At 39.7% G+C, this 139,467-nt stretch overlaps 3 protein-coding genes across 3 annotated transcripts; all 3 read left to right on the top strand.

The window, feature by feature from the left end:
- Window positions 1-71,538: 71,538 nt before the first annotated feature.
- Window positions 71,539-72,997, top strand: rgs5b (regulator of G protein signaling 5b). The gene is made up of 5 exons (XM_034138013.1): window positions 71,539-71,665; window positions 71,788-71,871; window positions 71,976-72,037; window positions 72,143-72,306; window positions 72,399-72,997. Exons 1-5 carry the CDS (start codon window positions 71,622-71,624, stop codon window positions 72,573-72,575), a joined length of 531 nt encoding a protein of 176 aa, XP_033993904.1. The 5' UTR covers window positions 71,539-71,621; the 3' UTR covers window positions 72,576-72,997.
- Window positions 72,998-88,792: 15,795 nt separating this feature from the next.
- LOC117488843 (carboxyl-terminal PDZ ligand of neuronal nitric oxide synthase protein-like) lies at window positions 88,793-111,537 on the top strand. The gene is made up of 10 exons (XM_034137983.1): window positions 88,793-89,160; window positions 90,365-90,436; window positions 94,144-94,236; window positions 94,325-94,383; window positions 94,467-94,575; window positions 101,256-101,385; window positions 101,771-101,898; window positions 106,756-106,917; window positions 109,070-109,238; window positions 109,848-111,537. Exons 1-10 carry the CDS (start codon window positions 89,056-89,058, stop codon window positions 110,360-110,362), a joined length of 1,542 nt encoding a protein of 513 aa, XP_033993874.1. The 5' UTR covers window positions 88,793-89,055; the 3' UTR covers window positions 110,363-111,537.
- A 5,696-nt stretch (window positions 111,538-117,233) lies between these two features.
- Window positions 117,234-137,920, top strand: LOC117488801 (discoidin domain-containing receptor 2-like). The gene is made up of 17 exons (XM_034137912.1): window positions 117,234-117,315; window positions 119,906-120,011; window positions 121,183-121,285; window positions 122,163-122,400; window positions 124,739-124,886; window positions 126,157-126,259; window positions 126,911-127,094; window positions 128,723-128,963; window positions 129,740-129,805; window positions 130,667-130,803; window positions 131,683-131,893; window positions 132,798-133,015; window positions 133,258-133,385; window positions 134,010-134,228; window positions 135,118-135,352; window positions 136,425-136,574; window positions 137,247-137,920. Exons 2-17 carry the CDS (start codon window positions 119,927-119,929, stop codon window positions 137,379-137,381), a joined length of 2,601 nt encoding a protein of 866 aa, XP_033993803.1. The 5' UTR covers window positions 117,234-117,315; window positions 119,906-119,926; the 3' UTR covers window positions 137,382-137,920.
- The last annotated feature ends 1,547 nt before the right edge of the window (window positions 137,921-139,467 follow it).

Here is a 139,467-nt window from a genome sequence, read left to right as displayed (position 1 = left end):
GGGGTTGGGCCACGGCCGGCCATTGCGGCTCGAAAGCGCTGGAGACGCTGTAATACATATGCCAGGCCTGTAAGTGGCGCTGTAGTCTGCCACAAAAGCAGCGAAGAAGACTTCCCGCGCATGGTTACCATGGTTACCCTTCTGTTTATTCTCCGCTGTGGCTTTTTTTCTCCCTCACAGCAAGCGTTTGCTCCTCCTGCTGCTTTAATTCAATGCAATCCCTCCCCGTCGAGGCAAGCACTGTAATTCTCTCCGGTTAGTCCACCAGCAGATGACAAACACCCACCTCTCCGCCTCTTCCAAGGAACGAGGGGACCGTGCGGCGAGTTTCAGTTTCAGTTTTTTTCGCCGGTCAAGATGTCCGTTAAAGTTTAAATCTTCCGGACAAAATTAGAACAGTGCCGGTCAAAGGTCTTCTTTGTTATTTATTGAGCTTTAAAACAAATTAATAACGACTCTATATAATAATAGGCTATAATAAAACACGGAAGACGGAGATCTATTTTTCTCCCCCTCTTCTGACAGCCCAGCAGCTGTTCAGAGCGCGCTCCCCTCTCCTGCAGGGGGGCGTGGTCAGCTGCAGCTCACAGAATCAGCCCCCTGCAAAAACAGTGCTGGAGAACAGCAAATAGAGCGAAATGAGGCATGGCTTAAAATCATGATCTGTTTGGTATTTTGAAAACAGAAACGTATAAATATACCTTATATAGGTATGGCCCTACAATATATCATTTAAATATAGCATGATAGGTCCACTTTAAAGTAACTTTTTGTTCTTCTCTCCGGTGGTGACAATTCTTTTTATTAATCTATATTTGATATTTTACTTTAATTTCTCATGTTATTGCTCTTTATTGCACATTCTTACTTATTATCTTAATATATTCTAGCTGTCAAAAAAAACTATTTTTTTCCTGGGATTATTTAAGTTTTTCTGATTCAAATTCTGATACTGAAATCACTTCTTTTGGCTTTTCATCTGCAAGTATTCCGACTTCTCAGGTCTGTTTGCTTTTTTTCCTTAATGGATTTCCACGGGTGCCATCAGTCCCAACCCAGTCTCACATCTAAACGTGTAATAACTACGTTGGTTCACAACTTGGGACGTAGTATTTCTACAAAAACGCCTCTGAAATTGTAGGATCCCTACGTTTTTTTTCACCATTCATTTCTAATGGCTGGCGTCCATGTCACGTGATCTTCAACTTTCTCTCCAACTTTCTTTCGCTGCATTCCTTGATCTCCAGTTATAACGCCGGACTCCACCGCCCGGAGCTAACGGAGCCGCAGGGGGCTAGCTCCGGGACGCCGGCTGGAGCTAGCCCCCTGCAGCTCCGTTAGCTCTGGCGGCCACCACTGGGATAATTGGGTCCCCTTTTAACATTTGCTCCCGTTTAGCATTATGGGCATCATAGCCATATACTATAAAAGTCTTACCCAAGGCTGAATCATAAACTAAACTGTATATATGTATAAAGGGTTACGTCCTTAGCTGGCTACTAAGCTATATAACAAGCTAAGCTAACAAGCACACAAACACCTGCTAACGGGGTTAACATGTATAATATTATCATTTTAGACTTCTTGGAAGTTCTGTTAGTACATTCAACCGCACAGCACGACATTTTAATTGTCTGGTATTTGTAAGAACATTCCCTAAAAGGCACAATCACCACGAACACGGCTAAAGGGTCAAGTACAGTAACTACAACTAGCTAACGTTGTAGCCTAGCAGAGTGGACAAGTTGTTGTTAGCTGACAGTGAGGCACGTACCTGTCCATCAAAGTGACCACCCCCTAATTTATGCAAAGACTTTAACCTGTTAAGCCCTGAGCCTGTTTTTCAGGTCTCAGGCTCGAAAATGACATTCCCAGAACAAATGACCATATCTTCCCTTCTAAAAGGGTTAAATTAATAATCTTTTTTCTCAAAGTAATGATAAACCTGTGAGTTGGATGTAGAAAAGTCAGAATCAATATAGATGTTTTTTATTTTAAAGAAAATTCAGATTTTACATAGTAAAAAACTTTAAATGATAGTGTCCGTCCAAACATTCATAATACTTATAGTGAAAACCACGCTTGGATGATGGTAAGGTAGACTAAAAGCTTTAGGAATCCAAAGTACAACATATAATAAGTACCCTGTATCAAGATTGATGCAAATCAAGTGACATTTGACCTTTTTAGAGAGATTTAGCAAAAAGAAACCACTTCTGGGGTCATTTGGGTAGATTTTCCATATCTCTGGCTTCCCTTGCTCGATGTTGATGGTTGACACCTCTTTCTGACCGTTAGAGCCAATATAATCGAAGGGGGAGTCCCCCACACACACACGTTGTGAAGAGAAAAAGTGGGGGCTTCGCGCATGTAATTTTCCATCAGAGTGAACCTATCTCTAGCTTTGACATCTGGAAACGGAAAAGCAGTTTTAATTCTTATGGATTATCAGAAATCATTTCAAAGGGACACAGACACATTAGATTAACCTATGGATTAACTTCAGCAGCGTTTTTATTGTTTTAATGCCATTGAAGACCACTTTGGAGAGACTACAGAACCAAGGTAAAAATGTTAGCATTTTTAGCTACCTAGCTTCACCTGTTTTGATGTCCGTTTTTGGTTATAACGTCGCAAATACGTATAATTCAGTGGTAATGTCGGTGTCAATCGATTCTGTGTCACCTCACGATGTGAAACGATGTGTTGGATGTGGTGAAAAGATAAATAATAATGTTTTGTGAGTGATTTTCGGTGCAGTAAGGTGTTAGCATTTTTCGCTCGTTGCTAATTCAGAGGCTCAGTGTTAGCATTGTGGATTTTCTTTTGAAAAATAAATAAAAATGATCAGTTAGATGAGTTTCTTCCGTTACATGGATATAAAACATTCATAGTTTTATTAAATGAACATGCCCTCAGACACTGTTTCCTGCAAGATGTTGCGGCAGTGCCCCGGTACCGGGGTCTCTCGGGCTTAACAGGTTAAGACCTAATATAAATAAAAGGGTTGCGTTATAAAACAATTCACTCAACAATTAATAATCATTAAGATGGAATCTAACTGTATCCCGAATAATTTTTATTGCATCCAGGGGTAGAAACATGTTCATTTCTGCTGTAAAGTTGGGCATTTTAAGGCCAATAGATGAACTGCAGTTTGTGGCACTTACTTATTGGCGTCCCGGCTCTGCCCCAGAGTTTGCACCCCCTTCCCCGTCAATATTGTGTTGGTCCACAGCACAAACGTATTAGTTTAACAAAATCCACATCTAAAATTGTGGCATAGATAGGCCTACGTTATTTTCCCCTCTGCGATTCCCAGTCTCATGGCATTTCGTGTTATAGTCACGAAATGTAATCTATTGATTCGTGTTCACCAACACAATTTTCCCCTTTTTTTCGTGTCACACAGAACGATATTTGTGCCCAGTGGCGACCGGTCATTAGGGGCAGGGCACAGGGCACAGCCCCACCTAGTGTCAGCAGAAAGTAATTTAAATAATAATTTAAAAAAAATGCAAATAAATGCAAAAATAATACATCTTAAAATATATTTTAAGATCATGTTTAATCATCTGATTTGTCTGTACATTGCTGTTTTAGTCTGTGTTCTTCTAATTAGTGTCTACAGTGTGCCTATTGAGCCGTTTTGAGCGATGTGGGTCAAGCCCCGATCTAGCCCCTCTCTCTCACTGTCTAAGTCAGGGGTGCCCAACCAGTCGATCGCGATCGACCGGGGAGATTCCCAGTCGATCGCGAGATGTGTCTAAAAATAGAACAACAATATTCTGTTTTATCGTTAATGTAACATTTTATATATAAAGAATAAATGAAAAATCTCTACAAAAGACAAATACACTACAAAAACAGAAACTTATCGACATAGGTAATATACGTCAAAATGGCTTAAAATGTATTCGGTATTGTATGAACATGTTTGAAAGGTGGACGTCACATCCTCTAGGGGGGTCCGGGGGTATACCCCCCCGGGAAGATTTTTTTGAACATTTTAAAGTAAAATGCTTCAATGTGGTGCACTTTGAGCACACAATTACTAGAGACCTGATCTAGGGGGTACAACTCTAAAACACCCATATGAAAAAGATCGGTTTACATTTTAATAATCAAATAAGTATATGAACATAACCAATAACCTACCATAGCCAATAACAAATAAATGTAACTAATTTTATTTTTGTTGTTCATTCATATCTTATTTTACCAGTTAACATTTATTTATTCATGCATATTTTTGTATCTCTCCAACTTTAAACGATATTTTTGGTTTACTGTCCATATAGTATACATTGGAATGATTTCAAACCTGTTTTTATTTATCCTAATAATTATAAAGGAGTGCCTTGGAAATATGTGTTTACATAATTTGTGGTCAAAACGTTTGAGACCCACTGAGATGACTTAGACTAAAATTAACTATCTAAACACTCAGAGAGTCCTTTACCTCACTGAGCCTCTCAGTCTGACAGGAGAGCTCTCCTCCACCCTGGTTGTAGAAACATCTACTTTATATATCTGTTAGCGCAGCTAACACCAGATTCTAATAACAACAGCGCCGGTACCGGTGCGCCCTCTCTCTCTCTCTCTCTCCCTCGTTCGCTCTCTCGCTCCCACGCTCGCACTTTGGCTGTGAGCTGCCGGCGCCTGAAAAGCCAACATCCCCCACTTTAATCAGTTACAGCGCCCATCGTACAGGGCAAAGGAAAAGTGTAACCGGGGTGAAAAGGGTGTTACATTTACTTAATTATGAATGTTGTTACATCAAGGCCAAAAATTAGGATGAGCGCCAACGGTCAAAAATGTTTTTTTCCCCTCCCAGAGCTACCAGCGCAGCGCCCCCCAGATCTGGCGCCCTAGGCGACCGCCTATGCCAAAAATCGGGTCGCCACTTATTATTAGTTTAGTAAAAAATAAAGAAATAGGGGAAACACTGGAATTATTCCCTGACACTCAACACTTCATAAGGAATTTGACCATGATTTTCCTTCTGGCAGAATCTACACAACACATCAGCCCCATTGAACACAGCCTATTCATGCCAGCCTATACAGCACATGAGGGGCTTTACTGTGTGTGTTGCAACTTGCATATATATTTATTGCACTTGACGCACACATACGCATGGCGTAATTTCCACTGGGGACAGGGGGGACAGGGGGGACATGTCCCCCCACTTTACAAATATGTATATGTAATATGTATGTGCGTAGCAATATCACAATATCAGAGGCGTTATTGCGCCGTGCACTAACAATAAAGATAACACCATTAAACAGTTACACAACATAACAGAAATAATATAACATCAGAGAGAATGTTTAAACAACATGCTTGTTAGCAAACACTTAAAAGACGTTGCATGCACACAATTTCCTGAGGCATTTTTGTGAAACTGCTACGTTCGAGTTGTGCGCTAACAGCAATAGAAATAAATGAGGGCAAAGACGTTTTAATATTACAATTTGAGAGCATACACAATGTTTAACCGATAGCAGCGTCCCTAGCAACCACCTTGGCAACAATGAAAACGTTCAATCTACACCATTTCCTGAAGTAATCTTTATAATAACTAGCTCACTAGCTAAAGATCATGCACATCCACTGCACAAATAATCTGAAATAACAACTCATATTTCTCGTTTAAAATGACATCAAAACGCATTTTAATGGCCAAACTAACCTTAAAATAGTCATTTTCCACCGAGAATAAAACGAATGTCGGCCATGTTTTTTTTTTCAGCGGAGAGAAAGTTGAAGATCACATGACATGGACGCCAGCCATTGGAAATGAATGGTGATAAAAAAAAACGTAGGGATCCTACCATTTCAGAGGCGTTTTTGTAGAAATACTACGTCCCAAGTTGTGGACCAACGTAGTTATTACACTTTTAGATGTGAGACTGGGTTGTCAGTCCTTAATAAGAACATTTTTTGTCTACAGGATGTGGGTGGGCACATTAGGGGGCATTGGGGGCATTCATTTAGCTATACTCTTTTTCATTCTAAAAGCTGTCTACTGAGAGCTATTAAAACCCCATTCAATTAGCATAAGGACATGTTAATTTAGAAAATTAAGAATGGGGCTATGTTCTGCCAGCAGTAATAGGGGGTCTAATGTAGATTGGAATAATGAAAAGACATCAAATAACTTGAAGCTAATTTAGGAGAGTATAATACGACACTTGCAAACCAAATGAGATCTGACCGTGCTTGAATATGGTGTCACGGCTCGGGAAGATACCCAAACTGAACCTTTTGATCGCCCAAGATCTGCTTTGTTGGAGAGTTTGACTGATGGCTTTTCAATGCAATACTGACATTTAAACACTTGAGTCCCATTGTCAGTAATGCATCTTTAAAATGTTAATGTCAAAAGTAGAACTAATCATTCTCCAAGGATTTTACTTCAGACAGGGTGTAAAATCCTCTCAATCAGCTTGAATTGTAGAATATATTTTGACACAAAAAAAAACCTAAAAGTTGATCAAATCAGTCAGCAAGACATTTCATATCTGGGGAAACTGATAAACATTAAGTACTTAAATAAGAAAAAAATGACAGTAGTAGCACAATTGAATACATTTCAGGTTTTAGAGAATTTCGAATGTGTCCAGAGAGGAAACTTACGTTTTGAAAAAAGACGAGAATAATTGAAAATGGGAAGTATTCCCCCCCATACATCTGCAAACCTATATATCGGTTTGTTTTGCTACTCCAGAGGATTGTCCATTCTGCAGTATACAATAATAAAGCTACTGGTTAGATGCTTGAGAATAATTCAGACCTGGCTATTTGCTCCCCACTATCAGCCATAATCAACATCATCATCTTATTTCATTTTGAGGGCTGTGTGCTGCACAATAAAATGGTGGGTATCGCTTCCTCACCAAGATTAACAACAACAGAGGCTTTTGGATTTACATAAAGTCTTCCTATAATGAGTAGTGCCTGTACACCCCCATCCACACACAAACACGCGCACACACCGTACAAAAGCAATCCCACCAGAAGGTTGCAATTCTTCACCCCGCTCTCTCATTATTGCCGCAGCGCTAATGACGCAGAGAGGATCAAGGTGCTGTACGGAGATGAAAGAGGAGATGCAAAGGATTTACAATGCTTTCCAGATCACTGATAAAGCACGGCGTAAACAAAACTTTGCCTGGGGTTTGCACCACGAGGGAGAGGGGATTTAGGCTCCAGATTCAGCGTCATCCTCTTTAAACTCGCAGCTTTAGGGAGGCAGAGAGCAGGGAATCCTGACGAGGCTCCAAACTGCAACATTTGAACAAAACCACTTGCTTTGGATTTCCGGGGCTCGTACACAAGCACTGTACGGTGTCTGCACTCATTATCCCAATGCCTGGAAACCCTGAGGTGTCCTCTAAGTGGCTCTCGAGCAGAACATACTGTATAATAGTCCATTAATCAGTGAGTCGGGAATACTTGTCCGCTTGAAACTTGAGGATACTTCAAGTGCAATCATACTTAATGGCAATCGCCAAGGCCACTTTCTCTATTATTCAAGGTCCCTATGGCAATGTAAGTCTGGTAGCATATCTTTTTGTTTTTCTATGACATACATATGATAAAGGGAACATGTGCAATGTGAAGCAAGCTGTTGTTGAATATTTCATCATCTCATTAACAGAAGCCCCTATCTTCGTTGCCATCTCCAGCAGCTTCCTCCTTCATGTGTTTACCCCTCACAACTTCCCAGAAAACACAATGCATGCTTCTTTAATTATAAATGGACACAGTTTTCTTTCTTAAGGGAGTAATATAATTGCATCAAAGTCCGACTAATGTAGCCTCATTTATTAAACGTCCCAATGCCGGAGCAGCCGAGGCTGTTCCTGTTAATGGCGATACGAAGCTACACCAACCACAGCGCATATTTGTCCCAAATGGTGATTTCAACTGACGGCCTCATTTATTCAATGTTATTAATATTTCAAATCATAAACAAACAATTAGCTGTGTTCATTAATTCAGCAGTGTTGGGTGACACCTCTGAGCCTGCCAGCAAATTCAGCGCTCCCCGATCACATTAATCAAAATGGGGCTGACTCGCGCAAAAAAAAAAAGGCATCTTGAGACCATTTTGCGATTAAGAGAGAATAAGTTCTCCTGTAAAAGCACTCAGAATCAGCACTTTCGGCCTGTGGGGATAGTTGGAAAGCAGAAGCTGCCATAACTGGACCAACAGCAATCTCACAGCCGGGATTCCTGCGTCCAATTATTGAGGGGGAACTGGCATATCCAAGGACAGCGTGGAAAACCTCAGCTGGATGTCGTAATTATGTCTGAAAATCACAGGCCATTCATCTCTCCAAATGCCATTCACTAGCAGAATAAATAAGCATCGGAAGACAAACTGTCGATCGCTTAGATAAGATGTATAAGTCTGCCATTGACTGTTAGAGTGATTCCAGTCCGGTGCTCAGGGTGCTCTGGGCAGAAGTCATTGGGGTGAAGTCATGTGTATGATGACTAAGCCAGTGACTAAGCATACCTCTAGTGTAAATAAACTACCTGCCTAAATGCCTTTTGAAAGTTGTTGTTTCTTCTCTTGCTGAGCTGTCTGTTCAATTAAGAAGGAATTTAGTAAAGTGAAGTTAGGACGCAGCAGCTGAGGGTTCGGTTTAAGTGGGTCACAGTAAATCAGATGGTCACATCACGTCTCCTGCGTGTGGTCAGAGGAAGGCCACTGAGCTTTAGTTTAGCGGCTCACACACATGCCCACACACACGCACACACAGTGACAAAACAGGTTGAATTCACCTTAATAAATCCAAACAGGATCACAGAAAGGACAAAGGATGGAAGAAAAAGCTTGAATAACTGTAGTATCTGGTCAGGATAAGTTGAACACAAATGCACACAGGCACACAAGGCCAGTGCATATATGCTCGCTAGCATAAATATAGCAACTGTACATTCATACACATTCATTTGGCTTTATTAGGCAAATTTGACCTTTTGATGGTTGTAGATGAAAAATCATGTAGCACTCTCGTTACAACAGGGACATTCTGACATTTTAAAATGGGCGCCTATAGGGATTGACACATTTTTTAATTCAAAGAACAGTTTTTGTCACTTCTGCATTGGTTAAATATTTGGAACCAGATATTGCCAAATGGATAATACCAATAAGAGATGAAATGTCTGTAGAACATTTTGTACCAATTCATATGAGGAATTGATGATGTTTCATGTAATAAGTGGACATTTTTTGGTGGAACCAGATGAAGAACCAGGGATAACCAAAGTCAGTAGGAATCGTCCTCTGGAGAACAGGAATGGATGTACAATTAATATGTCAATGACATACGGTAAAAGGAACATGTGCAATGTGAAGCAAGCTGAGCTTTAGTTTAGCGGCTCACACACACACCCACCCACACACACACACACACACACACACACACACACACACACACACACACACACACACACACACACACACACACACACACACACACACACACGCACACACAGTGACAAAACAAGTTGAATTCACCTTGATAGATCCAAACAGGATCACAGAAAGAACAAGGGATGGAAGAGTAAAGCTTGAATAACTGTAGTACCTGGTCAGGATAAGTCGCACACAAATGCAGACAGGCTCAGTACCAGGCACACAAGGCCAGTGCATACGTTGCTAGGATAAAAAAATGCAACTGTACATTCATACAAATTCATTTTGTTGGGCTATATCTACAGTATTAGGCACATTTGACCTTTTGATGGTGGTACATAAAACATCAGTAGAACAACACACTCGTTACAACTCGGAAATTATGACATTTTAACATGCGTTTAGGGATTGACTACATTTTTAGGCATTTTGTACCAATTGGTATGGAAGAATTTATGATATTTCATGTAATAAGTGGACATTTTGCAGTGGAACCAGATGAAGAACCAGGGATAACCAAAGTCAGTAGGAATCATCCTCTGGGGAAGGAAGAGGAACGGATGTACAATTTCATGTTAAACCATCAAAATAGTTGTATTTCAGTCTGAATCACAGAGCTATGTTTCAATCCCTAGAACTATGGCACTATCGTGATTAATAAAAACATGTACAACTGACTTGTTGTGCCTTGCTTTGAACCGTAACAACTGACAGACATCACAGGAGTGAAACTTATTTGCCCTCAAAGTATTTCAGCTTTCCAAACGTACAAGAAGCTGCAGCGTTGCTTTCTGTCACCCTTAAGAGCGACACTTCAAACACCCCCTGCTCTTGTTGTTCTGCATTGTGAGCCTGCCATTCCAAGCCTTCACTCGTAATGTCCTCGCACATTCATCAGGCGCAGTAACAAGGCTAATTCCAGGGTAAATAATTGTCACCTGCCCATGTCCCTCGCAGTGGGTGTGTGTGGTGTGTTTAATTAATGACACCTCGCTCTGCTTCCAAACACTGCAGACAAGAGTGAAAGTGGGGGAGTATATTCTTTGAAAGTGAAATCTGTCTTTCCCCCCCGCAGGTAAATGTGTCTGTGCTATGAGCATGCACATTTTTTCAGATGATGGTGATGAAAGGGCGCTTCAAGTCTGCTTGAAGATGAAAGAGATGTCTGTGCTCCTCTCTGGATTCATCACTCTCTATTCAGGTTTCCTTTTACACACTCCTCTACCATATATACCTTCCTTACACCTATACGTCGTTACTCTTCCCCCCACGGCCCAATGAAGTCATCTTCCTCCAGAGACGTCCACTAATAGGATCACAATGATGCTCAAAGGACTCTGATGGGGAAATTGAGACAAATCGCTTGAATTTCACAGAGGTTACCGCTTTGAGCCGCCTCGAACTAACCGCTATCCTCGTAGCGAATCTCATTGTCAACATTCAGGGATTCAACAGACAAATTAGTTCTCTGAGAAATGCGTTTTCACACCAACAAACCCAAGGTCACATCTTGGTTGGAATGCTTACTTTTTTGGTTTATTTCCCACCTGCAAGAAAAATAATATGTAACAAAAATTGGGCAAGGTCAGATGGGTCAGGCATGGAGTACTATTTTACTCTGTGATTTGTTTTTAGTTTTATCTCGAGATTCCATCATTATATTTTCTGACTGACTGTTTATCAGATCTAGGTTGGCTTGTCTCTGTAGATTCCCTTCAGACAGGCTTCTGTGATGAAGGGCTACACTGTATAAATAAATCTGACTTCCAACAAACCTCTAAATTAGATTAGTAGATTGCAGCTCATATACTCTGTGTTGAATGTACAATATTTAACCTGGCACATCACGGTTGTCTATACAACGACGTACGTTTGCACCATGGAGGTTTTGAAGGATGATGAAGAAAGGGATTGAGGGTGAAAATAATAAAGTGTTTACTTCGTTCTCCGTGTGTAGCGCATGTTTCGATATGACAGATAGCGAAAACAAATTACAAGGAACAATGCGGGGGAATGAGTGTAACATAGCGTTGTTGCACCGTTAGTCATCCTGATTGACTGTGACAGGGATTGTAACCTCGTCTCTTCTCTATCTGTCATTGGCCATTCTCCTCATGTGGCCCCCTCGTCTCCTGGCAGGGAAGGAGAGGAGAAAAGAGAAGAGAAAAAACGAAAGAATGAAGGCAGTGCCAGCTCTCAAAATACCAACATCTGCAGCTTCTATTTCACGGATCGTAAAGCATCAAAGGCAGGGTGGTCACGACGGGTCTGACCAGAGAGAGTGTCCTCATAAATTCTCCAGAAGATGATGGAGTGATTTAGGAGTAATATCCTAAACTCTGTGGGAGTGCTATGTGAAGTTTTGAAAAAGACAAATTAAAGTCAATATATAATGAGTGATGTGCCTTAGCAACAACCTACAGGTCTGAAAAGTAATGTGCAAGTGCCTCACATCTATTCTTTGTAAAGACCATCATGTTTAGAAGTCTATGAGAAAATTACCCTACCTCTCACTTGATTTATTGACTCAGTTAATGTTTTCCTTTTGAGTTTATGTTCTTATTCAATAAAGCTTTATGTGGTTTTTGGTTAATAATGGTCTCATTCAGAGTTAAATAGATGATAAAGCAGGATAATCTTAAAATTGTGGCTCGACAAGTCAATGTTGTTGGGAAATAATTTGCCCTGCATGTCCTCCTTCGCCCTCTGACGCAGCATATAACAATTACGTAGCATATTTGATCCTCAAATTAGAGAAGTATAATTTAAAGAAATTGATATTCTATATTCAACATTAGATAACATAAGTAGATGTTCAGGTAAGTATGGCTAATAAGAATCATTGATAGACTTAATTTGGTACAGATCAGTATAGCATTTACAAATGTATTAATTCAAGTTTTAAGAATGTTTAATCCTTCCTTTCCAGGTTTTTACAAAAGTCTTTGAATATTTGCCTAACCTTTCCTTTTCAGATTGTTAAACATTTTGAGATGACATAAGGATTGATAGTTTAAGTAATATAATTATGTTATCATGCCATAGTCTTTTGATTTAATATGTAATGCTAACGTTAATATAATCCTAAATTGAAGACACTGCAATTTTGCAGATTACAGATGATCAAATCACCACTGTGAATGTTATACCTTAGCTGTGAATTGTATACCTTAACTGGATCTCTTATGATCCTGATTGTATACCTTAACTGGATCCCTTATGATCCTGATTTTATACCTTAGCTGGATCCCTTATGATCCTGATTTTATACCTTAGCTGGATCCCTTATGATCCTGATTTTATACCTTAGCTGGATCTCTTATGATCCTGATTTTATACCTTAGCTGGATCCCTTATGATCCTGATTTTATACCTTAGCTGGATCCCTTATGATCCTGATTTTAAATGCTTTTGACTAGTGATTGCCTTGAAGTAAATCTTTAAGCTGCAAGCTGGTTTTGATTTTATAGTTTGATAAAGGAGATTAACTAATGGTTAAATGTTCAAACATATTAGTTTAAAATAAATGTTTTTGCTATTATGTATCTGTGATTGTATGTGTGTTCATTATTATGCTTTTGACAAAACATGCTCCAAACACTGACGAGAAATGATTTTTCTATTATGATTGGCTGTCTCAATCATTGTGATTGAATGTTTCAATCTTATTATGTTGTTATTAATGTGATTGTTATTGATGTAATTGATGTTGTGTAAGTCCACACTCAATTCTGAAGATTCTCATTGATTTAAAGGGGACCTATCATGCAAAATGCACTTTTGTACGTCTTTTATACATGAATATGTGTCCCCGGTGTTCCAGGGAACTCACCAAGTGTCAGAAAACACAACCCTCTCTATTTTCCTCCATACCCAAATCTCTAAAAAAGGGGCTGCAACGGATCTGATAAAAACTGATCCAGATTTGAACACTGTCCTGACGTCAGGACAGTGGTGCTACGGCTATTGGGCCAACTCCACCAATCAGGAGGAGACAGCCACGGCCATTGCCGTTCGAAAGCGCTGGAGACGCTGTAGTACATATGCCAGGCCTGTAGGTGGTGCTGTTCTCACAGAATCAGCCCTTGCAAAAACAGGGGTTTAAAAGTGCAAATTGAGCAAAATGAAATGTTTGGTATTTTGAAAAAAAAAAAGTATAAATATGCCTTATATAGGTATGGTCCTACACTATATTATTATAATATAGCATGATAGGTCCACTTTAAGTATTGAACAAATTATTATTAAAATAGGGTTTTTTAGGTTATCAAAATTGATCAAAAGAGAGGAACTGTTGGGGAATAATTTGCCCTGCATGTCCTCCTTCGCCCTCTGACGCAGCTGACCAACCTTGAGCAGCCGTTATCTCCCATAAGGAGGGGCTGCCCTAGCATATTGTTGATGTTACCAGCTTATGACCGGGCAACTCTCTGTCAGATAGTTATTGTTGTGGGACACCTGGAACACATCCTTCTCTGGGTGTAGATGACCCATAAGCAACAACAACTGTGATTCAGTGTCCTCAGCTGTTTAGTCTTGAAGAATGTTGATTATTACACTCTGAACTAGTTAAAACCTCGAGCTACAGGAGGGTTCTTCACAATTGATTGTGGCATCTCAACCGCGTGGTCAACTCGTGGCCCGTGACGTGTCTTGTGAATTCTCCGGCCGAAGCTCCAAATAAACCGTCAGTGTTTGCCATCAAAGCTCCAGCTCTCCTCGTGTCTCTCTGAGTCCTGACTCCAATTTCTTCAGAAGTCTCCCCCACAAATGTCAAAGTGTTGTCCAATTGGGTTTCGTCCATTTTTTCTTTCTGTTCATAAAAATGTATTGTGACATTTAAATGTCTTGTCCAGCGTTCTGTTGTTCTAATCTCCACTCTCTCATGTTACTTCTGGTTCAGGTATACAGTCTATACACCAACTGTTTAAAAGTTGAGAATGAATCCCACCAAACTTACTGTAAAACACATCACACTTGCACTTTGTGTGGGAAGTTGTATTAAGTTTACTTTCAAATGTAACTACTCTAATTGGTCTAGCTTTTTTTGAGGTGTTTACTGCTCTTCCAAAACTCTCTAATTCACATTTGTACAGACTGAATTACCTTTTAATTCCACCCTGGAAATTAAAATGTGGCAGGGCAGGTTAAATGATTAATTATAATACACCCCTAAAGCCATAAACAAGAGAACAAACACATTTGGCAGTTGTAGTCTTACTGTGGCATACTTGTTAAATCACAAGCCTTCCATCACACAAGACCTCATGCTATCTTTAGACCTAAAGTCGAGCTGAGAAACTCTGAGGAAGCATTATATAAATTCATCCGTCAGTTATTTCTTCCAAACCCTAGCAGAGCTAAACAAACACATTTTTAATCCCTGTGTTTTGTTTTTAATCACACTAGAAATGTGGCCCCCTGGGATGGCAATGTCAATCTGTTGGTTAGTTAAGACTAAAAATAGACTTAACAACTATTGGATGGGTTGCCTTGACAATTTGTAATGACGTTTTTGGTCACCGGAGGATCAATCCTTTGGTATGTCCCCAGGAACAGCACTGAATGCACTCTTCATTTAATGTTTCAACATTACGATCAAAATGCAAACAAAATAACAACATCAATGTTGTCAAAAAAATCACATGGAGTCGCTAGTAGGGATGGGTATCGTCTGACATGTATCGATTCCGATTCCGATTCTGCTTATCGATTCCGGTTCTTATCGATACCCCGTTTCGATTCCAAAATTATAAAAGAAAGAGGTCAAACGTTTAGATAACAAAAATATCTTTATTCTTTTAAGCTTTATTAACAGAAATGTTTACAAATAAAAAAAATACATGCAATACAAATGTATTACACAATAGCTGTGCTTTATTTTAACTGAGCTATGCCTGTGGCAAGCTATTAACTTGCCACAGGCATTACACTGTGACTTGTCTTTTTCTTTTTTAGTGTAGTGGAGCCTCACTTTAGAGCGTTTACCACGATCCATCTTTGGTGTTATGAAGTGACTGAGCTCGTGAACTGTCTACGGGAGGGCGGGGGTAGCCTCGCCGCAGGCAAACTGTGGACCTCTGTCGCCTGTCAGCGCAACTTACATGATGCTGTTTTAAAACATTAAGGACGGTGCCGGCCGTCAGCTAACCGAGCCGGCTGTCAACGACCCGCTGACGACCGGCCGTTCTGTGATTATCCAGAACACACAGATGGCCAGTCCGCCCCTGTATTCCACCGGGTCGCCATGGCGCAGACGGACCCGGTGGAATACAGGGTCTACCGCGTTTAGGAACCGTTAAGCAGAACCGAAATTGTGTATTTTGTATGGGTACCCGGTACCCAGCATTTTCTTATCGGTTCTCATCTGGAACCGAGTTTCGGTTCCCAACCCTAGTCGCTAGCCTAGCTACATACTCTTGTTACTTAACTCAAATATGGTTGATCTCTGATAATAAAAGGGGCTTCATACGACATTAAGAGTGTAGGCTTAAATTGCCTGCAGACAGCTAACAACATGGCAACAGCTAATCTTGTTTAGTGGGTCCCAGCCATTTAGTGTATATAAGTTTTGACTGGGTCTGTCACCGTTAACGCGTTTATATTTGCTTTGAATCTGGAAACTTAAATGTATTGAAAAAGAAGACGCAAATTAATCACATAACCAAGTAAGACCCCAAGTTCCTCCTGTATTTACAACATACGTTTATCATAAATTGCCTGGCAGTGAAAAGGCAAAGAATATGGAGAAATTGGCACAAGCTACATGTATTACACTGACTGGAGACCAATGGACATCAGTAAGACATCGTTGGCAAATGGCAACTGCACTAGTTGGCTTAAGGTTTGATGAAAATGGAGGCCCATTTGCATGTTTCTTGAAGTGGGAGATAGTGGACAAGCTCACCACTGTAGGAACAGATAGTGCTCGCAGTGTGATAGAAGCAGCAAGATTCTTACCAGTTAGTCAAATTTACATGCAAGGCAAAATAAGTTGGGATAAGGTCACACAGTGTGTCATTCAGTATATTTACTAAATGTTACATTAACCAGGCATTGTGAAAGAGCTTGAGAAGACTGTAGCTGTAATAAAGAGACTAACATGCACTAACAAGCAGGCACAGCCGAACCCGGCTTCCAAATCAAAGTGCACTAAAGCTAGGATGACACACAAGTGACTTCATACTTTAATCTCGAGGAAATTGCTCTACTATTTTAAACTACATCCTCCCCCTGTGAACTTTACAATTTGTTCCAGGTAGAAGTGCACATCCTACACAAATACTACATGAAAATGATCACTTACAGTATGTGTACTATTTTAATTACACACAATGACTGACTGACTATCATGATTACCCTGCAAATTGTATGCAAAGCATGGTAAAACGAAACATCTCTTGTCCATTTATCACCTTCATAAAATGTGATTCCAAATTGACCCTTGTCTCTCTAACTGTGTTATCCTCCATTAGCTAGACGTTACACTCATAGCAGGCACTCGCTGGTGATTCTTAATTAAACATGATCGGCGCAGACTTAAGTCTTCATTTCTGTGTTGATAATCCGTGAGAGCTCTCCTGGGTAAAGTGTGAACTAACATGCAGTGTTGGGGGATTACGATTAGCTTTAAGCTCTGCTTCCTTTCTGCTGCCCTTGTACGTCCTCAGCAGTCTGAGACGCCCCAGTGAGTTGAAGGAACATGTATTTATATCACCGATGTGGCTGTAAAAGCTCTCGAGAGTTTTCATCTCACTCCAGCCTGGGAAACTGACATTTTAAGCCACGTCGCAATTAGCCGGCTCACACTCGGGCTGGGCCTCCAAGAGGACCGTTAGCATATGCCAATTTTGCTACAGAAGGCTCGGTGAATTACTTAAGGGGGTGAACTATATGTAGGTTTTATTACTGCTATGGCAGATGCTTAATGACCCTCAACAATGATAAAATATTTTATAATGACCAAACCCAGAAGAATCCAGGCAGGGGTTCTGCAAGATGGGTGAAATGAGACAAATAATTTAGCAGCCCTCTGTCTGTATAGATCTCAGAAACATTTTAATTACATAATGAAGACAAATTCACATAGTCCACAAGGGCCTTCATGTCACATGCGACCTAAAAGTCCTATAAGCGTCCTGGCTGACAGTTGGAATGGTTTAATATTAAAGGGCCCATGTCATGCTTTTCCGGTTATTACCCGTCCCCTTGTGTGTTATGAAGGTTTTTATGTATGTAAACGGTCTGCAGAGTCAAAAACCCTCAAAGTACACCCTGTAGCGAGTAAAACTCTAACACAGTCTATGCTGCCCCAAAACGCCTCGTTGGAGATTTCTCATTTTCCATTGTTTACTTCCTGGGTACTGTGACGTGTGAATACCCAGAGGCCACACCCTCTGCCAGCATTTCACGAAACAAAGCTTCACAAACCTTTCAGCGATTCATGCCGGATATGTACAGCGTAGGGCACTGAAGAACGATGCTGTTCCTACTTTGTTTGGACCAGCGGGAGATTCGGGTACACAACCTGTAAGTATTCATTGTTGTTTGTGTATTTATGATGTTTAAAACAAACAAGGTATCTACCACGACTGTTTAAATGGGTAAACGTTTTTCGGGCTGCTAAGCCATTGACACAGTGCTAACTGGGCTAACTAAGTTGCTAGCGTTTCCATATATCAACTCCAATGTTAGCAGATGGCCTTACATGTATCTCATAGCAGGAGAATGTCTGCATTCACACACGAAATACTCATAGACAGTATACTCCGGGTGATTTACCGTACGGTCAGTCGCAAAACTTAATTACATTATAGTTGGCATTCCTAGCGTGTATGCTACCGAGCTAAAAAAGAAGGCTACCAAGAGCTAGACATGAGTTTGCTAGGGAAAACATTGTTTTTATGCCAGCTACAATGAATGACCGAACGTAGCAGACTACCCGTATAAGATTGCAATTGTAAACATGTTCTTGCTAGCCTAATATGAACCACTAGCTGTTGTTCATAGTAGGTTGGCATATTACACTGAACAACTAGCAAACGTAGGTTAGCATATTAATCTAGCTGGCAAGCTAACGAACCTAAAACAACTAAGTTTCTCTAATATTTTGTGATTTGCATTTGATTTCGTCCAGCCAGATCAGGAAACTCCTGGCGTATCCGGCGGACAACACATGACGGGATGACCACTCTGATGCCTCGTCCTAAAAAGCACCAGCACCAGCTTACAAAGCTGCGATAGGCAAAATGCCGAAAACGCCTATAAGGGGAGGAATGAATGATATACAGTGTATATATGTATATTTACACATGTTCATTTTGTACATTTCTAAAAATAAAGTTGGATGGAAATACTTAGTAGCCTTTCTTCCCTGAATTATTTGCTCCTATAACATATCATTGTTGATGTTCCGCTCAGAGCCGAAAAAAGCACTGTGTTAGACACAACCCGGTATCACGGCAAGACGTGAACATGTGACGATTTACCATGCTGGGAGACGTGAAGATGTCACGATTTCGTCCCTTCAAGCGTGACAGTTACACGGTATTGTTAACATGGCCCAACCAGTGGAAAAATACCCGGAAATGCCAAGCAAATGCTACCCCGACGGTCGGTTGTTATTGTCAATATTAATATAATAATTCTTTATTTTTTAATAGTCACACTCGATTTTGCCGATTTTCTTGTTGCCCCAGCTGGTCGACACCTCTTTTAGCAGAAACAAAGGCTGCATTAATGTATTAAATCAATGTTAATCCATGTGTGGAATTAACGGACGTGACGTTGTGTGATTGCGTTGCCAGGCAACAGCTTGGGTTCATGTTAATTTACAAACTCTTCAACTACAACCCTAGTTATATTTAAAAACATTTTAGAAAGCCTCACAAAATACTTGAATGTAAATTTAAATTAAAATGTGAAGGAATGTGTGTATAACAAAATACATCCGTCATAAACAATACCAGAAACAGACGTAGGCAAGATCCTCAGCTCGGTGATTGGATGTTTTAGCCGCAATGCACGTTGGGATATGGTGTTTATGCAACACATTCTCACTCCCAACTCGGCCTATGTTGACGTTATGTCAGGGTCCCTGTCGTCACTTTCCAACGCAAGGGGGGGCCCTTTAGCGTCGAGTTTCAACTATCAGGGAGTCCCATTGACTTGCATAGAGCTCCCTGGACGTTGGTAATAGACGAGTTGGGATCGCGGCAAAATGCTCTCCGCAGATCCATTCTCACAGCATTTATCACATTTTTTTAACTCAATATCAAGCCACACTTATTGTTTTTACTTCTTTATTTTAATTGAATAATGTCGGACTTTTGTTGCCGTCAGTTAGGGGGAGAGTAGGGGCTCAGAAAACTGAAATCTGTATTGTTTCATCGTTTTTTCCTTCTAATTTTGTATTATTTTCTAAACCACACACTGTTATTTACTCAACAATAAGACACAATTATCCTTGTGTTTATTTATTTGTTTGATTGTATAATGTCGGACTTTTGGAGTCCGTCAGGACCGAGGGTCGGAGCAGCTCATAGTAGTTGCTTTAGAGAATTTTACACCCGGAAGTAAGTATTCTCTCCGCTTTGCTTGACAAACCCTGTGATTAGTCCTCAAGCTCTGTGATTGGATGTTTGAGTGGCAGTGCGCCGAGGGTTACGCCGAGCATCAAACAGCACTTTGAAATGGGATGGAACCACGGCAGACTATCCAAAACTGGATTCAAATGGGTCCACCACCCCCCTCCCCCACCCCGTCCCCAGAACTACACATGTTGGCTATTGTGTGTTTCGCAACATGTTCTATGGCACGTCTCTACTGGGAATTGTAGTTTTAAAAGACGTTTTCGTATTTCCCATAATAAGAAGTTGCCAGTATTAAACTGTGTACATCCCTGGAGGTTTAGGGGATAGGAAACACTCACATTTAAAACATATAATTAATAAATGGGTGAAAATTGCTTGTGTCCATAATGGGCAGCATTAACATATACCCACATGACAGCTAAGGTCAGAAGAGCTTTATTTAACAGCTGGTCTTATGTCTGTGACCCCTCCTGTTGTTAATTGATAAGCCTGAAACATGCACTTGTCAAGGTTCAGAGGCAAATGTTGCAAATATGGCAGTTGCCATCGATCATCTTAAGATAAGATATACTTTATTGATCCCAAGTTGGACATTTTTTTGTTACAGCAGCATGTGTAACAGTTGTAAATATGCAGTGGTGTTTATTTGTAAATCATTTAGTATAATCACACAAATTCTGTGTTTTATATTTAATAATTCTGTGTTATTTATTGAATGTTCAATACCGGACAAGGTCGGAGATGAAAAACTTGGGTCGCAGGTTCCACAACAGTGCATTACAAGACATCTATCAATATGTATATGTGTGTATACCTCCACCATTAAACGTATTCTGCACATTTCTTATACTATCTACATTAGGGATGTGCATCTCCATCACTGAGGCCGATACGATGCGCATCTCGATACGCTACCAACGATACGATACATTAACAATACCTTTGAAACACCAGGCGATGCGATACGATACGATTCACCCCTGTTGCGATACAGTTCGATACGATTTGATTCAACATTATGCGATACGGGGCGATACGATGCGATTCAACACGATGCAAAATAATGATACAATTCAATATGGTACGACAGAGGATTTTGTTTTATTCCTTATATGCAGCAAATCATACATTAACAAAAAAGTGCTTCACATATTTGCTTCTCTCTACTAGTACTGCACATCCCATCATGCTGTTTCTTTTTTACCTTAAAAAAAAAAAAACACTTGGACCTTTCACAAACTGGCCTTTTCACAAGTGTAGTAGTGTTCTCTGTCTCCAGAGTACAGTTCAATTTTATAACACCTCACAGTTAAACAATTTAAGGATGCCCAGGATTAACAATGTGCAAATAACAACTACCATAGTGCAATGCACATACAACTGCCAGCCTGATGTGCTTAACACTCATTCATAGGCTAACTCACCAGTGAGCAGAAAGCAGTGGTTTCTATAGGAACAATAAAAAAAATAACCTTTCACAAACAGGTATTTCATAACTGCTTACAATTGTAAGGAAGACATTTAAACTATTATTGGCAGTCACAGGCTGCTGTAAACTAAACACTACTCTCTCTGACATAACACCTCACTGAGTGATTTAACTCATGTCTAACTTTCAGGTTTCTCTTTTCAGCTGCAGACCCCATGTCGCCTCTTTATGTGCGTCGCTAAGTTCCTCGTACTACTTGTGTACTTTAAAGCCGCACGGCATCGTTTACAATTTGCGAGCGATTTTTCAAGTTGTCCGTCTTTCTTGAAAAATCCGAAGTGTTGCCAAACGTTTGATTTGTAGGTATTTTTCGGTGCGCTGTGTTTCTCTTTCTCCTCGACTTCCATGTGTGTTGATAACTGAGACTCTCGGCCTCCGTAGTGGCGAAGCAAAGATCAAAGATCGTCTCTGCTGAGTGCTGACAAGATGAGGGGATATTATGTGAATGAATCGTTTTTTTACCGATGCAAAGACGCTACAATCGATGTATCGCGAGTTCAACGAGTAGTATGAAGCTGCAGCCTCGGAGGCTGCACTCTCAGGACCGCACTCTCAGGACCGCACTCTCAGGACCCTAGTTGTTTTGCAACATCGCCACCTAGTGAGCAGGAGACATGAATATGAACGACAACGCAGAGAGTGTGAGTAGTGTGAAGTGCTTTTAAAGTTTTATTTGTTTAACATTAATAACAATTCCGGTGTCTTGAAATGAAGTGTGATTAGCTAACATTAACTATGATAGTCTTAAGGCAATACAAACAAACATCTGTTAGCTTATCATAGCTTCTAACAGTATTAAAGGCACTAAAAACAATTATTTGTTAGCTATAGCTTTCGGCATATTATCATTAGCATATTTGATTATTTGTTTAATGAAACTGTAGCGTGATTTTGGCAAGCCCAACTAGGTGTCCTACATTAATTGTTGATTTAATCACTAATTACAGTAAGAGTGTGAGTAATGTGAATCATGTTGTTTGTTTAAAGTTAACAACTATTCTGGTGTATTCAATTGGACAGCAATACAAGCAACACGTGCTAAATGTCATCTGTTAGCCTATGATGACTCGCTGCAAAACCAACTGTTAGCCTTTTTGTTTATTTGTTTAATGAAACCGTATGTTATGGTTATGTTATTTAGCAGAGGCTTTTATCCAAAGTGACTCACAAAAAACATAAAAGAACCATAATTAACATTAGATTATCAATACAAATAGTTACATAGTCAGTTACATTACGTATTACATTTTTAACAGGGTAAATAGTCATCTGTAACCTACATTTAAAAAAAGTAAACTTCCCAACCCTGATCATTAATTATAGTCAGCTAATTAATTAAACTTCAAAGGATGACAAAAGCATGTCAATATGATCTGTCTGTCCGCTACATTAAATCAGCAGTAGCCTAATATAAGTTCTGTCTTCAGTGTAAATGCTTCTTTAATAGTCATTGTATTACTATTTGAATTCATTGTAAATAATCTTAACTGTGCTGACTGCCTGTTTACTGTTTATCAGACAGTCTCATCATTTTGACATGTTTTGTAATATTGCATGAGGTGTTTTAGTCAGTTATTATGTCGGCCTATTCTGTAGGTTAGAATCTGTCGTGTCAGAATCTAACAATTAGGCCTAATTTATGTCTGTCTGTGAAAGTATTTCAAAATGTTCAGTTTGACCAATTAGGCTCTCTCTTTTTCAATATGCATATTTCAATCCAAGAGGGGAGATCCTTGCCCGATTTACAACGATGCACTACATGTTGCAAAGTCTTTCATTGCCCGAAGAGGGCTTCCCGGGGTACTGCAGCTGGAGCTGTTGTCTGGTGGTTGAGGGAACAGCAGACCCCGCCTCACCCCAGTGAAGAATCCACAGTGCCCAATAAATAAAAATGTATTCTGCACTGAAATTCCTCTCGTCAAATTGCATGTTTATCTTTTGCAGCCTGGTGCATAAACACACTAACAGTTGTTTTTGAGTAATCTAGCACCTCTTCAAAGACACATTTGATTTGATTTATTTCGAACGTGTAATACAATAAAAAAGATATATATAATAATGAAATGAAACAAGAGAATTATGATACTGTAGAAACATAAGCAGTATCAAATTGATTCAAAGGAGTTTACACTTATTTAACCCCACCCCTTCTCCCAAAAACTAAATTAACAGTTTTGTTTTCTTTTAACAAAATATACATCTAAATGTATGTCTACATACAATATACATTTACAATTATAAATAGATTATATCATTATTACTACAATATATATATATATATATATATATTTATGTTGTATGTCAAATTTGATAAGACAAATATAAAAGACTATCTTTTTACATCTGACATACAAAATACATTTGTTATTAAAAATCAAAAACATATTAACAACAACTTGTTGTTAATAATAATAATAATGTAATTTCAGTAAGAAAAACATATTTTCATGCATTTTTAGATAGTTAATAACAAGCATTACAATGTCTAAAAAGACTCGCAGTGTATGAGACTCAATACTCGCTGGTTGTACTTTTGCGGTCATCCAATCCGCTAGGTGGCGATGTTGCAAAACAACTAGGGTCCTGAGAGTGCGGTCCTGAGAATGCGGTCCTGGGAGTGCAGCCTCCGAGGCTGCAGCTTCATACTATTGAGTTCAACCCAAACTGTAGCCGATGTGCACTCTTTCAACCGGTGCACTCGCATCTTGAACGTTTATGCTGGTGCACCGATGCGAATCGGTGAATCTTAACATCCCTAATCTACATACATCTTATAAGAGTATAATACATATGTATCAGTATCAGCGACGTGCAGTCAGGGGAGGCAGAGCCTCACCTGTCATACTCCAATGTAACAGAAAAACAACTAAAGAAAAACTAAATCGTAATAATAATAAAATGTCTCCAATGATCTGTGTTGTAAGTGTGATTTCTGTATGATTCCAATCGCTTTTTATAGTCAAAATCAGCTAATTGGCCGAGCTCCGCTACAACTACATGGGAGCGATGAGGAGTGAGGCAGGGACGAGCTCTGCCTCTCGTAAGCCCACAGTAACTGGCTGGAGCGCGGGCACTAATATAGCGCGGGCACTTATTTTGTGAGCGCGCTCAAGCCAGGCTCATTTGCTTACTGTGGGGTGAGGTGAGGCACAGATGAGCTCTGCCTCACCTCAGAATGCGTCACCCCACAGAAACTGGCTGGAAAGCGGGCCCTAAGCGCATGCCTGTTACCATCTCACTGTATGTCACCAATGTAATGTTTGTAGATCCCTTTATTACATGTGTCCTCGCCATCCATAGTCTCCAAATAACTTATTTCACATATATATGATATTTAGGCCCGCTGGTCTCATCATACAACGGTAATGAAAAAAGCACCAGGACAGGCAGCCATAACCTCTGCCGCACTGAAGGGGGCGCACATGAGCCCACAGGTTCTTGTTGCTACTGTAATTCTACGCAGAGACGGTAGACGCAAACAACAAACTAGACTTTTGTTTTGAAACTAGAGGGAGATAAGGAGGACTTTAACAAAAAAGTAATGGAGATTGTTGTCCAGAAGGATAGCATGGACTTCATCTTCAAGTCAAGGTAAGACCACAATTGTAATGAACATGGGATCTTACTAAGAAAGAACAATCCAATATTTAGATTTTGGGTATCCTTTTGTTGAACGGTCTGTTTAAAATTAATCGAAGCATCAGACTAAAAAAGCTTTTGAAAATAACCGAATATTTCGATTAAGGTCAAAATATAATATTTGTAAATCTGACTCTGAAAGAGTCAGTGCCTCACCAGCCATGAACCTCACCGCACGTCACTGATATGTATAGTATCAGTTAAAATAAGTGCTTTAACATACAGTAGTTAACATTGCAGGAAAGCAATATATTAGTACTTTGTCAGGCTTAATATTTATCTGTAGATACCCCCAAATCTTTTTTCTTGTTCAAAAGAAGACCTTAACCTAAAGTATTCTTTAATGTTTAAATAAAGGCTTATTAGTTTGTCTGTCTGTGTCTCCTATTAATATCTAATAATAAAAATAATAAAATTCAATAACGTGCTTTAACCACTAGGTGTCCCTTTCTATCAGCTGTGCACCGTTATGGTGTAAATATAGCCTATCTACCAATTGGATCAAATATAAAAGTCAGCCGAATTAGTATTGATACTGCAAGGAGACGTATATTGTGAAGAGAAATTGAAGATGTTGTTTAATTGCTGATATATTTATGATCCACGTCACGTATTCAGTTTCGGCGGCAGTTCTTCCTGTTTGTCCAGAAGTCTTCTCATCAGGGCTCTATAAATAAAGAACTACGGCAGATGTGTAATATTTAATGCAGCCAAACCGTGTATTACAATGCCGTTATGTGATGACTTCCAACGAGAAAAGCAAGCACACTCGGAATAAAGTATTATTATTATTTTTTTAAATGTTTTCGGATTTCACATCGCATAAACACCATATCCCAACGTGCATTGCGGCTAAAACATCCAATCACCGAGCTGAGGATCTTGCCTACGTCTGTTTCCGGTATTGTTTATGACGGATGTATTTTGTTATACTAATAACAATAATAATTCCTTCACATTTTAATTTTAATTTACATTAAAGTATTTCGTGAGGCCTTCTAAAATGTTTTTAAATATAACTAGGGTTGTAGTTGAAGAGTTTGTAAATTAACATGAACCCAAGCTGTTGCCTGGCAACGCAATCGCACAACGTCACGTCCGTTAATTCCACAACCACACACATGGATTAACATTGATTTAATACATTAATGTAGCCTTTGTTTCTGCTAAAAGAGGTGTCAACCAGCTGGGGCAACAAGAAAATCGGCGAAATCGAGTGTGACTATTAAAAAATAAATAATTATTATATTAATATTGACAATAACAACCGACCGTCGTGGTAGAGCATTTGCTTGGCATTTCCGGGTATTTTCCCACTGGTTGGGCCATGTTAACAATACGGTGTAACTGTCACGTTTGAAGGGACGAAATCATGACATCTTCACGTCTCCCAGCATGGTAAATCGTCACATGTTCACGTCTTGCCGTGATACCGGGTTGGTTAGACATGGGCGGAGCCTCTCTGGTGGTTGACTAATCAGAACAGAGTTGCCGAGCTGACCAATCGGAGCACACTGGGCTCACAGGGAGGGGGGGGCAGGAGCTCCAACAAGCTGTTTAGGACAGAGAGTGAATACCGGTGAATACACATACTTTACAGAGATACTGTATGAGAAACCAATGTGAGTTTGGAAAATTGCACAGTATAAATCTATTTTAGTATACCTCAACAATGGAAATATGATCAGTAGAAATGGCCATGACATGGGCCCTTTAAGAGCTGTTCCCATGTTTCTTAAAATATTCAATGTTTCTAATTAAAATGGTCCATTACGTAGGCTGAAGACACAGAACAATATTAATGTAATATAACAAAGTATACATGCAAGCATTGCTGCTTATGGCTTGCATTATACAGTATGTGAGCGATGAGCAGACAAAGCCTTTTTGTGATGTTGTATTTCAGTATATATCAGTAGAGCTGCACTCAGGACTTGAATTCATTCATTATCGCAACGTAAATATGATAAGTTTAGTGATATTCTTGGTCTGGCCTGCTGAAAAATACTTATTTGTTCAAGCTAATGGCCCTGTAAGAGTACTTTGCTCCAAGTAGCTCCCTCTTACTGAAAAGACCATCAGAATCTCTTTGGAAGGTAGACAAATCACTTCAATGGTTTTCATCTCCATTTATGAAATTACCCTTTTAGTTTAAGTGCTCTGACGAATCTGCTCAAAACTGACGATGCTAAAGCTGTATTTTTCTTTTTCTTTTTTCCACTGTATAACTGTAATTATCTTATAATGTCCAGAATAGTACTTGTACTTGTGCTTTGAATAGTAGTTTAAAAGAGTTCATATACAGTTGATGGGAAGTACTTTTAGCATATTGTACATTTAAATGCCACACACTGCAGAGAAAATAATAACATGAAATGAATGTCATGTTCTTATAACAGCCTTGGTCTCCATCATTTTCCTTTTAAATTAAGTCTTTGAATATTTCAACCATTACTTGATAAATTGCCATGACATTTTGAACATACATTCATGGTCAAAACAATAAAGCCTGAGTGATTTTTCGCGCCCAAAGTTTTTTGTTATGATATTTTCTGCAGAAAACGTTGCACGCTAAAAATCACGGTTGAGGAGGTTGAATTGACCAGCAGTAATAGTAGTCTGCTACTTATTAATGATATTTTCTATATATCAACCATTTAAAAAACAACCATGTTTTATAGACTGCTTACACTAAAATGCTAACTCAAAATAAAACTTTTTTATTGATTTGTTTAGTGACCTTTTTGGCGTTGCATTTAACTCTCCGCCAACAGATTCTGCAGCCCCCTCAGCACCCCCCCCTTCCCGCGTCCCTGTGTATTATTAGTGTTTAATATTACTGCTATAACAATCACACATTGAGTTCATTGTTGTGCAATGTTAAAATCAGACCGTTGTTTTTTTAAATAGTCTGAGGTGCTGTTTACACGAGAACGCAAACGGTTGTATCTGCTACTTTTCTCTTTCGTATAGCCCCGGCCAGCGCCATATAGAGAGAGAGTTACGACAGCGGAAGTCCAAAATGCTTGATCGTCACGTGGTTCAGGGAGAGTCAATAGTTCCCCGGAAGTTCGTGGCGGGACATATGAATGCATGATTACCGGAGATAGAACTACGATTTTTGGTAATAAGCAGTGAATAAAGGTCTTGATTTGCAATATTTATACAACATACCGATATGTGTATGTATTTACATCAATATGTTTTAAAAATGAAATAGAATCTGCTAATATTTATGGATAATATTAGGAATAGTGTGAACAGCTAGTTTACTTGTTAACATATACATGTTAGGCTGTTGCCTTGGTTAAAGAGCCTGTTGCTGTTGTGTATTGCTTTGAATTATTTAAAACAAATATTATCTTCTTAAACAGGTATGGTAGTCAGGAGCATCACTTCCTAATGTTTATTGATATATTTAGAGGGAGGGGATGGCAAGGAATGCTTCAAAATTTAGATTAGATTAATTTCTACCATTTTTTTAATTCATGGTGGTTTCAGTAATCCCATGGTACTTGAGGACATAAGTAATCTAAATGACTAATGTACTCTTTATGACTTTCAGAAAGGACAGGAGACCAACAGGTGACTATCAATGGACTAGCAGCAACATGATTATGACGTTAAAAGTGTTGTTTTAGGAACATCCATTGTAAATACATGGAATTCAATAAACATTGAATAGCATGTCATGCCGTTTGTCTGTGCCTTTTCCTCCATGTTGTCCTGGCATATAGTCTCCACCATGGTTTGCTGTGCTGCCTGGGGATGCTCCAATCGCTCAGAGAAAGGAGTAAGAATCAGAATGTACGGCTTCCCCACTGACACAGAGAGGAGGAAAAAATGGCTAGCTCAAGTCAGCAGGAGAAATTTAACAATCAAAACAGACAGCCGCAACAAAATATGTGAGGTAATCATATTCAAACACTGCATTTGCACTTTTTCACAAAACGAAGACCACACCATTGGGAAGCTTAATGTTTGGTTTAATACAAATAACAGGGAAAGGCTTGAAAAACTCTTGAGAGTTGAGACTCAGGGTGCAGGGTGAGGGTCTCAATGCAGGTATTCAGGCTCTATTGAATCCCCCTCTGGTTCTTGTGCTGAAAGAGGGAGAAACAGACAGGAGAATGGGTTATACACACCTATATAGCACACCTATTGGATGAAAATTGCCTTGGGGAGATAAGGTGTGGTCTTTGTTTCCAACTGAAGTTATGGAACTTTATTATTTGTGAGTTTAACAAAGTATGACAAATGGCATCAGTAATGGATGTGATATGAATTTGTATAAAGTTGTCTCACATTCTTGGTCGTATTTTACGTACAGTATGTAATGAGTGTATACATGTCCAGTAAGTCCTCCACCTGTAACATCACTGCCCCTCCACCTGCCATACAGTAGGTTACTAATATACACTAACAAGATTACTTATATAATACAGTGATAGAATACATGTTTAGTATGCTTACTTATATACAACAGTAGTATTAAATGTACCTTGTGTTTTCACTCTCACTTTGCCATCATTTCAAAATCAACTGAGCTGCAACATAATACAGACAGGTAATAATCAACAGAATACACTAAAAACACTCACCCATAAATTACGTTTTTGTTTACTGTTTGGAAGTCTCAAATATGCACTCTAAATTAATATCAAATAGCTCTCTTCCTTATTATTGTGTAACGTTAACTTTATTATACTAGCTTGTAGGTCTACTCCAAAATGGAGATCGTAATTTCTCCACCTCCACTCATTACAATCACACGTGCCCCAATGTTATATTTAACTAATATTATATTCCTCCACCCCACAAAAAAATCACGTTCAGAAGCCCTTTTTCTCTAATTCCACAACGTTGGATGAAATAACATTAGGAGAACGGATTAATAGCTGTTCATGGCTAACGTGTGTTGCTAACTTTATCCGGTATCCTAGCCTAATCTGTTATCTGTAAACGTTCCCTAAATCTACTGATTTAGGGATAATCCACTAACATCCTTTAATACACATGTTCATTTGACTCAGATGTGCTGATAATATCCGCAATATAAATCTTTAAACGTCTTCTTACCTTTAAAAGTCCATCACGAACGGTCTATTATGCTGCAACTCTACTGTGTTGCTGGCGGCAAAAGTTCCCCGGAAGTCAGCGGCAAGCTAACTTCCGGGGAACTATTGACGGTTCCACGATCCGCCATTGCTGTAAAAAAACTGGTCCATTGGAGTGAACGGAGATGTCGTAACTCTTCTATTATACGGCTCTGGCCCCGGCATATGTACTACAGCGTCTCCAGCGCTTTCGAGCGGTCTCGTGCGGAAGTACAGCGCCACTTACAGGCCCGGCATATTTACTACAGCATCTCCAGCGCTTTCGAGCGGTCTCGTGCGGAAGTACAGCGCCACTTACAGGCCCGGCATATTTACTACAGCATCTCCAGCGCTTTCGAGCGGTCTCATGTGAACGGAAGACTTTTTTGATATCGTATTCGGTTCGTTTGCGTTTCGTATGCGTTTGCGTGTAAATGGGGTCTCAATGAAATGGCAGCTCTCAGGTGATCAGCTGTGTGTGTAACTCTCTTTTTTTACACACCTAATAGCCCATCAGCCACAGCTCTCCCCACCCCCCCCCTGATCTCTCTTCTCCAGCAGTAAAGTTTGACTGTAGGTTTGGGTTTGCATATTTATGCAGTGATCTGTCTCTAATAATAATAATAATAATAATACGTATTGGGATCATTTGTATTAATGTGGACCGGAGGGAGAGGGTGACGAGCATAAGTTTCACTTTCCTTTTTTATTTCAATTCCAACTTTGGTCATGAACAATATGTTTCTCTGTTGTCCACGTTCATAAAGCATAAAACAACAGCATCAGAGCACGGTGCAGAGTCTCTAGATGGGTTTACACAGCGCCGTTGTTCTTATAATAGCCTACATCAATGTAGTCCGCTGTATAGAAAACTGTAGTTTCCCCACAGCAGCAGACGCACATTCATGACGTCCGCTGGCGCATCATAAATACGTCGATAGTGTAAGTGCAGTCGGATTCTCAAATCACCGCAGTCTCTTCTCCTAAATCCTTTTGAATTCTCCTATCCACTATTCCTTAACCCTGAAAGGGTCTGTGGGCAATCGGTGTGACAAAGCTCTCCCATCCCCCCTCAGTTAACAAGAGGTAGTAAGACTCTTTGTTTCAAATAATGGGCGAGCGATCGGAATGTGACAACTCTCCCCCCCTCTTCTCCATTGCCGTGTGACGGGGTCCAAGTAAATGTCCTGCATTCAAAATTGTCAATTGCCCAAGTGAAAAGTATTATCATCTGAAAGTCAAATGAATCATTATGTTATTAGTATTAAATACATATAAGTATTTGAACAACTTATATTTAGAAATACTCCATTGTAATTATTGATGCATAAATGTGTTCATCCATTCAATGTGGCATCTGCTATAATGGGGTTAATGTATGATATTACTTAATAATACAGCACATTATAATATATGATATGATAATTTTATTTTATTAATTTCTTATTTCATAGTTTCTCATTATTATTATTTTTATTTTTATCGCTGATCTTATTTTTGATTTTATTAATCTGTGTGAATCTGTGCTGTCCTGTTTTTCACTCTCACCCTGTTGCTGTTTGAACTACTGAATTTCCCCACAGGGATTAATAAAGGTCCATCTTATCTTATCTTATCTTAATGTATAAGTGGATTTACTTCGATCTACTGTACTGTGTAAAAACACCACAACAATATTACACAAATATATTGCATATTAAAGCAAACTATTGTAAAGATAAAAGTATGAGCATAAAAAATAAAGAAGTGTAAACATTTACATTATTATTATGATTATTTAATATATAAAGACTATATATTATTGAATTACAATTAAGATAATAAGATTAGATGTGCTTTATTTGATCTAAAATATTGATGTTTTCTGAATCTGCCTTTAATGCCCTACCTCACAGTGACATGTGAGATTATTCTTCCACCTCACCCTACCGGCCAGCCACTGCCCCCTCATCAACTCACCTGGGTTCCCAGCTGCAACCAATCCCCAATCAAGCCAGAATATAAACCTGTCATGCCCAGTTAGTCATTGCCAAATTGTTCTTCGCCTCGAATGCAAGTCATTCCAGCACTTCGTTCCAGACTAATTTCCTGTTGTCGACCCTGCTTTCCTCTTCCAACTCCTGGCGAACCTGCCAGCATTCTGTCCCCTACCTTGAGAACTGCTTCCGCGTCCTTAGCTCCTGTCACATGGTTACTTTGTCTTTTCCATCAGGCGGAGTTGACCTACCTTCTGGCTTCCAGTCCTTCTGACTCATTTGCCTCAGTATTTACCTGCAGGGTGGTTGCCGGATATGCCTCTATTGGACTCCTTTGTTTTCTTTTGTAACATAATGACATCACTATATAACACTTACACTTCATAGGCTGAGAGGAGGGACATTTCCGACACATCTTTAAGCGGTTGACCAATCACAAGAGAGCCGGCCAGCTAACCAATCAGAGCAGACAGGGCGCTAGTTTCAGACAGAGGGTGAAAAGAGGTGCTGCAGCACAGGCAGTATGAGAAGAATAAAGAGCTTTTTGAACATTAAAGCATGTAAACATGTCCCAGTAGGCACAACATACTAATATGAACCTGAAATGACCATAATATGTCCTGTTTAATTAAATGTAAGCCAAGTTTAGTATGTATGCAACTTTCCGTGTGTACAACAGGTGCATCATTTCAAGAATAACCTTTACTACAGATTGAATGAATAAAACCGCAATATATAAAGGTTCACAAAGGACTAGCCAAAAGGCACATTTGAATTTCTTTTACAGTAGAAACCAAATATATGTACAGTCTATGGTGTTTTAATGCTGAAGCATTACGGTTGTTGTTGTTATTGTTAAGTATTGCTTTGTGATGGTGCCCTTTACTGCATGTATTATTACTACCGCAGAGGTTTTGAAGATATAGCCTACTCTGCTTTCCCTGCCTCAGATCGCCAGTCGTCAGTAATTGGTTTGCCAAGATAATGTGATTCCCAAAGATTTATAACAATCAAACAGTGGAGCAGCCCAGGAGATTGAGCCATTTCACAGACCAGGGGATAGACATCCCTATTGCCTTAACTGCAGCCCCTATTTCCACCTCTTATTGCAAGAGAGAATACTGATTTAAGCTATCATCTTCAGACAGGTGCTTTTATGGCCACCATCCATCCCCATTAGACTCCAATCACACCCACTGATCCCAGTAGACAAATAAGGGCTTGAAGAAGGCTACACTTATAGTAAAGCTACACTTATAGTGAAGATGCAGTTCAAATGCATTCATACAGGAACATTGCTCATGGTGGGGCACTGTACCATCCAATTGTCTTTTTTGTTCATCTGCAAGAAGAGAAACGCCTGCAAACACTGTTTGGCATACATGATACAAATATGCTTACCCATGCAAATCTGCACTCAGTGGATAACACATGAAACCATTCATAGCGTTTTTTTCCCTATTGTCTGCAATAACATGCAAGACAACGTGGCCCTTTGGGGGAGCTGCAAGGCAAACGCAATACAAAGTATCCGGGGCTTTCTGCACGGTGAGGAGTGTGATCAGGAAAACAAACGCTCCATTCTCCTTCCTGCTTCTATTCATCTCACATATCTAGCAGAAGATGCTATGTGTATAATAATAATGCACAACTTCCATTCACAGTGTTTAAGACATATTCAGTAGCTTGCAGGCATCTTACACACTCACACAATCGCATTATATATGACACAAAGCGTGCAAAGTGCGTCTGGAGACTCGATTTTAATGCTTCATTTGTGCCAACAGTCTTTTTATTACAGTATGTGTAGGTCAAAGGAACGACTTTTAAGTAAATGTTAAGCTCATCCAAAATATTTTAGCTTTGTTTTTCTTCTTCATGAGTCCATTTTTATTCTATTCTGAACTTTAAAAGGCTGAATGCAGCCTAATGAGAACTATGCAGGATTGTCAGATAGCTGACATGTGACTCTGCTGCCATCTGCTGTACGCATATTTATCAAACTGTTGAAAGTGACGTTTGGGACTTTTAATCCACCTTACAAACTCAATTCATCACATTTTACTCAAATTAAAAGTACTCTTATTTGCACAGATAAATTCCAAGAGCAGTATTTTTTTTATACTTTTTCAGAACAAATCCTGAATCAGGGTTTTCTAACATTTTGAGATACTGTCCCTTTAAATCCAATAACTGTTTACTTATGGCTTCTATCCTGGTTTAGTACTTTATTTTCAAAATCATTCAACTAAAGAGACTCATCAAATGTCCCTCTGTTAGCTGTGGTGGTATTTTTAAAGTGATGTAATTAGAATTTAGTTGATTTTGGTTATAATTCGAAGATAATTTGAATATTTGATACGATGTGACATTGCATAAAATCAGTGGTTCAAACCGCAAGTATACTAAACCAAAAATCTGTATCTGTTTTCCATTCCCATTGCCCACTAAATGATTTCTAATTTATATGTTAATTTTTGTATTAAAAAAGCAAATGAGCATTGTACATAGGGTAGTCCTTGGCTATGAAATGGTTCTGATGATGTTAGGATCAGTAGTTTGGGTTATCAAAATAATAAATAATTCACTTTATTTATTGAAACGAAGTTAGAAAATGCTTAACAGAACAAGATAAGATCACATACACTGTTAACATAGCATGCAAACAACCTAGATAAAAACATAGAACAGACCTCAGAAAAGAGGGGTTATGGTTTTATGTTCCCTATTCTTTGTATTTAGCTAATCACTGTGGAATTTTAGAGCATTCTACTATTTGACAATTGATAAATAAAGCCCCATTAGAGAATAGAACCTAGATAAAAAAATCTAATCTAAAAACAAAATTCCAACATGAAGCAATATGCTCTTGTGAAAGCTTTTTATGTGACATGTGGGCTTGTCAGCAGTCTCCAGGGTGAACACAAGAGCGAGCAGTGGGACCACAGACCCTTTGTCATCGCTGCTGTGAATATCTCTAACACACAGGGACCACTTCCTGTGTGAGAACTAAAAAGTCTGCATTAGATAAGTCCCTTAAAAGATACCCCATAGAAAGTGAGGTATAGGTCCCGGAGAGGCACGTGTGTGACTTTTACTCACCTCAAAACCTTGAAGATGTTTTTGAATTAAAAGATGGTCTTGTGTTTGGCAGCCCTTTGAGCAAAAGATAGCAAAAGGACAACCACTTTTTAGTTTTTTGATGTGTCAACTGCCAAAGACGGAGATGTGTTTGGACCTTGATGGCATTTGGGGAGATTAGGCAAACCTGCCTTATCTCCCTCAGTGGTGAAAGGACAGTCGTCTTTGTTGCATCTTCACGTTGTAATTAATGTTGATATGGCACGCGCATTTTAGATTTTCAGTTCACTGAGTGCTGCAGGGATAACGTATTTTTCTAGGTCAACCTGGAAGTTAGCATTGCATTGGTTTTCTCAAGGAAAAGCCAACAGTATTTTGGATTCGGACTTTTGCCAAAAATGTACTTTGTGGCTAACACACTTTTAGGGTAAGGGTTCAGTTAATGGTAAAATAAAAAAGTAAATAGCTGACTATAAACAAACTAGCACAAAGTTACATGACTTCACCTCAAAACCATAGGCTAAACAGGGACTATCTTTCAGAAACATCACGTTTCACAGTCTCATTTAGCCACTTGTTAGCAACCTTAATGATATTACATTTTTGACTTTTTAAAGACACTGAAGCATCAAGATTAACATGCGGGGTGTTACCTGGTATGTTTTATGTTGTAAAAAAAATGGTGCAAATCTCTTGTGTGACATCACTATGAAACACTCACACTTCTATTGGCTAGCGCTCCAACACATTGTATGTGATTTTCCAAGTGGTGGGACATTTCCGACACATCTCTAAGAGGTGAACCAAAACCAGAGCTGGCCAGCTAACCAATCAGAGCAGACTGGGCTCTGGTTTCAGACAGAGGGTGAAAAGAGGCAACACAGGCAGTATGAGAAAAATAAAGAGCTTTTTGAACATTAAAGCATGGAAACATGTTGTAAAGGCACAAAATACAAATATGAACCTGAGAATGAGCATACTGTATGGCCTCTTACATTTTTTGTTAACACAGACCTTATTTCAGGTATCTAACCCATTCAAAAAACTCATTTTTGAGGGGCAGTAGTGGCTCAGTCTGTAGGGAACTGGTGTTTGAGTGAAGGGTCGCAGGTTTAAGTCCTGATCGGACCAAATACGGACTGTGGACTGGTACCTGGAGAGTTGCCAGTTCACCTCCTGGGCCACTGCTGAAGAGCCCTTGAGCAAGCACTGAACCACCAACTGGCTGCCCTTCACTCTCCCTCTCCTATCCTGCATGTGGTTCTGTGTGCCTAAGTATATCAACCAATGTGTGTAATGTGGGGGATAAGGTAATTTCCCCATTGGTGATTAATAAAGTATATCTTTTTCTGAACCAGAAGGGCAAAAATGCAGACTCATTTCCGGGATAGGACTCCTGAATTTCCAGTATGTTATTTGCCCGCAGACCTCTTCATTAGAACATATGTTGGTGGATGAAAATAAACCAGTGGTTATAGCTGGCATGCAGCCAATTATGCTCTTTCCTCGTAGAGGAAACCAGAGTTTTGGGTTCACTGATGATAAAAGCCGGATGGCGATTTTCTCAACTCTTTATCTTAATCTTTTGGATAATAAATACTACCAATAATGTGACAAATGTGTTTCTACAAGTGATTAACGATATTTCTCCTTAAAGGGAGTGTGACATTCCCAGACATGACTCTGTGGCTTGTAGTCAGACGTCAGGGAATCCACCGAGCATGGAATGTTGCAACATGGGATTTTGTCGATCATCGCTGTCATTCACTCTCAGCTAAATGAGAAAAGAGCTTAAACACTGTCCCTTTTCAAAAACTCTCAAGACTAATAATATGACATTTATATCTACTAAAATCACCATGATGTGTGAAAAAATAGAATCTGTTTTTTGTTTTAACATATTGGAAGACAGAGATGTCCATTTACTGTATAACACAAGCGCACAATCACAATTACACTGAAATAATGAAATAATAATATTAAACTTACATTTGTGAGTTGCACTGCCTCTGGGAAAATAGCCACAACTAAAATGAGTATTAAATAATGCTGCTAATTGATTGTGATTTTATTGAAAGATCTAAAATGGTCAGAAAAAGCTATAAATAAAATGGAATTGCATACAAATATACTTACTTATTTATTTATTTATTTGTGTATCATTCTGGTTCTGTTTAAGCCTTATAACCTAAACTATATTAAATAATCAGATTATTTATTCAAACTCAACCATTAACAGGCCACATTTTAGAGATTTTCCGTAGTCAGGTTGAGTCTTAACGCCGGAAAATATAATACATTTTTTTTTTAAATGTCATACAATTATGCAATAACAGGTTAAATAGCTTAGTCAAAATGTTTACATCCTCAGTTATTTTTCTAAGGATGCCACTGAAAATGAATTAAATATTTGAGAAGATTTTGAACATAATATCTGACAGGATATTTTGTTATATTATTGTTCAAGTTCAACAAAATTGGGTATTGATTTTATGAAAATTATACCATTAGTTGTAGCTGCAACCTAAATTACTGGTTACACTACCAAATGTGTCACTATGTAACTTCATGAAATAGGTACATACATCATTCAAACAGAAACTTCTGAGCTTTATTAGTCATTGTATGTTATGCAAAGTAATTTCTTTCTGCATTATTGTAGTCAGTTTGATCCCCGATGATTGTTTTTATTACAAAACTGAAAGTTTTACCCGTGATTCAGTTCAGTTTTTAGGCAGCCGGCTGTGGTGAGTATTTTAAAGGTAACAGAGCAGCGGTTACTATGTGGGCGGACGCTTCGCGCTGGCATTCAACGGGCATTAACCACTTTAAACCATTTAAAGCAATTGTTCCCACACCTCGAATAGAAGATGGCATACTCTTAAGCTGTCATTATGCTCACTTAGTAAGCTACATTTTCCACCTCCACTCTTAATGTGACACACTTTGTCTTTGCTGGGCTTTTCTGTGAACACAGCCATGACAGGATTACATTACGTTAAATCTTCCAACACAAGTGGGAGGATGTCAGAGAATCATGTGCATTTAGCATTTCTTAATTACTCAAATAAGTCAATTCAGGTACAATGGAACACAAGCAATGCTTTTTCACTGCTTTAAGAGCTTCAGAAAAGCATGCAGGGCACCAGGAAGGTGAACATGTGTAGTTGTGCTCTATTTTGGTTGTAGAGCACTTACTGTCCCCAAAAGCACCTTCTGTTTGTACGAAACGAGGGGTTACGTATGGTAACCCTTGTTATATAAGCACAGGCGGAGCCCTCTACTGGACTCTATGGGTACTACCCCTTGATCATATCATGTAAGCATTCATCCACTGAGACTTCTATAAACGTAGCCGGCCCTGAGGCGGGCCTACCTGAATGCGTGCGCATCTCACCGTATAAAAGGAGGCCTCGCCTCCTGACTGTCATCCTACACCTCTCTTCAGCGAGCGGCATAGGACCGACAGGTGGGGGGAGCGGTAGGCCCACGCCGCCAGGGTCACCGCCGGGAAGTCCAGACGCGCAGACCTGTGTGCTGGACCCTCCTGAAGGTATCAGACAATGAGGCGTCCTCGTCATCCTCGTCGTCCTCGTCGTCCTCGTCGTCCTCATCGTCCTCGTCGTCTTCCTCCTCCATGAACGTGGCCACCCGGCCCCTCGGGATGGCGCACATGAATGGCACCTCGTCATCCTGTTCACCCATCTCCACCACCTCGAGGTCCTGATCCTCCGCCTCCTCCGGCGGGCCGAACTTCACCCGGAAATGATCCCCACGATGTCGGCGGCTTAGCCGAGGGATCATCCGGCAGGCGTTGCAGGCCGGCGACTGGCTTAGGCCGTCCTCTGCGTGGTCCGGCCCCAGGCACTGGAAGCACAGGCGGTGCGGATCAGCCCCCGCGATTAGGCCAGGGCATGTCGGACAGGTCTGGTGTTCGAGGAGTGGTGAGTCCATGCTTTTCTTCTTTCTTTTCTTGTCTTACTGCTCAGGTTGTTCAATCCTGCACGCTGAAGAGAAAAGGATGACAGTCAGGAGGCGAGGCCTCCTTTTATACGGTGAGATGCACGCGCATTCAGGTAGCCCCGCCCCGGGGCCGGCTACGTTTATAGAAGTCTCAGTGGATGAATGCTTGCAAGATATGATCAAGGGGTAGTACCCATAGAGTCCAGTAGAGAGATATAACAGTACGTTATTACATTACATGTTACTTGTTGTATGTAAGTCACTTTTATCCAAAGCGACTTACATACTCAATACTGTGGGCAATCCCCACAGGAGCAATTTGGGGTGAAGTGTCTTGCCCAGGGACACAACGATATGCTGACTGCAGTGGGGTTTGAACCTGTGCACCCCTGAACACCAACGCACTAATCCGCTACACCACACGCCTCCGTTATGACTTCATGAGCCTGGAATGTAACAGGTACAGTAAGTCATTGTTGGTATTGATTAGACATTTAAAAAAATTACAGATGTCCTCACTGTAGACTATTAAAAAAAAACTTGCAGTGGATTATTAATAAAAATAGTTGATGAAGCTGCATATTCTCTCTGTAATAAACCTTTAAAATACCTATTATTCATGGTAACATATTACTAATTAATCAGGATTAAGTAGTAATTCATAATGGCAGGATACAATTGGTAGCCAAAAGTATTAATAAATTGGCCAACGGAAGCACTTTTGCTATCATGTCAAAGAACACATATTATACTCTTTTTTAGGTTCTAGCCAATAGAAGCACAAGTGTTACATAGTGATGTCACTATGTAACACTTGCAGAAGGCAAAGGAGTCCAATGGAGGCATCAGGCAAAACAGTAACAAAGTCGTTGAAAATATGACTTAACGTTGATGCTTCAAAATGTAAAAAAACAAATAGACGTTATATACAGTATGTTGAGTTACTATACCAACTGTTTCCAATCATTTAAAAACATAGAGAAGTCTGTAATTTTAAGATATCAAGATAGGTGAGTTTCATTTGGTCGCCTAAATTAGCGAAGTATCCACTTTGAGTAGCATCAGAGTTCTAGTTGTCTGCCAAAAGCTGTAATAAATGGACTTTTTGTCAGCTTGGATTTTCTCTAACCAAACACTGATAAAATGCAATTGCATGTATCGAGAGATGTCGGGACCTTAATTTTATTTCATTTATTTATTTTCTCTATGTGTTTTGCAAAAAGCAACAATATATGGTTTGCAACTGAATGTCAAAAATAAAAGCAACATTTGAAATGCATGCTATCTGCAGTAGCCTAAGTTCAGTAGGCCTAACCTTCCCTGTTTTGAAATATTTGTCTTGTCCATTTTGAAATTCCAAAACATTTTAATCTCTTTTTGTTACTCCAGGTTAGCTGTGAGTCTTATAAAACTCCAGCTTGTTGTCCAACTCTGTGCTGCATGGCAATGAGAAGGATCGGACACTCCTTTGAGCTATTGTCTCTTCTACTAACAACGCTCACAGCTCAGCTTCGTGAAAGAAGAAGGAACAATCCTCGTGCACGTTCATTCTCTCTGAGTTTCTCCTGGACTCCCTGCAGGCCGGACCCAAGCTGTTGTAGATGCGGTCTCTCTACAATCTTTATCTGCCACACAGCCAACCCCTCTGCTATTCATTTTCCATGCAAAGTGAGCCATTGCCTGCTCAATGCCTGCAGGGCTCACTTGTGGAGCTAAGCTAGTGCGTCACACAGAGAGCAGCATGCAGCATTATGGATCCCATCAGGACTGTGTGATTACCCAGAATTACAAATCAGTGCAGACAAACACTAGACACGTGCAGTTTATTATTGAATGTTTCAATATAAGGACCATCATCTGTAATATACCCTAATGTTTAAATAAAGTACAGAAGGTATAAAGTGACAATTAATCCAGATTTACTACCAGCACAGGTTTTTTTTCCTGTGTTACTTATTTTACTACTAGATCAAATGCTTCTCAACAATAAATGAAGTTGAATAACCTTCAAATATCTCTATAGTATATACTAGATATTGTGGTAAAGAGTTGAACTGACTGTTATGTGCGGAAAAGAAAGACGGATGAAACCCACGTTTCTGGCACTGATTCCTCTACTTCTAACAACATGCTTTCATGTCATGACATTTTAGATGATTATGTTTCCCAGAAGATGAACCCGAATGAAAATGTTTGTCTTTTCTGCTAGCGCCAGCACAAGGTCCATGTTTGTGGAATTTAGTGAAATGTGTCAAAAAACGATTGGTTGTTCACATACTGTTACCTCTTAGTGGCTTTGGTTATCCATTAACTGTTTGACTAGCACCATCATCAGCTCATAACTGTGGTTTATAACTAACTAAAAGCAAAACAAACAAGAATCCCATCATCCTCCACTGTAGGCTACACCATTTCCAGTGGTAAATAGCTAATGTTAACATGCTTACACACTGAATTGAGTTGGTAAATGTTGTACATCTTCTACACATTATTATGTTAGCATTATCCTTGTTAACATGCTAATGTTAGCATTCAGCTCAAAGCACAAGTAGAGCCTGTCAAAGCTGCTAGCATGGCTGTAGACTTTAAGTTGTAATGGAGTCCTTCAACATTACAAACATAAAAATCAGTGGCGAGCCGTGAGCTTTATACCTAGGCCCTCTGACCCCCACCAATTCCCTTGAAAAAAAGAAAAAAAAATAGTTATTACGTCACAGCGTATACTTCAGCGGAATATCAAAACAACGGCCCAGGGTGCAAAACGCATCAATGACAGCGACCCTCTACCACACAAAACAACACCTGTAAACCCAATTTGTGTTCTTTGACATTGAAAATGATATTGCATTGTGTTTGTTACTTTCGTTGCAGTTGTATGTCTTAAGTGTCATTTGGCATGCTTTTATTTTGAAGGCGAGTTCACGCTGTTGATAGGAAGTTGTTGTTGCTATGGAAACAAAAGTTTCACAGCGGGCGGAACTTGTCATAAAGTCTGCGATAATAAAACCCACCCATTTAGAGGGAAGATATGATTGGTCAATTGTACTGTCATTTGACATTACTCTCTCGTTCAGTTACTATAGCGGGCCCTCTGTGAATCGCAGAGAGGGCCAGACGAGCTTCTTTCATGTAACCCTTCACATTCAACAGAGACTGAACAGGCAGATTCGAAGGATTTATTTCTTTGGAAATGTTATTTTAAATACAATTAAATCAAGTTTTTTTTCGGTAAAACTAATGAAAGATATAACAAAAATAATATTAAAAAAATATATATTTAAAAAAAATATATATTTTTTAAATGTTTTTAAATATTATTTTTTAGAATATCTTAGGCCCTCACAGAGGGCCTAGAGGGCCCTGACGGCTCGCCACTGATAAAAATGCATTTAACTTTTTTGAAGTTCTGACTGTCACTTTCTCTGTGACGCCCTGTTATTGTATGCAAGCTAGTGCAGCATGCCCCACAAAACATCTGTTAATGCAATGACGTTATTTTATTTGCATTAATAAAGATGAACAAAGATATTATTGATAAAGCATTCCATATCTATGCAAGTTGGGTATTTAAGCTTAATACAAGACCTAGTAGTAAAATATCTGTCTAATTAGTGATCAAATAATTTAAGAAATGTGTATTTCAAAGCTAACCAGATCCGTTTTATTTGCTCTTCTTTGTCGCGCAAATACTAGAAGCAGTTGTCAAAAGGTTTTTAAATCTGTGAAATAAAACGTTTTATAATCCATTTTGTTTGGATCATGGCCACGCAATAGTCATAAAAACCACATCCCAACTTGTAAATGAGACCATCCGTGGAGCACATGAATGCACCATTAACCTGCAATGCTGTCTCCCTCGACTGAAGCCTTTAACCGACATCCTTGTTCAGGACTACGATTTTCACTCATTCATTGATTGTCACAGGTCCTATGTTTTAACTGACTGTACCAACGTAGCATGCAGTGTTAGCATTATCCTACGATAACAGCTAGTTGGCAAGTGTGAAAAATTGGGGATTCATTAGCACTCGGTCTGTTCGACTGACACACCCGATACATAGTGGACACTAAAAATACTTGTTCTAAAAGGTTTGCTTGTTCATTTTCACCTTTCACTTGCTCTCGGTTCTGTTCTACTGATCCTCATTCACAGTTGTTTACTGAGAAAAGCTCAGCCAAGATTTCCACACTCGAGTGTTGCCAAGCACGCAACAGGTTGCCACGCTCTCAGCAGTTCTTGCCCAGATACTTTCAACAGACCGGCCCCAGAATACACCTCACCCGTCCTCCTAAAGACCCACTGTTTTAGAGCAGACAAACATTGACTTACGTCAATGTAATGGAAAGCTAAAACCCCTACATGCTGTTGGTTGACATGATTGATGTACGAAACTCTGTTTTATCCTTTCACGAAAAGCATTTCATTGCATTATTCGTTCTTGTCCTTTGTTGCTCGTGAAGAACATTGTGGACAGACCTGTTGGCTTGTATGACCTTAACTTAATAAATGATACAATAATAAATATGGGAAATACCAGTGCCCTCATCATACCAATATCTGTCTTGTTTACTGGCACCTTATTAACCTGCTGTTCCCACTCACCCCATTGTCTCACAAGGCGGCCATATTAGAGATTAAGGTAAGACACATGATTGGTGTATGGTCTCCCTCACAGGCGTCGCCACGTACTGCGTCATCGGGTTTAAATCCTGCCACAGAAACATATATTCAAGGTTCAAGTCTTTATCATCATGTGCTCAGCAGCTACAGTGTAGATATGTCAATGAAAATCTGAAGCCACAGGCTCCTCCAACAGTTTAGTCAGTACTTCTGTTTATCCTCAGGAGAGGTGAGTCGCATTTTTTACAGGCTCCCACTACCTGTTAGCATCTAGCTATCCTGCTTACAAACATTTAGCGACCCCTGCTTGTACAACATCTTGACGCATCCTTTCACACTCAAGAATGCCATCAAAACACCCTGAGGATTATGTGCTACTTCAAAGAGCTAATACACAGATAACAGACCTTAAGGAGGACATCCGACGGCTTTCTGACGAGCTGAAAGAAAAATACTCTCTCGTGTACGGTCTCATGGAGGTGGCATCGGTGCAGTCTAAACAGCTTGCCTCGTTCAGTGCAACTATCCATGACACAGTTCTGTGGGATCCTTCCACCTGTCCACGGCCTTCCGACTGCTCGACACCTGGCCATCAGCAGTCCTGGTCTGAGGTGGTGCGCAGGAGCTTATTGAATGGGGGGACTTCACCGCCTCGCCTAAGCCTTCAGAACCGCTTCACGACCCTGACTGATGATCCGGCCCATCCAACTAATGCTCCCGCAGCACTGACCCGTCCAGATCTGCACCCTGCCGACACTGCAACAACTTCTGCGCCGGTAGCCAACAGCGTTTGTGCTCTTTCCCAGGCCTCTGTGGAGTCAACTCGGCGTCCTTCATTCCGTCTGGCGACCTCCTCTTCACGTCGTGGACTCCTCAAAGAGGCCGTGCTGAGACACTCTGGAAGTTTTCCGGGCCCTGAGCCGGCAAGGAAATCCCCTCCCAGCCCAGCTGTTACTGTCTCACCACAACACTCTCCTGCTCCGTCACCACACCCTCAATCACCAGCACCTCCTCGTCCCCTTTTCGCCCCAACCACATTAATAATCGGGGATTCCATAACCAGAAACATCCGATTCTTCTTCAGCCACACGCTGCCTCCCTGGAGCCACAGTCCCTGTCATCCTGGATAAACTCCCGGGGCTGCTGCACTCACTCCCGTCCTCTGTCAATCGACTAATTGTCCACGTTGGGTCGAATGATACAGCTCGCCAGCAGTCGGAGCTGACAAAGAATGATTTTGAGAAACTTTTTAATCTTCTACGGAGCTGTGAAAAGTTGTTTTTTATCTCAGGTCCGATCCCAACGCTGGCCCGCGGAGCAGGGCGTTTCAGTAGGATCCTCAGCCTCCACACTTGGCTCCAATCCGCCTGCAGAGCTCACAATTTAGGTTTTATTGACAATTTGTATCTATTCTGGGACCAACCCGCCCTCTTCGGCACTGATGGAATCCACCCCAGCAGGTTGGGGAGCATGCTAGCGGCTAACATGCAGCACGCTGTTAAGACGTCTCCCTGACTATTTCCACTCCATTCCCACACACCCCCCTTTCCAGCAGTGTCATCTCAGGCCACCGTTTCCACTGCTAGAAACTTTTCTTCTTCGCTGATGCCGCTGACGCCTGCCATCTCGCTCTCTGGCGCCACCCAACGACCAGAGGCTTCTATGCCAGTGCAGCGACCCATTTCTGTCATAACCACAGAAGGTTGGTGACTCAGGTTGGAAACAGAAAGTTCAAAAGCATCTGTTTGAGTTTGTCGAATTTAACAGAAGTTCTGCGTGCTCCACGGTCTATCACGGGCGGTCAGAGTGATAGTATATCTAACACACTTAAACTGGCTCTATTAAATGTCAGGTCTTTAGCAGGTAAATCATTTTTAATCAATGATTTTATCACCAAGCACAATCTGGATTTTACGTTTTTAACTGAAACGTGGTTAGACCAAAACAACAGCACAACTGTTCTTATAGAATAAACCCCTCCCAACTTTAGTTTTATGAGTCAGGCAAGACTGCATAAGAAAGGGGGTGGAGTAGCTATTTTGTTTAATGATTTATTTCAATGCAAGCAGACTATGTTTGGAAACTTTGCTTCTTTTGAATATGTGGCCCTTCAGTTGAAATGCTCCTCTCGAGCTCTCTTCCTAAACATCTACAGACCACCCAAATACTGTGCAAGCTTTTTGATGATTTTACCGAGTTACTGTCTATAGTGTGTATTGACTTTGACCGTCTAGTCATTGTTGGCGATTTTAATATCCATGTTGACAACCCTCAGGACAGAGAGGCTAAAGAACTGTTTTGTGTTATCGATAATTATGAACTGACTCAGCATGTGACTGAGCCCACGCACAATAAGGGGCACACCCTGGACTTAATTGTATCAAAGGGTCTGAACATTTCTAAGCTTGTGGTGACTGATGTAGCGCTCTCCGATCATTCCTGTGTTTTCTTTGAGAGCTCTATTCCCGTCCATACAATTGCTAAGAAAGAGGTAACCACTAGACGTCACTTAACTGAAAATGCACAGGAAATGTTTGCTCAGATTTTTTCTCCCTCAATTGCCCATGCTAACTTCTCAGTAAATGAGCTAGTTGATCATTTTAATTCTAAAATAACAAATGTCATGGATACCATGGCTCCCATTAAAATAAAGGAAGTATCTGGCAAGAAAATATCTCCATGGAGAAAAGCCATGACCGTGAGAACAGCAAAAACTGAGTGCAGAAAAGCTGAACGTAGATGGAGAAAAACAAATCTCCAAGTTCACTTAGAAATATATAAAGAGAGACTCTGTGTCTATAATCAGGAAATAAAAAAGGCACAACAATCGTTCTTCTCTGACATCATTACCAAAAATAAAAACAACTCACGTGCCTTGTTTGCTACCGTCGACAGACTAACAAACCCCCAGTGTCAGTAGCTTCAGAATTTCTATCGACCAGAGCAGGGGTCGGCAACCCGCGGCTCTTGAGCCGCATGCGGCTCTTTAAGCCCTCTACTCTGGCTCCCTTGAGTTTAGACAAAAATAAAAAGGAAATCAAATACAAATATTTTTAGGACTATTTATATTTTGTTGCACGGTTGAAAATGTTTCGTATCTTGTATTTTGAGGTGATACTGTGACACATAATTTTTTTTTTTAAACGGTTTTAATTAGGTCAACTAAAATATGCGTCATATCCTGCGACGGTCACGCACCAGCGCCTTTTCTTGCAGGCGAATAACCTGACCCCCGGCTCGATGAGCGAACTATGGATAAATCAAAGAAAATAAAAGTATCGGAGGAACACAGAGGGTTTAATTCTGCGTGGTTAGAGTTATATGCTTTCACAGTAAACAATGCTGGCTTACCGGTATGTTTGATATGTGGAGGGGAGTGGTCAAAGGTGCTGCAGCCTTTACGTATTGGAGGAACAACACGGAAGAGGAAGACTGCTGACGATCTTCAGTCATAATTCAATCAGCTGACTCTTTTTAGGGTGCAGCTATATGTTTTATTTATTTCAAAGTGGGCCCATTTTAATTATATTCATTTTCTTCAAATGTGCAGAGGACTCCCCAAGTGCTGTGTTGATTTATTTTAAAGTAGGCCTGTGTATTTTTTTTAATTCTCCTTATAAGAGTTCTTTGTTTATTATTAGAGGTTAACAGTTTTCTATAATGTAATAAATAATAAATGCCAAAAAACTGTAGTTTTTGCCTATGATGTAACAATATTTATACAACTTTATAAGCTATCAAGCTATCAAATATGTTTTGCGGCTCCAGACAAAAACATTTTTTGGAAAATGGGGAAAAATGGCTCTTTTGGTCAAAAAGGTTGCAGACCCCTGCACCAGGGCCTGCAATGAATTTGCCTCCTTCTTCACTGACAAAATCATGAAAATTAGACAAGCAGTCAGTTCCTCGGTATCAGGTACAGCAAATGTGTTGTCCCTGTGTCCACCTAAAGTCAATTCAGACATCATGACACAATTCCATCGGATAAATGCTAATGACCTGGAAGACATTATTCAACATCTGAAATCCTCCTCCTGTAGCCTCGATATTATTCCGACAGGATTTTTCAAAACTGATTTTCTTTGCTTGGCCTGAGATATACTACACATAGTAAACAAGTCTCTTCACTCAGGTGTATTTCCACAGGCCCTGAAAACTGCAGTAATTAAACCGCTCCTAAAAAAGCATAACTTAAACACAACCGTAATGAATAACTACAGGCCAATATCAAACCTTCCTTTTTTAAGCAAATTGATTGAAAAATTTGTTTTTCAACAGTTGAGTCATTTCATGTTTTTAAATGACGGTTTTGATGTGTTTCAGTCGGGCTTTCGACCAAACCACAGCACTGAGACTTCACTTGTTAAGGTCTTAAATGACATCCATTTAAACACAGACAGTGGCAGAATATCAGTGTTAGTATTATTAGATCTCAGCGCTGCCTTTGATACTGTTGACCACAACATATTGCTAGACGTCTAGAAAACTGGGTGGGAGTTTCAGCAACAGCTCTAAATTGGTTTAGTACCTACTTAAAGGACAGAAAAAACGTTGTCTCAATAGGCAACTACACATCATCTTTGACAAATATGTCATGCGGGGTTCCTCAAGGCTCCATCTTAGGACCTTTGCTTTTTAATATCTATATGCTACCACTGGCTCAAATTATTAAAAAGAACGATCTAAGCTATCACATCTATGCAGACGACACCCAGATTTATTTTTAAATTACACCAGGAGACTATTCTCCGATTAGAACACTGAGCAAGTGCATTGAGCACATCACTGACTGGATGACTCAGAACTTTCTCCAACTGAACAAACAAAAAACTGAGATCATTGTTTTTGGAGCAAAGAAGGATCGATTAAAAGTAATCGCAGAGCTTCAGTCGGCAGACTACAAAACAACTAGTAAAGCTAGAAATCTAGGTGTAGCGATGGACTCAGACCTGAATTTGAACAGTCACATTGCAACAGTTATTAAGTCTGCATACTACCACCTGAAGAATATATCTAGGATTAAAAGACTAATGTCACAACAGGATTTAGAAAAGCTTGTCCATGCTTTTATCTTTAGTAGACTCGACTACTGCAATAGTGTATTCACAGGGCTCACTAAAAAATCCATCAGAAAGCTGCAGCTGATTCAGAACGCTGCTGCTCGAGTCCTCACTACATGTAACATTAAAAGAGTGGATCACATCAGTCCGGTTCTGAAATCTTTACACTGGCTTCCAGTCGGCCAAAGAATTGATTTTGAAGTACTATTGCTAGTTTTTTAATCATTACATGGTTTAGGACCAAAGTATATTGTTGATCTCCTACATAATTACGAACCATCAAGGTGCCTCAGGTCTTCTGGGACGGGTCTGCTATCAGTTCCGAGAGTAAAAACAAAACATGGAGAGGCAGCGTTTAGCTATTATGCCCCGACAATCTGGAACAAACTACCGAAATCATGCACATCTGCAGAAACTCTTACTATTTTTAAATCGAGACTGACAACATATCTCTTTGCCGCTGCTTTTAATTGAGCTGTGTTAGAAATTAAAATCAATGTTAATAGCATAATTAGTCTAAAATATATCGTCAGTTTTAAAAGCTGTTTTATTGTGAAAAAACCCGGAAGTTCTCAAAGTCTCAATGCCAAGCCTTTATTCTGAAAATCCTTCATATCCGGTCAGTACGTAGCATGTCGTAAAAGTGTTTCTAGGACTTCTAAACTAACGATTACAGCTGTTTATAAGGTATTAAATAGAAAGTCATGACAGAGATAATGAGGAGAAAATGCTTAAGGAAGTAGGCAGAGAATATCAATGTCGAAATCATCTGTGCTCTCGCGATATCGAACCGGCAAATGAGTAGGGAGGACCCACTATTTGCACAGCGGGAGACGACGAGACATGGATAAAAACAGCGGACAGAGGACCGCTCGCCCCTTTCCTTCGCTGCAGCCTCCCTGAAGACATCACCGGCTTTGTCTCTCCATTACCCATGCTTGTTCTTCAACCACGTTACTTAATTAAACTACCCATTTGAACCTTTTCAGAGACTCCATTAGTCTCGTTATTTTAAGTTTCTTTCCTGGGAGCGAGAAGATCACGATTTATCAACATTTGGTGACCCCAGACATGTGATCTCGACACTGGGAGAGGAAACGCTAGTTTCGACGGAGATTTCGCGAACCAAAAGACACACTAAGGGCCCATACACAAACGGTAAGAAGAAGCCAGTTATATCAAATTCTTCAATAGCTTATATAGAACCATTTAGATTTGTGTGTTTTGCGGCGAGCAGGACATCCTGAGAACAGCTGTTAATTTAATGTTAAATATATAAATTTAAACCAAACCACGTGGCGTTGTTTTAGAGCAAGCAGGGTGAGTCTATTTTCCTTTCTTTGATTCATTAACCAACTGCATGTTTTTTAAACCAACTGCATGATTATAATGTGTGTGTTTTCCAAGCCGGATATATTAATGTGCTTTTAAGCCGGTATTTATATAATCTTTTAAAAAATAAATAAAAATTAAAAATTAAAAATTAAATTAAATTTAAAAAAAAAAAAAAAAAAAAATCCCAGATATTGAAGTTAAGTTCGGATGACATAGGATATTTGTTATCAGGAGCAAAGGTACTATTCAGTAGATTAGTGATTCATCTTTGATACATTTAAGGACTATATCCAACTACTTTATTATATTGTGTTTGACGACTTATAGATGGACTCTTGTCGTTTTGTATATTCTCAAGACAGATGGTATCTTCTTGACAGAGAAATAGATGGTATCTTTTCTCGTTATTAGCAAGTTAAAGATGGAATCTTCTTGTTAAAGAGAGTTGATGGCATCGTCTCGTTTTTAGTCTCAAGATCAGATGGAATCGTCTTGTTTCATTGTCCCAAATAAGTGAGATGGTCTCTTGTTTAATTGGTGATAAGAGTCTGTGGAAGTCTGAAGTATACTCTTTAATCATTGCGTGTGCATTACGGAAAGAAATGCGGAATTCGTGCGTTAGATAGACGATATTCTTCTGATAGTGTTTGACTGGCTTCCCATTTGGTCGCACAATAGCGTGAGAGTTGCCCAGACGACCATAGGCTAAATAGTTTTGATGGTCTCTAACTATGTTGTATTAACTTGTTTAAATTGTATAGCATATTGAGAGTGTCGTGCTGTTATACTGCTCTGAAGTTTAGCCTGGAATGAGGTCTCCTTGTTGAGATCAACACCTCCAGGATTTCAACGCATCAGAGACAGCCATTCTTCTTGCAAAAAACTCTTTGTTCTGCAGGTCAGCATTTGAAATCAGTTGCCATCTTGTTTTGACCTCATGTTGACAAACAATGACATGGCAGTCGCCATTCTGTGAAATGCTAATTCAGAGGACCAGTTGTTGTCTTTTTGAAATCCATTCAGTTTCACTCACATGAGGCTAATTCAATATTCATGACCTCCATAGTGTGTAGAAAAAATCATTCTTCTTGAGTCAAAGTTGGAATTAGATATTCCATTTTGCTGAATCAGGTTATCTATACCGTTGGAGTTTGGTTTTTGAAGAAAAAGATTATTGTATTTTCTAAAAAGCTCAAATCTGATTTTTGAAATATTAGTCCTTGCAAAGGAGTTTTACCTGCTTATGCTTATACTGTGCAATGTGGTTTGGCTGTTTTATGCTTTGTCGATTAATCCTAAAAATTGTGTGTGCTGATGGCTGTTTTATGCTTTGTCCATTAATCCTAAAAATTGTGATTGCAAGTGTATTCGCTGGTTTAAGTTTGACTGTTTAATCATAAAGTGAATTTTCTTTCCCATATCAAAAGTAGTTTTTTAAGAAAATTAGCTTCTTGTTAAAAAGTCCGTTTTTAGAAAAATTTAAAAGGGTGGAAAAAAGCTGAAAAATTACAACAGCGCACTCTGCTGGTTGTACAGAATTGTTGCACAAGAAATAGGGGTAAAAGGACAAACGTATAAATACAACACCAATTGATTATAATTATGCTAAGGTTTACTTTCAAGTATTATAGATGAACACGTACTTCATCACACATAGATAGAATCACAGGTGGTTCCTGATATTAAGATAAGAAACCTTACATAAGTCTTTCAACCTAGACTGTAGAATACCTAAACACCACACAATTGAAGTAAAAACATAGTTTATGACATTAGCATAATTTCATGCACTTTGGAATACACTATACACAGTAAAGCTAGATTTTTACGGGATTTCTATTTGCATATTTCAAAGCCAAGCCACTGTACAAGGTTTAAAAAAAAAAAAAAAAATCCCAGTTATTGAAGTTAGGTTCGGATGACATAGGATATTTGTTATCAGGAGCGAAGGTACTATTCAGTAGATTAGTGATTCATCTTTGATACATTTAATAACTATATCCAACTACTTAAGAAATATGTCGCCAAAATACACTAAGTTAGGAGCACCCGCAGAGCCAGGGTCAACTGCAGACATCAAGGAAAAGGTACATGTCAGATCAGATGCCACAACACATGCATCAGACAGACAAAAGATCTGGAAACAGATACAGGAATTGTTTGATCAATGGCAGACGAGAGGATTGATTCCAGCAGATGACCAACCTGGCCCAACAAAAGCCCATAGAAAAGCTGTAGTTGACTATGAAAATGGAGAATACCTACTTCAGCATGAAAATTGGGAGAAAGCCGGACGAATTTCTTGGCATAAGCCTGGAAAAAGCGCTATTAAAAAAGCGGAAAACAGGAAAACAACCGTTACAATTCTGATACTCCATCTGAAATATGTCTGCCAAGAATCGACAAACAGCATGTATGTGATTCAAGAAGCAGGTCTGCCAGCAAAGGAAGACACAGCAGAAAAAACAGAAGATGTTCCAGTGATCCAAACTCCAAGGCTCTACCCAAGCCTGCCTGAGCCACCTCCTCCTTACATGACAGGAACAGATCTTTTCTCTCATACCTCAATACAAGCCCCAACGTTTAATGTCTCAGGAGGAATATTGAAGTTGGACGAGGTCCCTACGGAAAGAAGTGTTAAAGAGTTAGAGTATGAAGTAAGAATGCTAAACAGTAAGTCTGACCACCTCGAACAAAACATGCAAGAGATAAAGGACATGACTAGAGATAAAAGAGATCAGCAAAGCACATTGCGAACACCCATGTCATTCCAGCCCAGCAACCAACCTCTCAGTGCTGAGGCATTATCGCCGGCAGGTTTAGACATGCCGTCTTTCTCTCTACTACTACCAACAGCGGCAGGGAGAGACGCACAGGAAAAGTTCATAGATCAACAGGAACACAGACAAGCTGCAGAAGAAAGACGAAACCAAGAGGAGGCATATAATGACAGGAGGGCAGTAAGACAAAGAAAAGAAGAAGATTACAAAGAAAGTCAGGTGCGAAGACGTCGAGAGGATGAAAGATCCCAAGAAATGATGATGGAAGAAAGACAAAACAAACATGGGCAAGACAGAGAAAAGAAAGAAAGAAAACGAGTAACTAAAAAATGGGAAGAAGCTCAAACATCACGCCGAACAAACTACTCTCCTGACAACGATTATTCCAAAGGACAAGAACAAGAACAGGACGGCGGCAGGGCACAGTCTGTAACCAGTAGGCACTCCCCATACCAAGAACAGTTACACCAACGAAGCAGTATTGTATCTTCCCCAGAGAACAGTAGTAGTGACGAAATCGAGCAACAGCACCCTGACACATGCCCCAAACCTGTAAGAACCAAGACCCGTGTTCATACCTCCATGCCATTGATAGCGGCTGGAAGAGGAGGATTTCACTACCAACCATGGACACACAGGGACATGGAGTCGTTAGTGGCAAAGCTACCGCCACTCACCCAAGGAGGACAGAAGTGGGTGAATGATCTGGAGAAATATTCTGTCCAAGACCACCTGTGCCTGGGAGACATAAGGGCACTGCTTGGACGGATAGAAGGAAGACTAGAGGCAAGAACAGTAGATTCCAAGGCCAAATGCACCAACTCTCCAGATGACATTTCGTTCAACCAAATCAGGTCTAGCTATTGGGCGGCTATTCGTAACATCTACCCAACAACACGCAGTTTACACGGCCTCAACAGCCTGAGAAAAGAACCGGGAGAAGACATGCATGCTTTCCTGAAGAGATGTGAAGGAGTGTGGGAGGACTGCACTGGAGAACGACATGACGCTTCTCCGGCTGTCATAATGTTGTGGAAGAACGCTGTCATTAAAGCCCTTCCCCAATCAGTCCAGGAACGCCTGAGAGATGTGGTGGGACTAGAAGCGAAACTCCCAGAAGAATGGAGACTACATCTCATTCACCATGACACTAAACATCAGGAATTAAAGATGGAAGATGATGAAGACACAAGAAAACTAGCAAAAAGACTTTTGAAGATGCAAGTAGCTGAGAGAGATACCGAAGCTAATAAAAACAAGAAAGTGACAAGGCAGATGATAGCTATGACAGACATGGCCAAACCAACGGAGAATGCAGTGCAGGCACCTTTACCAGTTCAAATTCAAGTCCAAGAGAATTATCAGCAGAACCAACAAAGAGGAAGAGGAGGTTTCCGGGGAAAAGGCAGAGGAAGAGGAAGAGGTGTCCAGAATGGTGGTTGCTTCACATGTGGACAGATGTTACACTGGCACAATGAATGTCCGCAAAACCAATTCCAGCAACTGCAAACACCATATTACGTCCAGCCCCAGACAGAACAGTATTATCCCCAAGTACAGCAACAGCAAGCACCTGTGTATACTCCTGTCCAACTACAGCCGCAAGCACCCATGTATATGCCTATACAGTATCAGCGGAGGGGAGGTCCCAGTGGTGGCGGAGGATTTCAAGGACAACCAAGAGGAGGAGGGGTGCCAAACATGAACCAAATGCCTCTGACAGCTTGGAGTGGTCCATACCAATGAGGAGGCCCAGAGGATCCAATCACAGGTGACGTAATTCCAGCCCAAGATGAACCAATGGTCACCTGTGAGATTGAGGGAGAAAAGGTGGAAATGATGGTGGATACAGGAGCCACAGCTTCCTGCTTAACTAGTTTGAAAGGAAAACCACCTCCACTCTCAAAACACACCCTCAAAACAGTCGGATACTCGGGAAAAATTGATGTACAAACATATACATTACCATTGGTCACAAAAATTGGAAAACAACTTCTCCAACATCCATTCCTCTATGCACCAAATTGTCCCATAAATCTGATGGGAAGAGACCTCCTAGTAAAATCAGGAGCAAGAATTTTGTGCACCCCAGATGGACTCATAATCCAATTTCCTGGACAAATACCACTCTACCAAACGTATGCCGGCCAACAAAGAATCATGATGATGGCAGCAAATCCAGAGAATGATGAAGAAAATGACACAACTACAGTGTACTGGAGCCGCCTGATCACCACTGAAATCGATACTCCACATGTGCAAAGAACCTACATGGCCTGGAAGCCATGGATAAATACACTAGGACCCTATGGGCCCCCACAAGATCCCCTTCATTGTACGTACAATTATCTAAGAAGACCGGATGAAGAATATCAAGACGCTTGGTTGGAAGATAAAGAGGGAATGACGGAAGATTTGACAGTGGCGGACATCTATGTAGGACCGCAGGGTGTAGCAGCAGCTGTAAAACTCACATCAGAACAAAGACAATGGTACAATTTATCTGAAGAAGCTGTTCCTCATGTCACGCTTGCCATGACCATAGGAGCGGAATCTAGATCATTGGGTCCAATGATAAAGACTGCCTTGAACGCAGACTGGTTGCCAACAGAATCACCTTTCCTGTGGCGATCAACAGACCACACGATGTGGAGGATTGGAAACAATAGCAAGGAAAAAGGATTATTGGAAAAACAGGAATTGGACAGAGATCATGGAAGAGAACACACAAACCATCCAGACACAGAAGACATGCTGTCACAAGTGCCAACATATCTTTGGACTACTGGAGACTATGATGTTGGTTTAGTAAATCATGAAGTCTCAGTGGAGATGTTGGAAGATTACAGACCATGTTGGCGCCCTCAATACAAATTGAAACAAGAACAGATTGAGGGGATCGGAAATACCATCCAAGGATTGTTGCAAGCTGGAGTAATCAGACACACCTGCTCAGAATGGAATACCCCCATCTTGCCAGTACCAAAAGCTGGGAACAAGGGTTGGAGGATGGTCCATGATCTAAGACAGCGGTTTTCAAAGTGTGAGGCGCGCCTCCCCTGGGGGGCGCCAGAGAGCTTCAGGGGAGGCGCAGCGTGAGAAAAAAATAAAGAGAAACAATGAAATCTAGCTCGTTAACTTCAGCTAACTTTATGCGAGCGGCAACATGGATCGATTTTTAGTGAAGTTACCTAAAGTGAGAGAGGAGACAGCGTCTGGCCACCCCAGTTGGCAGCTTTGTTTTGAAATAAAAGTTGTGGCTCATCGGACATTTATCAGAGAAAATCCCTGATGTCCGAGTGCAAGTGAATGCAGCACAAGACGCGAGCCTTGTAACCCTGGCGCGAGCGAGGAAATGTGATTGGCGGCGATTTCATTTGAACGGGCGGCAGAAAACGAGAAGCATTCGGACCCAAGTACACGGAAGGAATAAGGTATTTGCGGTCTACAATGACAGAGAAGAGACTGTCAAGTTTGGCTGTGCTCAGCATTGAATCAAAACGCACTAAAGCTTTGGATGTTAATACGTTTGTGAGGCGTTTTGCTGAACAAGATGGTAATCGCCGCATTCAGCTGTAATAGGCATGCCAACTTGATGCTCTGCTCACGGATGACTCGAGCATTAAAAACTGTTAAGATGATGACCTTACGTGTGTACATATATTTTTTTCTTTGTGGGGCTCTGCCCTGAGAAAGTCAAATAAGATGGTGTGTAAAACTACACTGCCCAGACAAAAATAAGTAACCACTTTGATTTAACTAGGCCAGTAGGTAAGGGCATTCCACTGGATAATAATACCCCTGCATTATAGCAACAACAATAATAATAATAATAATAGCAATAATAATTGGGAGGGGGGGCGCGGCTGTTCTTATATTCTCTGAGGGGAGGCTCACCTTCCCACACTTTGAAAACCCCTGATCTAAGAGAAATCAATAAAGTCACTAAAACTGCAAATATCCCGGTCCCAGATCCACATGTGGCATTACAAAGTCTTAATCCAGGTCACAAATATTTCACAGTGATAGATCTAGCTAATGCATTCTTTTGCTTGCCATTGGATCCAAATGTCCAGGACATATTTGCTTTCACCTACCAGGGACAGAGATACACTTACAATAGGATGCCACAGGGGTACAAAGATAGTCCGGGATTATTTAATCGGGCGTTAAAACAAGATCTCAGTGCATTACAACTACCAGAAGGAGTGACTCTAATACAGTATGTCGATGATTTGCTCCTAGCCGGACCGGATGCAGCAACATGTCTCGCTGTGACACAGAAATTGCTAATCCTACTGGCCAATGTTGGATACAAGGTGAAGAGAGAGAAGACTCAAATCGCAAGGAGAACGGTTACATTCCTGGGAAGAATGATTTCCTCCAACAGCCTGACTCTGACACCAGCACAAAGATCTTCCATCCTCTCCCAACCGAAGCCTAAAACAGTGCAAGAGATGCTAGCATTTTTGGGCCTAACAGGATATAGCAGGACCTACATACCTGACTATGTGGATTTGACACAACCACTGAGACACATAATTGCAGAAGCAGGAAACAGAAATCTTAAAGCTACTCTCGAGTGGACAACGTTAGCCGAAGAAGCTTTCACGAAGACGAAGCAAGCCCTGAGTCAAGCGGCACACCTCTCCACTCCTGATTATGACAATGATTTTTTCCTTGATGTTTCTGAATCAGGTGGAATAGTCAATGGAGTCCTGTTTCAGAAAAAAGGGGGAGTGAGACAGGTACTGATGTACCATAGCTCAAAGTTGGACAATATAGAACTAGGCCAGACAGGATGTGCAAGACATCTAGCTGCACTAGCAAAAGTCATCGAGAAAACTGCACACGTGGTAATGTGCCACCCATTGAAAGTCAACACAGCACATGGAGTAGTAGCATTTATAAATTCACAGGCATTTACATTTTCTCCAATCAGGAAAATTAAGATTCAGAGCAGCCTGTTGAAACCACACATAACGTACCAAGCAGGGTTAACAAACATGTCTACAGGATTGAGTACAAATGAACACACACCCCATGACTGTGAATTTGTCTCCCAAAATGATCTCAAGATAAGAATTGATTTAGAGATAGACGCTTTGGACAAGCCAGATCTCACTTTATACAGTGATGGCTGTTGTTACAAGGGAGACGACGGAAATGTGGCCTCCTATGCAGTAGTCCAGCAGAAGGGAGACACGATACAGGTCATAAAAGCAGAAATCATCTCCCAGCCTGCTTCGGCCCAACTGGCAGAAGTTGTGGCACTCACCAAAGCTTTGGAGCATGCAGAGGGACAAAGAGTCAATATCTATACAGATTCAGCATATGCCTATGGAGCAGTGCATATAGACGGACCACAGTGGATCAGAAGAGGGTTTCTAACATCTGCTAAAACACCAGTAAAACATGCTGAAGCGCTAAAACTCCTGCTAACATCTGTACTGTTGCCATCACAAGTAGCAGTGATGAAATGCAAAGGACATCAAACATTGGACAATGCAATATCCAGAGGAAATGATGCAGCAGACAAAGCAGCAAAGCAGGCAGGAGGGTACAGCAAGCAAATGATATGTACGAAGGCCAATACTCAAGAAGAGTTAACCACCGAACACATCATAGACATGCAGAAATATGCTGGAGTGTATGAACAGAATCAATGGAGTCAGAAAGGAGCAAAAGAAGTAGATTGTCTATGGAGAGCCCACGATGGCCGTTTAGTCGCACCTGCAAAGTTATGCCACCTGCTAATAGAACAATCACATGGTCCCACTCATGTAGGCAAAGCAAGAACAACAAAAGACATTGAACAACAGTGGTGGCATCCTTACATGAAAGACATGGTTGAAAACTTTGTAAATGACTGTGACACATGCAATGCATTTAATGTAAGAAAGCCATACAAATGCCCAATGGGAAGATATCCAGTCCCAGAAGCCCCGTTCAAAGACATTTGTATTGATTACACAGACATGGGAGCAGAGAATGTAGTTAGAGGGTTTAGGTATATGTTGGTAATGATTGATCGTTATACCAGATGGATTGAAGCCATTCCCTGTAAGAAAGAAGATGCAAAGACAGTCATTAAGTGGCTTAAAACAGAACTTATACCCCGCTATGGAGTGCCAAAGATAATAAGGTCAGACAATGGCACACATTTCACAAGCAAACATATCATTGTTAGTTTTATTCATTACCATTGGCATCTTTCTGATTGGGTGGGGAGTACAACATCGTGAAAAACCCGAATCCATTTGTGAACTCATAGAAAGTGCCAATAACACTAACAAAACTCAAGCTGTGATCCAGAAACTTCCATTTACCCCCAGAGCCAAAAGATCCGCTAAGCCGCAAAAGGAGATGTTAGAAATACTCATTCCAAGAGGTAAAGCAGTTACGGTCAGTCTTGATGTCTGTGATGTGGTTGTTTGTGGAGATTTGCATGACAAAACAGGCCATGACGTTTATGGGTGCATCCATGCTTGGGGACGGCCAGATGATAATTCATGGTGTCCCAATTCAGAGAAGGTATATTGGAGTGCTAGGGCTCAAGGAAATAACAATCCCCCTGGTTTGGCGTTTAGGTCTCAGCTATCTTTTTCCAAAGGTCGCCATAGTGGAGATATGAGCAAACATAATCCAATAATAATTGCTTTTAAAAGTGAACTCACTCCCGTCTTTAAGAAAAAGGGAGATGTCACTGCATTTCATTTACTGATAGGGATAGAAGTTCCTGGAAAAGACCCAATGGGATCAATTTTAGTGAAAATAATTGAACCCCAAGCTGATGTAATCCCTGATCTCGCCCCACACACTGAATCCTTTCTCCAGCCAAAACCAGAAGTACCCCCTGCGAAATCCGAGAACAATCCACTGGTCACCTATCTGAGTACGACTTCTATACAGAAAGCCATGTCAGTGGAAACGGGATACGAGGACAAATATTCCTGGTTAGACTGGGTTGTGTATTCTGTTAAGCAGAGCAATATGGCGGACTGTCTGGCCTGTGCGGCTGCTCGACCAAGTTTGGGAACAGTACCATTTCCATTTAACGCCCACAATAACCCACGAGGACAGATCTGTATGTACAAACTCTATGGGCAAAAATCCCCAGCAGATTGTGTTGACATTTCTCAAAAGTATCCAGTGGTAAACAATAATGACATTCCACCTGCCTTCACGTCTTACGAGGGACTTTATGACTGCATCACAAGGAACTACCTAAAAGGTACTGAAGTAGGAACTCTTAAGTGGTGCAATTCTACAAAGGTTGTAATGAACCAGGAGTTTCTCCCAGGCATAGCTATGCCCATTACCCAGTTTCCCAGAGCAGATGTGTGGTGGTATTGCGGCACTAAAACCTTGTACCCAGTTTTACCACGGGATTGGACGGGGACCTGTGCTATGGTACAGCTAGTGATGCCTTTTTATGCAGTACCAATGACGGCCGAGCAACTGATAAGAATGGCACTCCAACCCAAAGCAACCAGGGCCAAAAGGTCAGCCCCTAGAGGGAGTTTTGATTCCACTGTGTACATGGACAGCATAGGGGTGCCTAGGGGAGTACCAGACGAGTTTAAAGCTAGAAACCAGATCTTCGCAGGATTGGAATCCATTTTCCTTTGGCCCACAGTAAATAAGAATGTTGACTGGATTAACTATATCTACTACAATCAGCAGAGGTTCATAAATCACTCCTTAGATGCGTTTAGGGGACTACATGAACAACTGGACAAGACCAGCATCATGTCTTTACAGAACAGAATGGCTCTAGACATGCTTCTGGCAGAAAAAGGGGGTGTGTGCGAAATTTTCGGAACATTATGTTGTACCTTCATCCCAAATAATACAGCACCTGACGGATCAGTAACAAAGGCACTAAAGGGACTCGCTGTTTTGAGTAGGGAGATGGCAGACAATAGTGGGATAGGACAAAACCCCTTAGGAGATTTCTTTGATGGTCTGCTGGGAAAATACAAGAATCTAGTACTGAGTGGACTGATGTCTATCTCAGGTGTGGTCGTGATATTGGTACTGTGTTGTTGTTGTTGCTCAACATGCATCCGCACTTTTGCAAACCGACTGGTTAATGGGGCCCTCAACCAGGAATACACTAGGGGTCAATATCTCATGAGGGGACCGTTTCAAATACTAGCAGAACAAGACAACCCACCCCCGTACACAGATATAGATGAAAATGATGAGTTTGTTTGAATGATGTTAAATGATAGGGATGTTCAGAGATGAGATTGTTCAATGAATGTCCAGCGAATGTCCAGCTAAGCTGATCCTTTAAATGATGAAATCTTGTAAAAAAGTGAACCAGTTGCAATACTAAAATGGAGTGAATCCATTTCAATTTACTGTACACTATTCCAAGAATAGTTTATTTTTTATTTACTTTATACCATTCCTACACCAAGTTTTGTGTTTTTTCTTTTTCTTACCACACTATTCTAAAATAGTTTCTCTTTTTATGTTTTATACTGTTATTAGTGATGCGATTTTTAAATTGTATGTTTTTTATGCTTTGTATAACAAGTGCCTTAACAACTGAATGTGGTATGGGAACGGTTTCTGTGAAAGGAGGGAGTAAGAAATGTTCCAATACCACAAGTTGCTGCTATATTGAATGATTAAAACTAGAAGTTATGCACAAGGGAAAACTTTTATGTTTGAAGACCAGCCAAAGTATTTTTTGTATTTGTTGTATTTTTGATGATGGTTATTTAAACCATTACATTTATGATTGTATGTTTTTTGATATGAGATATGTACTATGCACAGTTCAGATGAAGAACTCATTACTTTTAGTATTATGTTCACACCTTAAAAGGTGTGAAAGGAGGGATTGTTAGAAATTTAAAATCAATGTTTACAGATGAAGAACTCATTAATTTCAGTATTGTGTTCACACCTTAAAAGGTGTGAAAGGAGGGATTGTTAGAAATTAAAATCAATGTTAATAGCATAATTAGTCTAAAATATATCGTCAGTTTTAAAAGCTGTTTTATTGTGAAAAAACCCGGAAGTTCTCAAAGTCTCAATGCCAAGCTTTTATTCTGAAAATCCTTCATATCCGGTCAGTACGTAGCATGTCGTAAAAGTGTTTCTAGGACTTCTAAACTAACGATTACAGCTGTTTATAAGGTATTAAATAGAAAGTCATGACAGAGATAATGAGGAGAAAATGCTTAAGGAAGTAGGCAGAGAATATCAATGTCGAAATCATCTGTGCTCTCGCGATATCGAACCGGCAAATGAGTAGGGAGGACCCACTATTTGCACAGCGGGAGACGACGAGACATGGATAAAAACAGCGGACAGAGGACCGCTCGCCCCTTTCCTTCGCTGCAGCCTCCCTGAAGACATCACCGGCTTTGTCTCTCCATTACCCATGCTTGTTCTTCAACCACGTTACTTAATTAAACTACCCATTTGAACCTTTTCAGAGACTCCATTAGTCTCGTTATTTTAAGTTTCTTTCCTGGGAGCGAGAAGATCACGATTTATCAACAGCTGCTCATATTCGTACTACAGTATGCCATTTAAACATGTATTGTATACCTGTTGTGTTTATTTTATTATCTTTGCTTTTTAATGCCTGTTGTAAAATGCCATTATATAATGTGTTTTTACTGTATTTATTCCTAAAAAGTATTTTAATTTGTTTTGTAAAGCACTTTGAATTGTCGCGTGCTGAAAAGTGCTATATAAATAAACTTGCCTTGCCTATGGTGTCCCTGATTATTTCCCATAAAAAGGATATTGTTCTTGTCTGCTGCTGGATTTCTGGCAATGCACCCAATTAGCCATGTGTCTACCAACGTCCTGCTGGTGCGTCGCTGACCTTGCTGCGGGCATATTTGTTTTGGTGCTAGCGAGTGCAAAGACATTAACCTCCTGCAGAGGTTTCTTAGGAAATATTAAAACCCTGGTTTTTCCTAGCTGCTTGTAATCATTCTAAGAAGAAAGAGGAGCTGTGAATGTATTACCACATGGTCACAGTGTGACAGAAGATGCCCTCAGTAATTCTGAAAGAGGATGCAGGCAGAATTGAAAAAGTTCCAGATTTCAGTATGTCAAAATGACTTTCTTTCTCTTACATGAGCATAGCCTGATAGCAGATGGGTGAAAAACAAATCATGCATGTATTTATAAAAGCCAGTGTGTCAGAAATTAAAGATACATTCAGCTTTTGTAGCTGGCAGGTACAGGAAGCTTCTGAGAGACAGATGGGTGTTTACAAAAGTCCTGGGTTTCGTTCTTTTTTTTTTTTAAATGTGCAGTCATTGATATTCCACTGAAGCCGAGACTACTTAACATTGATTTATCTTCCTTGCTGCTGCATTCACAGATGGTCGATGGCCAGTTGGCATTTGATAATACATAGATAGGATCATGTGCGCTGCTGGGGGCCACTGGCAGGGCTTCTTAGTTGGGATGCATTAGGTAAGCCTCCACCTGCTCTGTCAGATAGGTAGCCCAGTGAATATGGAGATCATGGCTTCTTGGTCCACTGGCAGATGGTGCCACTCGAACTGTATCTGTAGCCTGATACTGCACAATGCAACAAAACAATGTCCAAAACTACATAATCCAATGTGTATGGCTGCCAATAAATTAAATCAAAACATGCTTCAGTAGAGGAAAGGGGAAAAGTGGTGGAAAAGGAGGAAACAGTATTGTGTTTGGAAGTCTTCCAAGATAGAGGCTCTGGGTCAAGTCAGCTGGGAAATGGACAGACTATCTGGGAATTCCATGCGGTTGTGTACTTCCCGCTTTCGTCATACTCTTCCAGAGAGCAAGCTAAAAAAAAAAACTCAGTCAGAGCGAGGGGCAGGAAGCTGTGTCAGTCCCCACTGCGTCGACATAACGAATATTACAACAGAGTTTTAATTCTCGGAAGAATCATTAGCAATAAACAACAAACATTTAGCTTTTCCTTCAGCGTTTATCCCCTGGACAAATTACTCTGCAGTAGTCATAGGTTTTTTAAGTCAAGACGCACTACATTTCCAGAGCAATGTTATCATACGAGTTGAAATCAGTATATAATACACATTTTTAAAAAGGAATTTGGACTATTGATTCGTTTACATATACTGTAAAACAGGCCATTAGGATGCTCTCTTAATAACCACCAGACTCCATGTTTTTCTAGCTGAAAAAACATTTAAAACATACATTTAAACCCAACACAAAAAAACTGTGTCTAAGCCGTCTTTGTCTTGACAGTTGAAAGAGATACTGAAAAAGTTACATCTTTCTAACCCTCCTCCGTAGCAAAGAGCATGACACACGAGCAAAAATAAAGGAAGGCAAACTGAGTCGATCAGCTATTTTTAGAGGGGAAAAGATGAGTATGAGACATTACCTACTGTAATGATGGAGTCAGATCTGTCCCCTGAAAGCTCTCAGCTAATGTTTTCCTGTCATCCAGTCATGTTTCTGTTTATGTAAGAATATCCTAACCAGCTTAAAATGTAAAGCTTTTGTTGTTATTGTTCAACTAAAATGACATTATTTGTGCCAGCCATATATGGAGCTATGATACATTTTGTCTATTTAAATGTTTTGAGCTGAGAATAAAATAGAAAATAATGTTAGAATACAATTTGAAAACATAAAAAAACTGTCCCAGCCTGTTTTTATAGTCTGCCTACACTACAGAATTTGATCTCGCCTTGACAAAAATATTCTGCAATATGTTCCTCAGAGACAGAAAAGCCTTGAAAAGGTTACCAAAATAGGTTTTTATTAAACAGACGTATTTAGAGGTTGCAACCTAAACGTAATAATTATATCAGGCTGTTTTATGTAAAATTATCCATAATTATAAGACTATTTTGAGTGTGCAGTAGCCTTGTATCTTTCTCACTCAAGCCTTTGTTGAGTAACCATAGTTTCAAATGGAGTAATAATGACAACACAGTATGAAGTTGTTGACCTGGCAGTCAGTGTGTCTTTGCCTAGAGCAGGGGTCGGCAACCCGCGGCTCTCGAGCCGCATGCGGCTCTTTAAGCCCTCTGCTCTGGCTCCCTTGAGCTTAGACAAAAATAAGAAGGAAATTAAAGAAAAGTATTTGTAGGACTATTTACATTTTGTTGCATGGTTGAAAATGTTTCGTATCTTGTATTTTGAGGTGATACTGTGACACATAAATAAAAAACAAAACGGTTTTTATTAGGTCAACTAAAATATGCGTCATATCCTGCTGCGGTCCCGCACCAGCGCCTTTTCTTACAGGTGAATAACCTGACCCCCGGCTCGATGAGCGAACTATGGATAAATCAAAGAAAATAAAAGTATCGGAGGAACACAGGATTTAATTCTGCGAGGACAGAGTTATATGCTTTCAAGCAAACGATGCTGGTTTACCAGTATGTTTGATATGTAGAGAGAAGTTGTTAAAGGTGCTGCAGCCTTTACGTATCGAGGAAAAAAACGGAAGAGAAAGACAGCTGACGATCTTCAGTCATAATTCAATCAGTTAACTCTTTTTAGGGTGCAGCTATATGTTTTATTTATTTTAAAGTGGGCCCATTTTAATTGTATTTTTTTTCCTTCAAATGTGCAGAGGACTCCCCAAGTGCTGTGTTAGTACCTGTGTATTTTTTTTATTCTCCTTATAAGAGTTCTTCGTTCTTATTAGAGGTTAACAGTTTTATATAATGTAATAAATAATAAATGCAAAAAAAATGTAGTTTTTGTCTATGATATAACAATAAATACAACTTTATAAGCTATCAAGCTATCAAATATGTTTTGTGGCTCCAGACAAAAAATATTGTTGGAAAAGGGGGCAAAATGGCTCTTTTGGTCAAAAAGGTTGCAGACCCCTGGCCTAGAGCATAATGAAGTGGCATTACTTTTCAGGAACCTATTCTGCGTTGAATACACTGAATTTCTGGTGATGTAACACCGATTATAACATTATCTGTGTCATTGAAGGTTACAATAACTGTACACAGGCAGGAGATGTATCACCCAAAGCTAATACAGTCCGCAATGAATGTAGGTTTTAAATAGAAATTGTGTCAACAAAAAACATTAGCATTTGAATGACACGTATTCAGCAGTATTGAGAATAACAGGCAAATGTCCTCAAATTGCATTGTGAAAATGCATGTATATTAAAAAGGAGCTGGGTGTTAAACCTTAAAATAGTTATCCAATGTTCCCAAAGACAAAACACTGTGTTTGTAAAAGGGAACGAGCATGACTGATGTGATGTGGACCAGAATAACATGTTTTGTTGCAAGAAACACGTCGGGATCATGTTTTGTCCTGCAATGACACTCGTGATGGACAACATCCAATGAGAACATGTTTACAGTCAAGGGTCCTGAACAACGAAGGCTCCACAGGCCGAGGAGTGGAACATGTTCCAGCCACGAAGTCCACAAAAACACTGACCCATAAGAGAAAAAGACTGTCCGTTCTTTAACTCTGAACCCACCCTACAGACACTGCTGATATTGTGCTCACAGTGGTTGTCCCTCCTCCATTCAGGGCTGTAAGAGAGGCAAATCTATCATCCCAGGAGGAGATAGGTTTCCTTTCAACAGAAATTCTGGCCCTGTTGCAAAAACGGTGGGTTACGTATTGTAACCCTAGTTCTATAGGCACAGGCGGAGCCCTCTATTGGACTCTATGCTCTCAGAAAGAGAGAAAGAGAAAATAGAGGGCCACCAGAGAGTACCACAGCTTCTTAGCTGCGGCTCCACAGCTGCTTGCATGTCCCCTAACACAGTTTTATGGGGAATGGAAGCTCAGCTGTGTACTGACAGAATGGGTGGACAGGAGACTGGGACTGGGTTACTCACTCCAGTTCTGCAGCGTCCCTCCTCCATTCAGGGCTGCAAAAAGTTCCACATGTTAAACAGTTACTGGAACTGGTGCAGCCGGGCGATTGGTTCACAACCATCGACCTGAAGGACGCTTACTTTCATGTCGAAATTGCTCCAAAACACAGGAAGCATTTGCGTGGTGCCTTCCAGGGGATAGCCTCCGAGTACAACAGACTACCGTTTGGCTACTCCCTGTCCCCACGCACTTCTTTTAAAAAAAAAAAAAATTACAAAAAACTTAACCTATCATCTATCCTTACTATGGCATTTGACACTTGATTGACGTACAGGTAAGCCAGTCTAAGATCTCATCTTTTCTAACACGCAGCTCACAACAACAACGGGCCGGGGACTGCGTCGGGTCGATGATCGTGTTGCTTTTAATCATACGAAGCCAGATTAAATTAAATAACGACTTCTCCAACCTTATACTTTTCTCCAGAGTGCCGTGGTTCATTGTTTATTAATGTGTTTCAGCGGCATTTACCGACCGCTGCAGTGCTGGCTGCTCTTCCACGGGAGTGTATTCTCCCGTTAGCTCCGGGTTAGCTCACACGGCTCTAAAGTATTCACTGTCTGACTGTCACACAAGCAGCTGATACATATCCCCAGTTCCCCTTAAGTGAATGTGTGTCAGTCTGAATTGATGCTGTTTGGCATCACAACGCTGTTATGAAAGTTTCTCTGGTATAACATGGGTGATGTTAGCATAGCAACCGAAGCTAAACTGACTACTTGCTAAGCTGTTTTCTACAGGCACTTTTTACCGGCGTATTTTTCATTATGATTCTACTTGTGATAGTCGGACATGACAACCTGTGCAGCCCATGTATTGATTCCATCCGATAGCTGCTATAATAACAAACAAAACGTCTGCCTGCTCTCCACAATGATCAATAACAGCGAACGGATGGTCAAAGTAAGGTACAAATAAACAGAATCACACGAAGCCTGGTTAGTGTTGCCTGACTTTATAAAGCGTGTTTTTGTTTTTACAAGTGTGTGGTTGCGTTCTAGTCACTTTGCTCAGCACCACTGCTTGTTACAACTTTTATTTGCCGTACTCGCCTTAACTGTTAGCTCACGTTAATCTCGGCCCCCTCCGACGTAAGCGTGACGTATGCGGTTCTTGCTTCTAGACGGACAACTTTTTGGTGCTCGAAACAAACCGGATTCCGGAGCTTAGAGGCTGCTCCGCTGCGGTGTGAACAGGAAAACCTGGTGCTTTTCAAGCTCCAGCTCCGAACCGGCCCTGAAACACCGTTGGTGTGAATGGGGTAAAAGTGCACCAGATTGATGCTTTTAACTTCAATATTTAAAAAAAATCTTCCCGGGGGAGCATGCCCCCGGACCCCCCTAGAGGAGGTGAGGACCCCCCCTAGAGGAGGTGAGGACCCCCTAGACAGAGGGTGTTAGGTCCACTCCCCACTTCTCTCATCTCTAATCTCAGATGCACCGTGAGTCATTTTGTTCTGGAACCGGGCCTGAGTTATAGTCATTTGTTCTGGGAATGTCATTTTCGAGCCTGAGACCTGAAAAACAGGCTCAGGGCTTAACAGGTTCCACCCACTGTACCCATAGAGTCCAGTAGAGGGCGGAGCCTGTGTGAGATAGAAAGGGGGGTTATGTACTGTAACCGTAGTTCTATAAGCACAGGCGGAGCTCTCTACCTAGGGGCCCTGTTTTCCCTATGCCGCTCGCTGAAGAGGGTGTAGGATGACAGTCAGGAGGTGTAGCTGCCTTATATACTGTGAGCCTGCGCGCGCATTCAGGTAGGCTCGCCCTGATTGGCCGGCTACGTTTATACAACTTCAGTGTGTGAACGCTCGCGTATCATTGATGAGAGTAGTACCATAGAGTTCAGTAGAGGGCGGAGCCTGTGCTTATAGAACTAGTGTTACAATACGTAACCCCCCGTTTCTACAATGCTGTCCAGTTTAGTTGTTGTTTGTGTTTTATTTTGTTGTCCATATTTGCTTTTTGTAAGTTATTGGAACCTATTCACAGTGTGTTTTCAGTTCATTAAAGTTTATTGTTATGTTAAGTTTTAACCAAGATGGGAATGGACAAAAAACAAGATGGCAAAAATGGCAAAATGCCACGGTGACTTCACTGTGACTATGTACACTTGTTATATTCAGTGTATACTCATAACCCAGACTGCTGGACTTCCCATTTTGGAGCGTCTGACACTAAGGAATCTCTTTTTGGCTGTTATTACAATTATTTGAGGATAAAGCGACCTGACAGACAAAGCAGCCAGTTAGACAGGAAGTATTGTTGGGGGCAGCCGCTAAAGGAAGCTGGATCAGACACTTTCAATGAGCTCTCAACATTTCCATCTGGCCTACTGATTTTCCTTTCCTGAGCATTTCCCTGTGAAGTCTCTAAGAAAAAGCCCGTCAGCAGGAATTACTGTTAGCTGGCTCTGTGTCTAGTCTAAATATAGTTTATTTTAATCAATACACAATGGTTTTCTCGAACCCTGGCTATATTAAGGCACAAATGCCTTTGCGTGGTCGCGCCTTGGAATAATAAGACAGGCAAGAATACAAGCTCTCCCTTATGACATATATTATAAAGAACCCACTTTTTTGTTACTGTACCTATGAGGACATCCATTTGCTATTCTCTCCACTGACACAAATATTGAAGCTGATAAAGTACATACATTAGCAAATATGGACGCTTTGGGTACACATAATGATTGTTGATGATATAAGTTAGTTATTATATGGATAAAGCTGTTTGGGGAAATAGCTTTTGTATTCATTTTATGGCATTGTAATCATTTCCTAGTGTCTTCATTTATTTTACTTTTTCTATTGTTTGTATACTCAAGTAAAGACGCTTTTAAAAGATTAAACTGTACAGTCAATTTTTTGATTACATTTAGATATTAAGATGTCTAAAATCAGCCAATTTAGACATATTTGGTTCCTTGACTTTTGCGTTAACTGTTTTCATACTTTGCATATTTTAACGGTACCACCACAACTTCAGGGCAAATTGCTTTACATAGGTTAAATTATATTCAGCTTTATTGTCATTGCACAGAGTACAAGTATTACAACAATGAGGTATTTAAGTATAATAAATATATATATATATATATATATATATATATATATATATACTGTACATGTGACGGATATAAACAAACTGAATGAACACAATAAGGATGTATAAACATTATTAACAGCAGTATAGAAATTGAATACACTATAAATCAGATATAAAGATATACAGTATATTACAGACACTATGGACAGAATAAATATGAATAAACAACTGTTATTGACATTTTTAATAATATTACTCTGTCTTTCAACGTGAACACAATATTTCCCAAACTTTAATAAGTAAATAACTTTTTTAGTTGTCAAAAGTTTTACAATGTTGCTAATGTTCAGTGCTGGGAGGTAATATTTACTTTAGTGTATTCCGACGAGACGCTATGAGCAAATACATTGGTTTTCATACACAGGTCAATTTTGAGACTTTGGGATATTTTGCTTCCTCACAGTCTAGTGAAAAGAAACCAACCAAAACACACACAAGGTCATTTTTTTTAATGAACTTTTGCACTCTATATTTCTCAGGAATTCCACATAAGTTGTCATTAAATAATGCCTCATCTGTACATTTAAACATATCATTTTAGAAAATGTGTAAAACAGAAAAAAGATTTGATGAATGTAGGGGGCTCTCTGGGGGCTTACAGTTTGTACAGCATCATAACATCATTATCCAATAAAAAAAAATAGAAATACCTAAAAAGTATAGGTTGACAAAATGTCTTATTAAGCGTGATAAAATATTCAAAAATCAATAGGAAATGTCCTGCTCTAAGACAAAATAAATACAAAAGACAAAGTTTATGAAGTAGAAGTTGCATGGGATCATGGGAGTTGGGCATTGCAGTCAGCTTCTTCCTGTCAAGATTTCTTCATACATTTTTTATTCAGAAGATGTTTACCGGAGGCCAAATTATCCAAAGCGGTCTCCTCCTCTTCAGAACTAACAGAGTGATGACCATGAAAAAATGATTAGAAACATTTTGTGTAATGCAAAGGTTAACACAGGTTAGCAAAGGCTTCATTGTTGCAGTATTTCTTTATCATTGTTACTGTTACCTAAGTCAAAGACCTTGATATGTCAAAATCTGCCAAACCCCTCATTTTTGTAATGTTGTAATTCACCGACAATCAATCTGTGCAGTCATTTGGATAAGAGGGCTTTTTGACCCGAGTAGGGTGACTGAACTTATTTTCTATTAACCGTCAAAAACGTCCTCATCGTGGGACATTTTTCAGTTCTTGTGAGAACGTCTGGTTCTCTTCACAACTAATGGTACAAAGTACAAGAACACACACACCTTCTCACTCCCTGACTGAGCACAACGACATTGAAGAGCTGTGAAGTGATTCAGTCGCTATTACTCTTACACACATGCTTCAGTTAGAGAGGAAGTAGTCTGGAGGAAAACCAGTCTCCTTTTCCTCCCACACGTCTCCTCATTGGTTGAGAGGCGTGACATCACAGAGTGGACTACTCTATAAAAAGCCCTCTCCCACACAGAGAGGCAGACTAGCTGAGAGCTCCCTCGTGTACAGCAGCTCTTACAGCTCTGAACTTTACAAATAAAACCAAACATTTTTGGGGAAATATCCAGGAAACATCTCATCATGTGCAGAGGACTGGAATCACTGCCTACCACCTGCCTGGAAAGGTGAGATCCTTAAGTGTTTTAATGGAATAACTTAAACTATTCCTGTTCTTATAGGATATATGACAAGTGGATTTAAATACTAGTTTTTTGTTGTAACATTTTCTCTTTCTTTATCTTTGCAGGGCAAAGGAGTTAAAAGCTTTGTTTGGAAGTTTACTGCAAAAGTCAGATCACAGCATCCTGTCCAAGAAATATGACAAACTGAGGTAAGACACAGATTGAAATCGTCTCTATGAGCATGTCAGTGAAATCAAAGGGGACATCTGTGGATTTTAAAACTTTTCCTAACAATATTCTTCTGTTGCTGCAGGTTCAATCTCGACGAGCCTTTGAAATGGAAGGAGTCGTTCGAGAAACTGTTGTCCAGTCAAAGTAAGTACGCACACTTCTTCACATCACACTTAATAAGAATGTATCAGTCATTCCAGATGTTTTAGATATACCAGATGTTAACCTGCTTTTCTCTTCTGTTTCCAGATGGACTGTGCCTGTTCAGAGCGTTCCTGGTCTCAGAGTTCAGTGAGGAAAACATCGCCTTCTACTTGGCTTGCGAGGACTACCGGGTGACGAAACCATCGAAACTGGCCGCCAAAGCCAAGCATATTTACGACCAGTTCATCGTCTGTGACGCACCACGAGAGGTAAATATAATAATATCCAAATACACTACTCATGCTGTGTCTGTTATCTTGCTGCAAAGTGCTGATCATCTACCTCTTCTGCCTCCCTATAGGTAAATCTTGACCATGTGACCAAAGCCATCACGAAGGAGAACCTTGAGAATGCCAGCCAGTCATCCTTCAGCCTGGCCCAAGCTAAAATCTACACCCTGATGGAGAAGGACTGCTACCCTCGCTTCCTCAAGTCCTCCACGTACCTGGAGCTCAGCAGAAAGGCCAAGTCAGGCTAAAATAAAAACTGTATTAAACTGGACACAGTTTGCTGACACATAGTGGAAAGGTTTACATGGAATAAATGCAACCTGGAGTTGCACGCCAGGTTATGGAGTAACTATGGGCAATCGGAGGTTGGCGCCCGAGCTGGAAACTGAAGGACACATGAAGCTGTGACAAGAGACGGCCCTGAAGGCGATGTCTGCCTCTGAAAGAGACACCTGTACTGTACATACAGGGCTGCATGGACGCAGCCGTAATTTATTAAATGCTGAAGGACAGAAATGAGTTTACACAACAAATCTACCACTGTCTGGAAGATGCTCATTAGTGTTTATTTATTTGCTATTTATTTAAAGTATTTAATATATATTATATATTCTGTTTTTCTATGTTTTTTTATCTGTATGTGAAAATAAATGCATTGAATAAAAGATATTCAGAGACAAAAAGATGACTGTTTTGTACCTTGGAAAATATACTTCACACACACAGAATGGGGATGTGGTTTTATGAGGTCAGACCAAATGTATGAGGACGCCTGAAGAATACTTATTTGTGGCCTCAGTGCTTCCATTTCACACGTGGGTGACTGGATGACTCCTTTTCTCTGGAGTAACAGTCAATGGAAAATTTGAAGTGAGTGTGTCGGTTAGTGTGCTTTTAGCCACATAAGAATAAGTTATGACTCGTACAGGGAAGTTCAATCTACAGTAATAGAAGAAGTGTTTCATTTAGATACATTAATAAATAGAAGAGTTTATTATTTTTATAACAAATAAGGGGAAACTAGTTTGGTGCATAGTAACAAACAGGAGACACTAGTCAGACAGGTCAGATTACACGACGTATAAAAGACGACAATGACAACACACATACGGGAAGAGGATTAAGGGCCATGTGAAACCAATATTTGAATTATTTTAAATTTTTTGGGGGTACCTAATCATCTTCTGTACACAACAAATATGTAAGTAAAGCATATGTGGAAGTGACACTTATCCTCTTACTTGTAGGGAGTTTGATGAGAGGATTGACACCTCTTTCATATCAATATGATACCTCAGCCAGCTGCCAGTTAGCTTATTTTAGCATATAGATGGATAACAGGACAAAACATTCAGGAACGTGTGTGTGTTAGTGTGTGTGTGGGTTGGATGAAAAGATTGATACAAATGTTATATCAATACAATAAACACTTCAGCCAGCAGCCGCTTAGCATAAAGACAGGAAACAGAAGAAAACATTTAGGCTGGACCTAAAGCCTGAAAAGAGGGGGAAACATCTAGCCTATGTGAAAGTAATAAAAACGGCTATTTCCAGGGCCGTATTCTAAAGAAAATGTTTTTATTCAGGCATGTGCACTTGGTTTTGATCCAACAGCGCGACCTCTCTCCGTCGGCGGTCCCCATTAAGTATGTATGTGCGTTTGTGTGGGTCCAAAAACACAATATTTTCTGCCGGGAAATAGTGCGATGTGCCAGTTGCCATGGAGACAGCAACCAGTTTGTTTACTACCTGAGCTGCCGTTGCTCGCAGTCTGTGAGTCACAGCAGCCCCCCCCCCCCCCCCCCCCCCCCCCATTACGTGGATCAGACATCCTCCCCACTCTCCTCCCACACTCTCCTCAGCCCATGCAGCCGACTCCTGTTCAAACACCCACCTCTCAAGATGCGAGGGCCAAGTCATTAACACCGCTCTCACACTCATGGTAAATGACAGAGGTTATCTTTCCACTCCATCCCTCTTTCTCTCTGACATTTCACCCAGTAGTGATTGGTAATGAGGCCTCTACTGGATATACAGTCGTTGAGATTCATTGAAGAGGAACTGATTTGTTTTGTTGTTTTGCAAACTGTAACCCCTAACCTCTAAGAACAGATGGACCAGACTTTCGAATATCATTTACTCTCTGCTGAGTCTGCTGATGCTACACACATACTGTATGCATGATTTTCATTTTGACTACAGCAGTCTGTCTGAGCAGATGTTCATGATCTAATTTAAGCAATCAGAATATACGTTGGAAAGAGAAGCGTGTGGAGACCTGATCAGGCGCGGCTGCATGTGGGTGGCAAGAGCTTGTCTAGACTTTTTGCGTTAATGTAACTTGATATTGCATTATATTGTAAGGGTATCTGGATTACAGCTAAATAGTGATATCTATTCATTGTTATTATTAAATGTTTACCCTATGAAGTTAGCACTGAGCTTCCGTCTGCAATGTTCAAAACAGCAGATAAAGCCAGAAATCTAGGTGTAGTCATGGACTCTGACCTGAGTTTCAACAGTCACATTAAAACAGTTACTAAATCAGCCTACTATCACCTAAAGAACATATCTAGGATAAAAAGACTAATGTCACAGCAGGATTTGGAAAAACTTGTCCATGCTTTTATCTTCAGTAGACTCGACTACTGTAATCACAGGTCACAGGTCTCACTAAAAAATCTATTAGAACGCTGCAGCTGATTCAGAACGCCGCTGCTTGAGTCCTCACTAACACTAAGAAAGTGGATCACATCACTCCTGTTCTGAAGTCTTTACACTGGCTTCCTGTGTGTCAAAGAATAGATTTCAAAATACTGCTGCTGGTTTATAAAGCTTTGAATGGTTTAGGCCCAAAATACATTTCTGATCTGCTGCTAAATGATGAACCATCCAGAACTCTCAGGTCTTCAGGGACTGGTCAGCTTTCTGTCCCCAGAGTCAGAACTAAACATGGTGAAGCAGTGTTCAGTTATTATGCTCCAAATATCTGGAACAAACTCCCAGAAACCTGCAGGTCCGCTGCAACTCTTACTACTTTTAAATCCAGGCTGAAGACTTTTCTTTTTGCCGCTGCTTTTAATTGAACTATTCATATCTTATTATTATTATTATTATCTTTGATTTTTAATGACTGTGTTGAAAGGTGCTATATAAATAAGCTTCCCTTGCCTTGCCTATGAAAGTGGTGATCATTTGTTGAGTTACAAGTTCTGAAATGTTGTTTTGATTTTCAAATATGATACATGTGCATACATTTGAGAAACATACAGTAAAGCCTTACTTTGGGCGAAGCCAGGTTTGTTCTGTTTTATTTTGTTGTCATATTAGTGTTAAAGATTTTTACAGAGGAACTTTTAGATTTTTGTATTACTCAAGTGAAAACATTTTTGGCCCTTACTTTTAGAGATTAATAAAAGCACAAATAATCACAGCACATCAGACAAGGATAAAAGCTTGCTGGATGAAGATTTGTTTCAATGCCTGAAGGAAAATAGGCTCACTGCGGCACACAAAGTTGGATCAACATAAAAAATAAATAACATTCAAAGGGTTAAAGAAACTATTTCTTGCTGAAGGTCCTATTCTGATCGAGTACAGAGAAGAACATTTAATTATCGTCAACCCTGTATGCAGCTGGGGGAAAGAAGAACTCTGAAATAAACAAATTACAGGTGAATCACATTGAGTTTAATGCCAGTCACAGCATGACTGTAAGCTCATTTCCTGTGCTACATTACTTTTTTTCATTATTTGATCTGTGAAGCCCTCTGAGACAAATATGATGTGATATATAAATAAACTTGAATTGAATTGAATTGAATTATTTGTATCCATAGCTAAAATTACATAGTGACACACTAAAGGAGATATTTTTCTTATGTGAATTTGAAAAGAGCACCATTTAAAGGTGGGGTAGGTAAGTTTGAGAAACCGGCTCGAGATACACTTTTTGTTATATTCCATGGAATGCTCTTAACATCCCGATAGCAATGAATATCTTAAGTGCTTTGACAACAAATCCATAACAAAATGTCATCTGTGGAAGCCGTAATACTGTAAAAAGCACGACCAATCATTTTAGCCGGCCCGGCTAAAATAACTGGATAGCCTACCTGCCTGTCAGCCTTCCATCTGTGCACAAACTTATCTCGTGCCCTCATTGGTCATGTGCGTGTTCGTGTGTGTTGGAGGAGGGGCTCTATAAGGAAGTGGCAGATTTTCTCCGGTTGTGTATTTTCAAATTCTAGCGATCTCGAGCCGGTTTCTCCAAAATTACCTACCCCACCTTTAAGTATATGATTTGTATCATCTTATGCTTCACAGAAGTAATTATTTTACCCTGAAGAAATCCCACCACATCAATGTGGAAAAGGTATTCATATCTTTTACTTCAGAAAAATTACCAATATTGTATTGTATTTTTTATTGAAGAAGACATATAATGCTCATTTTCAGGATCATATTTGTATTTAGTGCCTCTACTGAGCCCAGTCTGCTCTGATTGGTTAGCTGGCCAGCTCTGTTGTGATGGCTTTACATTGTTATTATGGACAATTTATTTGGAAATTACATTCAATTTCAGTCCAAAAACTTTGATGAAAGAGAATATGAACATAGAGAAAGGTTAGAAACTATTTGGGGGGGAAATAACAGTACAATAAAGAGAATTCTCTTAGTTAGGTATTATACTCAACTTATCCTTCCATAATCCATTAATCAAACAAACTTTGACAAAGCTGTTTTTTCCCCGCCATCGGTTTACAGTAAATCCCTTAAATCGTTTTTTACACACACTTACCAAAAGACAACTTGAATGGTATTCAAAGGTGAGTTCACATCCTGGAAATCTACATAAGTGGAGCTTAACTTTACAAGCCAATTTTGGACTGCTGGAGTTTCTTTTGGAAAAAGAATGAGAAATTGGTGCCAAGCCAAACTATAAAACAGAGGAGCCACTGAAGGCCTCTGACAACCGCTTTAAGCAACACAGAGCTGAGTGTTTATTATGGAAACTCATGATGACTAAAATGCATCAGGAAAATAAGAAACGTGGGTCCTTGGGAATGTTTTTTTTCTTAAATTTAACATGTTCTATGACGGCTTTATTTCCTTAATATTTGACACACGTAATTGGAAAAAAATGATCTTTACTTCCTCTTCCCTAAGAATAAAAAATCTATGACTAAAGTCCAGAAACTGACTTTGTTTCATGTTATTCCTTCTCTTTTTCTTTTCATTTCCTGTAATCTCTTAAATACCCACTTTAAAAATAAAGGTCAAAACATGCCCATTGAAAATACTTTAAATACACCCTCCATCCAACTCATTATATTACTGTCATATAAAGTAATATAAAACAAGACTCTAAAGTGGTCTTTTTTTATTTGATTGAAAACAAAAGTATTATCTCCATTTTCAGTTTCAAATGGATTTTTTTATAGTGGCTAGCCTGAATTAAGCATAATGTGTTTACACTACATGTATAAAGATAAAGGAGATCGTGTTCTTCACACACCTTTTGTAAACACGCAGGATCATTAATTTTTATAATCCATGCCCATCCCACTCCTGGATGAGTTGGCATGGGAGAGGCTGTTTTTGAGTGTTTCTCAAGCATGGATCAGTGTCAGTGGACAGCTTTGAATGTCAGGAGGTGGAAACATAATGTGCAACTAAAGAGGTGGAGCTCTGTTAAACGCTGGATTCTGGACACCTATACTTCACTGGGAGAACAAATGAGTCAGTGTGCTAATATGAATACATATTTGCGGTACGAGTGGTGATTAATAGGGTCGCCAGTGGTCCTTGAAGTTGGACGAGCGGTGTGTAAAACAAAGAGCTGCAGTCATGGTAACGGCGTTGCCAAGGGAACAAACCCAGCACAGCCATCCAAACAAAAATACTCAATTATAGCACAAGGGCTTCAACTCGTTTAATTTTGATTGGTAAAGGTAAAAAAAAACCCTGCTCCTATAAATATCTCTTTGTGTCCACTTGAAAATAGAATCATAAATACGTAATCTGATAAAAGGTGATATAAGAACACACATGAGAGTAGAACAACATCTGGTGTGTATTATGTCATCACATGACACCCTGTGAAGACAGCATGGACTTGAGCCACGCACAGCAAATAGTAGTGACTCACCTCTGTGATGTAAAGGCACACATGTTTGCTATTTGTTTACATTTCCAGGGAAAAAAGAAGTAGAGCCTGGAGTGATGACTTTTCACTAAGGTTCCTGTGTTGCCGTCCTTTTGTTTCCTCATACAGATCGGATCACATGTGAATTGCCAATGCAACGCTAAGCAACAACTTCAAATAGTGCGCTAACCGAGGGTAGCACTTCAGCCTAGTAGAGTGTCTTCCCCCTCTTCATACTAACACAACAGCAACATCAGCACAGAGCCAATTTACAGCGCGTCAAAGCGACTTAAAGTGGACCTATTATGCTATATTGGGAAAATATATTGTAGGGCCATACCTATACAAAACATGTCTGTGAAGGTTTTTGCTTAAAATACCAAACAGATCACCCATTGTAGCCATGCCTCATACTGCTACCCCTCTTTTGCAGCCCTGTTGCAAACAGGCTGATTCTGCTGCTAGCCACGCCCCTTTGTAGCATCACGCAGCTTTCCCCTGCTACCGGGAGAAGCTCAGCTAAATGCTGCGGTGATTAAATGCCATGTTATGCTCCTAACCACTAACTATAATTACCGCTTCTTGGTTGTATGCCCCCGACACCCAGACAAGCAGCAGTTTACATCCGTGTCTTTCCAAAAGGTCATAACTTTTTCCTTGTAACCTATCTGTGTGAATTTTGAATTATTGACATATTAATTATCAAGTCATAGCCCAAAGCATCACAGTGACCTTTGACCACTTAAATCTAGACAGGTCATCTAAAAGTCCAATTGGACATTTTAGCTAGATGTAATGAAATTCCCTCCAGGTGTTCCAGAAAATGTGGGTTTATGTACATGGTTCAACAGGGGGAACAGTGACCTTGACCTTTGACCTTTGACACCAAATTATAAACAACATATCCTTGAGGATATGTCCAAGTCGACATTTTTGTCAAATTTGAAGAAAATCCTGACATTGCTTAAGGGGAAAACTCTTATTCTTTGTGATGGCAAGAGATAGAAAGTAAGAAAAATATCTCTCCTGAGTCTTTACACAAAATATTAGGCTACAGCCAAATCAAATCAAATCAAATCAAATCAAGTTTTATTTATATAGCACATTTTTAAAACGATTTTTGCTCGAGCCAAAGTGCTGTACATATAATAATTACCTTACAGTAAGGACACTTTACAGCAAATACAACAGCACAGTTTGTGCAGAATATCAGTATGAGAAAACGACACCCTCTGTCCTTAGACCCTCACATCGTACAAGGAAAAACTTCCGGAGGTAATATAATCCACATAAGCACCTCTAAAGTTCATATTCAATAGGTTTTCTATAATTAATTAAGTTGTTCATTTAGGTTGGAAACACATACAATCAAAGAAATGTTTGAGGTCAAAGTTCATCTCAAAGTACTCTAGAAAGAGCAGTGACGAGCCAAATGAGATTAATAAAGAAGACCAATAAGCTTGTTTTTTTGTATTTCAATACAAGGATTGCTGTAGCTTTTCATGAACTCAACCGACAGTTATGAGGTTAACTGATGCATAAAACAATTCCTCAGGTCTGTTTTTATGTGAAATACAAACAGGACACTATAGTATGATGGAGTTCTATGGCATCCGCATGACTTAATGAGAAATAATGGGGAGCACATGTAGCGATAACAGTGTGGTGTTCACAGTGACGAGATAATTAGGTTTGCGGGAAGGTCATCTTTGTACTCAGGCACTCTGACAAACACAGCGGGCCATCTGTTTATTGATCTATGAGGAGCAATGACTGCCTAAAAATCAGTGTGTCACGTTCCAGGTATCAACAGCAGGAACGTGCACACAAGTTTTAAGAGACTGTTGTTCTAGTTTTAAAATTACTGCACACTGTTAGTGAAAGTCAAACATAAGCCTAGTGCTTAAAGTAACCCAGTTTAATATTAAAATGCACCTTTTTTCTGCATTCATGCCCTCTGTCATACCCGTGAATTTGTCTGCATGTGCATTTGGCACGTTTGTGACACACTTCTTTTGTCTTGTACATCGTGTTATGTGTATATAATCGGTGTTCTACAGTTTTGCATTTCTACATGGTACAAGTGTTTGTCCACCACTTTAAAATCCAAACTGCTTCAATCAATGAAAATCTGCTCAAAGATTGTAGGTCAACCCTTTGAGAAACTCTATGAACAAGCCTACTGTAATAAAATACTGAGGCTTGCTATTTTAATTGGAGATATAGATTCACACAATTTAATAAAGTTAGACTGAAGCCCTCTGTTCTGCATCAATCAACCCTAAAATCAAATAAGTTAATTCCGAGATCAAATGTACCATAAAGGGTCTTGAATCTTTTGTCTTCAGGTATTGTGATGTTACATTAAATGTTTGTTCCCTTGTGGTTGTATTGTAGGCCTTAGGCAACCAGGCAAGTTGCAGATTAGGTCCCTTGCAGGTCCAAAGCGTCACCACTTCATCAATTGATCCTATTAAACATTTGTGTTCTCAAGGATAAAGCCAGAAGTTTTGTGAGGCCACACTGACATTTAACGACTTAAAGTAGTCCAAGTGAACGTTTGTTCTTTATTTAAAGAAATTCTTCAGGAAAAGGCTGTTGTGCACCGTCAAAAGTGCTAAGTCAGTCATGTTTTATGTTGTTATGTGTCATTCTTGTATTGTCTTTCACTTCCTGTTTTGTTTTGTCACTCACTTGCTACGTCTCATTTCAGGTTCCTTGACTCCCTTTCCTAGTGTGTTTCTCCCGCGCTCATCAGCACCAGCCCCGCCCCTGATTGTTTTCACCTGTGCCCTGTTATCTCCTGTTTATATTCCCGTTTCCCTTTGTTTGTTGTCAGTTCGTCTTGTCCTGTCCTCATGCCAGAACTCTGCTCATCAGCATTTACTTATCTTGTCACATGCCTGATCCATGCTCCTGAAAACGTTTTGGAAGTTTTTTGTTCCTCACGTTGTGATCGTTTTTTGTTATGCCTTATTGAAGCCCTTTATTTGTGTCACCTCGCAAAGAGTGTTGTTTTCTTTTGTATATCCTTTTGGCAAAATAAAGTATATAGCTTATACTTTACCTCTGGCTCCCGGGTCGTGCATTTGAGTCCTTTTCCCCTTGTGAATCCAAGTTCGTAACAAAGGCGTTCCGGAAATATAATGTTCACCAAAATGGGACGAACAGATGGACAGATGACTGACGGACACATGTGGTTTACATTTGTGGTACCTTGATGTTTGCAAGTGCTCTCATCTTTTCAATTGTTAATTGTAAACGTTAAATGAACACTGCCAATGTCTCCAGCAACCTTTTTTGCTGGCATGGAGTTATAACAAAGCAATACATAGAACATGTGTAAGTTTAAGTGTGTGTCTGTGAGTGTGTCCCATTAAAGACTCCCTCTGTTGGAAACATTGTTAGACTTGCTCTGAAAATAAAGTTGTATTGTATTGAATCACTTGGCAAGTCATGTTAGACAAAATAGGCTTTAGAATGATTGACACCGTTCCCTGAACATAATATTTTGTTTAGAAACTGTAGGAACAAAAAGTATTCTGGCACCAGTGATTTGCATGCTAGCATTAGCCTTTAGCTTAAAACATATAGCCTAAGGCAGTGTTTGGACAGTAGTTGTGTGAAAAAAACAAAGCCCTCTAAATCTATTTTACTAAATGTTGTCTGTAGAAGTGCTGCATCTTAAAAATAAACCAATAAAGTGTCAACATGTGCAAGCCAAGTCACCATGCCACTATAGTGGCACATGCAGAAATCAAAACTCAAATCAAACTGCAGGAACTGGTTGCCCGGAGCAACACGTAAACCACTTGAAAAGGAAAAAAGCAAAACATAGTATTTCGGTTCGGTTGAAATGTGAGCTCAGAGAACATTTTGTCCCAAGAAGAAACAGTGGCTTTCAGCTTGTATCCTGAAAAAAACAGTGGCAAGACATTCTGTTCATTTTGACCTTAATGGAGTTCACTGAGGCTTTAGTGCAACAATCACATGAAGTGGTTCCTGACACAGGTCAACCAAAGACAAGCTGCACAAAGGGAGCACATACTGTAGAGAATATTCTTCGTGGCATTGACTCAACAAGGTGCTGGAAACACTCATTGACATGATAGCATCAATCAATTGCTGCAGATTTGTCGGCTGAACATCCATGATGCAAATCTCTAGTTCCACCACATCCCAAAGGTGCTCTATTGGATTGAGATCTGGAGACTGTGGAGGCCATTTGAGTACAAGTGAACTGAACTCATTGTCATGTTCAAGAAAGTTGGAGATAATTTGAGCATTGTGACATGGCACGTTATCTTGCTGGAAGTAGCCATCAGAAGATGGGTACAATGTGGTCATAAAGGGATGGACATGGTCAGCAACTATACTCAGGTAGGCTGTAGCGTTTAAACGATGCTCAATTGGTACTAATGGGCCCAAAGTATGCCAATAAAAATATCCCCCACACCATTACACCACCACCACCAGCCTGAACTGTTGATACAAGGCAGGATGGATCCATGCTTTCATGGTGTTTACGTCAAATCTGACCCTAGTATTTCAGAAACTGCTGATCTGCTGGGATTTTCATACATACGTATGTAAGAAGATCCCAGCAGATCAGCAGTTTCTGAAATACTGAGACCAGTCCGTCTGGCACCAACAACCATGCCACGTTCAAAGTCACTTAAATCTCTTCTTCCCCATTCTGATGCTGTTTGAACTTCACCAGGTCGTCTCGACCATGTCTACATGCCTAAATGCATTGAGTTGCTGCCATGTGATTGGCTGATTAGATATTTGCTTTGACGGGCAGTTGAACAGGTCTACCTAATAAAGTGGCCAGTGAGTGTATAAACTTGGATGTTTCACTTTGTCTCTTCTACTGGGTCTTTGGATGTTGTGAGCGTTACTAGCTGTAAAATGAGAAGAGCTCTGCTGACACCTGCTGGACAAATAGCAGGAATGAGGTTAGATCAGAAAACACAATTGTATTTTACTGACAGGTAAGAGTGAACCAAGTAGTAGCTTTTAATGCAGATTTGAAGGAACACTAAAGTTATTTCCTCAAGTCTAAGGGTTAAAAACTCTGGGATAGTGAGCTACTTAGACAATATGAAGTTAAAATGAAATGTCCATGCTAAGTGTTATGAAAGAAAATGCTGCATTTTGACAGACTCTTTTAGCATTTTCCTACTAAGACTGTATCCCACGATGAATGTTAAAGCATGTTTCAGTTCACTGTTCTGGTCCAAATGGTCTGCTCTGTTCAGCCTCTTTCCCAGCCCCAGTAGGCAGCTCTTTTCCAAACAACAACACAAATACTCTGCTCAGCATCAAAAGCAGACAAACAAAGTTGAGATAAATATGTTCCTATAGGATTCGACAGAGGCCAAGGAGAGTGCTTATTAGAGTCCTATTTATCAGGTAGAAACAAACATGGCATCTAATGAATGCCAATGTTGCTCCATATCTGCTGGATAAGTGAATACAAATCTCCCTGAGGTTGCTTCCATTTTTAACCCCATTTATTGTTTTTTTAAGGGGGGAGTTTTTCCCGTTTTTCTTTGGTGTTGGGAAATATAAATACAATCTGATTGATGAAATGATCAGTTGATTGATTGATTGATGATTGAGTCAGTGTATGTTTGTTTGATTGTTTGATTGATTGATTAATTGATTGATTGTCAATTTAAACATGCAATAACTGACTCTTTTTTGTTATCTGGAGCTTAAACATTTGATGAAGTCCCTTTAGCTGCTAAATGCTCCACTATGTCCCCCAGCTAGTCTCTATCTGTGTCTTTCTGCTGTTTGGTGCCCTGAGTGTAGTGTACAGTTGGGTTTCTAGGGCTCTTTCACTGAAAACAACTTGCTGCTGCAGCTGAATACTACTGTAAGAGCAGTTAGAGTGAACTGTAATAATACATTTTCAGCTAAAGGCTAAAGAATGAGCTTAGATTCTGTAAAGCTCCATAAAGGGGAATTGCAGGATCAGGCTGTAACTCTCTGCAGGTTCATTACTGTATTTACCTTGTCAGTGTTGCCAGATGGGAATTGTTCATCTACCATGCCAGGGGCTGTAAATGATCTATTAAACATTTGACATGCTCACATAGCTATAATGTGTCCAAGGAGGTTTGTGTAAATACTGTCAATTCTCTCCTATACTACCCGGTTCATATTCTGCATGAAATGGCCATTAGCTAAGCTAACTAAATAAAGACTGGTCTTACTTGTGCATTAAAAGCTAGATCCAATGCAAACTATAGTCAAATAAGCGTCGAGTGGTGGGAGAGAGAACCAGGGGCGTCGCCTGGACCTGAAAACATTCGGGGCTTAGCCCACAGTGGCGGCGGCACTACAGTGGCATTTTTCACTGCAACACTCCCCACACACACACAGTACACCCGCGACTGTTACAATGAAGGCTCGATAATCAGCTCACGGCATATAGGCAGGGGTAAAGTGGTATTTTTTATGAGTGGGGGGCTCACCTCCTCTAGGGGGGGTCCGGGGGGAAGGTCCCCCGGGAAGATTTTTTTTTAAATATTGAAGTTAAATGCATCAATCTGGTGCACTTTGAGAGCAAAATGAAGAGATCTATGGATACCTCTCTCAACACCCATATGAAGCAGAACTGTAAACAGATGTACTTTTTCTTTATGGATATTTTACTAATCACTCCCCTTTTAAACTCTATTCTTGTTTTACTGCCATATAGTATTTCATAACTGTTTTTCCTTTATTCTCTTTTTTTTAATAACTATAATGATCATATGAAGGTGTGCCGCGGAAATAATCTTTTGAATAATTTGTGACCAAACCGTTTGAGACCCACTGAGATAACTTAGACTAAAGTTAACTATCTAAACACTCAGAGAGTCCTTTAGCTCACCTGAGTCTCTCAGTCTGAGAGGAGAGGACTCTCCTCCAGCTTCTTGTGGAACAAACAGCTCCTTATGTCCGTTAGTGCAGCTAGCTAACCAGATGCTAACAACACGGTCCATGCTGACACCGGTCTCTCCCTCCCCCTCTCCCTCTCTCCCCCTCTCTCTCTCTCTCACATGCGCTATTGCCACACACACACACAGAGCCGAGCTTGAATGACACACGTTTATTTCCATGCAACTCTCTGATTGGTCTGGTGTCATGCCTCTGTTGCATTCACTGAACACGGGAAATTACAGTGCTGCCGTCCTCTCTTGTGTCATGATGAGGTTCACGTAAAGCACGGTTAATGTATTATATTATTGAGGGAGAATTGTCCGGGGCTACAGAAAAAACATTCGGGGCTAAAGCCCCGGATGCCCAGGCCAGGCGACGCCACTGGAGAGAACACCAGCCTTGCTGTTGAGTCACGTGTACAGTATCAGCATCATAGCCTACACTGAGCTTGATTTGCTGAAAAAGGTTAATGTAACCGAAAATGTATTCAAATGATAAAGTGCAGATTAAAACCATCTAATTTTAAGCACCACAAAATGATCAAATATTGAGTAACACTAACAATAACAGATCTCAATAAGTCCTTAAGCTACTTTAAAGTGTAATAAAATGTAAATGTTGTATTTAGAGAAAAGTTGATAATAATTTAGCTCAAGGGGTGCTTTCAGAAAGGTATGCTAAGCTAAGCATCTCTTGGCTTTAGCATCATAACTGTACAGACATGAGAGTGGTGTTTTTATTCTGCTCTTCTTTAAAGAGAATGAGCATTTTTCATTAATAACAAACGTTTCCTTTGAAAACCTCAGATGGATGGTTTGCACATTTATTTATTTTTTCTTATAAGAACTTTAAGTTCCCACTTTATAAATCAGTGAAATATCATAATGTTTTTGGCTGAATAATTTGCATTAGATTCATGTCCAGACTTATATTGTAATATAACTGTAAAGCTTTTAGGGTATAATCCCATCAGTAAAATACATCCTACTAATGAACCATAAGTAAAGAAATGAAAACAAATACATCATGGGAAGTGATTTGTAGATTAAACTATTAAATGAGTGTTAGGCATTATTGATTGTACATTGTACAGAAGGCAAATTGATTCTAAAAATACAATAAATTCAGACAGAGGGTGAAAAGAGGTGCTGCAGCACAGGCAGTATGATACAAATAAAGACTTTTTTGAACATTAAAGCATGTAAACATGTGACAGGAGAGACACAACATACAAATATGAACCTGATAATGAGCTTAATACGTCCACTATGATGCCAGGTCTTCGAATCACATTAAAAAAGCACACAGATAAAGAAATCAAAAACAGAAAGGGCTGCACTTCTTCGTGACAGAAGCCACAGTCAAACTAAAGTGTGCTTCACCAAACCTGTATCAGCTTCTGAAAGTGCTGAGCAAGTGAAAATGCACATGAGGTATAAAAACCAGGGCCTAAAATCCCTCTTTCCCCTAAATCTCTGCAAATTCAGCAAATTGTCTTATCTTAAATCTATATTGCAAAATTAGCCTTCAGGGCAAGTTTCATTTAATGTGACCTGCTGCATCATAGTTCCAGCTCTGCTTCTGGGTAATTTCACCCTCCTAAATGGATCTACAGGGGAAAACTGCAGGTGGCAACCGGACAGATAATGTGTGTGTGTGTGTGTGTGTGTGTGTGTGTGTGTGTGTGTGTGTGTGTGTGTGTGTGTGTGTGTGTGTGTGTGTGTGTGTGTGTGTGTGTGTGTGTGTGCATGTGTGTCCCTTTTTGTTGTTTTGTCTCCAGTAGTTGTGACATTCTCTACCTTTCTCGTCGTTTTGTGTTTCTTTTTGGTTGTGTTGCATCAACTTGGTTGTTTTGTGTTGTTTTGCTTGTTATTTTTATTATGATTTGCTTTTTATGGTGGTATATTCTTGTCTCTGTGGTAGTTCTGTGTCTCTTTGTGACTTCAACAAGCAGAACATGTTAGCTGTCACTTCAAACTGAGGGTCCCTGACATATTGGACCCTTGAGTTTGTGCTTAGAGAGGCAAGTAAGGCATCATTGCTGGTGACAGCAATATGCTGACTTTAGCCAAAGCTGGTTTTAAACACTGCGCAGCTTCCTGAGACTCGGATGTTTGTGGGCGTGAAATTCCACCTCCCAAACACTTTAACTGAGAAAGCAAATTGACCTAAGGCTGTCTTTCTGAACTTTACCAATTAGTTACTCAAATCCTAATGCATGTGACTGGGAAGGCCGGGCATCTTTTAGGACAGGGCTGCATAAAGTGGGGCCTGTGGCGCGAAGTTGGCCAGGCATGTTACATTTAGCCAACTGTATGTTTCTGCAACCAATACATTTGTAAAAAGTGCTTCTGATAAAGACCACTTTTTATACAATTTGTTTTTATCTGAAGTATTACTGCTTTTCAATATGTACAATCCCTTATCATTTATTATGTGTGTTGATCCAAGCAGAGTGACACTGTGGGCAGGAAGTCCGTTTGGAACAAGTGAGGTAACAAAATAATAGGTAGGATCACACTGTAGCACATATCTCTCCATTAAAGGTGGGGTAGGTAAGTTTGAGAAACCAGCTCGATATCGCTAGAATTTGAAAATACACAACCGGAGAAAATCTGCCACTTCCTTACAGAGCCCCTCCTCCAACACACACGAACGCGCACATGACCAATGAGGGCACGAGATACTGTAAGTTTGTGCACAGATGGAAGGCTGACAGGCAGGTAGGCCATCCAGTTACTTTAGCCGGGCCGGCTAAAATGATTGGTCGTGCTTTTTACAGTATTACGGCTTCCACAGATGACATTTTTTTATGGATTTTTTGTCAAAGCACTTAAGATATTCATTGCTATCGGGATGTTAAGAGCATTCCATGGAATATAACAAAAAGTGTATCTCGAGCCGGTTTCTCAAACTTACCTACCCCACCTTTAACTTTCTGCTTTATCTCTTAATGGAAAAAAAGATATTGGCACCCCTGTTCTAACAGGAGGAGGAGCAAGATTGTGAATCATTTCAACCATCAGTCATGAATCAGAGTAATATAAGAAGTTATAAAATATATATTCCAGGATATCACAGTGCCGATAATCCTTTTTCATCTTGTACTTTTAGGATTTATTTTTAGAATGAATGAGTTTAAGTAAATCCCCCAGCAGTCAGTTAGGGGTTGTTCCCTGTGAAGCCACTAGGTGTCCCACAAACACCCAGTTTGTGTGCTGATAGAGTCCTCCTCACAACCACACTCTGTCTTCATCTGTTAGTCCTCACACACCCGGTTTACCGGCTAATAGACGCGCGCTGCAGCTGAATATGAATCGCTCGCTATAATAAATTAGTGCCAGTTTGGTGCCGCGGTGCCTCGAGGAAAAAACAATCAGGTGTTGAGATCCGTGCGTCACAGGGACCTCGGAGGCGGTGTGTTTGCTGTGCTGCCTCAGACCGTGAAGGGGTCATCACCGATCAGCGCCTTAATTGAATCAAAAAAACGCGCCGATTGCGTGCCGATCCACCCGGATGACCTCCGGAGTGACGGAGGGGACAGTGCGGGGGACAGTCAGCGCCGGAGGAGATGCGCATATCTGCAGGTGCTCTAGCGCTGTCGTAAAACGGGAGTCGGAGGCGAGGCAGCGATCATCAGAGCGATGCCAGGGGTAACCAAGTACAATTTAGTGGATGACGCGCACGATTTGAGGATCCCCATGCACAACGACGAGGTGTTTAAGCATGGGGTGTGCTTCGAGGCAAAGGTAAGGAGATCTGCAACAGATACTTTCTGTGTGGCAGCGCGTGTGTGTGTGTGTGTGTGTGTGTGTGTGTGTGTGTGTGTGTGTGTGTGTGTGTGTGTGTGTGTGTGTGTGTGTGTGTGTGTGTGTGTGTGTGTGTGTGTGTGTGTGTGTGTGTGTGTGTGTGTGTGTGTGTGTGTGTGTGTGCAGCGTTGAGATGACATCCCACTGATACTGAGTCAATGATATTTCCATCCATGGGTTTATTCTGTGTTCAAAAGTACATTATAATACTTGAGATATTTTATCCACTTTGTGTGACTTTGAAATGTTTGCCATTGATTTTAATTCACCATATTTGCATAGAGATATAGCTGATAGCTTGATGTATGCTGACATAATTTATTTCTCTGATTCATTTTTGGAGTTTTTTATTTTTGTTATTAGTTTGTCGATTATTTTCTAGATTAACCGATTAGATGTTGAGTCAAACACATTTTTATTTTGTATTTACTAACTTATTTACATAGGTTCAGCACTGGGGCTGCAAATAAAGTTTATTTTATTGTTTGTTTGACCATTTGTCTAACAATTATTGTCTCGATTAGATGTTGGCTTAAAATATTTATAATATTTGACCTTGATTGCATTGAGATGTGTTTCCTTAACTGATGACTTGATGTCCGAGGCATTATTCATTCCCCCCTTTTTTAGACAAATCCATAAGTTCACAACTGGAGCTGCAAATAAAGTGTATCTATTGTTTTTTGACTATTAGTCTGACAATTATTCTCTCGATTAATCGATTGAATGTTGGGCCCAATTTAGATTTGTTTCATCTTTTTTACCTTGCTTGCATTGAGATGTGTTTCTTTCTTTGTATATTGATGTATACTGACTGTTTATTTCCCTTATATATTGAAAAACCTATAACTGGAGAACTGGGGCTGCAGTAAATTGAATATCTTTTGATCTGTTGACAAAATAATATATCTATTCTTTTCGGAAAACGTACTGACGTTTTTCCACAATCTTTCTGACTTTTTATAGACCAAATCAATGATTCATCGAGAAAGTAATCAATAGGATATTCATCAATAACATGAATAGCTAGTTGCAGCCTTAAGGATTATTAAAGAGAATTATGAACAAGCAGTCAACTACAATGGTCATCACCAATCTGCCAGCCCAACTACCAATCCTAAAACCTCTTTCTTACACTGTTCAGTACATCGGCAGTCTGGAGGTGGGTCGCCCCGGCAGCCGGATGGAAATCGTCGCTGCGATGAGGAGAATCAGAGTAAGAAATATATGTGACTCTGAACCCCGCCACTGATCTTGACCCTTGTCAAGCAGTCCCAACACATTAGGATTGATGCCGGTGCACACACATTAACTCTTTTTTCCCCTGTGTTTTATGTCTCTCCTTGTGCTCCCTACTCTCTTCAACATCCTCTTTACACACAAATCACCAGTCTGCGTAAAACTCCACACTCGGCAGATTCAGTGGGCTGTCAGGAGCGGTTTAAATCACGGCAGGATTCTCAGGGATTTTATGTCTGAGGAGAGGTAATGCGTGCAGGTTTATATGTGATACTGTTCAAGGGAAAAAACAACAGCTCTCGAGCCCTTCTTTTAGGCCAGACAAGGCCACGTATTACACATCATGTTTCAGAGGAGGGGACTTAGCTGCTTGTCAGCTGTTGGATCTAATCCAACACTAGAGTAATTGAGTCGGTCAGAGGTCGCTCCCAACCCCAGTGACACCCCGGACGCACTTAATCCTGATCCCTCGTGTACAGTGCAGTATAATGGCCATTTGATTGTACCGGGAAAGATTTAGAGAAGCTATAATGCTTCATTTCCTGACTCAAAAACAGATTTCCGGATTGGAATCTCGAAGATTTCTAAATGTCAGATTTTTATCAAATTTCTCAGAAAGAAGCTTTTGATACAAATGTGGAAAGAAAAACCACACAATGGGCATGATGGGATGAATTAAAATAACTTGTTATGAGCATTCCACCCACAATAATTACAATATCATCCAGATAACCATCAAAATGCGCTTAAAAGTCTAAAAAAAGGCACTTAAACTTGTGTTGAATGACATAATTTCAAAAAAAATTATGAAAATATCTTAAAGGGACCCTATTATGCAAATGTTTTAAGGTTTTATATTTGTATTTTGTACCTCTACTGTGACATGTCTCCATTCTTTAATGTTCAAAAAGGTCTTTATTTTACTCATACTGCCTGTGCTGCAGCACCTCTTAATTTGAAACTGCTCTGATTGGTTAGCTGGCCGGCTCTGCTGTGATTAGTGAACCATTTAGAGATATAAGCTTACCCTATCATGTACACTGTGTTGGAGCACTAGCCAATAGAAGTGTGAGTGTTACATAGTGATGTCACTATGTAACAAAAGTAAACAAAGGAGTCCAATGGAGGCGTTCCCAAGCAGTGTGTGGGAGAGACACTCCCTCTGGAGGGAACTTTGGGATTTTATCCTTTGCAGACCATTTACATGCACAAAAACCTTTATAACACACTACAGGAAAGGGAAACTCCAAAAAGCATAATAGGGCCCCTTTAATTGATTGTCAACAGTTCTTAACCATGATAGGGAGCTAGACAGATTTATCAAGTTAAATGTTTATTTTTCAAGATCTGTTATAAACCCCCTATCTTCCCATCCTTAGTGGCAAAATCTTTGTAATTTATCTTTTTCATCTAGCCGTGAAGAAACATGTTTTAATGAAATGTCTCTTTCTAAGGCAGCTCTGCTCTGAAAACTTAGTTTGCAAAATGGATTTTGGCAAGAAAAACAAATACATTTACGGAAAATAATAAATAAAACCGCATTAAAAGACTAAATAAGTATGTAAATGCAAATACAACAGCAATGTGATATTTAAAGTGGGTGAGATTACATTTTAAAGCATGTGTTTAAAAGAGTCTGGGCTCTTTATGAGCGCTGCATTGGCGCAGTTATTAATACTCTCTGCTTCTTGGGAGACAAACTAATATTCAAAGCTAACTAACTCACAGCAGCTTAGAGGGAGAATGACAGGAGAGTTGTCACTACCTGTAGAGCATTAGTTGTGCTTGGGGACTGAGGATGATGCATGAAAATGTAACATGAACACCTTCTTCGCAGCATCCGGACTAAAACCACCAGATTCAGAGACAGTTTCATACCACAGGCAATAAGACTGCTAAACAACTGAACTGCTGAAACAACATCCATAACATTCATCTGCTACTTAGTAATTATTTCTCTATTTCTCTAATATATCATTCCAATAACTTGCATATAGACTCTTATTGCACTATTTCACTATTTCACTTTTTTAAACTATTTTTCTTTTTGTATTTACTATTTACTTGCACTATATTTTTCTGTTTATCTGTGTTATTGTGTTGCACTGTTGGAGAAGCCTGTGACACAAGATTTTAATCGGCATAATTACTCTGTAGCTATGTTCGTATGACAAAATAAAGAACCTTGAACCTTCTGTTTTCCACGTCATCGCCCTCTGACAGCAGAAAGACGAATGGTCCGCACTTTGCATGTGTTTGCATTAGCCTGCGACACACATTGTGGGAGTCGTGTCCTTCACCTGGGCAACTACAACGGAGGAATCCTCCCACACAACAATAAGACGGATGAACCAGATGAGAGCGAATGAGGAATAAGGGACCAATGGAGATTCTAATGAGGCACGCTGTCGGTTACGATAATCGTTTTTCTCAAGGACGTACAGTAGAGGTTTCGCTTCAATATTGGGGGAGACACGTCAACATTTGAAATGTCAAACTCACATTTCCTGCATTTTAAGGACATTTTTATGGCGGAACTGTCTTTTTCTATTTAAACCTAAACAGAAATTCATGCGCTGGGAGATAATTACAAATAAATAAATGACTGAGAATGTAATGCATTAAGGCTCTCTGGCATTCTGTATTACTTTCAAATGATTTTCAATTACTCTCCTGTAGATGAATTTTTCACATTTCATGCTTTCCTGCCAGAACCACGTCGAAATGATTCACTCCTATGTGAATGTCGGTGTCATTTTTTGGGGAGGTATTGCTTTAATTGTCCCTGCAGTATAGAACCTATTCACGTAATGATTCAAAATGTATACAAATTCATTTAAAGACCACTGGACTTAGAATAGAAAAGGAATATAACAAGAATAAAGTTGTTGTTTAATGAGTATAATGTCCTACATTGTATACCTAACCTTACCTTACCTTAGCTTACCTTATCTTACTAGATATTGACAAACATCAGTGGTTGAATTTAAAAAATGTTATCAAAATTATTCATTTTTTAGGAATTTCACTACCTCTCATTATTGTCCTTATCGACATCACCAAATTCTGCGCCTTTTCTTTACTTTCTGTGACATTTTATTTTGAAATGTCAATATACGAATGAAAAGAGAGTTCCAAGACGGCAGCAGGTTGTTATTTTTACACAAACCAAAGAAAGATGACATAGAATATCCAATACCGAGCGGGCGGCAGTTCGTTTCAGACACATTTCACAGAACTCCACTTGATCAATTAATCATCTGATGTTGGACGCTGTGTTTTCAAAGCATGGCGCGTTATTTCGCAAAAATCCATGTGGTTCTTAGATCACTGGGCCCTTACATGTTTGAGTCTGAGCTTGCAGAGGAGTTCGCGCTCTAGGGTTAATCAAGGAGAGGGATGAAAGTGTCCCACACATTCTGCCTCCCTCTGGGAACGCTGCCTTTGAAAGCTTAAACCGCTCCCAGGGACAAGAATCTGACAGTGTTTACTCAATCTCACATTTCCCAGGAGAAGAAGATTGTCAAAAATATCTTCCTCTCTGCATGATCCCTTCCCCTCTGTTCCAATATAGCCTTTATCTTGTGTAAAGAGCTTTACCTTCAGCGGGCCTGTGTGTCACACCTTGTATAATATTCAATTCCAAACTGGAATGTTAATTTAAATGTCGTTTTTCCTTTGCAGTATGAATTCAAACTGAAGAATATAAAGAAAAAGAAGGTCAACATTGTCGTGTCCACTGATTATGTCAAAGTCATCTTGCGCAAAAAGAGGAAGGTCAGTCTTGTGACTTTTAAAATACTCCTTTTCGTTTTTTTGAAAATATTCGTTTTTTAACCGTCAATGTGTTTTTGTGTTGGGACAGAGAAAAGGGTGGTCATGGGATGAGAATACAGTCATGGTGACACAGGATCCCATCTACAGGTAGGTGTTCAAATCAAATTAAAAAAACTAAGCAATTTGTAACCAACTCATTGAAATGTTGTCTGTCATCTTGCTTTTAACAGGATCTTCTATGTCTCACATGACGCCCAAGACTTGAAGATCTTCAGTTATATCGCCAGAGAAGGACAGAGCAACATTTTCCGCTGCAATGTGTTCAAGTCAAAGAGGAAAGTAAGTGTAACTGTTCAATCAATTGATGCTTCGAGTATTTGTCTGTGTAGCTGAAGCTTATGGAGTTTCTAGCCGATTTCTTCTTTGATGGTGTGGTCCAGTGTACAAGTCTAAACCGGTGTGATTTGGCTCTGGTCAGTGGTTCGATCCCTAGCCTTGCAGTCAAGATGTCAAAGTGTCCTTGAGCAAAATACAGAACCCTGAATTGCTTCCGTAGGCATGGCCAACGGTGTAGAGGTGCTTCGTAAGCCAATGTAGTGTAATGTAAGAACTGACATTGGTCATTATGACACGTTCTGTCAAATTCATAATTTGCCTCCAATCATAAACCTTTGACGATGGTGTTGCGGTGCTAAATTCAACTTGTATTGCATTATAGCCGATATATATTATGTACTCTAATCCATTATGCAACACAAGGACAACTCCGCCATGGATAATGGTGCGTTCAAATGACCTCTTTCACATTTCTTTCAGAGTTGAAAGTCGTTTCTCCAACTTGTTTATGAGATCTAAGTTGTCTTTTGGTAACAACATTGGCGTTCTTCTAACTTTGGTTTGTTTATTATAAGGACTTCTGACTTCGTTTTTTGTATTAGCTTTAAATCGTACTGTTGAAACAACATGGACGCTACAAAGATGACATGTGGTATTAATTGCATTGAGCCTGTAAACATACCATTGATATCTATTTTTCGAGTTGTCGTTCTGACTTGAATCTTTAGCAACTTTTCACAATCATTCCTACACGAGTACTGCGCTAATCTGGCAATGTTAACAAAAAGTAACCCATACATTGTGAATCCTCCCTGTGATTTAGAGCCACTCCAAAATGTAATGGGTTCTTCCTCAGCCCATGCTTCACCCTTCCTCCAACTGTCACACAAATCAGAACATTAGTTATTCCCTAATCCTGCTGACTGACAGACAGCAGTTGGCTAATGGAGCCATGTTGAGAGCCATAAGCACGCAACCCTGGCCCAGAGTCTTTCTCCTAGATATGCTCTGACCGTGGCCAATAGCCCCTTTATATTATAGCTAGTTAGCTAAGGGCATACTTGTAGTAGGGTTTGTCACATTTTGGAAAAGCTACAGGTCTCACACTGCTACCATTCTTTGTACTAAGCTAAGCTAACCTGTAACGTGAAAACGTAAAGGTGTCAATGTTGTCCTGTAACTCATCAAGAAATCTAAATAATATTTTAAATGTCAAACTATTCCTTTAAAAATGTACGTATTCAGGGGGAAGGAAGAGGACAGGCCGTGGAAGTTGGGAAGTATTAAGAGATGGACAAACACATTGTTGGTTTTGGTATTATCATGGATTTTGTTGAAAGTGCAGAAGATCTCCAGCTTTATCCTTCCAGTATACACAGCAAGTCAATCATTCCTTTTTGTTTTCAGCACCGTGCTGTGCGCATAACTGCTAATGATGACATTATGGCTGTGTCTGGGTGATGTATTGTCCTGTTGGACCCCGCATGAATCTGACTGATAGACCCCTCATGTGCTTAAATGCTTATGAATGTGCTCATATGGGCATATCGAGCTGACGTAAAAGACAGAGCATCAGTGAGGTGGACTCCATTACCCTCACCATGGATACCAGACTGACAGTGACTTAGTGAAGCTGAATACTAATCATTCTGGTGGGAAGAGAAAAGAAGAGGGGCTGTTTACACTCGGTGCTTGGAGACATTTTCACCAATGCCGAACAAACACCCACTACAGCGTCAGGGACACGGCAAGTGGTGCCTGACTACAGCCCCGGGGGCCATGGAGCCTTATCTGGGTGCAGCAAGCATGTGCGCTTCAAGTAGGAGGAGATGGAGCCGCTGATAGGAGGAGATTTGATTTATTTTTGTCACAGCTGGGCTCAGATGTCAGAGACTTTTGTGTTTGGCCTTGGGAGAGAAACATCAGAAACTGTATATCGTGAATACTACCCTAGCCCCCAATAAGTGAGTCTGGCTTTATAGAAAATGTTCGAAAGATTCCTTCCCATTGGCTTCTATTGAAAAGAGATGTATGTAAATCAGCAGATCTTTTCCTATTTTCTTTGCGAATTTAACGACCCAGTAAGGACTCTTGAGAAGTCCTTTGGTGCTAAAAGTTAGGAAATGCCTAACTACAAATCCGGAGTAATTTTCCCTCTGCATCCATGGAACTTCCTAAAGAAATAAACACAAGATTGTTCTTTTTCAGTATGGGGTCTTAAACAAACAGCCGCTAAAACTAAGCGTTTCAGACAAAAGGTGAATACAGGTATATTCAGACCGACAATATGAAACACATTATTTTTTAAATAAAGCATGTTGTAGTAGAAACCCAAAAGACTATGAACCTGAAAATAAGCACGATGTGTCCCCTTTAAAGAAGCAGTTTGCTAATTTTTGAGTTATTATAAATGAGAAGTTTTGTCAGAAACAGGTGTATCGCCAAGTAGGTTTACACATACAAGGAATTTGTATAATGGGGCAAATGTAAAAACAATAGAGGAATGAAATTGTTAACAGAGGGACAAAGGAACAAATAATATAACATTTTTGAACAATATTTTAAAATGCATTATACAATAAAAAAACGTTAACCTTAAAATATAAATATAAAAAATGTACAACCAAGTAAGTACAACAAGAATATAATATATATATATAATACGTGCATTATAACAGAATTTAAAGTGAAAGAGCTGTTTTTCTTCACTTTTTAACAGCATTGTGTATAAATGAACAAACAATCCAGGGTATACAGGGACTGCAAACAAAATGTAATTCTATGGAGCCTACTTTAATTCCATAAATCAATTTCATGACTCTATTGCGGTGTTATTTTTTACGCCTTTTCACTTGATTGAACTGCTTTCAGGCTTGACTTTCCTTGACTTATTGACTGAATGCCTCAGGCAGGATCGGCCTCCAGAGGCAGACGACAATAACACGTTTATTTCAACCCTCGGTTCTGCCACTATTCAATATAGAGGAGTTAGGAGGCTGCCACATGACTGCATATTAGGGCTTTAGAAAAATTAAGAAAATAACTGCAACTGTCTCAAAAAGCCGCATTGAATTTTATTTCCTGTGTGTTCAACTTGGGAAACACTGATAATAACCTCTTTTGAGCCAGTACAATCAATTGTTTACATTATGTGATAACAATATTGATTATCTATGGAGGACGTTTAAAAGCAATAGGGCTCCAACTTACAATTATTTTCATTATTGATTCATGTCTACAATTCCATACAAGTTCAAGGTGCAACATCATAATAGCGTATGACCAACAGGCCCATATTGATTTATTCTCACATTAGACAAAGTAAGGCACATATTTGCAATAGAGAAGCTGAAACTAGTTAAAGTCTCGAATTAATCATCAAAATTATCCGTCAATCGACCATTCCATTAAGCTCTAAAATACATTAAGACCCAGTTCTAACAATTCAAAAGGAATGAGGAAGTTGTAAAATGTGCTAAGCCAAGTTATTTTCCCCCTACATTCGTTTCCAGTTCTCTTAATACACCCATGGACCTACCAACGAAAGTGCACTACATTATTTCTTGCAAGCCAATCAGAGCAGACAGAAGTTTTCCGGGAGGCGCTCTTAACCTGTTTCACACCTTCCCCCCGGTACCGGGCGGATAAACGCGTCATTTGCAGGAAACAACGTCTAAGGAATCTTAATATTGAATAAAACTATGAATGTGTTATATCCATGTAACGGGAAGAAACTCAGCTAACTGATCTTTTTAATTTTTTTTTCAAAAAAACCCCACATTGCTAGCACTCAGCCTCTGAATTAGCCTCAAGCGAAAAAAACGTAACATACTAAGGCAACTAAACTCACTCTAACTCCCTTATTACTTATCCTAGATGCACAACCAACCACTCTTTTTTGGTGTCGTGGAGACACTGAATCTACCGGTGCCCTCCTCAACACTCAGTGATAAACATTCGCGACGCTCTAAACGAAAGCGTACATCATCACATGTGGAGCTAAGAAGCTAAACACGTAAATATGGCTTACCTTGGTCAAAAGTGGTCTTCAATGGCATTAAAACGATAAAAAAACGATGCTGCAGTTAATCCATAGGTTCATCCTATGTGTCTGTGCCTTCTTTGAAATTATTTCTGATAATCCATAAGCAATACAACTGCGTTTTAGTTTCCAAACTCCAGAAGGAGACATTCCTCCAGTTTGGTTTCGTTTTCCACACGCGAAGCAACCACATTTTTTCTTTACAACGTGTCTGGGTGGGAGCCTCCCCCTTCGATTCTATTGGCTCTAACGGTCACAAGGGTATGTCAACCAACCAAATCGAGCAAGGGGGGCCAGAGATAGGTCAAATCCACCCAAATGACCCCAGATGGCCCAGTTTTTGGCTAAATCTCTCTAAAAAGGTCAAATTTCACTTGTTTTGCATCAATCTTGATACAGGGTACTTATTATATGTTGTACTTTGGATTCCTAAAGCTTTTAGTCTACTAACCCATCATCCAAGGGTAGTTTTCACTATCTGTAAAAAATAATTTTTGGACGGACACTATAATTTACAGTTTTTTACTATGTAAAATCTGAATTTTCTTTAAAATAAAAAACATCCATATTGATTCTGACACTTCTACATCCAACTCACAGGTTTATCATTACTTTGAGAACAAAGATTATTAATTTAACCCTTTTAGAAGGGAAGATATGGTCATTTGTTCTGGGAATGTCATTTTCGAGCCTGAGACCTGAAAAACAGGCTCAGAGTGGAACAGGTTAAAGAGACAGGCGCTAAAACAAAGCGTTTCAGACAGATGGTGAATACAGGTATATTCAAACAGACAGTATGATAAAAACATTGTGTTTTTGGAAAAAATAAAGCAGATAAACAATATAAACTAGAAACCCAAAATACTATATCACCTAAAATCAAGAATGATATGTCCCCTTTAAAAGAACAGTTTGCTCATTTTTGAGTTACTGTAAATTAAACTTTTCCTTTTTATTGACCTGATGACTGACTCACGTACTGAGCCTCCTGAAATAACAAAACACTTTATTTTACTTCCTATGCATTCAAGTCTACTTGCATGCCTCTGAAATCGACCAATCCTTCACTATGACAGGCGAATGTGTGCAGAGCAGATAGACAAGGACGGGCAGGTGAAGCTCTGTGATATCTTCTGACTTTAAATTGGTCTCTATCTCCCCTCATGATTCCCCCTGCCTTCATTTCCACTTGCTCCCATTTTCATCCTTCTTCTATTTCTCATCTTCTTTCTATTTACGTGTGCTCCAACACACACATGTTCATCTAACCCAGTGTTTCTCAAAGTGGGGGGGGGGCGCAGAGGCATGACAGGCTCGAGAGATCAGGAGGAAAAATGGTTTTGAAAAAAAAAAAAGATTATTGATTCAAAAATAATATGATACAGTACAGTACAAGTACGTCTGGGTCTCTGTGTTTCATTCAAGCTCGGCTCTGTGTGTGTGGAACGAGCCATTTTGTGTGCGTGCGCGAGCGAGAGAGAGAGAGAGAGAGAGCGCGCCGGTACCGGAGATCGTTGTTGTTAACTTCTGGTGCTAGCGAGTTAGTGGCCGGGTCTCAAACGTTTTGGTCATGATTTATATGATCATTATAGTTATAAAAAAATAAGAGAATACATGAAAAACAGTCCATAGATCTCTTCATTTTGTTCTCAAAGTGCACCAGATTGATGCTTTCAACTTCAATATTTAAAAAAAAATCCTTCCCGGGGGAGCTTGCCCCCGGACCCCCCAATGTTAGGTCCACTCCCCACTTATAAAAATAGCACATTACCCCTGCTTACACCTATATGCCGTGAGCTGATTATCGAGCCTTCATTGTAACTGTCGCGGGTACACTGTGTATGTGCGTGGGGATTGTTACAGTAGAAAATTCCACTGTCGCGCCCGGTACATTAATGGGAAACCCTACATGTTTGAGCACCCTCTATGAAACGTCAAGCTACCCCACAGCACCCCCAAAAGAAATCTCTGGCTCCGCCACTGAGCCTGCAACCCCGTTTTGAAGAAATGTGCAGTGCAAAACAGGCTCATTGCAGCCACTAATGATAAGACACCTTTTTACCAAATATCAGCATTTTCTTTCTTTTCATTTTTTTGCACAGATTGCAAAGTGGCAAAGTATTATAACTCATTGTTCTAGCAAAGGGATTGCACAATTGTATTATGTATTTTTTTTTTTTGAGCACACAGACTTATGGAGCATTGTTTTATTATCACTGATTTTTTTATTTTTTTTAAAGGAATGCTCACGTTCATATTGATGTATTTTAATAAATGTTAACTTGGCCCATTACGTGACTATTTGTGTTGGGGGGGCCCAACTTTTTTTTTTCTCCAAAGGGGGGGCCTGACAGAAAACGTTTGAGAACCACTGATCTAACCACTTCCTGTGCAACTCTTCTGGCACCTCATTCCCCCCATCCCCCCCTACTGCGCCCTCTCATTTCTGATTCTATCCTTGCTGTGCCTCACAGCTGCTTAACCCGCCTCTGCTCTCAACACACACACACACACACACACACACACACACACACACACACACACACACACACACACACACACACACACACACACACACACACACACACACACACACACACACACACACACACACACTATCTCACTGTGTCCTCCCTTCCAGTCCCAGGCCATGAGGATCGTGCGCACCGTGGGTCAGGCGTTCGATGTGTGTCACCAGCTGACCCAGCAGCAGAAAAGCGATGACCAGGAGGATGAGGAGGGCAAGGCGGAGGAGTCGGAGGCGTTGCCAGGTGACTCACATGCACACAAAATTGCATCAACAAATACTTTTCCGTCGTTCTCTTTCTGTCCCACACAGAAACTCAATCTCCTTTCTACTCCTCATACACTCCAGGCCTTCTCTTCCTCTCTATCCTCCTCCTCCCCATACCTCTTGGAGAAAAGATGTCATTATCCACCACTGCTGATTTTCTTTTTTTTCAGCATCCACTCTGGCTGCAGATATGTTTTAGTAAATCTGGCCAGCCATTGATCAAAGCCCTTGCTTGTGTGTGTGGGCTTCTGCCAGCTCTTCGCCTGCTGCTGCTGCTGTCATTGCCGCTAGATATATTGCAAACTATAAAGCTCAAAACTGCATTAAAGATTCCCCTTTATATGTATCTGGTCTCTCTGCAGCAAAGAAGAGGTTTGCATTGTCGGAGGAGACCGACCTTGAAGCCACTACAGAGGAGAGCATTGAATGTGTCTCCTCGTCAGACCTGGAGAAGAGCAAAAAGGACGAGGCCCTCAGTAATGATGGGAAGGTAAAGTGCAGAAGATCATGATCATGTCATACAAAGCCCTGCAATTTATCACTCCATTAGAAACACGGGAGGTCATGTAAAACCTGCAGAGGGGAAGACAAGCCTGCAATGTGTCATCTACTAATATGGTTCCACTCTCTGTGAAACAGCAGCTAACGTGTAGCATGGCCACCCACACATTCACATCAACAATTATTATTATTAACCTGATTCAATACAAACACTTTATTATCTAATATCTAATATAATATCTAATAGCTACAGTGTTCTTGCTGGCGTAAATAAGTAAGTAAACTATGTACATGGAAAATATAATAATATTATACAAAATCTTAAATTAAATAGTGGAATGCTGCTATCTTTTTCACAATTAAACGATTATTTTTCTTTTTTACAATAAATAAATTAAGAAAGTGTAGGAGGATAGTGAAAAAGGCTCTTTACAAATTACTTGTTTTGTTCGACCTACAGTCAAAATGCCATAAATCTTATATAAATGTTCATAGAAGACTAAAAACAAAACGTATTTGAGAGGCAACAAACTGCATTGGCAGGTTGAGTGCTAATGTTAGATTAGCAGAAAACATGAGCTGTACATACACTAATAGTTAATGGTAAAGTTTAAATTAAATAAGACAAATTGCCCATAATCTAAATAAAAAAAAAAGGGTAAGGGTTAAAGAGGGTCTAATGAAAGACGCTTATTAGGTTGGGGGTTATGGGAAATGTACGATCCAGTTTATTTTGGAGTGTGGCCCTTTCTAGTCACTGAAAGTCAGGATAACTGCTGAATCACTGTATTATCCCTCTAAATGTTCATCTATTTCTGTCGATCGCCTACTCAATTAATTGACCAATTGCTTCTTTCGTTTGCTAAAATGCAATACCTAAGGTCTTGCTACTGAACTGCTTCCCCCATACAGTATGACACAAACAACTGATAAGATCAATCTCCTTCTCCCTGTTGCATTAACATGAATATTCTGCCAGGCTCACAGAGAAAGTGTGGACATTTTGGCCTCATAAGGAGCTGTGTGAAGATCAGAAAATGGCACTGATGATGATGGGAGTGAGCCAACGGCGTCTTTAAGGCTTGTTTGTGAAAAAACAGTCGACCAAGCTCTTCATTATTCATGTGATCATATGGTTTATTAATGAAAACATAGCGTGGCTTTCAAGCTTCGCTCCATTAATCCTGTTGAACAAGCGGTGCAATGCTCTCTGATATTTGTCAGCTCATTTTCCAACTGCGCCTCTGTGGCACTCTCAGCTTTATAGTGTTGTGCTGGCGAGGAGTTAATTGGTTTATATTAAATGGATATTACATCGAGTTATATGTGAGCCCGAGAAAATGTGCTCTAATAGTGAATGCAACCCTGCAACTCAAACAGCAGTATTTCATGTCTGATGTCACGATTTCTCCCTCCCTTGTGTGTGATTTGAAGGTCAAGTGTCCTTCACATTTAGGCATTAAGGACAAAAGACCCCACCATATTGATCTCCCATCTCAGGTATAAGACGGCTAAGCCTTGCCTTCATGCCTTTTCCCACAGGAGCACTCTAACATCATTGTGTGAGTCATGATTCCCGAATGGACAGCAGCCAGCCCATTCAACCTGTATTGATTCCACTGATTAAATCCCCATTAGTAAGCCCTCCTAACAATTAGATTTAATGACTGTACTCTTGAGATTTCTTGAGCATGATGGGACTAACATGTACAATATGACTGATTTGTCATGCGTGTGTTGTACATCATCAATCAAAGTAACCCGCTATTTGAATGTTTAATAGGTAACATTTCCCTAAAAGTCAAATGTCTAAGAGCTATATTTTTGATTTTGTTGTTTACGTTTCCCTAAACAGGGTTTTGTCTAAACGCCCTCTTACTTTCGGCATGCGCCCTCATACCAAAATGCAGATTTTCCCCATAACATTTTAAAGTAATGCCAGAAAACAATATTTCTGTTCATCAAAAACTGAATAATTACTCCAAGAATATGAAATAAATCTTGTCAAATAGACCTTCAGACGACATAGACAGCTTTGTTTTTACGGAGCTCTGGATAAATAGGGGATCGATGTCCGTTCGGTCTGCCGGTGGACGGGTGGCAGGCAGCAGGCTTGCACTGAAACAGTGATTTCTGAATTAGATTGTTTCTTTGACTGTCCTTTTTTCTGTAGAGGAAGTAAAGAAGGAGGATTTGTTTGTTGTTTGAGGTGGGCGGGGCTGTAATTTTGGCCGGCAGGGACGTTAGCGCCCTCATAGAGAGGCTAAGTCCCGCCCTTCTACTTTCGACCCATGGGACCTTATTTTGGAAAAAATATGTATGGTAGTCAATGGCGAGAGGGAAATTATTTTTCGATCCTCTTTGAATTGTGCCATGAATTACACATACTGTATGATGTGACAAAAAAATTGTTGTAAAACTGTGAAGTAACACTTCTTTTTGTGTGAAACCGCTCAATGAACTACATCTCTGGTCTCGCACAATACACGTCACCAACACCAAGATGGCCGTCACATTGGCACATTTCATCTCTTTCTTTCAGAATGAAAATCATTGAAAATCATTGAACATCATTGAAAATCATTACACGTCTGGGCATGTTGAGAGCTGCTATTACACAAAAGGGAAGTAAGTCGGTTCCGTAAGAGCCAGCATGCGGGACCGGCTGTACAAGGTTTTGGTGAGTGTTAAACGAGTTATGACATCACTTACGCTTGGATTTGTGGTCTTTCTAGTTGCGTATTTTCAGTCTTATATTTCAACAGTTTTACGACAAACTGTGACTTTCTTGACTTGGAAATAAAAAAATGTAATTGACAAACATCATAATGTGTAATTCATGGCAAAATTCAAACGGGATCAAAAAAATGATTTCTCTCTCGCCATTGACTACGATACATATTTTTTCCGAAATAAGGTCCCATGGTGGACCACCGGAAAGGGAGGGACTTAGGCTCTCTATATGTTTCTAGAAAAACCCCTGCTAAATGTTTCCAACAATTGTCAAAACCAGATCATTCTGTATTTTGATTCAAGGTACGTCCCCTTCCATTTGGTCACCTATAATGGCATGCATTGTCTGGTTGTGGTTGCCTGCCAGACAGAAGTCATAAATTGATTTTTTATACTGTTTTAAAACCAACTTTTAGATCTTGGTCGTTTCGACAGTATTTTAACCAAATAAAAGATGTTATACCTGAACGTAGAGTTATCAAAGAAACAAGCTGAGCAAACCTTCACGGCAGTCAAACAGCATCTGAGAAACGCGGAATTTCCAAGAAGATCCAACAATCGCATTTTTAGCATTTAGCCTGTTAGCCTTACCCAGCATGCATCTGTTTGGTATGAATGAAAACATTTGGCTGGTGAGGCATAATGTTTTTTCAGGCTGTGTTATCTCAGGAAAGCTTGTAGAGGATCTTTTGTCAAATTTGGCGCAAACCTCCACTTGGACTTAAGGATGCACTAGTAAGGTGTTGGTGGTCAAAGTTGACCTACGTCTGTCCCTGCAATATCTCAGACAGGAAGTAATGGAGATGCTTAGGGACATAGTTAGACTACTAGTTCGTTTAATTTGTTAAAGCAAAAATCACCCTCATGATATTTAAAAATAGTCTGAGAAGTTTAGCCTTTACAAAAACACTACATTATTACAATAACAAGAGTAATGTAACTTCCACCCCTGTGTGTCAGCCTCTCAACATCACAAGCTCTTCACCTGTAATTCAAATGGAAATGTATCACATGAGCAGGCAGAAATACAAGATCATCAATCAACAGCAGCCTCGCTAAACAAACCACTGTGTCTTCATTCATCTTCATTTGGTGTGAAAAACAATTCCTTCTTTATTTATTATTTATTTAAGCAGCTTGACATAATAGATATAGCATTGATCATAACACTTTTAAACATTTTTGCCAGTCCCCCTCACCAGCATTCATCCAGACACAAAGACACCCAGATTTTGGAAGTTATTTGGGGAAAATGTCAGAATAAATCATATCACTTGCTAACGTAGCATTGAATGAACGAAGCAGGTTTAAGCCTTTATCACATGGAGTGTCTTCTGGAAGGGTGAAGATCATGCAGTAATGATGACATCTGGTGGACTTTTTCCGTCAGAATGAAACTTATTTATGCTGCTGGCGGTCTCTTTGCAGTCTCTTTCTCCTCCCCAGGGATCTTAGATTGGCTGAGAAACTTTAAACCACGTCTTTGAAGTGTTACACACAATCTTTCATGATGGTTTACTTTCCACTGTTACTCAATTATTTAGGATCCTTGGCTATATTACTCAACACTTAACTTTTTTCACATCTACTGTACAAACTATCCACAACTATTTGTACTCCTGCTTTGATATGTTTTTGAGTTACATCATTATTATTATATTATTATCAAGTGCTAATATGCTAGATTATTTTACTCTTCCAATTTGACGCTCTGCACGTAATGAGAGCGTTGTTCAATATCAATTAACGAACATGTAAATGAAAAACTTTAGTTAGAAAAAATTGGCTAAAGCTAATGGAAGGAGTTGGAGAAAATGTATACTAGTTAGCTAGCTAAATGTCTTGTTAAATAGTATGGCTAAAAATGTACTTTTACACAATAGCTGCACATGAATGGCAAGTCTATGAGTTTACATAGGGTCCGGTTTTAGCCAGAGTGCGCTCCGTCACCCCGTCATTTAAGAACAAACCCTTGTTGTTAAGGTTTAAATTAGCCATCAAGTTTTTCCTTTGATATCACCATCACGGTTTTGAAAATGTAGTTTGTTGTTCCTTTCTTTTTTTTAGGGCGTTAGAAGAAGTTAGGCCCCATTAACTGGGCTATCTGTTGCAGGTGTCAGATGACCCGTCTCTCCTGCTGAGCTCCCCCCTCCTCGGAGCCTCTGTGTCGGTTCTGTCTGCAGAGGAGGCCCCCTGCTTCTCGGAGCACCAGGTCCATCTGCTGCAGAAACAGCTGCGTCAGCAGGAGCAGCAGGCGCTGGCTGCCTCAGAGCAGGTATGAGGGCCAGTCTTGTTCCCCGTAGAACCACAGCTATGGCATGTAACTACCTTTCAAGTGCTTACAGTTTGTTAAATTCTTATTTAATCTAGCCTTTTATCTAAATTCAGGCCAGATAATACAGGTGAAACATGTTTTTTCAATTTTGAAAACAAAACATTTCAGAAGATGTGTAATTAAATGATTCCCTAAATATCAATAATCAATTGAAGATGTTTAATGGTTGCTATCAGTTACAATGTATTTTATACTTATTAAAGGTGGGGTAGGTAATTTTGGAGAAACCAGCTCGAGTGTGCTAGAATTTGAAAATACACAACCGGAGAAAATCTGCCACTTCCTTACAGAGCCCCTCCTCCAACACACACGAATGCGCACATGACCAATGAGGGCACGAGATAAGTTTGTGCACAGATGGAAGGCTGACAGGCAGGTAGGCCATCCAGTTATTTTAGCCGGGCCGGCTAAAATGATTGGTCGTACTTTTTACAGTACTACGGCTTCCACAGATGACATTTTTTTATGGATTTTTTGTCAAAGCACTTAAGATATTCATTGCTATCGGGATGTTAAGAGCATTTCATGGAATATAACAAAAAGTGTATCTCGAGCCGGTTTCTAAAACGTACCTACCCCACCTTTAACTTATTCACTAGTGTCTTTGATTTATTTATGATTTAAGTGGGGTTTTTTCAAAATAAGTTTTTTCTCAAAGTCTGAGCTATAACTATCCAATTCAGTAGCATTTACATACACCAAACAGCAGGTTTCATTCCTAATCTATATTCTGGAGGTTTTTACATAGGAGGATGTTTATGAATCATTCATAGCCTGATTTATAGCATAGAACATATTGGACCCCAATATAGATCAACAAGATTCAAGGTGTTTTCAGACAGCGAGCAGCTGTCGCCTGGCGCATTGCGTCTGCACCGGATAATGACACTTTGAAGCTGATGTTGGTAACAGACTTCTCTTCATTGATCCGTCTGTTCTCTACTGGTGTAAAGGTGTACAGTTCAGGCAGTTCAGAAACCAATCAAATCATATCTTCGCTGCAGTTTATGTGGTTTCCATGGGGAAACAATTTAGTCATCGTAAGACTTATTCACATACATACAGGCAGATGAATGAGGAAATGTGTATTTTAGCGTTGAGTTTAAAGGCAAAAGTCTTAAAATATAGTCACAACTCAAATAGGTTTAAATATATGTAAAAATAAATTACGTTTTTTAAATACACATTTTCATATTGGGCCAACTAGATTGCTCATTTTCAGGTTCATATTTGTATTTTATTCCTTTACTGTGACATGTCTCCATGCTTTAATGTTCAAAAAGCTCTTTATTTTTCTCATACTGCCTGTGCTGCAGCACCTCCTTTCACCCTCTGTCTGAAACCAGAGCCCAGTCTGCTCTGATTGGTTAGCTGGCCGGCTCTGTTGTGATTGAGAGGATAATAGGGCCTCTTTAAAGTTTTACATAAATTCATTTTTGCAAATGTTGACATTAAATAATGTCAAGGACCATCACCGTGACATTGCCACACTGGGAGCATTGTTGTCTGGCTAAAAACATATTGATCATAGACGAGAATCTATTTAAAATAATGTTATGAGCATGTTTGTTTTTAAGTCCAATGAACAATTCAAATGTCAAATGACGTAAAGATGCAGATCAAAATCCCTTCATCAGGATAATTAATAAATGTTGTGACGTGATGTGCTTCTTCCATTTTCAATCAGCGCTAAATAGGATGTGGCGAGACATTTTGGGTGATTAAATTCTCACCCTTCATTCCTCTAAAACCACCACTTAGACTTTTGAAAAGTTTAACTTTAGATAAAAAATGCCCGAGCTGTGGTTTAAAGGTCTTTGAACATCTGAAAGAAAACAATTTTTCAGAGTTTGCTTTTTTACATCGGCCGATCTCCTGACAGAAGTTCATTCATAATGCTGATGTGCCGCTTCCAGCCTGTCTCGTCTAATATGCCCTCTGGAGAAACGAGAGACTTTCCTTGAAGCCAATACTGTCTGAAAAAGGCAGAGTCAAATCCAAACTTCTGAACCACTGTGGAATTTAATAAGCAGGTTTCCTCTTGACAGGATGGTATGTATGTTCTTAACGATATGAGCTTTGGCCCGTCCAGGTCCATCTACTGCAGGACCAGCTGTCGGGGGAGGTGTGTGCGCGGACTGAAACGCAGGCCAGGGTGCAGAGGCTGCTGCTGCAGAACACCGACCTGCTGCAACACATCTCCCTGCTGGTCAAACAGATACAGGAGCTGGAGCTCAAAGCTGCAGGCCACTTAACATCTAGTGAGTGGACATTTTTACTCTAATATTTAGTTTGGATGCATCAAATATTTCTCTATTACTGTTCCCCTCTCAATCATTTCTGTCATAAAATCCTCCCTATTCCCACTTTCAATCCCTGCTTCCTTCCTGTCGTCATGGCCCCTTTTTCATCCACTTCTGGCACGCAATTAATTATCCAATGGCAGCGCTCTCAGCGGGTTCGATACTGCTCTCTGCTCTCTCTTTACTGCACTTAGCCAGTGGCAATATGCTACCTTATAGTCATGAATTATTAAATCCTGTCAGCACAGACTTTATCCCTGTCCGTGTAATCTCCTCATCTTGGCTCAAACCTCACTTCTCATGTCTTGTATCTCTGTTAACGCGATAACTACTAAATCTCGCTCTGCTTTGTTCTGTATGGAAGCCCTGAGAGGCAAAGTTTAAAAAGGATCATTTGCGGAAAATATTGGATGTATTATTTTTCTAGTGTTTTTTTGTTTATTTTCGACGTATGAGATACAATAATATCCCGTACGTAATGAGATAAACTTCTGAAAGTTATCAGCCAAAAAAAAAAGTAGTTTCATCTTACACATTCTTAATTTTATATTTGTCCCCCTTCCTCAGTGGGCTCCCAGGACAGTCTTCTGGAGATCACTTTCCGCACCAAACCACCCAGCTCTTCTTTATCGATGGGCTCTTTTGCAGCTCAATCCCAGGTCCAGATTATTGACAGCCCCTGGTTCTCCTCCCTCCCCGGGCCCTGCTCTCCTGGCACCCTGTGCACCGACACCAGCCCTCTGGGGTTCCCCGGCAGTGGAGTTCGCCTTGAGTGCTTCCGCTTCTCCTCCCGCCAGCCGGACAGCCAGGAGCAGGTCCAGGACTCGGGGGAGACCCCCAGCGACGGAGGCCCGGACGACTACTCGCCGCTGGGGGAACAGGTCCTGGGAGCTCTGGAGCTGCTCCGGTTCAGGGAGTCGGGTATCGGGTCAGAGTATGAGTCGAACACAGATGAGAGTGATGACCGGGACAGTTTGGGGCAGGGGGATGCAGTGGGGGGGGCTGACGGTGCTGCTCGTCTCTTAAACGTGCTGAACGCAGAAAGTCTACCGGACTGCTTAGGGGATGAGATGGCGGTGTAGTGGCGCTCTTATGCCTCGGTGCCACATTTATCTCTGTAAATATGCAAGTCGCCAGAAAGTAAAACCATTTTGAAACCTCCGTAATTCCCAATGTGTTTGCAAAATAACTCCTTCAGATCTTTTCTGGTCAGGAAGTTAACTTCAAGAACAATGAAAAATGGGAACTTTTGCAACAGTTTTTGGACAGGCCGCACACACTGTATGCCACATGTTAGCATCAAATGCTAACTTCCTGTGGTATTAGCGAATGAGTTAACAGGCTATTTCATTCAATTCAGTTGCTTCACTACTGTATGTTGGAAGTCACATTTTTGAAAATTGACATTGTATATTGAACCATTAACTAATGGAGATAGTTTACCACATTGTAAGTTTTAGTAATGTTATTTGCCTAAATGTATGATTAGCAAAGCCTACACTTCTCAAATTGATTTTAAATGAAAGTACAATAATTCCCTATTTAATTTATTTGCAGTTATCAGTCAGTAATGCTCCAGATGCTTTTTCTGTTACACCGGACAGGGAAAATTGTGCAGCAGTTGCAGTTCTATCAATCTGTACGACATGTATTTTCTGGTGTTGAACACTAAGGGGCGTTCTCCGTATACTGTATCTAATTACGGACTCAAAACCAAACTGTGTGGGAACATGGCTGCACAAAGCAGCATTGCACTTATCCACCACCCCAATGGGAAACAGATGCAATCATGTATTGTGACATCAGTAAAATACATCATCGACATAGCACTACTCTTCTGTTCCGGTTTGCTACTTCCTGTGAACTGAGAAAATGTTCCATGCCTGAAAGTATGTTTTGCTCTGTTGCTGCTTTTAAGACCAAAACATGTATTTTCAGATAAGAATTTGGCACAGTGCAGCCCTTTTCAAAACTTGGACTGTATATTAGTATAATCTCTGTGGTGTTTCATGCTCCGCCTTTCCGAAGATCTCTGCTTTCTGTTAGTAAGTGTTGCATACTGTGTGCTGGTCAGTTTGGTTCCTTGATTCGCTGGGCTTGTTACACTGTGGTTGTGTCTGTGTTTATGAAGTTGTGACATATTCGGCACCAATGTGGTCATTTTTGCTGTTCACCCAATGAAGATTTTTGAGGAAAAGTCTATCTGGATATGCTAACACATTTTTTGAGACAATTAAAAACTGTGCTTGTCATGACACATCGTCTGTAAATATACATTGTTTATAGTTTGATTAAGCTTGATGCATTGCATAACATTTTCGCATGATTTTATTCATACTATTTTAGCCGTTGTCGGTCAAAGGTGACAGCAAAGTTAGATCTGGGTCTGTCTGTTGCGGGCTATTCACTGCCTGAGGCCTCGCTGCAAGTCTTAGCGGAAGAAGTTTCTGGTAATCCTGTAGGATTGCATTTAATTTCACCAAAATTGGGCTGGGCACCTGTGATAAAACCGATGGACTCGAAACACAAGGAGAACACTGAAGAGCTCCAACTAATATCAGACACTGAAGGTTTATTGGAAGTCACGGCCGGAGAATTGACAAAGACATTTGCTGCAGCAACGAAGTGATACAGCTCCTGCCCAACCAATTCTGAAGTTCTCTTGCTCACTCCTAAATATGTACCTATTCCTAAGAGAATAATCAACATTTGATAACTAGTCAAAGCAAGTTCTGTTCCTAGCAAGGATAGATTGCTCTCACTGTGCGTCAGCTTTGTCCTGTTATCATCTGAAGAAGAGGTTGTTTTTAGAATGTGTTGGGCAAGCCAAATCAACTATCAGGGTCATACCAGTACATGGCCGTTGGGATAAACTGTTAAACTAAAGGGCCATATTTGACCAATGACAAGAATTAGGAGAACCATATAGAAAAAGCCAATGTTCTCACTGATGGTCTTGTGTACCAATGTCGTATAAAGGCATCAATTTAAAATTGAGAGTGTTTTATTACCAGTTCAAAGTAAGTCCTGAAGTACCAATTCAGAGAAAAGTTTGGAGGTATATAAGACTTCCTGTCCTCTTTCATATTCTTCTGACCAGCAGTAGCACCAGCTCGACCTTGCTGACTGTGAGCCAAATCTCTGAATCACTGAATTGGGACATGTCTTTGAGCTCTTTCCAAGATCGATAAATCTCTTTCTCACCCTCCCTCCCCTTTTCTTCCCAAAGCTGGCCACCTCTTCCCCGCTCTCTTGTACTCACAATCCGTCTGCTGTGACCATATTTCTGTCAGTTCCCTCCAAGGTTACGTCCGTTCACACAAAGTGTACTAAAAAGTAAAGTGCACATAAATCAATGTTTCTAATTTTGGACATATATGCCCTTTCTAAAAGGCTGTCTGGAGTCATATTTGGTTAATTCGGTGTGAGTTACTAATTGTTTTGTGGATATGACCAGAAATATATCTGGTACATAATGAGAAGCAGCACCGGTTTGTAGGCTGACCTTTTCAAAATGTTTTTCTCATTAGTATTTATAACTGGTTGAGAAAATGAGATGTGGGCATGTGAAGGTCTTTTGTGTGCCACTCACTGTTATTATTAGAGGTACACCGGCTGTGGCCGCTAAACAGCATCTCTCATTAAGTTCACTTTGTATACAGACAGCAGCGGCTTCATATGACGGTGCAGATAAGCTGGAAATTATGAAGCATATCAGCCATTACTCACCCATATCCAGCCACGACATCCAGCAGCTCCAGTATTGTAGCTGCTGCGGACACAGATAGTGGGCGGCCTCTACTTTAGTTTGGTTAATTATAATGACAAATGCTCTGTAGTGTCATTCTGCTCAACCCCTTTGTGTTCAGCAGGTGAAATGTATTCAAAAATCATAGTTTACTGTACATGCAGTGTAAAGATGGTCCCTTGGAGCAACTTTGCTCATGGGATGACAACATCAACCACATCTGTCCAGACTGAAACATCTTTTAATAGATGGTATGTCATTACATTTTCTAAAGGTTTACTAATAAAGTAAATTTCAAAATATAAATATGAATTTGTACAACATGTGTATGGGCATTATACAGTAGCTCCCAGATGACAAATTCTAATGGAGGGCTATATGCTACGTTTTGTTGTACAACATTAAATACGTCAGTAAATACCCAACTCGTTCGTTTTTGAGTTTGTACATGTTGCCAAAAAATTGTTAGAAGACTACTAAACGTTGTTGCACCAGTAGTCTTACGTTTGATTTTTACTTCTAGCCACATGAATCACAAAATCCTAAAGGAAAGGTTCAATTCAAACAAAACTCTTTAAGTGTCATAAATGTTGTTTTTTCTTATTTATCTATTTTTGAGGTGACTTTTGTCGTATTGGGTTAAATGTCATAGTAGCCTATATTGGAAATGACCTTCTCAGGATTAATTGTCATTCTTAGTCCTCGGACTATCCCTGAAGCACCATATTAGATTAAAAATGTACCTGCAAAACTGATGACATTCCCATCAGCCTCAGTTATACCTTGAGCTAATTGTAAATGTTAACATGCTAACAAACACAACTAATACATAAATCACACCAGAATAGCCTATGCTATATATGCTAAATATCAGCCTTGTCACTTAATGCATGTAAGCCTGTTGACATTATCATTTAGCTTAAAGCAATGAGCTTCACAGAACTGCTAGCAAGGCTCTAGACTTTTTTTAGACTTGTCAAAACCTACTAAAATGAATTCCAACTGCTTTCCAGTGAATCATTATACATTAGTCATTATTCCAATCAGACTCCTACCAAGGTTAGCTAGTATGTGAGTCAGTGTATGTCTCTGTGTGTTATGTATTCCTGAGAAACTGAGGCAGGCAGCCACCAGAAACATCAATAGGTGGAGCATGCTACAAGTTAGCTTAGCATGAATAGTGAAAGCGGGGAAACTACGAAGGTCAACAAAATTGACAAAACCAGGAAGAAAAGTAAGATGTTACATTATCATAACAAGTGCTTTTATCTTTAATGATTAACGTTAGCATTTCAGAATCATATATGCTTAAAAACCGTTCAAAGTATTGACGTTTTCAAGATAAAGAGTGTGGGTAAAATTGTAGTAAAAGTCTTTGCTCCTCTAGTTCTGTTTCGGTTTCCAATATTACATTTTCTTTGGCCTTCTATACTATTCTGTTGTGAGTACTAGGGGCCAGGGAATTTTGTTTTTCTCCATGACATAGATGAATCTGAAGTGTCAAGAATAAATGTAAACTTTCTGTGTACGTGCTAACGCTACGAGTATTATTTATTTTCCAAAGTTCAAAATTGATTCACAACATTTCAACTTTATTCTTCTCAATGTCAAGATGTCAACATTTTATTTCCTGGCACTTGAACTGCCAACATCAACCTTAAAACCTTAGAAGCTTAAAGGTGAGGTAGGTAAGTTTGAGAAACCGGCTCGAGATACACTTTTTGTTATATTCCATGGAATGCTCTTAACATCCCGATAGCAATGAATATCTTAAGTGCTTTGACAAAAAATCCATAAAAAAATATCATCTGTGGAAGCCGTAGTACTGTAAAAAGCACGACCAATTATTTTAGCCGGCCCGGCTAAAATAACTGGATGGCCTACCTGCCTGTCAGCCTTCCATCTGTGCACAAACTTATCTCGTGCCCTCATTGGTCATGTGCGCATTCGTGTGTGTTGGAGGAGGGGCTCTGTAAGGAAGTGGCAGATTTTCTCCGGTTGTGTATTTTCAAATTCTAGCGATCTCGAGCCGGTTTCTCAAACTTACCTACCCTACCTTTAACTGAGACATTTCCTTTTTTATTTTTAATATTGTATTGACTGATCCCAGAAAACGTATTGCATTGCATCTGAAAGACAAAGAAAACACAATGGGGGGGTTATAGTTTAAAAATACAATGAAAAGATTATATTATATAATCACAACAATTGTAACAACAAGAATGGAATTTGTATTATATTATTATATTTAAAACATAAATTAGTACCTTTTATAATAATAATAATAATAATAATTCATTTATTTTATATAGGCGCCTTTCAAGGCTCTCAAGGTCGCCGTACAAATACATAAAAAACAAGATACACAATAGATAACACCAGCATAAGAAACATAAACAAGACAATGCAGTATATAAATCAATCAATCAAATAACCATGTGGTTTTGCGCCTTTTTCCTGCCACCAGCTGCCAAACTGGGTCCTACTCCCTTGGTCCTTTAGCCGGGACACTCTCAGATGCTCACTGGTTGCTGCAGGTCTTTTAGTGGGGGCTTTTTGTTAAAGGCCCACTGGGTGTCACATGTCTAGGAGTGTGTGCTATACGTTTTTTTCAGTCAGGGTGATCTGAAAGTCTCACTGGAAATTTCCGAAAAATACTTTCTTTCAGGGGAGACTTTTGGGAGGAACTTTGGGGGCTGTTCCGGGAGGGCTTAGAGGAGTAGCCAGGTGAGGGGCAACCTGGGGAGGCAGGTTCACCATATCTGTTGGCCCAACCACTGTAAAACAGTTTTTGCCAGTTCATTAACTCACAACACTTCTGTCTCCACTCCACTTCCCGGTCAGGGTGAGTCGGAAACCAGTCGCTTTGGATAAAAAGCATCAGCTAAATGATATGTAATGTAAAGTAATGTAATGACTTTGTATACTGCAGGGTAGCTTGTGAATTTACTCCAGGTGTAATTAAAGTTTGATTTAAGACTTGATTATATTTCACATCATTCATCCACATCTGTAAAGTAACTAAAGGTATTAAATACATTTTGTGGGGTAAAAGTACACTATTTACCTCTGAATTGTAGTGGGTTAGAAGTACAAAGTAGAACTACTAGTATATCAAAATCGTTAGTACAGTACTTACTGTAAATTATTGTTCTTAGTTACTTCCCACCTTAGTTTAAAATACTTAAATTGTAATGCTCACCAAGGGTTGTGATGAGGTGCTGATCTGGCAGCAGAACTCCCGTATGTGCATAGATTTGATTTTGATCTGTTTATTTTGAGAAGGCCTGGGGCCTACAACTGATAATAAATAAAATCCTGTTTCAACAGCCACTACACTTTACCTCCAGTGATTCCAACGATCTTCTTTTACAAAGTAAAAGTTTGTTTTGAATTAGCTTCCAAGATTGAACATTTAGCTAATTTTCCGTTATGAAACAAAGGTTAACGGATTATATCTGACATTGAATGGCAGAAGGCATGGCTTTGTCCCTATGTTGTTATTCTAAATTAAAATGGTGCCCACAGATAAAAACGTCCATTTTATTTCACAGTGAACCTGAAACGCTAACACATTACTTATTCTATCCAATTTTGGAAAAATGGAAATATATAGGCCTACATTTGAAAGAACAGCACATTTTGGGTGTGCATCCAATCAAGGATTAGTACTAGAAAAAAACATATAAGGGCATAATAGAATACATAATGTGCTTTTCCTGCTAAACTATTCTGATCCGCATGTTGATTTATGATAACCAGACAAAAGCTTCTGCCTAAACTCATGCTATTATAGCTGCTGTTTCCATTTAACTTTGAATCCTAGCTGTGACTCAGCTTGTTTTTATGCAGCGCAAGATTTATTTTCTCTTTCTCCATAACTAATTAGCAGGTTCCCTTGTTCAGTCAAATGAACTCCACTCTGTTTTTGTCAGTAGCTGCTGTAGAAGCTGCCAGACTCTGCTGCTCACAGCTTCCTCCGAGGGCCATAATTGAAACCATTTGTGGATCAGGTGGAATTCTGGGACTTTGGCCTCACCTCAAAATCCAAAAGCGTGTTATTTTCTCTGTTTCTTTCCTACCGCCAGTCAGGCTGTTACATCAGCCTCCGTTTCCTCTTCCCCTCTCTCTCTCTCTCTCTCTCTCCCTCTCTGTCTTTTCCATTCCCAGAAGGTCCATGGAAGACGAGGTCAGCGCCTCGCAGTGCTGAATGCATTAAGTCTCAGTAGATGTGGAATATCCCTAAAGACAGATGGTTTCCTAATAACAAGCGGAGAACTTGCGAAAGTAAGTCAATTCCATATTTTTCTCATAATGGCTATTAAATCCAGTGTCCACGTTGACTCTGATGGAAGTTTGTGTCAGTTCAGCTCAGTATAGAGGGAATATCAGGAAAACACATTGTATGGGTTTAAAATAGGCTTAAATACAAAAAAAGTAAACATAACAGTAGATGAGGCGCAACATTTTGTCAGTTTTATTGTAATATAAACCTAAAAATAAACAGAAAAAAGATTTTCCAGAAGACAGCGATCATCATGTCAGCTCTCCAAAAATGGAAATGCTACTAAAATATTATTCCAGACATAGGTTTCTCACTTATTATATGCTATACTCTAACATTCTTTACACACAGAACCACACTGTCCCCCCAAATATTTGGCAAACCCACCATGTGAAAGACTGTAGGGGCCGTTGTTGTAGAGTATACCGAGTGTGTCAGAGGCGTAAGTCACTGAGGCCTTCACACTCACAGGACTTTTACAAGGTAAATAAAATACATTTACTGCGGCTGGAGAGAGCAAGACTCCGGGTTACAAGGAGGGCTGTGTCTGCATTTACCACTGTGGGTTCTAGGGCTGCTTAACTCTATAAAACGATCAGACTTTCCTGAAATGTGACTGTTATATTACTACAAATGCTTTATCCTGTTTTTACTCTTTATTATTAGTGTATTTTAATAGTATTTTAGCACAGATTTAAAAGTATGCTTATCCTACATTCCAGTATATGGTATTGTATCCATGATATGTTCCTATTTTGTTATTATCCATTTATTTCATGGAATTATCTTAGTTTTGCTTTTCCCTTAGGTGAGATAACATTTTACGAGTGATGAAGAGCACTCTTGCCAAGATAACAAAATAACATCTTGTTTTTCACAGACCGATAATTGTGCAATGCAAGAAAACCATCTAAAAAATAAAAAATAAATGAGTATCATATAATCACATTTAGATTATTACATTCTTGAGGGTAATTATAATAGTTGTATTGATATATCTGGGCTAAATAAATACAATTTGTCTGTTACAGTAATGAAGACTATAAACACTTATATATATATATATATATATATATATATATATATATATATATATATATATATAACGTGAGATCAGCTGCTTTATGCTTTTATGCTTTTTGATTGACATGTTTTCTGGTCTAATTAACTTTGTTTAAGTTATGAACATAACCTCAATTTCACAAATTGTTCTTCATATAGTTGTGCATCATTTTTGGTGCAGCTCTCCAGTTCTTGGGCATGTGCAAGAGTATAAAGTGGTGCAGGGATGAGTCCTAATCCTGCAAATCAGTTCCTCGTTTTACCACTTTTGGGTTCCCTTATCTCAAAGTCGATGGCTGTTTTGAATGAGGTTTTGCCTGAAATAGGCTTTGTTGTAACTCAAGCTTACAAGAGTGTTCACGTTTTTTACTACGACATAAATGTGTCAGTAAATACCCCACTAGTGAATGCCTGAAGCTTCGATTTGTCTATGTGGCTAAATACTGTAAGCCCACTAAACGCCATAAAGCTGAAGATTAGCCACCTTTAGTTTAGCGGTGGTGACGTTAAGTCATGCAGCCTTGATGTAGGTGTTTATAGCCTAGGGTTAGCTTTCAATTCTGGCAAAAGTTTGGCTTCAACTTCTATAAAAGCAGAGGTGAGAAAAGTGCTCTTGTACTTAAGTAAAAGTAGAAGTACCAGAGTGTAGGAATACTCTGTTACAAGTAAAAGTCCTGCATTCAAATGTTACTCAAGTAAAAGTAAAAAAGTATTAGAATCTAAATATACTTAAAGAACCAAAAGTAAAAGTAGTCATTGTGCAGATTGGTCCATTTCAGAATAATATATATGATATGTTTTATAATTATTGATCATTAAAGTGTTCTCAAAGCTGGTAAAGGTGCAGCTAGTTTGATTGACTTTGTATACTGCAGGGTAGCTTGTGAATTTACTCCAGGTGGAACTAAAGTCTGATTTAAGTGTTATATTTCACATTATGAATCCAGTCTGTAAAGTAACTAAAGGTATTAAATATATGTACTGGAGCACACAGAAGCATAACAAGCTACTGTTTACAACATGCTACTGTGAACAAAATACTCAACTTAAGTACATTACTTGAGTAAATCTACTTAGTTACTTCCCAATTCTAAATAAAAGTGATGATATTTTGTGGAGATAATCCTGCCGAACAAAACATTTGTCTGCCTAAAATCTCATTCTCTGAAATACTCCAAATCAAATGATTTAAAGATTGAGGTAGCTCTTGCAATGCTAACTTCCAGGTCAGTGTACGAAAAAACGTCATCACTGAACCACTCAATTGGCAAATGGAACAACACCTGCCCTTATATAGCCTTTAGTGTTACCTATGCTAATAATAAACACTTGACCACGCCTCCAAATTATTTTTTGGCACATCTGGATAAAACCAGATTAGGAAGGTTAAGAATGTTTTAGAAGACATTTAAGAGAAGGTATTCATAGCACAGGATTTTCTGCTGCGATTCTAATGACGTGATATACCAAATCCTAAATATTTTCTTACGTTGAATTTCATTGATGTTTATAGTTTTATACAACTTTCAGGTGTGCAGTTCCTGAGACGAAATGAAGGTCATGAAGGTTGAACAGATCTCTCATCATGTCGTCTTTATCCTGCTGGCTGCCGCTGTGCAATGTCAAGTCAACCCAGGTATAGTAGAAATGTTTACTCTACATCCATGTTATAGGGGTTAAAGTCTGCTAAAAAGGAAATGTTGAGTTTATTTGCCTTATGATACATTTGTAATGTCGGATTGAAGCAATCGGTGTTAAAATATATATCGCTCAAAGACCCTCCTCATATTTCTGAGGGATAAGAATGTTGACTAGTAGGCCATTTTTAGGTGGGTGGGCTTAGAATGTAGTGTGCGTGTGTGTGCACATGCGCGTGGGTGTGTGTGTGTGTGTGTGTGTGTGTGTGTGTGTGTGTGTGTGTGTGTGTGTGTGTGTGTGTGTGTGTGTGTGTGTGTGTGTGTGTGTGCATGTGCGTGTGCGTGTGAGTGTGGGTGGGTGGGTGTGGGTGTGTGGTTTACCTAATGGTCAGACAGCAAATATGGTCAGAACAGGCAGACCTTTCACAAGCAGGGGGCATTCATGGAAAAAGAAAGTAAGAGAAATTGTAGGTGACACACACACACACACACACACACACACACACACACACACACACACACACACACACACACACACACACACCTTTACTCTCTTTCTCAAACGCACACACATGCACTCATTGGACTTTCCCACTTTGAATATGTTTACAGTAAAAGGCTTATTTGTTCTCCCACTCTCTTATAAAGTCAGGCGTTCGGTGCGGGAAGATGAATAAAACACAGCCGAGTGTTAATAAGCAGGTAGAGATGGAAAGAATAAACAGTCACACTCTGGTAGATGCAATAAGCAGATGTACGCTACAGTCACTAAATCATCTTAACCCTGTGATGTAGCATCAGTTCATGCCAAAATTACTTTTAATGTGTAAATGCTAATGCCCAGCAGATGCAAATGCTTTTAAACCCCAAAATATCTCTCACGCGACGTGGTAAAGATTATGAAAAAGGATGAAAAATGAGCTCAGAGGCCACTCCCGTCTCATTCTGCTTAGACTGGCACATACACAGTGATGCCTCTGTTTGGCTTGAGAGGCCTTACAGGGCTGCAGAAAGTGGAGGAGGGGGGTGTCCAATTTACACTCCTCATGTCCTGCAAATACACAGAATTATTTTATTTTTTTAAATAATGATGTTACAGGTCTCACATCCACAAACATATATTGATTTTGTGGGCAGAGTGTGTATCAGCGATGCTTTTTGTGTTCGCAGAAATGTGTCGATATCCCCTCGGTATGACCGGTGGGCAGATTCAGGACGAGGACATCTCTGCGTCCAGCCATTGGTCGGAGTCCACTGCTGCCAGATTCGGCAGGCACGTTCGATTTCTATTCTTAAAACTTAATTTCCTTTGCTGTGGGCAATACTTTGTTAATCATTATATTTTATTTGTATGGCTCCTTTCATACAGGTGAGTGCTGTTTCAAGAGCTCTCACAGATGACTGAGAAGCCAAAAAATGATTATTTGAGGATACTTCAAACGAGACAATAGATTAAAAAGAAATGTTATGAATTACAATAAAGAATATAATAGTATTAATGGTTATAAAGCACTGTGAAATCAAAACAATATTGATAAATAACAATCAAATACAATAAGGTTGAACAAATGATGTGCAATTAAATGTGTACTTTCATAAAAATAATAACTTCAACTATTACAACAATTATTTAAACAATTATCAAATACACAAGATAGGTAACTAGCTAATTAGCTAGTTACCTATCTTGTGTATTTTACCTATAATATTTTTACAATAATTTAAGTTTTAAGATCCTTTAAGCAAATCTCTTATGCAAAGTTCACAACACAATCTCACCTCGAGGTCCATTAAGAAGCTATTCAAGAGATATCTTCTTTTGTTTACAGCAGATTGATTTTGCTTACAGTCATTTAACGAACCTTAAGGTAAGATTGTTGGGTCAACAGCTGTTTCTAAGGTCAAATATAGCTCTGCCTCATGTGAAGATTTAATGAACTGGCACCATTTTGAATAATTATAGTGTTTACACAACCTGCTGTTGTCCTGCAGCAAAAAAAGATCATGTAGTATTTATGCATAGCAGATACATTTAATCACTCTCAATTTCCTTCTTCCTCCTTCAACATAACTTTCTCTTTTTTATCTTCCTCTATCATTTAATGTGTTTGCCCTTCTGTCACTCTGTCTTATTTCCCACCCCTCTTTAGAGTTGATTTAGATAACGGAGACGGGGACGGGGCCTGGTGTCCTGACATCATGTCAGAGCCGGACGGCCTCACAGAGTACCTCCAGGTGGACCTGCGTTCGCTGCACTTCATCACGCTGGTGGGCACCCAAGGTCGCCACGCCGACGGCATGGGTAATGAGTTCGCCCAGAGATACAGGATCAAGTACAGCCGCGACGGCAGCAACTGGGTTGGCTGGCATGATAGGAAGGGGAGGCAGGTGAGCATGTGCAGATATCACTGTCTGTCAGTGTTTCTCATTCAAGACACGCTTATATAATTTGATTCAGCCCATTAGGAGGGCCTGAGAGACTCTGCTGGCATTGTTTATGACAGTATTATATGTGACATTTTAAATAGATAGCTAATATGAATCTGTAATATTGTATAAATAATCATGGACTCATCTTGTGTCTTAATTAAACCTTGACAAACATGTTTATCTAAATGCCAGTTATTGAAGTTTAGGCAATGGTGAAATTAACATTTGCTTGAGTTAAAGGTATATGTAGCATTTCTCCACAAAAAAAGTCAAAACTACTTTAAATATGTTACATATTTTGTTGGGTTGTAAACTTACTTATATTATAGCCTAGTCATTTTAATCAAGGTCAACTGCCAGAATCTGTCCTAAATTTGACTTTTAATAGATAAAGTTATAACATGTTGTTCATTTTTATATATTTTAACCGGATAGATGAATTTACCCAACAATAAGTACATTTTTCGATTAGTACTTTAGTCAATTAGCCTTTTCCATGAGGTGATTTAACATGTAATTGAGTACTATATATATATATAATATATATATAGAAAATAAAGGATCTGATCTGAATACTCCCTTTGTCACTGGTGAGAGATGAAAAGCAGATATTGTCAGTTCTGGTTAAGGTTCTTGAACGCCTAGTGAGTGAACAGGTAAAGGAGTTTTTATGTAACAATGACATCCTGTCTAAACATCAGTCAGGTTTCAGAAAGCAACATAGCACCATCACTGCCACAATGAAAGTGGTGAATGACATTACAAGTATTTTAGATAAAAAGCAGAGTTGTGCAGCTCTATTTATTGACCTTTCCAAAGCGTTTGATACCGTCGATCATCGCATCTTAAAGCAGAGGCTACTCAGTATTGGCTTATCCAGCCATGCAGTGGGGTGGTTTGTGAACTACCTCTCTGAAAGGTCCCAATGTGTTCACTTTGATGGGCTGTCTTCTGAGTGGTTGAACATTGCAAATGGTGTTCCTCAAGGTTCTGTTTTAGGTCCACTTTTATTCTCCATCTACATCAATAGTTTAGGTGAAAATGTGGATGAAGCTACTTTGCATTTTTATGCGGATGACACCGTGATGTACTGTGCAGGTCCCTCCATTAAGGAGGCGGTTGTTAAATTACAGGCTGTTTTTAACATTATTCAGACTCAGCTCTCTGAACTAAAGCTTCTTTTAAATGTTGAGAAAACCAAGGTAATGCTCTTTTCTAAAGCTAAAAAGACTCCAGAGACTGCTTTGGATATTGTGACTATGCAAGGACAAGTACTCCAAGTGGTTGCCTGTTACAAATACCTTGGTATCTGGCTTGATGATTGTCTTACTTTTAAACTTCAGGTCACTAATCTGTTTAAAAAGCTGAGTGTTAGACTAGGTTTCTTTTTCAGAAACAAGTCCTGTTTCTCTTTTGAAGCCAGGAAAAGGCTAGTCACTGTGACCTTTTTACCTGTGCTAGACTATGGTGATTTGATCTATATGAATGCACCTGCCCATTGCCTGGAAAGGTTAGATGCCACCTATCACAGTGCTCTGAGATTTGTTACTAACTGTAAAGCACTTACTCATCACTGTACCCTGTATGCCAAGGCAGGTCTGCCTTCACTTACTGGTCGGAGGCTCAGTCATTGGTACATATTCATATATAAAGCCATGCTGGGTAAACTACCGACTTATATATGCTCTTTGATCTCACGGAGAGTGGCAAGTAGCTATTGCCTGAGATCCCAGGATGTGTTTTTATTACATGTGCCAAGTGCTAGGACTGTTTTAGGTACTAGAGCTTTTATGTGCGCTGCTCCTCTGGCTTGGAACACCATGCAAAAAATATTGAAACTGAGCATTTTGATTCCCTTGCATCGTTTTAAAGCACGGCTGGATGAAATGTTATTGGATACCTGTAAATGTAAATAGGTTGCTAATGTATACCCCTGTAATTATGTTGTGATGTCCTTTTGTTTTCTGTTTGTTTTTATATGTGTAACTAATGTACCGCAGGTCTCCCTTGAAAAAGAGATCGTTGATCTCAATGGGATTTTTTAACCTGGTTAAATAAAGGCTACAAACAAACAAACAAGATAACGTCTTTATTGTAGCAGAAAGTAGCAGAGTTCATGGGAATATGAAGAAATGAAGAGACCGAGGAAATAGCCAAAGCGCTGGCATGAGAGAGATAAAGGAAACCAATTTCTTTACTGATTTGTTAAGGTTTCACAAACAATTGGAAAATAGAGTACTTTATATGCTGAATCTGTTCTCTCAGTCCCTCATATTTGTGCAATCTGCGTCTACAGGTCATCGAGGGGAACAGGAATGCGTACGACGTGGTGCTGAAGGACCTGGAGCCGCCCATCATAGCGCGTTACGTCCGCTTCATGCCTGTGACTGACCACTCCATGATAGTGTGCATGAGAGTGGAGCTTTACGGCTGCCAATGGCTGGGTTAGTCATCATGTCCATTATACACAGTGTGAAAACATCGCCTAGTCCAAGGGTCAGCAACATTTACTATTAAAACAGCAAATCAACATACATGTCTAGAGCCGTTAAACATAATTAAGCCCTATAATAAAAGGAGGCTATTATTCCTAATGCACAAGGTGCAGGAAACTGAATTGAGCTCTCAGCAGATATGGCGAGAAGCTGTCTTTCAGCAAATGCTACTGTACGTGCCTTTTAATTAAATGTCTTTCAATATTTATTTGTATTTTTTTGTCATTTGCTATTTTATTGCTGAAAATCAGGATACAGCGTTGGCTTGGAAAGCAAACAAATCTGGCCATGCACAAAGAATCTATTTTCTTTCAAGCCTTGTTTTAGAATGACAAAAAACATAGCTAGCTTATCAAGGCAAACTCCACTGCTATTAATATTTCAAATTAAAGGGTAACTGCTGGGTTATAGATGTACATAGGCTATGATGCAAATGTTGGTCCCCTCAAATGTTTAAACCCTTTTCTGTGTGTAAGCTACACATTTTAACAATTGGAGGATACAAGAATGACGTTAGGCCTAAATAAAGGATTCATTCAAAAATAAATGTTTTTCAAAATAATTGTATTCATTTTAATGTAAATGATCTGTCAAATCCACAATCCAATGGATTATATCCTTTAGAGTGGTGCAGGAATGAGTCCTAAAACCCAAAAATCAGTTAGCATTTGACCACTTCTTGTTCCCTCAAGATTTTTTTTAACGTGTATTTAGTTAGATTCCTCAAAAAGGATCTATGATAAACACAACCTTAAGACTTTTTCATGTTTTGTTCTACAACATAAAATACATCAGTTAATACCCCACTGGTGAATGTCAAAAGCTTGGCAACAGTGGTTGCAAACAAGGGGCTAAATGAGACAACTGAACGTCATCACGCTGAACATTAGCCGCCCGTTAGCCGCCCGCTAGCCGCCTGTTAGCCGCCCGTTAGCTTAGCAGTGGTGATGTACAGCCGTTAGCTTTTAACTTCTGATGCTTTAAAATTCACAAAGTTGGGTTAATATGTAGAGATTAACTTGCTGAAGAAAGCCTGTAAATATCTTACACGTTTTACCTTGTTTTCTGCAATATTCCAATGTAAAGATTCCATCGTTTTTTGTCGAGGGAGCCTTTGCTATGCTAACCTCTGTGTCGGCCTTCAGAAATATGTCATAACTGCACCACTCTATAAGCATTCAGTGAATTAATATCTGACCTCTGACCTGCCCCCCTGTAGATGGCCTGATGTCTTACACCATTCCAGAGGGACACCAAATGATCTACAGAGGCCTGGATGTCTACTTCAATGACTCTGTGTATGACGGAGCATCAGCTGAAAGGTCGGCCTTATGTTGGTCATCCACATAATTTTATCATCTGATATAGAGGTTTTTGATTTTTAAGGTTTTATTTATTCGCACAATAAAACAAAGAAGCAGGACACATCAACAGAAGGAAAGAAGTTGTCCAGAAGAGATAAAAAACAGTATTATAATCAAAAACCAAATTCTGATACCACTAATCATTAAATATCCGAGTACTTCTGGTGCTGCTCGAGTAGCAGCATGGTACAGCCATTACTATTCAATGCCAAGTGTTTTTTTGTTTTTTTTGTTCCTTTGTTTGAAGTACTTTTTGAACTACATGAGACAACAGTGTAAATACCTATCTTTAATTTATTTGTGAGCATGGATGGCACACTTGCTCTTTTTGCACTTTTACTTATTGGATTTGTAGTTATTTTAATTTGTTTTATCAACACAATCTTGAGTTATTTATATAAAAAATGTTAGTTTTACTCTAATAATTGTATTTGCCTCTTTTTCTGCATTTTGCCCTTTGCTGTAACACTGTAAATGTCCTGTAGTGGGACGGACAAAAGGATTTCTGATTCTGATTCATGAATTAAAGGATCTCTGGACTCCTCAATGAATAGAATTCTCAATCCATGTGTTTTCACTCTTCATATTCTCCCCCTCTCCCTCTGGCAGACTGACAAAGGGCCTGGGCCAGCTGACAGATGGCACCTGGGGACTGGATGATTTTCTGCACAGCCACATATACGGCATGTGGCCGGGGTATGACTACTTGGGCTGGAACAACAAGAGCCTCCCCAAAGGATACGTGGAGATGATCTTTGAGTTCGACCGCGTCCGAAACTTCACTTCCATGAAGGTGAGGAGGAGTCGTTGTAGGGGACAGTAAACTGTTTCATAGTGAAAAAGTGGAATAACTTTAAAAATGCTGAGCCAGCAACATTCTGTGCTTGGAAAGCACCCATCTCCTGTAGCTGCTGTAGATTTTATTGAGACGTAAAATGTATAAAATCATGTAAAATAGCCCTGCAGTATGAAAATTATATTTTCAGTTTAATTGGACTATTTATCATGGGTACGTGCTGTGGTAGAGATCAGATTGCATTGGCTACATGCAGAAACATTCTGATATATTTCTCTGATATTACCCCACCATTTTAACGACAAATCAATCAATACAATTTAATTCAATATAACCCAATATCACAAACATTTGTCACAGGGCTTTACAATACCATACTACACCCTATAAGACCCATGCAGTGTACAAGAAAAAACTCCTAAAAAAACACAATTAACTGGGAAAAAAAGGGAAGTGGATCTCAGTGAGATTTAAAAAGATAATACATTTACAACATAGACAGCCCAAATGTTAGAATAGATCATGTGTATACGTTAAAAAAGAAGATGGATCCAGGTGGATTTCAACAATCTTCTCTTACCCAGCTGCTGAATGATGAATCCCACTAAACATTACCTATATGGAAATGGACTTATACCCAAGGACAGTTCATCATGTAGATTCTGGGGCTGGGGATCCAACCATTTGATTGGGAGACACCCATTACCCCTTGAGCAACAACCACCACAATGGATCATAATGTGCAAAGGCAATGTGGCATGTAAAAAGTAAGTAAAGGGATAGGTACAGTACGGTGGCCGACAGGTGCAAACGCGCTACAACGGCCCAAAACACGTCCATTAGGAGAAACGTGTTGCAGCATCAGAAACGATAACAAATACGCATACAAATGAAGAAACTTGACAACACAAGCACAGCATTTGGAAAACATTCAACAAGCAAAAAATAAATACACTGCAAGAAGCTCAAAACACAACGGAAACGGGACACTAAAAAATGGTGCTCAAGGCTGGGACCGGAGCGATTGTTGACGTTTGGGGAACATAGAGTTAGCCAACTATCACTGGACACTTTTATCTGCTTATTTTAACAATGTTATCCAAGACTCCATATGATATTACTAGGTAAGAAAGCTTTCAGCAGATCTGCAATAATATCAGACTTACAGAAAATGCTGCGCATGTTTCGTCAAGTTGGTGAATAATATCCGATCTGCATTACCGCTAATTTATTACACTTACACATTCAAATATACATCTGTGTCACTAATATAGCTTAGCTGAAAATACAGAAACACAAGCTCGTCACTGCAGCATGGCTTCATACTGTCGTCTAGGTCTAATAACTTCAACCTTTTACATATTATAGTTGGCATTGCACATGAACATACAGTATCATAAAAGTACAGGTTAATGAAATAAAACAAATTACAAAAGTGCTTTAAAGTCTTCAAGTCTTGTTGAATATGAAAATATGTCCTATGTATAAAGTCTAAGGTTTGAATGTTGTTGCAAAAAATTGCTAATTCCCTTGTAAGTTTTATCATCATAATATTTGCAGGATACATCTCTTAGTACTCTGATCTTGCTTGGTTTAAACTACATATCCCGCCTCCACCCCCCCAGGTCCACTGTAATAACATGTTCAGCCGAGGGGTGAGGATGTTCCGTCAGGCCACCTGCTACTTCCGCTCGGGATCGGACTGGGAGTCTGACCCGGTGACCTTCAGGCCCGAGTTGGACCGCATAAGCCAAGGCGCCCGTTTCATCACCGTTCCCCTCGGCGACCGCACAGCCAGCGCCATCAAATGCCGTTTCCACTTCAGCGACGGGTGGATGCTGTTGAGTGAGGTGGCCTTCCAGTCAGGTGAGATGGGAAGTCCTGTTTTTAATAGTATTACCATTTTTTTTATACAGCAAATCAGTTTGTTTTGGACAGAAGGAGACCTCTGGGGATGATTCGCCTTTTGGTTAAAATCTCCTGCATGTCTGGATCTTACGTTATCAGAGAAAAAACTGGACAAACATTAGTGGTAATCTTGTTCGCAGCCATGGGACATCCCTTATATGCAGAGCAGCATCGGAGAAACAAAAATGTGTATTTGAAACTGCTGTTTATATTACTTTTGCCATTTTTAATCAGCAAATCTGTTTGTTTTGGAGAGGAAGAGACTTCTGGGTATAATTCAGCTCTTGATTAAAATCTCATGTACATCTATATCTTATATCTTATTAGACAAAAAGCTGAACAAACATTAGCGACAACTTGGCTCGCAGCCCATGGGACATCCTTTATATGCAGAGCAGGATTGGCGAAACACTGATTTTTATGTGCAACTGCTTTTTTCATTATTTCCCCCCGTTTTAATTAGTCGGTCTGTTTGTTTTTGAAAGCAGGAGATCTCTGGGGGTAATTCGGCTTATGGTAAAAACCTCCTAAATGATAAACAATAAAGAAATCCTAAACTGAAGCTGACTTCCATGACAGCATTGGACACAACAAAGCCTTATATTTTGTTATTGTTTGGATTGAGAGACCCCAAGTGGCCCAATATGACATGTTGTGCTTTTACCTGCCAGCATGTTTACTGCACCATTCCTCTTCTCTAACCTTGCTACCCCTTCTCTTTCTTTCTCTCTCAGGCTCTGCCGTGTACAACACATCTCTGACTCCTCGCAAACATGGACACCCCACAAACCTACTGCCAGGTCAGAAACTAAACCCTTTAGGATTTGTTTTCCTTATTTTGGTGAAGTGACTTTCAGGCAGGGGAGAGAAATGTTGGCAGGAGGGAGTGGAGGCTGGTTTGATATACGGATGCTAGGAAGTGATGGAGTGGTAAACAAAACACAGGTCCAGTATAATCTTCAGTCACCTACAAATATAATTAAAAAAAAGATATGAATGTAGAATAAAGTCAAGCTGGGATTGGTGTCATACATAATGCTATGAAATAAAGTGATTTATTTCAGTCTAAAAGTGTGGGTTAGTTTCCAAGTTGAACTAAAATGTTCTCTGGTCAAACAGTGCCCCCTGCTGATAGTATCTGAAATTATCTTTTTTTGCCATTGTTATTATTATTTTTTTACATTAAAAGACAAATAATAAAACAACAGAAAACAAATGTAACAACAGTGCTAAAATAAATGATTGAATACTAAATACACTGACTGACAAAACATTTGATAAAAAAGAATATATACTCATAATGTTAAGGTAATACTAATATTGAATTAAATAAATGTAACAAAAAAAAACTATAGTAAATACAATTATAATAATAATAATAATAATAATAATAATAATAATAATAATAATAAATGTAAAGGTTATTTTCCCTCGCTGTTCAATGCTTCAGACATACCCTTATTTTCCATAAAATCCATAGAAGGCTCCCAGATCAAATTAAAGTCTTCCCATATCTAAGTAATTTTCTTTTAAGAGAGGCAGGAAGACATCTGACGGAAATAGATGTCACTTCTCTTTCTGTATCTTCAACGAAACATAAAGCAGATTATGCAATGATAATGTAATTTGTGTTGGATAACTCAACCTCCTCTGGCTGTTAGGAGAGAATCCGTTTCATAAAGTGGACGACAGCAACACCAGGATCCTGATTGGCTGCCTGGTAGCTATTATAGCAATCTTATTGGCTATCATCGTCATCATCCTGTGGAGGCAGGTCTGGCAAAAGATGCTTGAGAAGGTGAGGAGTATTTTATTTATTCATTCCATTAGTTTGAGACCAAACAGATCAATAAGAGGTCTAGGTTGTGTTTTTATTGTTTTTATAAGACAGCTTTATGAGCTGGAATTGACTGCAGTCACATGGAAGTCGATTTCAAGCAGGCGGACAATGCCATCAGCAGCCTATGGTGTATTGGTATTAAATAACCTTTCTTAGAGTCTTAGGTGGTGATGTGGAGACAAAAGCATAAGATATTTCTGTATTTATGCATCACACTCATCATCCCATACTTTCAATTATGGATTCGACACAAATTCCACAACAATATATCAACAATATGTCTATATATATTTCTTTATTTGCAGGTTGAATTGTTGTTATTTTCTACCTCACTAGCTTTGGTTCTTGCACACATAGTTCTGCCATAGTTCCATCAGTTCCTTTAAATCCTTAAATGTTTGTGAATTTGAGGGGAAAGAAAAATATATTGTTATTAAAATTTGGGAAAATACATACAAATAAGCCTGGGTCATTCAAAGTGATTTAAATTGCTGGAAATTGGATTTATTTTATACTATTATCAAATGTACTTGATATTAGTAAATAGACTAGGTTCTGCTGTCTGCATTATGTCTTCGCTCCTGCCTCAAGAAGTCACATGTGGGCATTATTAATCGAAGTTGAAAGACATGGGTTCAGCAGCAGAAAACAAGAGAGAAAGCAAACGTTAGCAATGCAATGTTGTCCTTAAAAAGTCCTTGATTATGATGCTTTAAAAGGTTAGGAACCCTTTGAGTTACAATAAATGCTTATCTCCAAGAATGTCCTCTTTTTTTAACAAGTCGGACATCCAATACCGATTTCCCATTACAACAAACCTCCACTTTCTCTCCACAGGCCTCCCGTCGCTTGCTGGACCATGAACTCACCGCTCGCCTGGCGGTGCAGACGCAGGCTTTCTCCTCCCTCCACTCCTCTCTGACCAGCGATAGCGGCTCCACCTCCAACTCCACCTACGAGAGCATCTTCCCCCTCTGCTCCGACTACCAGGAGCCTTCCCGCCTCATCCGGAAACTCCCCGAGTTCGCTCAGTCCACGGAACATCTCGGTAAGATCGAGCACAATGCGTAAATACGGGAAGACTGGGGATGATTGCAACACCTTTTTGCATTTCTCTCTGTTACTCAGAAAATATTCGATCTAACTGAATCATTGTTTTATATATCAAACGTACATATCTCTTGTAGTTAGCCATACCATTTAAAGATGATTCCATATATCGTTCACAATATATTAGAACGGAAAGAAGTCAGATCTGGCAACTGACCCCAACCCTGGGACAGTTGCAATACACAGCACGGATGGTGTAACACTTTTAGCATTTTTCTCCATTACTCAGATTCTAATATGTCTAGACCAACCAAATGTTTATATATTAAATTATTTATATATAGTTACTGATACCAATTAAAGACGACATACTGTATCATTCACAATTTATATTTGAAAAGAAGAAAAAGGCAGATGTTGCAAGTGACCCCAAATCTGGGACAGTTGCAACACACATCAGGGTTGGTTGCAACAGTTTTTGCAAATAACCAATACTATTTTCAGATGACATATCGTCCATAATATACATTTGAAAGAAAATAAAGTGAGATGTTGCAACTGACCACAACCCTGGGACAGTTGCATCACTTTTTTCCTTTCTCTCAGAGACTATTTAGTCTAGACCAAACAAATGTTTATATAAAAAACTAACATATGTCTACCCATACCATTTAATGATAACATATTATCCAAAATAGATATTTCGAAGGAAAAAAGCGAGTCAAATCAGGGATGGTTGCAACACTTTTTGCGTTTCTCTCCGTTACTACTACTACTAAAATAGTCTAGAGCAACCACATTTTTATATAATAGTCTTCAAGATGTTTGCTAATTACCTATACCATTTAAAGAAGACATATCTGTGTGCTGTAGTGTGTGTGTTTGTGTGTGCACCTCATCAGGACCCAGCATCTCCCCCAGAGCCCTTGCATCCAGCGGGTTGGACGGAGCCCCCCACTATGCGGAGGCGGACATCATCAGCCTCCAGGAGTCTGCAGACTGCTACTCCATCACGGCCGTCAACATGAATCTCTTCTCTGGAACCGATTCCTCTATGAGAGAGTTCCCCCGACACAAGCTCACCTTCAAGGAGAAACTGGGAGAGGGCCAGTTTGGAGAAGTAATGTTGTTGCTTTAATGTTTGTTGGCATTGATTTGGATGTTTAAATATATAAAATTCATCAGAATATTCCTCCTGAAGTTATGATGATGTATCTTTAAAGCTCTCATTTTAAAGATAGTGTGGTAAAAGCATGAGAATAGAGTACATGCTGACAAATGGCCAACGTTAAGTGGTATTAAACTCATGGTTCTGAGTGGTGCCAAGTGGGTGATGGACTAACAAAGTGCTTTTTAAAACAGGTGCACTTGTGTGAGGCCGAGGGCATGCAGGACTTTCTGGATGAGGATTTGTCCATAGAGGGAACCAACGAATCCCCTCTGCTGGTCGCTGTGAAAACACTGCGGGAAGATGCCAACAAGAATGCAAGGTAAAAGGTTCATCTTTTTTGGTTAAATTAAAAAATATCGTCTCCAGCTGGTTGTTATTTTTCAGTCAAAGGTCACTGTTACGATTCACATTACTTCTACCTTCGATAGTATTGAAAGTACCGAACATATCAAAACAAACAGATCTACAGTGAGTGTTTCAACCTTAGGATGAACTTAGTAAACAACATTATTTGTCCAGTAACCTGGAATATTTATATTTGGAGATTTGTTTGGGTAAGGGAAGGTCTTGTAACAATATTTCCTTATTAATACAAAATTACATTTACATTTGCCATGAAAGAAAAATTACAAAAATGTTTGTGTGTGTCAACTATAGTTCTTGGAGAAACAGAAAATTGGAATCGGCAGACATAAAAAAAAACTTAACAAAATATAGATATAAGGATGTGTAGGCCTTAAAGGTAAGGAACATATTTAAGAATATTAATAATGAATGTTAATTACCACAAACACTTTTCTTTCCTTTTCTTTCCTTTTTTCCCCTTTCTCCCCTTGTGTTGAAATAAATGTACAAGTGTCGTATCAGGGTTAAAATGATGTTATTGTGACAACCTTAGTCAATGAAGCAGTAAATGACAACAGTTTACCCCGCTGTGCTGCAGGAACGACTTCCTGAAGGAGATCCGGATCATGTCCCGCCTCAGGGATCCCAACATCGTGCGTCTGCTGGCGGTGTGTGTGGACACCGACCCGCTGTGTATGATCACAGAGTACATGGAGAACGGAGACCTGAACCAGTTCCTCTGCATGCTGCGACTGAAGGAGGCCGCTGGTGGAGACAAGGCAGAGCCGGAGGAAGAGGAGGGGGAGAGTATGGTCAGGTGGGCTCATACACTAACAATACATTATCATTTACTGTACACCTGACCTCTTGTTAGCAGAGAATTCTCAGCTTCACAGTTTCCTTATTTTCTCTTTTATTTGTAACTGAACTCTTTTAATACCCTTGATTCATAATTGCATTTAAATTGTATTTTTAAACTGCAAATATGTTTCACATTCCTAAAAATGTAATCTATTTAGTCAACTAACAGGCAGGCTGTCATTGATGCGTTTTGCACCCTGGGCCGTTGTTTTAATATTCCGCGGAAGTATACGCTGTGACGTAATAACTATTTTTCTTTCTTTTTTTTCGAGGAAAGGGGGGGGGGGGGGGATCAGAGGGCCTAGGTATAAAAGTCACGGCTCGCCACTGTTATTGATGAATGATGAAAGGTTACTTATTAATGTTCTAAAATTGTTTTGGTCCCTGTCAGTCACGGGCCCTTAGATTTGTCCTAACTTTTCACCCCCTTATGGCGCCCCTGCCAACTTGCACTGGTCTAAAAAATAGTCCTGTTGTTTTATTAAGTCCTTTTTTAATATCGGAAAATATCTTACAATATCTGTACACTATTAACAACTAAAACTGCTTTAGACCTTTTTATGCAGTATTAACAGTTATAAGTTTAGAAGCAATGTTAAAATAATAGTAATAAAATATTCCTTTTTCTTTTAAAGCCCAACATTCATTTTAACACAAACATACTGTAGCAAAAGATGTTCCCCATTTGAATTACCATGCAATTATGAATGTAGCCAAAATGTAATCTTACTGTTGCAAAATATAGTTAAACTTTAAGTTAAATTACATGCTACTCCCCAACGTTGAACACTACTGTATGTTTACCATATTCTCAACTGTGTTCTGTTTCTGTGTTGCCTCTGCAGCTACAGTAAACTCATCGCCATGGCTGTGCAGATTGCGTCCGGTATGAAGTACCTGTCCTCTCTCAACTTTGTACACCGTGATCTGGCGACCCGTAACTGCCTGGTGGGGAAGAACTACACCATAAAGATCGCTGACTTTGGCATGAGCAGGAACCTGTACAGAGGGGACTACTACAGGATCCAGGGCCGCGCCGTGCTGCCCATCCGCTGGATGTCCTGGGAGAGCATCCTGCTGGTGAGCCCTGCACCTGAGGAAGAGAAAAAAGCAGTCCTGTTGGTCCAGTTGGATTTTAAGACTTGTAAAATGGTTGTTCATTGGCTTTTACTATATACATCTTAAATTGGACTACAGTCAAACTACAGGATTCAAGGTATTGAATATAGAGCGTTGCAGTGAGGACGTATGTTTGTAGGCTGATCTGAAAGTTAGCATTGCAAGGGCTCAATCAACACAAATCAATTGGATTTTTCCATTGAATTTTTGAATTTTGCAGAAAATACTATATGTGGAAAACATGTTTATGATACTTAACATGTTTTTTTCAGCCGGGTAATACAACATATTAATATCACATTTATGATTTTTGAAGCGTAAATGCAATCGGCAGAAGTAAAAGCTACCGGTAGGCTATAAACACACTAAAACATGGTCGCATGGATCTGCAAGACCACCGCTAAGCTAAAGGCCTCTTGTTAGCAGGTTTTTTTGACAAATAGAATTTGGGAAATTCACAAGTGATTACATATGTATTATCCACAAATCGTGTACATCTCTTTATCTTGTGTTAACAACAGATCTTATGTTAGGCATCTAACCTTACAGTATTTGCCAAAAAAGAGACAAATTACACAAGAACAAACTAAAAGATGAATTAACAAAGATCATTATTGTTTTTCTCCCCTCATTTTCTTTAAAGTAAACATTGCAACACAATCATTATGGTGAATAATTTTGGCAACAATAATTGTGTAGGGAAAATCTGATATTTTGGCAGCCTTACACATTGAAAAATGCAATACAAACAATGTATATAGATCTTTTTTTTACATTTTATTTCATCTTTAATTGGACATTTGACTTATAATTACTTATATTATATTTTAATCTTTTAATCTCACTTATTTTATTTCTGTCAGTTTGAACTAAAGGACAATAAAATATAAATAAAGGTAAACAAGGCTTCCCTGAGAACCTGAGTATAAATCCAGATGTTGTGATTGCTCATTATATAGCTGCTGTGATCATTATTACAAACCAGCTTCCACATGAAGACTATGCTCATTGTTTTTGCTGTCTGTTCTCTCAGGGGAAGTTCACCATGGCCAGTGACGTGTGGGCCTTCGGTGTGACTCTGTGGGAGATCCTGACTCTGTGTAAGAAGCAGCCGTACTCCCAGCTCTCTGACGAGCAGGTCATCGAGAACACAGGAGAGTTCTTCAGGGACCAGGGCAAGCAGGTGAGCAGGGCGGCATTTCAGTTACACTTCCTCCAGAGAACAATCTGTTATAGTCTCGGTTCTCTTTGCACCGTGGTCCTGCCTGACGCCCACGATAATATTATTTGGCCGCAACTGGGATATTCTTGACTTTGTTTTTTATATGTGTTAACATTAATATTTTTGTCATTTGGATTATCTATGTGGTTTTCTTATTATCTTTATTTGTATCTACACACGCAACACATAACTCACGTTTGTCAGTCCTGGGAGAGGGATCAAAGCAAAAATACAATCTGATCACACTGAAAATGCTCTGTTTTGGAACATATATGTTCCCCTACTGAATACAAAAGCATGGGCCTACAAAACAGTAAAGTTTAAATGAAATGTGCTCCTCTTACAAGAAACACAACACATCTTAATAAATCTGTTTTTATTTTTTAAATGTTATGTAACATTGTAATCCTGCTAGCAATCGTCATTCTTTTTTAATTAACAAGTAATCTGAATGTGTCTTTTTTTATGTAACTGTAAGAGAATACAGTTTTGTATCCTAAATCTTAATCCTGTTACATGTATTCCATTCCTCTCCAAGCCTGGTGAAATCTATAAAAAATGTTTACGTTAATCACCCGTAATGTCCCCCATTAATCATTAATCCTACTGTCACATTATGTCTCATGCTCCCAGGTGTACCTGCCGAAGCCTCTGTGTTGTCCGGACAGAGTTTACAATGATCTGATGCTGAGCTGCTGGAGGAGGAACGCCAAGCAGAGGCCGAGCTTCCAGGACATCCACAATCAGCTGATGGAGAGCCTGGCGTAGCAAATGCAACACATCATCCCCCCGCCATGCACTGTCCCTGCAGTCTGGATTTATTTGGAATTACTTTCGTCTCGTAAAAAGCGCATCAAATGTTGTCCATCTTTTTTTAAACTAGTTAGCCACAATGGCGCTGTAAATAACAAGATAAGAGAACAAGCTATTAACTTGAACAAAGCTTTATATTGTAGATATCATATATATTAGCACTATTCACTCCTTTGTGTATTTATTTTAATTCCTTTTTATTTTCTATTTCTATTTATAGAGTACTCCTCCGTAATCCTATAGATTTTATTTTGATTCTTTTTCTAATCTAATTCTATTGCACATTTATTAGAGGATGTCAATACAGGTGGGATTTTGATGAATGTTTATATTTATGCTTTGTAATTTGAAGGTGAACAAATGACATTATAATTATGGTAATATTGTTTTTACTCCGCAGCTGTTCAGACATGTTTTATAAACATGTTAAAGACTTTAGCAGAAAGTGTATATTTCTTTGAATAGTAGCAAAGAGTAAACCAAAGTCAAACCAAAGAGTCTTTTAATAAAGAAAATAAATCTTTACTTATATGTGTATCAGTTTCCTTGTTGTTTATATTACATACTTTAGTAGGCTACATTTACTGTTGTTCTTTACTAGACTTAAGTATTGCCATTATGTGCTTTTTCTACTTTTAATGGTTTAGTTACTAGTTACTTCACATTTAGATTATTCTTACTAAACTACTAACTATAAAGTAACTAATTATATATTATCACATTTAAAGGTCCCCTATTATACTGTTTTACATCAATATATTATAGGTCTCATGCAGGGGCGTCGCCTGGACCTGAAAACATTCGGGGCTTAGCCCACAGTGGCGGCGGCACTACAGTGGCATTTTTTACTGCAACACTCCCCACACACACACTGTTACAATGAAGGCTCGATAATCAGCTCACGGCATATAGGCAGGGGTAAAGTGGTATTTTTTATGAATGGGGGGCGGACCTCACCTCCTCTACGGGGGTCCGGGGGGATGCTCCCCCGGGAAGATTTTTTTTTAAATATTGAAGTTAAATGCATCAATCTGGTGCACTTTGAGAGCAAAATGAAGAGATCTATGGATACCTCTCTCAACACCCATATGAAGCAGAACTGTAAACAGATGTACTTTTTCTTTATGGATATTTTACTAATCACTCCCCTTTTAAACTCTATTCTTGTTTTACTGCCATATAGTATTTCATAACTGTTTTTCCTTTATTCTCTTATTTTTTGTATAACTATAATGATCATATGAAGGTGTGCCGCGGAAATAATCTTTTGAATAATTTGTGACCAAACCGTTTGAGACCCACTGAGATAACTTAGACTAAAGTTAACTATCTAAACACTCAGAGAGTCCTTTAGCTCACCTGAGTCTCTCAGTCTGAGAGGAGAGGACTCTCCTCCAGCTTGTTGTGGAACAAACAGCTGTTAGTGCAACTAGCTAACCAGATGCTAACAGCACCGGTCCCTCCCTCCCCCTCTCTCCCTCTCTCTCTATCACACTAAATGCGCTATTGCCACACACAGAGCCGAGCTTGAATGACACAAGCACACGTTTATTTCTATGCAACTCTCTGATTGGTCTGGTGTCATGCCTCTGTTGCATTCACTGAACACGGGAAATTACAGTGCTGCTGTCCTCTCGTGTCATGATGAGGTTCACGTAAAGCACGGTTAATGTATTATATTATTGAGGGAGAATTGTCCGGGGCTACAGAAAAAACATTCGGGACTAAAGCCCCGGATGCCCAGGCCAGGCGACGCCACTGGTCTCATGTATACAAAACATGTCTCTGAAGTGTTTGTCTGAAATACCAAACAGATCATTGCAGCATGGATAATCCCCTCTGTTTCAGCCCTGTTTCAAAAGTGCTGATTCTCTGGGTGTTTCTCAATGTCGAGTACGCTTGCTTGGTAGCACATGTCTTCCGAGTCACTTGCTTCAGAAGCGAGGCAAGAATACTTCCTGGCATTCAGAAAACGAAGAGTGGAACAGGCGAGCAAGTGTGCAGGTGTGCGTCATATGAGAGGCCCCGCCTTACATTTTCC

This window comes from Trematomus bernacchii, unplaced genomic scaffold, assembly GCF_902827165.1.
Source record: "Trematomus bernacchii unplaced genomic scaffold, fTreBer1.1, whole genome shotgun sequence".
NCBI lineage: Eukaryota > Metazoa > Chordata > Actinopteri > Perciformes > Nototheniidae > Trematomus > Trematomus bernacchii.
Note: the sequence above shows the minus strand (reverse complement) of the source record. Positions and strands in the feature narration are given on the sequence as shown.

What these genes read in the sequence shown, in the direction of transcription:
- rgs5b (XM_034138013.1), top strand. Translation starts at nt 71,622, where the DNA reads ATGTGCAGAGGACTGGAATCACTGCCTACCACCTGCCTGGAAAG. An exon ending in AAGAAATATGACAAACTGAG is followed by an intron (nt 71,872 to 71,975) that starts GTAAGACACAGA and finishes CTGTTGCTGCAG; the next exon opens with GTTCAATCTCGACGAGCCTT. An exon ending in TCTGTGACGCACCACGAGAG is followed by an intron (nt 72,307 to 72,398) that starts GTAAATATAATA and finishes GCCTCCCTATAG; the next exon opens with GTAAATCTTGACCATGTGAC.
- LOC117488843 (XM_034137983.1), top strand. Translation starts at nt 89,056, where the DNA reads ATGCCAGGGGTAACCAAGTACAATTTAGTGGATGACGCGCACGATTTG. An exon ending in GGGTGTGCTTCGAGGCAAAG is followed by an intron (nt 89,161 to 90,364) that starts GTAAGGAGATCT and finishes TACACTGTTCAG; the next exon opens with TACATCGGCAGTCTGGAGGT. An exon ending in TCTTGCGCAAAAAGAGGAAG is followed by an intron (nt 94,237 to 94,324) that starts GTCAGTCTTGTG and finishes GTGTTGGGACAG; the next exon opens with AGAAAAGGGTGGTCATGGGA.
- LOC117488801 (XM_034137912.1), top strand. Translation starts at nt 119,927, where the DNA reads ATGAAGGTCATGAAGGTTGAACAGATCTCTCATCATGTCGTCTTTATC. An exon ending in TTACGGCTGCCAATGGCTGG is followed by an intron (nt 124,887 to 126,156) that starts GTTAGTCATCAT and finishes GCCCCCCTGTAG; the next exon opens with ATGGCCTGATGTCTTACACC. An exon ending in TCAGGGACCAGGGCAAGCAG is followed by an intron (nt 136,575 to 137,246) that starts GTGAGCAGGGCG and finishes TCATGCTCCCAG; the next exon opens with GTGTACCTGCCGAAGCCTCT.